Source organism: Camellia sinensis, chromosome 14 (assembly GCF_055761805.1).
Source record: "Camellia sinensis isolate YWXY chromosome 14, ASM5576180v1, whole genome shotgun sequence".
NCBI lineage: Eukaryota > Viridiplantae > Streptophyta > Magnoliopsida > Ericales > Theaceae > Camellia > Camellia sinensis.
In genome coordinates this window covers 38,136,789-38,280,967 of record NC_138974.1, presented here as the reverse complement: position 1 = coordinate 38,280,967, position 144,179 = coordinate 38,136,789, and the positions used below count along the sequence as shown (strand labels likewise).

The window sequence follows — 144,179 nt, the reverse complement described above, 5'->3', positions numbered from 1 at the left end:
GATTTAGGGTGAGGGACCTTAGGTTACAAAAAAATATTATCAACCTTTCGCATTACTAAAAGTTAAAAAGAGATGTTAGGCTAAAATATCCCAATAAAACATCCACTTCAAATTAGTTTGGAAATTAATCTTTTTAATTATTTTGTTTTTAAGAAAAAATAAATATAATGAATTATTTTTTATATTTACTTTTTAACTATTTTGGTCAATTATCAAACGATCCTTGAGTTGGTTTTGGAAACAATTAAATAAGTCACATTTTTTTGAACTTTTTTATTTTTACTGATTCTTTTAAATTATGTCTTTTTTTTTTTTTTTTTTCGGTTCATCTTATGTAGACAAATTTAAAAAGTACACAAAAAAAAAATTTCAAAAAATGGTCTCTTTTTTCTTTTGTCTTTTCTTTTTTTTTTTTTTATAATTTTTCAATCGATTAGTCTAATCAAGTAGAACCAGTAGCCAACAGTTTTTTTAAAAAAAATTTTAAAAAAATCACTAAAAACCAAAAAAACATACATCAAAAAAGCAATTCTCAAACATCATTCAACCACAAATTAACTACATTAATTTGTTTGGTTGACAGTTGTTTCCGAATTCATGCAAGTAATTGATAACTCTTTTCAAAATTAAAATTTTATAGAAATAGATTTCGAAGCAAAAGCCACCAAAGACCCATTTTATTTAGCTTACAGTTGAAAAAAAAAATAACTTTTTGAATAAGATTCATTTTTATTTACACGAAAACAGTTACACAGAACGCTACAATAAGGTGACAGAGAGGTACCGACGTTTCTTGAAGAAACCGATTGTTTAGTATTTGTGGTTGAGAGACAACTCTGGTGAGCTCCTTTTTATCTATAATCACTATGTTGAAAACTATACCAAGATGAAGATCTATCTGCATCAAACGTGAGAACAGTACTAATAGTTATACAAAGATCTATGATTTTACAATCTCATCATTTGGTGCTTCATAAAATTTTCAAAAGTACTGCCAACTCTACAATTCAAAACAAGAAAACAAACTCAACTGGAAAATGGGATGCGATCACATCAAACTTCAATAACTAGTTCCAGATCATACTATTATTCTTCCTCAAAATTAAGGGGTGGCTGGATGTACACAAAATCTGTCTTAGATCGCAATTTGCAAGCAGCACGTCATGATGACCTCCCCGCATGTTTAAAACCAATATACTGACGATGACAGAGAAGGCCTTTTCTGTGATTAGTTCATCCTCTTTAATTATGAAACTGCAAAGATTCAGTATTGAACAATCAGAATGATATCAAGTAGAAAATGATATGAATTCCATGTTGCAGAGCAAATTGAATTTCAGAATATGTTCATCAAACTTGCTTTGACTATAATCCAATCATAAGTATAAGATGCTTCAAAAAAATAGCACTAGCACAATACCTAGAAGGACAAGTATTCAGTATTTCCCACAATAACACAAGCATCTATCCAGATCTAAAATGACCTTAACAAAGCATGGGGAAAGGGACAAACAATTTGGAGAACTCTAAATTTACATGGAGCAATTCTAATTAATCAAGGACATATTTATATTATTCGATTAAAAAAGAATGAAAATAAGGAACAATTCAAATGAGTTCTGCAATCTGTACTATAGGTTCAAACGATTACTTATGAGCAATCATTCATAAGGGAATATGAGTAAAATCATATAGCAACAAACATATGCATAGATATTGAAATTTTGGTTTCTAAAAATAATATATACACAAAATGTCAGCACCATATGATGTTTCATAAAATGCATACCTGGTGACGGTAGACACGTATACTCAAGGAACGGATAGACATCTGTTCTCAATCCCAATTTTCCGTAATTCCTGTAGATTATGAGCTATTTCTTGAATGAACTGCAATCCCTCAGTCCCATTTCTGAGTGAGTTAAATGCATGCTTGAGAAAATCACGATCAACCTCAATTGCTTGCAACCTTCCATTAAGGTCTGAAATTTCACTACGAAGATCATTCAAATCAATATACCCACCTTGAATGGAGGATTCTTCCCAATCAGAATCAAAATGATTGTTCTCTTTAATGACAGAACTATTGTCCTCAATCGAGACATCAGAACCATCAAGAGTAGAGAGCCTTCCATTTAATGCAGATAAATCATTTGGCATTGACAAACCATTCTCTTGCTTCTGCTGATCAGTTTGTCTCTCACCATTAGGTGTCCCATTACCAGAAACTTGATGCAACTTGCTCTCCAACTTCTTCAAATATTGCGAAATGTATTGTTTCTCACCCTCATAGTCTAACGGTGAAGTCTTAATATCGTTAAGCTTGGACACGGAAGCACAACTCATATTGGCAATACTTTTAATCTGGGGTACACCATTATTATCTATCCTTGTGTTGTCTACCTTTGGGTTGTTGGTTTCCCCAGGTAAACTTTCCACCATTGTTTTGTCCGAGACATTGTTCTTGTAAAATTCTAACTCTGCTTCCAAATCTTGCATCTCCTTCTCCCTTTCAGCTAGGAGATCATTGGCTTTTTCGAGTGCCTCCATATCATACTCCGCTTGCTCCTCCATCATTCTTAAGTACTGCAAAGCCTCCATATGTAGCAATGCCTTCTCCTCTTGCAACCTTGTAATCATGGCCATTGCCTGATTTGCTGCAATTTCAGCAGCATTTCTTTCTTCCTCTAATTCCTTGTATAGAGCACTATTGCGTTTCTTATCATAGTCAACCTGTCGCTTTAGAGTATCAACAATGCTTTCACCATCAATTTCACTGATAGTGCTTCCATCCAAAGATTCATAACTAGAATCATTTCTCACCAATGAAACTGAATTTTGAAGCACCTGAATTCCATTAAAACTATAAGCATCACTTCTCTGCAACTCATCGTGATGATCATGCACTTTGAGACTTGTATTGTTTAAAGATGGACCAATCACAGGATAAGACACTATTTGATCATGAACTTTTGCAGAATCAATACCGACAGCAAGTTCAGAAACCATATGAGGAACTTCTCTTGCTTTATTACTATCAGCTAACTTGCACTCATTGCTTGGACCCACATAATTTGACATTGGTGGAGCAATATCATTCAAAACCTGATCAGTTTTAAAACGTGTTGCAGTTGTTGTATTCATCAACTCAGATACTTCATGCTTGATGAAGGATTTATGTCCAATGTCACTGGTTCCGATAACATCTACTGCTAAAAATCATTTCAGAAAGGAGACATAAGTTAAATGCAACAGACAAAGATATGTTTTCAATGCACACACAAACATGCATATACACACATGCACAAAGATGCAAACACACAAACATAGAGGAAATTTAGCTTACACTTATCTGGTGATATTCCAACAGGAATTTCCATGACATTGGAAGATGGAGGAATGTCATTTAGAGAAACAAGCTTAGATAACGCAACCAAACTGGAATTGTGAGGTAGTGCTTCTACAATGTTAGACGAAGGGGGAATATCATCTAGTGAGATAAGTTCAGGCAGAGCAGTATGATTAGGCTTTGGATTGGCTTGTTCCCAGTGTAGTTCCCCCCAACCACGTCCTTTAACATCATCAAATGCCAAACATTCCACATCACGAGGCTCTCTTACATCAAGTTGGTCATATTGATCTAAAAGTGAAGTCCCAGGATCGGAAGCTCGCTGAGTCTGCTTAAATGGAGTCAAATTGTCAGGATGTACTTTAGATAAAATACCCGAACAATGTTGAGTGGCTAGAACATCCTTGGTATCATCGTCATCATCAGAAAATGGAAACTCAGACTCGGAATCTGAAGTAATCTTGAGCTCAGAGTATCCCACATGAGACAAAGGATCAACAACAGTATTTCCAAGACGACGAGGTGTTATTGGCCCCGAAATTTTATCCCTTATTTTCTTAAAGCTATCCCGATGGCTTAAATGGCTGCGACTTGGCAAAAGTGGCAAAGGAGGTTTAGTATTACTTTTAATACTCGCTAACCCAACTAGAGCTTTATTATTAGTTTTAATACTCCCTAACCCAGCTAGAGTTGGCTGTAGCAATCTTTGAGCATTTGGCCTAGCCCTCCATTTCTTATTGCAACAAGAACATGTCTTTGTGCTTAAAGAACCCAAGATAATATTCTTATTTGAAAATGAACTTGGAAAGCCACACTGATTGTAATCGATCCCCAATTTACCCACCAACAACCTGTATGATTCAGAGTTCAATTTGTTCTTCATGGAGAAGGACATGAGACATTCTTCACACATCCCACAGGCATCAGCAAGCTTACCATGAATCTGGCAAGATATCAAAGATGATACTTCCATTCGGTGGTTGCTGCAGAGCAAATTCTGATAGAATTCAAGTTTTTCATTTCCGAAAACATGATCAAGCCTCGAGCATAATGGACAAGGTGTTTTCAATTCGCAGTAGCGTGCAAATTTTGTCAGCAAATATGAAAATGCAGCGTCAACAAACAACAGGAATATCAACAACCATTCTGAAGCCATAGAGGACAAAAGGTTCGTAAACCCCCTTGGATTCCTCTTGACGGTCATTCCCACCATAATGATTCCAGATATCACAATAAAATCCCAAATTGTAGAAAGCATTAAGTGCTTTAATTGCTTAAAACATCATAGACCTACATTTCACCCAAATCAAATTTGAAGTTCCCACACCAGCCTATGCTGCAAACATTAACAAACAACAAAGAAAAAAAAATCATTCATAACCTTACCAGAATCTAAATCCAGCGACACTTAAATAAATATATAAATAAAAAAGGACCCCACATTTTTTCCCCCAAGATTCATAAACCAAACCCTCATGATTTCAAAATCCATTTATTGAAAAGGATCAAAACAGAATCCAATGACCAAAAAATTATGCTAGATTCACTACATTAACAAATCTGAATGAATTAAAAAATGAAATCTGAAAGCCAAAACGTAACCCTACTCAATTCAAGAACGCCCATTTGATCAAGATATAATTCTCAGTTACAAATGAAGACAACGATGTAAACAAAAATAATGTACATTGCAATTGTAAATAAAGTTCACAAGAAAAAGCTCAAATACATAAATTATTCACAATTCAATCACTTATCTCTATTGATATATATATATATATATGTATGGATGTGTACCTGGTGTGCAGCTTGAAGGAGGAATTGGAAGAGACAGAAGGAGCAAATTTGTGATCAAATCATGAATCATCGGGTTTTAGAAAATTTAAAAATGGAACGAATCATACGAGAAAGAAGAATTACGAAGATGTCCTCTTTCTCTTTCTTTTTTCTAGGAAAGTGATGAGTGACCGTTGTTGCCAACCGAATTTCAGATCCAAAAAAAGTAAAACTGAAAATGTGTTTTTTATTTATGTTTTCGTTTATATTCAAATTTAAGCGATTTGCAAAAAATTCTGATTTCAGGCCCTTGGAAAACAAAAATGTTATGAACCAACCTTATCAACTTATAATTTTATGTTGGGTTTGCGTGATAGAAATTAAATTGATGAATTGTAAAATCTATACATAAAATGAATTATAATTACTGATTTATTTTTCTGAATAAATTCTGAATTTATAAATTTGAGTTTATAGTGTTATTCTTTGAAAAATAATTAAGGCCCCTCCCCAAACTCTTAACAGACATTTATGTGTATATATATATATATATATATTGTTGGCGTTTTGGCTTTTTGAAGGGTATTTTTGTAAATGTGAGCGTGCCAGCAAGGATCAATCAGTCCTTACAGAAATTGTGATTGCCAACCAATTATCAGGCGATTGTGTTTTAGTTCTTTTCAGCCTCAATGAAGTGGACTTTTACTGGTGGCCTGACTTAAGAGAAATTAAGAGAAATAACAGTAATATGAAGAACAATTGAAGTATTTCATAAAAATGAACACTTACAATGGTCCAAACTCAGCCTCAGAGAGGTTTACAACAGCAATCTATTTGAATTTACTTGAAGCTACTCCTATGAATCGAAGTGCAGTGCGGGTATTTAAAGAACAGGTATTTAAAGACTGGAAATGTAAAAGACTGGAAAAGAAAATATATGAAGTAAATGACTGATTTGTATGATCTGAGTCTCCCCCTTTTTCTGGGGCTGCCCTGCTATTTATACTCGTCAGTGATGACCTTCGAACTGCACTTCGAACCGTCGAACTGCTCCTCCATGATTGCTGATCATGCTTCCTTACAAGTAGCTCCACTACGCCATTACTGGCAGTTGAGCTTCCCTCTTGTATTTGAATTTGAATTTGAATATGAGTAACCGTTGAAGCTATGTCATCTTGCATCCCGTTATTGATCTAGTGTTACTCAGATCATGTGAGAACCAATATTTATTGCCACGTGTACGATCAGAATTGAAGGCTTGAATAACCTTCCTTTATTACCCTTATTCTGCCACGTGTCAAACTGTAACTGGCTTTTACAAAATATGTAGCCAACATTACCCCCCGCACTAATATACCCAATACTTGGCGATATTAGTGGATTACAGTTTTCCCGCGCCTCTAGAACGTGTATGGAGTCCAAATTCTGGAAACACAACCGTCATCCATTTGGTGATCATTTGCATTAACTCGTCGAACATCCCAATACCTTAGTATTCGAACAGGCTATGGCTGCATCAACTTCCCTTTCTACTGATCAAGCATATGAAGAGCCTTTGAGTGATGTTATTCCCCCTCGAAAGAACCTCCACGCATTCATTAGCCACCTTTACCCGCCCTTCTCTATTCAGGTAATGGAGGCTTTTGCAGATTATAAACCTTTGGACTACGAACACATTGCCTTTAATCCCTTGGTTTACAAACTTACAGATACAAAGAGTTCTTCCCCTAAGCTCCCTTTGTATTTTGACCGAACTACTCTCAAGCCTTTGCTTCGACAAGTTGCAAATATGGACTTAGGAAACTCTTCTTCACAGACCTCTGCATGGGATGAAGCTGTAACCTCTTCACCCTCTGGAGCTTCTGGCTGGACAAGCTGGTCAACTCCTGAGACTTATGATTTAAGGGAGCGAATCAATCACCATTTTGTTGAGTTTACTAACCCCTTGGAGTTTCCCTCCTACGCTCGAAGCTCAGTGGTCTACCCTTACATGCCCATTGACCTTCGACGTAGCTTGGAAGAGACTCTGCTTGTGGCTTGGTATACTTCTTCCATGCCCACAAAGATAGTGCACCCTGCCCAACTCCCAGAAGAAGCACAAGGGTACACCCCTTCATTCTTAGCCACGAAGGCGAAGATTTGTTCTTCTGATTGGCTTGATTATATTAATGCCTTTGTTCCTTCTGCTCCCGTGCCATCTCCCATGATAGAGGCATCCACACCTTCTTCTGCATCTTCTGAGATAGAAACATCTGCTCCCTCCCCTTTGTCTTCTGAAGCAGAGTCATCTACTCTCTTCCCATCTTCCGAAGCAGGACCATCTTCTCCTTCTCCTTCTCCCATTCTTTCCTGGACAGAGAAACTAAGACTTGCCCTTCCAATGGACAAAGTTTTTCCACCTTACCAACCCCCGTCACCCCCTTCTCCAGCCGAGCGAAAGCAAGCTCAACTTTTGCTCGCGGCTTTCTCTCACCTGCCCTTCAATGTTCTTGAGGATGACATTCCTCTTAAAAACTTTCAATGGGCTTGTGATGTCCTGACTAGGGGTTGTATCCTCAACCCTCTTGCCCAAGCAGAGCTTCACATGTTCCTAGATCAACTTCCGGTGCTCCTCTACTGGCATCGGAATTCTAAGATCACCATCCAATCTCTGGATCAACTTTTATCTCTCCGAATTCATGCCCAGTATGAAGCAGAAAATTTTATCGAAGAGTTCGATGACTTCAAGAATAAAGATTCTGCGTACTGGGACGATTTGGTTATAGATGAATTGGAACAAAAATCGAGGGAAGAGGCTTTCGAAACAAAGGCTGAAGAACTCTATTATGAAGTGAGAGCTCATCAGCTTATGCAGCCAACTTTAGAGGAGATAGAAGAAATAATAAAGAAAGAACAGAAATTTATTGACCATTGCTGGACAAAATTTCATGATCTTGTTATTTATTCTATTCCTTATTTTTATGAACTTGAATTTGTACCCAGATAGGGTCACTTAATGTAATCGTCTTGGCTTTAATATAAACAAAGTCTTTCTGTACTTAACACTGTTTGACTCTGTTTCCTTTTATCTCTAAAAGCTAACTCATAACTTCGAATTGAACAATCTCATCCTTCGAGTCAATTGTTTAATGAAGTACTAAAAGAACCAACATGTCTTATTCCAATTTATGGAGTAAAATTGACAATTCTGGCCGATATCGTCTGGAATTAATGCTTTAAATTTTAACAATATTACTCCTCAAAACCAATTACAACCAACATATGGTCATGGTTAATATAATCAATCAATTTCAAATTGACCATTTTTTCTTTCAAAGAGTAATATGTATAAAAAACCAACAATTGGTTTTGATGCTTTGAACAGTGTTTCTCATACTCAGAGAATATTAGGGTTTGCTTCGAAGGTCGTTACTTTGATTCATAATCCCTAAACAGGTCTTTAAACCCTTTGAAATAGACCAATAATCAAGCAATTTAGCACCTTTATGCATATAATAGGCTTCGAAGCCGGCTTATGTATTTCGAAGCCGTTGTTTATTTAATTTTTTGGCGCCAACATCTTGTCTTCGAAGCCAAATATTTCATTTCGAAGCTGGCCCCAATCCCAGAATAAGCTCTTCCCTCCAAAACTATCAATATTGGAAGAGATTCCTCGCATTCGTACTTTTAGTACTTAACGACTCACGGGGTATAATTTCGGACACAAAGATTTTAAAACCCTCTCGTTTCGTGTTCCGAAATCTCTTGCCTTTTACAAACCCTTTTCTCTACTGGTTCCTCTTTGCTTCGGTCTTCATCTTCTGAAGAGTGTATCATCAATGGCTTCTTCTTCACCAAAAGTGCCAGCCCCAGAGCGCGTGGGCTCATCTTTAGCTTTGAAGAGGCTTATTGACGCAGAATGTGAGAAGTACAAGGCTGGAGAGAAAAGCGCTATCGATGGGCGTATCTTCGTCCCTCGTCTTCATGAGCAGCAGAACTACGTGCTCGGACCAATTTTTAAGGAAGTCCTTACTGAGCTCCCAACCTTTTATCCGCGTCTGGTGGACCAACGTCTCCTTTATGAAGGTGGCCTTGACTAGAAGAACTGGAAAAGCAATCGTCCTCATCGATGCTGGCCCACGATAAGACCGGAATGGCAAGAATGGTATGATCGGATCATTCCTGCTAAGACACTGGATCTCCAAGAGCTCTGCCTCCTCGATGCCCTTCGACTATCTAGGGTAACTATCTCAGAGGACCCTTTCCTAGTTCCTACTGCTTTGTGCTTTTGGAACCCCGTCTTCAATTTCTTTCAATTCAGATGTGGGATGATGGCCCCCACTGTTCTTGATATTTGTCATCTATTAGGAGTATCCCCCATTGGTACCCCCATCACACCAGATTTTCCTGACTTAGCAGTTCCTTTCTCCCTCCCCTCTCTTAATTCATCTTACAGTGATTTTGTTAGAGCCGAGAACAAAAGAGTGGGTCCAGTAACTGATAGGGAATTCTTTTCCTTTTTATTATATTGGCTTTGCAAATTTCTTTTCTGCACCTCCTCCCAAAGAATCATGCCTGAATTTGCTCCTCTTGCCAAAGCCTTGGTTTTGCAGAAAAGAGTAGCCTTAGCCCCATACATTCTGGGTCATGTGTATAGAGTTTGTTTCCTCTTTTGTGAGAAACCCTTAGATGCTAATCAAGGGGGACCATTTTGGATCCTTCAGCTTTGGCTCTTTGCCTATTTTACTGAACTACAATCCAAATGTCTTAAATTTTCTGGGCTACACTCTCTTACTCATGGCATAAAACTAGCCAATGCTTCACTTTATCCAGCTACTTTTGCCTTTTATTTCTCCTTCTTTCATCAACTACCAGCTGCTCTACCTGATCACCGTTTCCGTCCCTTTGAAGCTAGCATAGGTCCAGCCTGGTTGAGTCACTTCCTCAGTGACAGGCTCTGTGCCTTGCCTATTCACAAAGATATGTGGGCTTCCCTACTGATCCCTAGAGAACTGTTTATTGGGACCACCAACCCCAGAGCCTATAAATGCATAGCTGAGCCTTATTGTCCTGCTCAATTTGCTAGACAATTTGGCCTCACACAAGGAGTTCCAATACCTCTCTGCAGCAACACCAACCTAACTCTGACCAAGAGAGATTTGAAGGTTCGAAAGTCAAGGCTAGAAGAGGAAACCTTCAAGTTTATGGATGATCTGGCCACTTTTGAGTACATCCCTTTCATTCCTCAAGGCACTTTTTTGAAGAGATATCAGAGTTGGTGGGTGAGTAATATGGAAGTTTATTTGGTTGAAGGTGATCAGAAACGAAAGAAGCAGAGACTGCTTGAGCCTGAGAAGAAAACAATTGAGGTGAAAGAAGAAGGAAAAGAAGATGCAAAAGATCAAGAGCATGAGTCACCTTTGATGAGGAGGAAAAGGGTGATTGATTTGTCCCAAGAAGAGACAACCATTAGGGAAGTAGAGGAGAAGGTTATTTTTAAGGAATCCGAACCTCAGGCTGAAGGAGCTGAGAAAACAATTGAGGAGCAGACAATGCCAATTCAAAGAAAAAAGAGAAGAAAGATTACTGTCTCTTCTTCTGAGTTTGATATCTCCCCTTCCAACTTTGATGAGGATTCTGATTCTGAGACAATTGCCCAAGCAATAGGAAAGAGAAGGAAAATGACTGCTTCAACTACTGCCTTGATTGAAGATCCCCTTCATGAGGCAGCCACCAAGGCCGTGGAACGAGAACATTCCAAAGCCATAGTCGTCTTTGAAAGGGCTGAGAAAAGACGGCAGCAACAAATTTTAAGAGAGAGAGCTGCTGCTGCTGATGCATTGCAAAGGGAACTAGCCAGAAAACAACGGACTGCTGGACACTATTCTCTCTGCAGTTCTCCCATCAGTACCAGTGCCTCTGGAACAAGTAATTTCTTTCATACCTCTACTATTTTTTACTTTGTCAGCTTGTGGTATTGAAGTTTAACGTTGTTCTGCATTTCTTCCTTTTGCAGCGACAACTACTGCACTCACATTTCCAATGAGGCCTTCCTCAATTTCGGTTGAGGTTGATCAAATGCAGAATGTCAGGGTTGTTCGAATCGTACTTCCACTTCCAAAGCCTATATTTGACGTACCTTCCTTAAGTCCCAGTATTCCTGCATCTCTTCTTCTTGGATTAAAGCCATACCTCCCTTTTTTGGCTCGTGACCTACCTCAGTCTACTTTTCCTTCGAGCCTTGCTCTTTTTCCGTCCTTTACAGAAACTCCAACTGCTGCTCCATTCCCAGTGGCAGTTGATTCTCCCACAGAGGACACTAGTAGCTCTTCAATTCATGGCTCATCACCAATGCCCACTTCCAGCCCCTCTTCACTTGATTTGCTGGTGGCCAAGACCATAGAGGCTGCCAAAGATGCTCCATCCGTTTCTCCCATCCCTATGCAGCCCTTTGTGTCTTCCACCACAACACTCTCTATGCCCTTCATGTCAAGGGACGAGGTAGACATTTTTGAAGGAAGACTAGCTAGTCTCTTTGACATACCTTCTACCTCTCCCACCTCTACTGCTGAAGCTGAGCCATTAGCCTTGGCTGACTCCCTACTGGAAATCTTCAAGAGTTCTCCTTCCTCCAGCAACAAGCCTTTTGCACCTTCAGTAGATTTGGACACGTGTTTGCAACTGTTGACTTCTTTTTCAAGGATCCCCTTCGAGGCTTTACAAAGGCCTATCATCAGGAATGGGTTCCTTCAATGCTGTAACATTGCTGAGCAGTCTGCCATGAGTGTCTCAAGTCATCTATCTCAGGCTGCAGCTACTATTGATTTTTATCTCAACATTTGCCATGCTGCTAAGACTGCGGATGAGAAGCTGGCTAAGGACCAGAGTTTTGTTTCTCAAGTGCATACTGAAGTATCAACTCTGAAAGAACAACACTCTTTTGCCTCCCACTTTCGAGTCCAACTTCTGGAGAAGAAAACTCAGCTTGAAGAGGAGTTAGCCGCAGTAAACCAAGCCTTGGTTCGAACTGATAAGAAACTGCACATCACCAATCAAGAGCTGGCTGATCGAAAAGAAGACATGGCTGCAGCTATTCAATTATTTCCTTCCCTTAGCAATAGGAAAGCTATTGTACAAAAACAATTAAAGCATTGTAATGATTTTTGGGCCAATTTGTGGCACAATGTACTTGATTCTTTATGAAAGCACAATATTTTGTATATCATTTGAGCAAGCTTGTGTTTTTGCATATGGTGTTCACTCTATCCCTTGTGTTTCCCAAATGGTTGGAAAATAAGGTTTTAAATATCTGCCATTAATCTTTTTGGGATGTACATAACCATTCAAATTTCTTAAATGGTATGCTCCAAAAGGCAGAACCCTATGAATTTGATATGGTCCTTCCCAGTTAGGTGACCATTTGCCAAACTTATGGCTTTTAATACCAATTGGGAGTATTGTCTTCCATACCAAATCGCCTTCATCAAAGCCAATGTGTTTGACTTTCTTATTATAATTCTTGGCTGCTTTCTTCTTTTGGAGAAGAATGCTATTTAATGCCAAAATTCTGGCTTCATCTATGCCTTCTAATTCTAAGCACATACTTTGATGGTATTGTTCAGGATTCAATTGATCTTGACATCTTACTCTCAAAGATTTAACATTAATTTCTACTGGTAAGACTGCATCATGTCCATACACCAAGGCATAGGGAGTGACTCCTGTGCTTGACCTCGGTGAGGTTCTATATGCCCACAGAACATCCAATAATAGGTTATGCCAATCCCTGGGATTGTCATCCACAACCTTTTGTATTCCTTTTTTCAAAGACTTATTGGATGACTCAGCTTGACCATTAGCTTGTGCATAATAGGGTGTGGAATTAACAAGACTAATTCCAAATTCTGCCACAAAAGACTTCACCATCTTCCCATCAAACACAGTTCCATTATCAACTGTTATGGTTTGCGGGATGCCAAATCTATGGATCAAATCTTTAATAAAACCAATAACCTCTGTTTGGTCTACAGCCTTGTATGGCTTAGCTTCGACCCATTTAGTGAAGTAGTCAGTGGCCACTAGAATGAAACAATGATGTTTCGAAGAAGGTGGGTGTATTTTTCCCATCATATCCATGGCCCACCCTCTGAATGGCCAAGGCTTTACTACTGCATGTAGGTCAGTTATGGGCACGTGCCTTATTGTGCCATGCTTTTGACATGCCTGACACCCCTTTGCATATTCTATGCAGTCTTTAAGGATGGTTGGCCAATAATAGGAATGCCTTCGAAGCAACCACCTCATTTTTACACCAGGTTGATGAGCACCACAGATGCCTTCATGAACCTCAGCCATGGCTGTTAATGCTTCTTTCGGGCCTAGACATTCTAACAATAAGCCATCTCCCCCCCTTTTGTAGAGAGCATTACCATATATCATATATTGCATAGACTGCAATTTGACTTTTCTACTGGCCTTCGAAGATGGACCAGCCAAGTATTGCATTATTGGATGCCTCCAATCTTGTTCTTGTAAGTCATTATGATTGACTTCCAAGATCACATTCCTTTTATTCAAAGGTTGTATTAATCTTTGATATGTTGTTTGGCTTACGTCCCTTTGGGTATTATCCCTTCTCTTGAAGTTCGAAGCTTTCTGAGCCACATCATTGGCTCTATTGTTCAAGAATCTTGGAACATGGGTTACATTTGCTATTTGAAACTGAGAAAGCAAATGTAATGCAACAACATAATATGGTAAGATACTTGTGCTTTGACACTTGAAAATTCCTTTCACTTGGTTAACCACCAATAGAGAATCTCCGAATATGTCAACTGCATGTACTTGTAATCCAATAAGAATCTCTAGTCCCGCAATTAAGGCTTCATATTCAGCCTGGTTATTGGAACAGGTAGCTTCATCTACTCTGAAACCATGTGTGGTTTCTACCCCTTGTGGAGATCTTATTACAACACCAATCCCAATTAAACCATTGGCTTTCGACCCATCAAACCACATCTGCCATGGCTCAACATTAGCCATACCAAGCTCCATTATCTCCTGGCTCTCTGTGTGAGATGGATGATCTGCCAAAAAATTGGCTAAAACCTGCCCTTTTACTGCCCTTTGAGGGACATATTCTAGATGAAATTCTGACAAGGCAAGTATCCACTTGCCAATTCTTCCCCTTAACATAGGTCTAGATAACATGTATTTAACCAAATCTGTGGTTGCAATTACCAAGACAGTTGTAGGTAAAAGATAGTATCTCAATTTCATTGCAGCAAAATACAAAGCAAGGCACAGCTTTTCAACAGCTGAGTATTTACATTCACAAGAATTTAAAAACCTACTAAGGTAATAAACAGCTTGCTCATTGCCTTCTTCATTGTCTTGGGCCAAGAAAGCTCCCAATGAATCTTCTGCTGCAGCTATGTACAACTTCAAGGGCTTGTTCCCCTTTGGTGGCATCAGCACTAGAGGGTTAGCCAAGTAGGCTTTGATACCTTCGAAAGCAATTTGATGCTCTGCTGACCACACGAATTCTTTTTCAGCTTTCAGCCTTAACAAGGAAGAAAATACTTTAGTTTTCCCTGCAGTGTTAGAAATAAACCTTCGAAGAAAGTTAACCTGTCCAAGGAACTTCTGCAATTCTTTCTTACTTGATGGAGGCCTGGCTGCAATGATAGCTTTGGCTTTGTTCTGGTCAATCTGTATTCCTTTCTTGTGTACCACATAACCCAAGAAGTTTCCAGATGATACGCCAAAGGCACATTTAAGAGGGTTGAGCTTTAATTTGAACCTTCTCATTCTTTCAAAGGCTGCTTCTAAGTGAAACAGGTGCTCTTCTATGGATTGGGATTTAACCACAATGTCATCAATATAACATTCCAAATATCCTCCAATAAGATCATGAAAGATAGTGTTCATGGCTCTTTGATATGTAGCTCCAGCATTCTTTAGACCAAATGACATTTTAACCCATTCAAAGGTGCCAATATTCCCAGGACATCTGAATGCTGTCTTGTGGATATCTTCCTCTGTAATGCAGATTTGGTTATAGCCGGAATGCCCATCCATCATTGACAAGACTTGGTGACCTGCTGAACTGTCCACCAGCAAGTCCACTATAGGCATAGGGTACTCATCTTTGGGAGTTGCCAGATTTAAATTTCTGAAATCGATACATACCCTCATTTTGCCATTCTTCTTGACTACAGGCACAATATTAGACAGCCACTCGACATACCTGGCTGTTCTAATAAAACCTGCCTTGAGGAGTCTAAGGATCTCTTCCTTGACCTTCTGAATTACTTCTGGACTCATCCTCCTTGGTTTCTGCTTGTAAGGCTTGAAATTAGGCTTCATAGGGAGCCTATGTTCCACTAATGACCTATCCAATCCTGGTAGTTCATTATAAGACCATGCGAAACAATCTTTGTATTTCTTCAGAACAACCAATAGCTGGTTTCTGTCCAAGGCATTCAAACAAGCACTTAAATAAGTGGGCTGTTGTACAGAACCTTCCCCTAGATTTACTTCTTCTAAAGGGTCTTGTGCCTGAGGACTTACCAAAGCTTCTTCCTTGATTTCTTCAACCTTCGAAGTAGCCTTCTTGCTCTGTTCTGCTCCTAGGTTCTTTAGTCCAACATCCTTGCCCTCCTCCTCATAGACAAAATCTGTCCATAAGGCATCCTCCTCCTGTATATCCTGGACTTTTGTCTCAATGTCCAATGCACAATATTTCCCAAGGGTCAAAATTCTGACCTGTTGCTGTTTCTGCTTGCAGCCGAGTATCATGGCCTCCCTTTCTTGCTCCTGTACTCTCTGGACTATAGCTTCTACATCCAATGTTGAGAACTTAATCAGAGCCAAGGATGTGGCTTCTTGCTTTTCACTTCTTTGCCTATAACCAGGCATCATTGTCATCTTTTAGAACGACCTCTTCATCAGCACTTTCTTGGACTAAGTGCTTCAAGTGTGTCACTTCCTCATCAGCCGTCACTTCGGCTGAACCGTCATCTTCCATCAGTATACTGAGCGGTGTCACTCCCTCAATATACAATTTAGCCTCCGCAAAGTCTGCACAGGCTATGAAGGGTTGAGGATCTGCATCGATTTCCTCTGTCTCTCCATTGCCTAAAGCCATCATGATTTTCTGATGTAAAGAAGAAGGCACACATTTGTTAGTGTGGATCCAATCCCTTCCAAGTAAAGCATTATATTTAGCATTACTGTCGATTACGAAGAATGCTGTCATGCAATCCCTGGTTCCCACACCTAAATTAATGGGTAGAATCCCCTGAGCCATTTGCTTATCTCCAGCAAAACCAGCGATGGTTGTGCTGGTTGGTATCAACCTAGGATTCTTTTTTCCTAGTTTCTTCAAAGAAGATTTCGACAACAAGTTTACTGCTGCCCCATTGTCTATTAGGACTCGATTCAGTTGTATCCCATCGAAGAAAGCCTTGATGTACAAAGGCTTAACATGTTGTGTCATGGAATTCGAGGGATACTCGAATGGATACGATAGGTTGATGCTTACCACTTCCTCGCTCTCATATTCATCCTCCATCGGGGTAACCATTTCGAAATTATCTTGCACCATACTTGCTTGTGAGTCTTCACTAGAGATCTGAACAGGATCAGCTTCCTGCCCCTCTTGATTCTCATCTCCAGCTTGGAATTCCTGTGGTAGTATGTGTACCATGTTCACTGATACTGGGGGAAACGAGCCAAACTGGATGGCTGGCTGTACCTGTTTCCCCTCTTGGTCACTTTGGTCGACTTCCTCAGAAACATCCTGCATGATGCATTCTGGTATTTCATTGCTAACTGATCCCTTCGAAGGATCTTTTTCAACTGGCTCTTCAGTCAGAAACGTTTGTTCAGCCATGAAGGCTTCAAACATCTCTTCCTCCACGACCTCTTTCTTCTGGCTTATGCCAATCTCTTCTTCGGTCTCGCTATCTGTCTCCATCAGAGCTTTCTCCAACCCTGCCAAACTAGCTTTTTCTCTGGTTTTCAGTTCAGAATGAACCTTGGCCAACTGTTCTCAGCTGCAGACCACTTTGCTCTGTGGAACCGGCTTTGGAGCATGGTCTGACTTTGGGTTCTTCCTTCCTTCCGTTTTGACTAGTGAAGAATTTTCTCCACCTTCCTTCAGATCTTTCTGGTGCTGGGTGTACCTGCGCTGAATTTTTCTCCTCTGTGATCTCGAGATGACTGGGACCATGTCTGGTTCCCTCGTCTTTGGATGTTTAAGCAGTACCCAGTTATTCGGAGCCACCATAGGAGGCTTGATCATCCTGCCTTGGTTTACAACATCTCCATAAGCAAGCACTTCCCTAGGTTTGTTTTGCATTACAAACCAGTCTGGGACTCCAGGCACCCATGAACTTGCTGATTCAGACGCTGATCTGCCCTTTTCCACCTTCGAAGCCATCTTTGAAACTGGCCGCGAAGATAAGTGCTTGGTTTTGTCCTCATGTTTTGAATCTGATTCAGACCTTCGATAAGGGTGACCATTTTCTGTCCTGCGTGAAACTGGCCTAGGGGGCCAATCTCTGGCTTTGATTCCATGAACTGAACCTCTCTCCAGTTTTCTTTCAGAATGGCTACTCTCCATTCTATAATAGTTATGTGGCCTGGATTCATGCAAGAGCTTCTTGCTTTTGTCATGCATTCTGTTCACCACAGGCTCAACCACTGGTGGTCTCTGCCTATCACTAGCCGGATACGGCCTTTTGTTGTAAGCATTGGTTGACTTAGGACGTCTCTGAACATCCCTGTAGTATTGCTTCCCATCAGTTGGAAGCCCCTTCAACCACTTGTAACTGAGTCTGCACCTGGGGCACATTCTCTGCATCACCGCTGCTTCTAAAGAATCATCATCCAGTGATTCTTCATCAGAGTGTTCCCTCTGGTGCGAGAAACCCTGTTCAATAACTGGTGGGCTTCTAGTATTCTTCTTGATGTTGGTTTGATTAGCAACATGCATCTGCACATTGACTTCCTCCAATTCTGTCAAGGACAAGTTCTGGAAGTCTGATGTAATGACATTGGCTGCTGCCTCTCCAACTTCTGGAAAGGGATCACTGTCAATTCCCATGGCTTTTTCTGTTTTAGTTGAGAACTTCAAACTTCCTTTTCGAATCTGTTCTTGGATCCTGTCTCGAAAAATAATGCAGTTTTTAGTCGAGTGAGACCAAGAATTATGCCATTTACAGTATACTTTTCCTTTCAGTTCATCTAGAGATGGTAGTTTTACTCCTTTAGGTAACTTAAGGAAATTAGCCGTGAGCAAATGATCAAAGATGTCATCTGCTTTTGTTAAATCAAAAGAGTATTTTCTGTGAAAGTCTTTCTTTTTAAACTGCTGGTCTATAGTTGTATCCTTATGAATTAATGCTTCACAGATTACAGGTTCTTTGCCTACAATCTCTGCTGTATCTATTTCATAATTAGGATCTCTATAATATGTCTTATATGATGCATTATTTCGATCTTGTTCCTCTTCTAATAATGCTTCATATCGAGACACCTTATAGGTCAGTTCGACCAAATCTCTGAATTAAGTTGAATCAAACTTCTTTCGAAGCCTGAATTCTAAACCATTTTGAGCCAATCTGACGAATTCTGGCTCTAGCAGGATGACTCTACATTTATTTCGAGCCCTTTTAAATCTGGCAACAAACTGAGTAGCCTTTTCTTCAGGCCTTTGATTTAATCTAGCCAAATCTGTCATAGATACTTCTAGCTCTGATTGGAAGAATTGGGCATGAAATGCCTCTTCCATTTGTTGCCAATTTTGAATGGAGCCAGGTGTAAGGTTGATGTACCATACAAATGCTCCCCCCGTTAGGGAATTTGGAAATAATCTCAGTTTCATATAGTCATGGTTAGTAAATTCACCGCATTGAGCAGCAAACCTAGCAATATGTTCTATCGTTGATTGATTTCCAGTCCCATAAAAAAGGGTAAAATCTGGTATCCTGAATCCCCTTGGGTATTCATGTACTCTATCTACCCATTCTGGGTATGGTTTTCTGTATATAGGAGTCTGGACTCCCCGAGCCATTGGTCCACATATTTCCCTAACAATATTAGCAATCTGATCTCTAGGGACCATATTTTGTGCCTGCTGAACCACTACTAGAGGTGCAAACACAGGATTTGGTGGACAAACTTATGCTTGTGGTCCTCTTGGTCCATAAGGTGGTAAATTTGGGGCTGGTTGTCCTTGCGGTGCAGGTTGCTGTTGAGGGTATGGGTAACCCCTTTGAGCATGACCTGCGAAAGGACCTGCAAAAGGTGCTGGAACAGGTGTTGTGTCTCTGCCATTTGTAGGAAAACCCTCCAACCCCCCGGGTGTAAATTCAAATAAGGGATTAGTGTACCCCCTTGTGCCAGGTATGGCTTGGAACATGGGATTTGTAACCATTCTTATGCCAGTTTCTTGTACTTGGCCAGATCCACCAACTTGTGTGGCTTCATTATTAAGTACTGAGGCATTTTGGCCTGCTATAGGCCTTGAAATGGGTTCATACCAAGACTGAGGTGATGGTCTTTCATAGTTCTGATTACTAGTTTGACCATTATACTGTCCATTAGCTTGCATAGGCTGTTTTTCTCTAGCCAATCTTTGTTGGGGGACATTTACGACTTCCTCCGTGTGTCTTGTGTTTGTTGGTTGGTGGTTATTCATTCGATCCAAAAAGGATGTTGCCCACCTTTCCATTGTGTTCATTAATTGTTGTCCCATGGCATTTACTAAACCATCCCATGGATTTGTTGGTTGAGTAAATGGCACAGTGGACGGTCCAATTCCTTGGTTTCGTCCAATAATATGAACATATGGTTCTTGTCCAGAAGTACTGGTCTGTTCGACCATAGGTTCTGACAATATAGGAGTTTCCACAGGATGTGTTACCACATTATCCTCTGGATTTGGTATTTCTACCTCTCCTTCCACGCCTTCTTCCAAGCGTTCATTTTCTCCTTGTCGTCTTCTTCTAGCCACTTTTAGTTAGGTCCCACTGGGCGTGCCAAAAATATATGTTGGCTTTTTGGCTTTTCGAAGGGTATTTTTGTAAATGTGAGCGTGCCAGCAAGGATCAATCAGTCCTTACAGAAATTGTGATTGCCAACCAATTATCAGACGATTGTGTTTTAGTTCTTTTCAGCCTCAATGAAGTGGACTTTTACTGGTGGCCTGACTTAAGAGAAATTAAGAGAAATAACAGTAATATGAAGAACAATTGAAGTATTTCATAAAAATGAACACTTACAATGGTCCAAACTCAGCCTCGGAGAGGTTTACAACAGCAATCTATTTGAATTTACTTGAAGCTACTCCTATGAATCGAAGTGCAGTGCGGGTATTTAAAGAACAGGTATTTAAAGACTGGAAATGTAAAAGACTGGAAAAGAAAATATATGAAGTAAATGACTGATTTGTATGATCTGAGTCTCCCCCTTTTTCTGGGGCTGCCCTGCTATTTATACTCGTCAGTGATGACCTTCGAACTGCACTTCGAACCGTCGAACTGCTCCTCCATGATTGCTGATCATGCTTCCTTACAAGTAGCTCCACTACGCCATTACTGGCAGTTGAGCTTCCCTCTTGTATTTGAATTTGAATTTGAATATGAGTAACCGTTGAAGCTATGTCATCTTGCATCTCGTTATTGATCTAGTGTTACTCAGATCATGTGAGAACCAATATTTATTGCCACGTGTACGATCAGGATTGAAGGCTTGAATAACCTTCCTTTATTACCCTTATTCTGCCACGTGTCAAACTGTAACTGGCTTTTACAAAATATGTAGCCAACATATATATATTTTATGTTTAAGAGAAGCAATTACAAAACAGAAGAAATCTCAAATGTAACCAACGACTTAGCAGATTAAGTTAACTTTTAATTTATCAGAAATTCAACTTTATAAAATTCAACTTTTTTATCATGTAATTATTATTATAGATAAATTTAAAATTTAGAGATTGTTTGGAATATTTTAAATAAGTGTACTTTTTGTCCTTGAGGAAAAAAATATGAATGTTTGGATTAATTTTTTGACTTTTTATAAAAAAATATGTATTAAAAAATTATATAAATAAGTGTGCAAGAGAATATAGGGTAGGAGCCATACGGAATGGCAGTGGTGATGGCAGTGGTGACGGGTTGGGTGAGTAGATAAGAAATTATTGTCTACTTCTCGGGTTTTGATTTGATGGTGTTGTTTGGCTCGTGGGGGCCCACCATGGGTCCCATTTTTCTAATCGGAACCGTACAATATGTAGAACTCGTCGAGTACTACATATCTGTAAAAAATCACGTTGATTGGATATCGATAGCTATTTGATCGAGTTAGTTTTTTTTTGTTAATGTTAATTATAACACCATCCATTTTTATACAAAACTGATTTGATCATGTAGTTAGCAATATCTGATAGACGTGATTTTTTATAAGCATATAGTACTAGACTAGTTCTACATGTTGAACGGTTTAGATTATCAAAACGGGACCCATGTGAGCCCCCATAGGCCCAACTTTACTATCTAATTTAGTGAATATTTTACTATAATTTTTTGTTTCCCCGGTCATTGACTCCACCATCACGGAATGTCTAATCTTGGGGCTTTTTTTTTTATTTGTAATAATATTTGTATATTATTTTTTAATATTTTTTTTTTATGAATAGTGATAATTTTTTAACTTTTTAAATAATTTTTTAACTTTCTAATTTTTTCAAAGATTGCCAAACCAACCCTTAAAATTAAAATTTCTAACATAACTATGCGCCATTGATATTAAAATTTAAATGGTAGTATTCTTTTTCTTTTAATGACTCCTTTAATGATCCCTAAAATTTAAATTGTAGTATTTCTTTTAAATGATCCAAATGCAATGTCTTAATTTTTTTATGTTTTTTTAATCGGCAATGTCATAACTTAGGGCACGTAAATATAAGGAAAATGAGTGGAAGTACCACTACTAATGATGTGGCAGTGGGTCTCACCTACTGTCACAATGATGTTGTGTCTATTTTTATTTTATTTTTTATTAAAAAACGTAAATACCACAACATTAGTGATTGTTTTACAGCACTAAAAACCATTTTAGTGGTACGTAGCATTGCCCTAAATATAATTCAAACGGAACATCAACGCAACACCCTAAGCAAACCTGCTTTGCTACATACTGGTAAACCCAGTTCGAGTATTGTCTTGAAGGTCCATTGATGAAGGCTTCGCTGAGATCTTTCCTTGTAAGTGAACTTGAATTTTCAATTAAAGCTTCTTCGAATTTCAAATCACAGTTGGTTTCATCCTCAATTAGACTGAGACTGACTTTTGTGTTGAAGAAACTTGGAGGTGCAAGGGGTTTTGCGGCAGCGAATGCGCAAGGTCTCAAGATTAAAGGGGTAGAAGACATCATCGCCGTTGCTTCTGGTAAAGGCGGCGTTGGCAAGTCCACCACTGCTGGTAATGCCTCTTTCTCTTTCTCTTTCTCTGTCTCAGTCTTTACTCATTTATTTATCGAGATTTCTTGGGTGCGTGACATGATATGGATTCTTCTTTGTTTAGTCGCTAATGGGTTGAGATTAATTTTATAGGTTTTAGAGTCCTTTGCTGTATCATCGTCGCTCTGATGATGCCATTTGAAGAAGATGAATTGGTCACTTGGGGTTGTAAATTAAATTATAACTTGACAGGGCAGGATGGAAAAAACGAAACCAGTTCACGTAGCCAATCCCAATTGATTGTAACATAAGGCTTAGATTGGTTTGATTAGGTTACTGGGTAGATGATTAATTTGGCTAAGCGAAGATAATTATTGTTCTTGTTTATCTGCTTTACTTTTAACTTTTAGTCTAAAATTCTATAGCTTTTTTTTAATCAATGTTAATTGGGGGGAAAAAAAATGGTGCCAAATCAAATGGTGGATCTTGCCAGGTGCATTAGGCTGTTGTACCTTGCTTTGCTTCAGAAAAAGCAAGCATTGCCTGTCTGCAGGAGTTGTGAAAATATCCTAATTGGAGATGGAGGGTCAAAATTTTACGACTGTGAGTTCACTGAATGCGCTTCAGCGGAGAAGTATGCACTGTTATTTCCTTAATATATTCTGTAGGAAGCATGCAATTAATTACATTGGCCTATGAAATTGGTGAAACTATGATTCCCTTTAGGCAATAGAGTCCAATCATAATTTTAGTCTATTCTCTTGTTTGATTATTTCATTTTTTTTTAAGAGTGGGGACTATACTACGTGGGAATTGTTCTTGTTGGACTGGAAAACAAAGTCATGGTCAGTGCTGAATATTTTTTGGTTTGATGTCTCAACTTTTAAATTAAGATGCACTTCAGCACAGGCAAGGAGTTCGAAGTGGGAAATTATGAGATGGTATTAAAACAACATGCTAAATCGACTCTCTACTTTGTATTGTGAATTAATAATATCATTGTATAGTCTAAATACACCATTGCAAAGTTTTCACACAGGAAATTGAATGAATGCCTTCTGAAATATTTTACTCGACTAAGATTACAAATGTTCCTTTTTATACTTGTTGAATTTGCAGTTAATTTGGCTGTGGCACTTGCCAATAAGTGTCAACTTAAGGTTGGGTTGCTTGATGCTGATGTGTATGGACCATCTATTCCTACTATGATGAAACTCCATGGAAAACCTGAAGTGAGTGAAGGTGATGCTCTAATCATATGAATTCTTCACGAGATGTTCCACTGAAATTCATGTTGCCAATGTGTGAAGTTCTTTTAATGCATCTTAGTGAAATGCTAAGGGTGATTCTACCATAACAGGTTAAATAGTATAGAGTTGCTTTTACTGTGTTGTTCGCATTTGAATGGTTTTATATTATTGCCTTTTCTTTTTTTTTCCTTTTGCTATGCAAACAAATTTTAGCATGTTGCCTTCCTTTTCTGTGCATATGCTTTGCTTAGTATCACATTAGTGCTAAATTGGATTTAGTTGGTACCTTTTGCATTCTATTATGTCATTTTCTACTGCTTCTTGACTCTTTCAGTAAAACCATAAGATTTTTTGTTTCACATATTTTTTTCTCTGGCAGATAAGAAAATGATTCCAATTGAAAACCATGGAGTAAAGTGTATGTCAATGGGGTTTCTTTTGGCGGAGAAATATGCCCCAATTGTGTGGAGAGGGCCAATGGTATGTCTCTGCCATATTTAATGTTGGAGTTTCATCTTTGTCTTCCTTCCCTCATTTGTTACTCATCCTTCTTATTTTATTGTACATAACGTAAGTGTAAGCAATTGTGCTTCAAATTGGTGACTCCTTTTGAAGGATTTGGTAGTGGATTTTTTTAGGCTAACCTGTTACGTAGATCTTCTATTAATTGTTGTTGCTTTAACCAAAACACTTTCTTTCTTCTTCTTTTTTCGTGCTTGCAGGTGATGAAAGCTCTTGAACAGATGTCTAGGGGAGTTGAGTGGGGAAACCTTGATATTCTTGTGGTGGATATGCCCCCTGGGACTGGTGATGCTCAGATATCTATTTCTCAGAGGCTGCAACTATCAGGTAGATAAAAGAACACGTGAACAAAGTTTTAGAGGTTTTGATGCTTTCAACTTGACGATCAGCAGTTAGCAACACTCAAGGAAAGTGTCATAAAACACACTATGGTTTAAAGTATTGTTTCAGTTATATCTGAAATTGACATAGCTAAATATTATCAGAAAGAAATGTCTCTTTTTTTCAATTCAAAATTAGGGTAAACTACCAATAGGTCCTAATAATTGGACTTAATTCCCATCAAGTCCTATTGAAAATAAGTCTTGGTAAAATTGTCACTAAAAATATTTTTTTTGTGATAATTTTTTATGTCACTAAAAATTGACAATTAGTGACTTTTTTTGTCATAATTTTTATAAATTATCGCTAAAACTTTTAATTAGTGACTTTTTATAACAAATTTTTCCCATAGGACCTATTAGACAATAAGTCCACTTATTAGGATCTATACGTAAGTACCCCTTTAAATTTTACTAATCTAAATCAAATTCAAGTTGCAATTAGTGGTTCATTTACTTAAAAAACAAAGAAAGGACTGCTTCATTTGGAACCAATTTTTTGAAAACTTATATCCTCTAGCTAATGCAGGTATTTACATGAATGGATGTTTTAGGGTATTTTGTTTGTTTAGCTTACAGTAGTTGTTGACTTTGACATCTCTGTAGTCTTTTTTTATTTATTTATTTATAAATAATCAGACTTTATTGAGAAAGCATCAAAAAGATGCAAAAGAATCCAAACAACCCCAATTTGGGAAGACACGAAAATCAAATAAAAAGACATCTAAAAATGCCCAACCAATAACATCATCTAAGAAGTCTAAAAAAACAAACAAATCCAGATTCACCCTCCTCTCCAACCAACTATACAAAGCAACTAATAACCGATTTTCGAGCCACGACACACTATGATATAACTCTTGAAAAGTACGCCGATTCCTCTCTATCCAAACCAACCACATCAAACAGAATGGCATCAACATTGCACTGCCTTTACATGAAACTTATTAGACAGTCTTTTCATCACTGTCTAATGAAAAATGCTTGGGAGCACTAAAAAATTATCACTAGAGGGAGCACTAATGATGTGGCAGTGGGTCCCGCCCACTTTCTATGCCTTGTTTTTATTTATTTATTTATTTTTTTACCATTCCCAATGTATTAGTGCTATTATTGATGTATTTTTTAGTGGTCTAAATCATTGTTGCTGTCTAATAAGTTTCTGATGAGCTGTAGACCTAACTTGAGTTTCTTTGTGACTTAATGGGTACAAACATTGCACCTGGGTAAATATTAACCTTTTTTGAGTTTCTTGATAGGTGCTTTGATTGTTTCAACTCCTCAAGATGTTGCATTAATGGACGCTCGAAGGGGAGTTAATATGTTCTCTAAAGTCGAAGTTCCTGTATGATAATTTCTTTTGTACAGTTGTCTTTAATTATGGTTGTTTTTGTTAAGTCACCAATAACTTTAATTGCATCGTCCTTTGAAGCCATAAATACGCGTTTGTCCTCTCAAATGGATTAAACTCCTGGGGCATTTGGAAGCCACCCAGTATTGGCCTCCATAACAACTGCAATGTAGCAATTTTGGCATGTAAAGTGAAGTTGTTACAAACAATATCACAGTAGATAGTAATACAAGAGAGGGTAGTAAATTATTTCTTGAAATCCTTAGATGAGATTATCTCCAGGAAACCCGTACATTTTTGTCTATAAATCTTGGTTGGATATGGGTATGGCCATGTTATCACACTTGTACACCTTGTACAATTTTGCTCTTCAACTGTTGGAGAATATTCTTCCAATAGCTAATTTTAATCACTGAACAGAAAAAATGGAGGTGGAACACAAGTACAGGTGGAATTTGGGACAGAAAAAGGAACACATATATACCCAACCAAAAGACAAATATCACCCGAGCAATCTATAGAGAAATCATTAAGCATATTGAAAATTTGTTATGTTTAAATTTCATATAGATCTGTACTCTCTGTGAATTGCTTTTGCACATGATACGATAATGGTAGTAGATTTCCATACAATGATATATGGTTGGATCCTTTTTTTGGTAAATGGGTGGAAGTCTGCTGTTTATTGCATTTTCTGAAAAGGTGGGTTGCTTCACAGATTCTGGGACTCCTAGAGAACATGAGCTTCTTTAAGTGTCCACACTGTGGTGAACCTTCACATATTTTTGGGAAAGGAGGAGCTCGTAAAACAGCTGATGAAATGGGCTTGCAATTTCTTGGTGAGGTATGTATTTCTGTTTCATTTTGCAGGATAGTTGTACTACTGGTTGGTTATGGTGGAATAGTATTAAGTGCTTATTATCAGCTGTAGGTCCATCCATGGTTTCCAGTGTGTTCGTTTTTACCTAATATGATAAATTATTCTGAACCTGAAACTTCCAGAATGTCTGGCACATCAGCTGAATTTTTTTATATCCACTTATATATATATATATGATGAATCTCTTGGCCAAAATCCATCCAATTTTGCCCTATTTGTAACGAAGATTTGGCTTAATTTCGAGTCACTTGTTTTCCCTGAAACTGGATCCAAAATTTCCTCAACAGTTTGTTTTGGCTGATTTTTTCTACACTGAAGTTCATCCAAAATTTGGCTGAATTTTCACATTAATTAATGAATTTTGAAGCATGGTTGCACTAAAAATATATGCATGTATAGTCAAGAGGCAGATATCAAGGCCCTTGTGAAGTTATATACATATGCTGAAACCTGGAAGAAAAAAACCTTAATTGGCATGGTTTTGTGCACTTCTGCAAACAATCAGATGTATGTTGCATTAATCTGGATTATATTTTACTATTGCAGATACCATTGGAGGTGGAGATCAGAAGTTGTTCTGATGAAGGTGTTCCTGTAGTAATATCAAATCCAGATTCTACCGTCTCCAAAGCATACAGTGATGTGGCTATAAAAGTTGTAAGCAGACTTGAAGAACTGTCCAAGCAACAACTCCGACCAGAGATAAACTTGTAAAGCTACACGGTGCACACCCAACTCGTGTCGTCAATTATTAATGGTTTACCAGTAGTAGGAACAGAAATACAAATTTTTTCTCATGTGCTATCTCCACGCACTAAATTGTGTTTTCTTGTGTGAAGAAAATATAGGGTTTAGGGTTTAGATACCTGGATTCTATGTGAGCCTCAACCGGCAGATCTGATCCATTGCCGGCTGTTAATGTTTGCAGGCAGCTTCCTTGCAGAAGGTTGGTCATCAAAGCAAAGGAGACAAACTTAGTGTGATAAATCCCATCAGCTGATGCATTGATCAACTCCAAATTTTGTTTACTCAGATCCTCCATTAGAGGAAGAATACTTTATGAAACAACACAGGAGATCAAGATTTTCTTTGCATACAAAATTTCACAATTATTACTTGTAATTTGTAAGTTATGACCTTTTGATTGAATTTCTCATCCAACTTTTGCTTCTAATTTGTTCTTCATATAATATACTGATATATATAAATACACCAACTCTAGATACCACTGGCAAATGAGGTTTGGATTAATTTAAACCCTATTGTTAAATGTGATTCATTTAGATCTTGCTTTTTAAAAGTCAAAACAACGAAACTGATGAAATTGAAAGGTGCAATGCAAGTCATATATTTAACCTAAAGAAATAATAGTAAACAATTTTTGTACTGAGAAAATAAAATAAAATTTAAAAGACCATCTGATTTGACTGCTGACTTGGGCTACCTTCAAATAAATACTTGGGTAAAAAATAAATAGCAAGTAAAAATCAATTACACAAAGTTTATGAACTTTAGTAGTCACTACGATCAATATTGTGACACCTTCCTTCTTCCCTTGAAACCACAAATAAAAATGCGAAAGTGACTTTACAGAATCTTGTTAATTCTTTGCTTTTTTTATTTATGTAGAAACCCCTAAATGAAACAAATTATCTAAATTTATTTTGAATATTAAACAATTTTGGAGGCACTTGAATACTCTAAATTAATTTTCTTATTTCTTTCAATTAATTTTCAAAATAATTATATACAAAAATTATTCAACAAATAAATAAATAGTATTTTTTGCTAATTATTTTAAATAACTCCTATTAGGACATTTTATTGTCAGCAAATAATTCAAAGTTAATTTTGTGAAAAATAATTAATTAATTAACAAAATTAGTTAATCTCAGATTACGAGAATCCAACGGTGGCAGCATTATTCACCCAAAAAACCGGTGGCAGAATAATTGAAAATTGCACGAATCAACTTGACCATCCGATTCAATTTCATTCACCCATTTCAGCCTTTTGTGGTTTTCCTTTTTTAAGTGTGCAATTTACACTTTACACTTATTTCTTTTTATTTATTATTCTGTTTTATATTTATACCTTCTACTTACATCTTTTATATTAGTTACACTTCCGTTTCATAATATTAGTCCCTTATTCCATTTTTCATTGTCCCAAAATATTAGTCCCTCTTCAAAAATCAAGTACAAAAATAATATAAATTTTTCATTTTGCCCTTCTTTTAAATTCATAAATAATATAAAAAGTACAATTATGACATTGATATTCTCAAAAAAGTGTACTATCAAAGGGTAATTTTGAAAAACCAACTTTTTAAAAGTACAATAATTATACTACCAAAAAAAATTAAATTTCCCAAAAAAAATTCATTATTTTGAGACGGAGGGAGTATATATAATGAACCTTAAGAGTTGCACACTATAACAGCACCCTCCATTCAATAATGGTGTGCATATATTCTCTCTCCCCCTGTCTCACGCGCGCGCGCACACACACATTTCTTTTACATCATCTAAACTAAACCCTTCTCTCTCCTCACTCATTCTCTCTCTCCCTCTCTCTCTCTCTCTCCCTTTTGTTGGCTCTCTCAACACTGTTCTCTGAATGCATCACCACACCATGACCCTCAAATCCCCAATCAAATGCAATGGATTGTCCCCAAGCCCAATCGCTCTCCCAAACCCTAGACTAATTCACGCCATTTTCCCTACTGTTTCATCCAAGAAGTCTTCTTGGATTTTCAACCGCAAAGGAATTGAAGTCTCGGTTCCCAAACACCCGCCTAATTCGCTCTGCTTCAACCATAATTCCAGTGACGGAGAGAGATTGAGAAACCTCGGAGTCAAAGATATTGATGTGGCCACTCTCGGAAACCTCTGTGTCGATGTTGTACTCAATGTCCCCAACTTGCCACCTGACTCATTCGAGGAACGCAAGGCTTATATGGACCTGTTATCGAAGTCTCCTCCTGATAAGGTGTTTCATTGATTATAATTTGGTTGCAAAGCAATATATGAATTAGAACAATGTAAAGCTTTTGTTCATTTGTGTGTAAAATATGAACTTTTTGCTTCTTCTTTTGGAATTCTTTACTTGCCGAAACTTCAACTCTACATACATGGCTTAGAGCTTCAATTCTAGCTGTAATTTTCTTGGAAAATTCGATTGTTCCGTCCACTGTGTCAATATTCTTACACTGTTCCCTGCTTATGCAACAAGCAGCTCTTGGTCGAATAATTTCCCTTCAATTTGAAGAATGACAGTGAAGCCTGAATTAATTCCTTGTTACCTTGAAGAATGATAATTTTCTCAACTTGCATTGCTTTTTGTATCTGCTTATCGCAACATCTGTCCCTATTATATTCAGCATTGAGATATATGGAAGGGTTTTTCCTTTCAGTATATTCCTGGTACGGCAACGTCAGTGGCTTTTCTAAAATTTTATTATGCTAAAGTACATAAGTTTACATGATAAACTTATAGGTTTCTCACACGTTTCCATTAGTTGATTATGCTAAAAGTATCCATATTGAAATCAAACATGTAGCTAAAAAAAATTCTTGGTATAATTGCAGTACTAAGGCCTCATTTGGGAACATTTTTAGTCAAAAAGTCAAAAAGTTACTAAATTAGTCAAAAAGCCAACAACTCATATCAAAAAGTCAAATATTCTCTTTTCTCTCTACTTTTTACACATCTTTTCGTAAAAAGTTAAAAAGTCATCCAAAACATACTAGTTTTTTTTAACTCATATTTTAACCAAATAACTAAAAAATTACTAAATTAGTCTGTTCCCAAACGAAGCCTAAATAGTTGGAGGATACTTGTCCACTATCTTGTTAGAATATATGGGAAACATATCTTGGTTCGACACATCAGCTTAAAATTAAATTCAGCATCCTCATGGTGTTGGTAATATCACGTTTGCGTTGTCAATATGGTGATTTTGATGAACTAGTTGAACCCACTTAAGATTGATGATTGAGCTATAAGAGTTTAAAATTTTCTTCACTGGAACTTCATGTCAAGGATACATCCTCATTCTGTGTTTACTCCGGTATTGGCCCATTGAATGAACATATGATAGCAAGGAAGTCGTTCATTAATTGCACATGCACACCGAGACACCTAATGATTCAAAAGATATAAATGTTATCACCTTATTTTTAGAGTGAAAAAATGGACTTACTGTATGGACCTTGCCGGCATTGGTCATCAACACATTAAGCAAGAATTTGACTTTATGTTTCATTTTTCCTAAAACATTTGTAGTTGGATTAGAGTGGTCAATAATAGAGTGTTTGTAAATTGTATATGGACAATCACTGCGGTGGAGACCAGATTTTTATTTCTTTTTGCTGGCAAGTCATGCTCCATAATTTTTTCTCTTTCTTAAATTGCTGCCACTTGGGACTATTAGATATATTATGAATTTCTGATAATTAGAGGTTGAATTTTTAATGTTATCCTTGAGCTGAGCTTGCAAAGGCTGGTGCTTCCCCAACCAGCCAATCAATCTTTTGACCATCTTACTTTTCCTAAGACATTCTTATTGATGCTTGTGTATGCGTTAGTGCTTTTTGTTTAGATCTGACAATAAAATTGAGCATTTCCATCTTCCACTTTTTTATTATTTTTTGTTTACCTTGTGAAGTTTTGGGCTTCTTTTGGTTTTGTAACTAGAAATTCTGGGAAGCTGGTGGTAACTGCAATATGGCTATAGCAGCAGCAAGACTGGGACTGCGCTGTACAGCCATCGGTCATGTGGGTGATGAAATCTATGGACGCTTCCTTGTAGATGTGCTTCATAATGAAGGAATTGGTACGGTTGGAATGAGTGAAGATAATGATGTTGATATCGAAAGTTCTGGTGCCTCGTATGAAACGCTTTTATGCTGGGTTTTGGTGGATCCTTTGCAAAGACATGGTTTTTGCAGGTAATCATGTCCAAGTTTTGTTGTTTTTTGGTTTATCTGGAAAAATTGTCTTGTGTTGAAGTTCATTCTGAAGTAGATATTATTGTCGTAATTATTGCAAAAGAATGGTTTGTATGAACATATTTGTTTTGTCTACCAGTCGAGCTGATTTTAGTAAGGAGCCTGCATTCAGTTGGATGAGTAAATTGTCAAGTGAAGTAAAGATGGCAATAAAAAAGTCAAAGATCCTGTTCTGCAATGGTTATGGCTTTGATGAGCTTGCCCCTGGTTTGATTAGCTCTGCTATAAAGTATGCTGTGGAAGTAGGGACTTCAATTTTTTTTGATCCTGGACCACGGGGGAAGAGCCTTTCTACTGGAACACCTGAAGAACAAAAAGCATTTGGCGAATTTTTGAGGATGAGCGATGTTCTTCTTCTAACTTTGGAGGAGGTTTGATTTGTAACTTCCATAAATTCTGTTTTGATTTTCCATCCACCCTCTCCTTGTCTGAGCACCATGAATTAGTATGTTATACAATTATGAACTCAACTTCTTTCCTCATCTACTCTTTCTACGACCATGTTATTTGTGAAATTTATAAGGTTCTACTTCCCTCAGTGTGCGGCCTCTTTGCCTCATATCCTACTCCTTGCAATTCCTTTGACTTGAAATATATTGCTCCTTACTGATACAACACTCAGTGATGCATTCATTTCCAGTATTAACCTTCTTGCTACGGATCTATCTTAACAGATGTATCTAGCTAAGCTCATTTTGTGGACTTTGTTAAATCTTTTAGCTAAGCTTATTTTATAGACACTTTTAAATCTTGATTGATTGACTTTATTATCACAAAAATAGTTTGTGTAGTAGAGAATTCGTTATGATATGATAGGTTAATGTTAGTATAGTGTCTGATCGTGTGAGCTTAATTAACTAATTGCTTATCACATAAATGAAACAATAACACAAGTTTGGTTTCATTTTCAGAATCAGTTTTCTGGGGGTTTTTTTTTTAAAAAAAAATAAATAAAAAGTAGTTTGATAAAACAAACACAAAAAATATATTTTCAAAATTTTCAAAATTATTTCCACCCCCAAAAAAGATCTAACCATTTGAAAATGATGAGTGGTTTTTATTTTTTCATTTTTTTCACCGAGTTAATTTTTTAATTTTAAGAATTTTTTAAGAAAACAGATTCTAAAAACCAAATCAAACCAAACCAAATAGAGCCTTCTGGTGAAGTTCATATATTAGCTCATGCTATTGGAGCCCTATCTGCTGAGTTTTCATTTAATTTTATTTGAGACATTAGACTGATGTTGGATGACTCACAGAACATTCTTCTGCAAGATATGTTGGCAGTATTGATGTAAGCAGCAGTACAAGAATTTTTGTTCGGCTGATTAAAATCTATTTTCCTGGCTAATGGTGAGGAAAAGTATGAACTTTACGCGGCCAATACAATAACATGATCTTTGGAAGTAACAAATTCCACCTTGCGTTTTCTGTTCACTCCTGTGTGCCTTAAAGTTTTGTAGTAACAGGATGTGATACTGATTACTGCTTATAGCGATCGTACTTGTCCAAACGGAAGTGACAATTTTATATTTTAGTGATGATACTCATGCTTCCCTTCTCAATGTCTTCCACTTGCCCAGTGGTTCCAGGAGGCAAGGGGAATCTGTTGAGCCCCAAAGCGGAATTGACCGGTGGTGGTTGGTCGAAGCTTCAGTCTGAAGTATCTCTTTGACATTTTTATCTTCAGTTTCTGGTTCTTTGAATGAACCTATTAAGTGTGGAGTATTTGATTATTGGTGAGATCTAAACCACAAAGATGTAAATATCCACCAACCTTGTAATTATCTATGTACATGGAGGACATGATAACAACTTATCAATAACTCAGTGCCATTGTGCATGCATTTTGTTTGTGCTTTTGTTTTTCTTTGTATGTCATTCCGCAATTTCCTCTCTGATAAAATAGTTTACTTTTGGTATTTATTATACAGTTAATCATATTGATGTTGCGCAGGCTGAATCATTGACTGGTATAGGAAATCCAGTACTGGCTGGGCAGGAGTTGCTGAGGAAAGGAATACGAACAAAATGGGTGATAGTCAAAATGGGTGCAACGGGTTCAATTTTAATCACCATGTCAACTATATCATGTGCACCTGCATTCAAGGTATCAGTTGGCAGAAATACTTTATTTCATGCATAGAAGTATGTATCCATTTTATTTATTTTGGCTTTGATAGCACACTAATATTTTGTTTTTGGAACTTTGCATTCATCGACTGATTCGACAATGATGTAGGAACCCCAAGTGTGTCTCTTTTCTTATGGCACATCATTATGTCTTTTAGCTTATGCAACCCAGGAGCGTGTGTGTGTGTTGGTGTTGCACCTTCACAGAACTCATGCTAAAATTATGCTGGAGACAGCATAACAAGAAGTGGTTGTTCGCGTTAAGTTTTCTCAAGTAAATGGCACCATGGATTGCATGCATTTTAATTTTTTAATAAATGTACCTCCCCACACTCCCTGGAACTGCATTCTTTTAATCTATTTTGTTGCATATTTGTGTTTGCATTTTTCTTTTGTACATATGTGATCTGAAACATTATTAGTATTCTGGAATTTGTAACAGGTGAATGTTGTTGACACTGTTGGTTGTGGAGATAGTTTCGTAGCTGCTATTGCATTTGGTTTCATACACAATTTGCCCATGGTTTATACATTAACAATTGCAAATGCAGTGGGGGCTGCAACTGCCATGGGTTGTGGTGCTGGAAGGAATGTTGCAACCTTGAAACGAGTCACAGAACTCATGAAGGCGGCAAACCTTAACGAGGATGACAAATTTTGGAATGAGATAATTGATGAAAACTTGGATACTCAGGAAATTACGTTTCTATCAAAAATGGCTGTAAATGGAAGCAATAATAGGCTGAACCGTGTTTCCCTTCAAAAGGTCGTTTCTGAAATGCTGCGTAAGTTCGAATCTGCAGGGGTAACTGGGGTATCACCATCTTGACAGCCATGTTGATTGTTTTGTGACAGCTAACTGATTTTCTTTGGTGTTACTATTTTTTAATGCTCTGGAAAATTGTTGCATTGAAAGTAGGGCTTGGTGGCGTTGAGGTGAGTAATGCATGATGGCTTCATCTTTTGGCAGAGTTGAATTGGGGGTATAGGTAACTACTTGGAGAAAGTTCGGATACAGAAGCAAAGGCAGCATTGTTCACTTCTAGTGGGTAGTGGGATGATGTTGGCTGAAATAGTTTAGATGCGGTACTTGGGTTGGTTAGACCATAGGTTTTTAGATTTAGGGTTTACATGCCTTTTTGAAGATGTTGCAATTTTTGACATGTTTGCATCTGAAGCGTGTTCCACATTCTTGTGCTCTCTTTGTTGCATTGGGTGCTTTCTTTTTCTTTTTTCTTTTCTTTTTTTATTTATTTTTATTGGTTACAATAATTGGAGAAAGTAATGAAATACCAATACAAGGTTGAATTTGTGTAATGTGTGGAATTTGGTGAGCAAAATGCCTCTTGGGAAAAGGAGATATTACTATTATGTTGTGTCCTGGTTCAGTGTTTTTGTAAAAAATATATCTGATTTTCTTAACATTATGACCTGTATATGATCTGAAATGGTGCACAAAGGTGCCATTGTTTTGGGCACAAACCTGGTGAGAGAGCAGATTTGTAACCATATGATGCTTAAGTTTGTTCCAGGTATTCTCTAAGGTTGTGTTTGGATTATGAGTTTGGATGATCTAAAGAGGGAAAAGAAAAAATGTGAGAGAAATGTTAAATGAAACATAAGAGCATCTCCAACGGTGACTCAAATTTTTCACTAAATCTGAGTAAAAAATGACCCATTTCATCAAATTTGATACCACTCACTCCAACGGTTCACCTTTCACCAAATTTATCCTAGGACAATCGGGTGGTCGACCGGCCGGTTGACCGGTTAGGCAAATTTTTTTTTTTTTTTTTTTTTTTTTTTGCGAATTGTCTGAACTTTTTTTTGAACTTTCTGAACTTTTTTCGGGACGACCGGGTGATCGACCGGCCGGTCGACCGGTTAGGTAAAATTTTTTTTTTTTTTTTTTTAACGGTTTGAACTTTTTTTCCTGAACTGTTTGAATCTTTTATTGGTTGATCGGTTGGTCAACCGGCCGGGCAACCGGCTGGTTGACCGGTGTACCTCTTTCAACGGTCAGTAACAGTGATTTGGTAAAATCTGTGTCTCGTTCTCAGTTTGATGCTTTTTTTGCTGAAATCTCATTTTGATATCAATCTGGTGCAATGGTTGGAGCATAAAAAAGTGCCTTTTTCATCAAAATTTGAATCTGATATCAACTTTGATTCACCGTTGGAGATGGTCTAAGTCAAATTTCTTCTCCATTTTCCTTCTCTTTCTAACATTGCGACTTTTTCATCAAATATTGTTAGCTTTTTCAAGTTTTTATTTTTTCAAAGCAAAAATGGTTAGGAGTGTTGGCGTGTCAATTCTTAGAGGTGTAACTCTAAACATTATTCACCTTGTTTGATTTTAGAATTTTGAATTCACTTTTTAAAAAATTGAGTTTTTTCTTTTTCGTATTTTTTTATTTTTATTGAATTTTTTTGATATTTTAAGTAATTTTTTTAATTTTTATATATACCTAACATAAATAAGTATAATATTTTTGAAAAAAAAAATTAAAAAAATCACTAAATATCAAAAATACAAAAATAATATATTTTCATATTTTTTAGAATATATTAATTTTTTAAAATATTTTCTATAGGTATTTTATTTTTTAGATATATTTAAGTTAGGTGTGTCTAAAAAGTAAAAAAAATTATCTAAATTATTTAAAAAATTCACTAAAACAAAAAAAAAAATTGAAAAATAAAAAATTCAATTTTTTAAAAATTGGATTCAAAATTTTGGAACCAAACAAGGTGTTTTTTTCAAATTGTTGTTATTTTAATTTTTTGGTTAAAAAAAGGGGAAAAAATATTGGTTCATTTGATTTTTAACTAAAAAAAAGAAAATTTAACTAACGTTAAAATTAAGCGGATAAAAAATGGTGAGATGGCACAAAAATATCTTTTTTATTATGTTACTAGACAGGATTGCCCCTATTTAATAAGGAAAAGTCTAGAGACTCATCCTTATCCACTTAGAAAATTTTGGATGAATAATTGTATGGCAGAGATTAATTTTTGTAGTATAAAGTCTATGTAGGGTCCGTGTAAAGTGTGATGGAGATTAATTTTTGAGTAATTTCTGAATTGATAAAAGTGAATTTATAATATTACTCATTTAATAACGAGTAATACTAGAGATTCTAAATATTCTATCAAAAGTTTTACTAAATGTCTCAGATGATGTGTGACCCACACAATGTAGATCCCATGTAAGTCTTACACCTATATAAAACATTTGATAAAACTTTTAATAGAATTTTTAATACCTCTAACATTTTTGTTTAATAATACGTACATCCTCTCCAAAAGATATGCTTATACAAAGCATTCCCTTTTAACTCAAACGATATATCAACAATGCTATGACTCTTGGAAAAATTTCTTTGAACATATATAAGTGGTGTTTGGCAAGATTTAGTTTTGGGTTATTTTTTTTATTTTTTTTATTAAAAGACAAAGTTTTTGCAAAATTAAAAAAATAAATCCAAATAAAATATCACATCCAACTCCATAATCATTTCACTTTTTCTCTCACAGACATCACATCCAATCACAAAAAAACCTCTCTTTTGGGAATAATGGTGGCTTTTTACCTTATTTAGCCAAAATATTCAATTTTTTTATCCAAAATAACCAGTGGCGGAGTCAGGAATTTAACATAGGGGGCACCCATTAATTACAATCTCAAATTTTTTCTTCCACAATCAATAACAATAACATAATAATAATTTTTCGAACTAATGTTAAACATTAAAAATTAATATCCATTACAAAAAATCTCAAACCCCCCACAAATCAAAATCTTTAGTTTTAATACAAATCAAAAAATTTAAATTAGCACAAATCATAACAAATCAAAAATTTTAATTTTAGCACAAATTATAACAAATCAAAATCCCTAATTTAAATATTAAGCACTGCAAATTAATATTTTTAATTTTAGCACAAATCAAATCCCTAATTTTAGCACAAACAACAACAAACCAAAATCCCTAATTTTAATATAAATCACCACCAATTAAGATTCATAATTTTAGCATATCAAAATCTCTTATTTTAACATAAATAATAACAAATAAAAAAAATTTACAAATCAAAATTTAACAAATAATTATAAATTAATACTCATAATTTTTATTTAAAAGTTAAAAAAAATAATAAAGTTACCTGTAAACAACGAAGAGAAGATACAAAGGTTGTAGTGTGGTCCCAAATCTATGTTGTGTGATCCTAATTTGGTGAATCGCGAGTTGGTAAATTGCAAAATAACAAAGGGAGACAAAGAAAATATGAAGATACTTCACAAGTACTGTAAATAAATAAAAAAATAAAGAATTTCATACACTTATAAGGTTTTAGAGTTTTAACTTTGTTGTAATTAGAATTGTTTGTACTCACCTAAAAAAAAAAGTTATGTATCAATATTTGATTAGGATTGGGATTCCAAAAAAAAAATAAAAAAATAAAAAATAAAAAAAAATACAAGCGTGGGTGCTGTGCTAGCGTGTGGTGTGGTGTGTGTGTGTGTGTGTGTGTGTGTGTGTGTGTGGGGGTGGGGGGGGGGGGGGGTTAATATGGTTGAATGTGTGTTGGAAAGTAAAAGGTAGAACCCATTTTAAATTTTAAAAAAAAAAAATTTCCAAAAGTTGGGTTAATATGCTTGAATGTGTGTTGGAAAGTAAAAGGTAGAATCCATTTTAAATTTAAAAAAAAAAAATTTCCAAAAGTCAGGGTGGGCACGTGACCCCCTGAGCCCAAGCTGCCTCCGCCCATGAAAACAACCCAATTTTTGCCAAAAAAAACTAGCAAAAAAGTCAAAAAGTCAGCTTTTTCCAACTTCTCAAAACACTAATATCTTTCCAAACACCAAAATTTTTTTATCCAATAATATCCTACAACTAAAAAAACTCACATAAAAACCTATCTCCCAAACACTCATTTAGTCATTTACAATTACTATTATAATTTTGATTTAATGATCGATCATCATATATAATACATTGTCTTAGCTACTCCCTCCGTCCCATAATATTAGTCTCTTATTCCATTTTTTATTGTCCCAAAATATTAGTCCCTCTTCAAAAATCAAGTACAAAAATAATATAAATTTCTTATTTTGCCCTTTTTTAAATTCATAAATAATATAAAAAGTACAATTATGACATTAATATTTCCAAAAAAATGTATTATTAAAGGGTAATTTTGAAAAATTAACTTTTTTAAAGTACAATAATTGTACTACCAAAAAAAGTTGAATTCCCCAAAAGGGACCATTATTTTGGGACGGATGGAGTATTATATTTAGGTGTTGTTTGGAATGTTCTAAATAAGTGCACTTTTTAACTTTTATGAAATATGGATTAGATTTGGGTTGGGTTTGAAGTGATATGTTAAAAAAATAATGTAACTTAAATAAAATGATATAACTTAAATAGGATAATAATTTTTTGACTTTTTATCTTTTTCAAATTTAAACTTCACGCGTGTAAGAGAAATGTGAGAAGAAAGGCTATGAATTCCACTGTGGATGTTGTACTCCTCTAGGTGGAGTCCCTCCAAGAAATGGCAAAGCCAAAAAAGAAAAAAAAAATACATTGCATTAACTTTTCCCTCTTATTTTTTAACTTTATAAATATAAAATTCAAACACAACATAAAAAATGTCCAACAAAATGGAACAACATGGTCATTCTTAGTGTGGAAATGTTGATTTGTTAAGCACATATTGAGCCTGTTATCATAAATCTAAAATAATACTATTTGAGTTTTTGCAATGGATTGAAGTTAGGAGTTTGAGAATTCAAAACATGAGAACGAAATGAAAGATTCAAAAATATTCTACCATTTAGTATAAATAGCGTAGGGCCTATTGTTATAGTAGTTTTGTAAATTCTTAAACAATGTACAACTATAGGAAAAGAATTAAATATTGGATGTATATAATTTATATTATTTATGGTCGGTAAGTTTTTTTTGCTCCTTTCATAAGCGATTACTTATGGCAATGAGATGTTTCTTAGATAATAAACAAACCACTAGACTCCAGTAATGATGCATATTGATTTAGCATTTTAATGGTTAAGCCAGCTCTCAATTTTTGTGTCTCTATTATATTTCACAAAAATGAAACAACATACCTCTATAGAGGATGATTTCTCTCTTCTTCTTCTTTTTTTAAAGCCCGTGCCCCTCATTTGTGCCCCTCATTTGTTGCCAACTTTTCTCTCGCTACGAGTAGAGTAGTTGCGTGTGAGGTAGGGTCTTTGGGCCACTTTTGATCGTGATCGGGGTTGCCTGAGTCCATCAATAACCCCAATCCTTACCCATGCATGATGTTCCTTGTACTATATTTGTTGCTTTGTCTTTAGTTGGTCGCTCTTTCCGCCAATAGGGATTTGCCTGAGTCCATCAACAACCCTAATCCTTACATATGCATGATGTTCCTCGTACTATATTTGTTACTTTGTTTTTGGTTGGTCGCTCTTTCCTCCAATGGAGATTTGTCACGTGTGAGACTATTTTTGAAAATAATACTTATGAACCATTGCCTATATTATCTACGACATTCGAAAGTTATGATGCTATTTAAGAAAAGTTACACTTCTAACTCAACAATTCTTCTCAATGAAGTGTACTCAAGTTTTTACTTTTGAAGTCTGGATAAATTTCGATCCCTTCCGCTATTATATAAAACACACAATTCAAAAGAAACTTTATCATCATTTTTATTTTTTTGTATATCTAAAATACTCTTATATATAGCAACTATCATGATTTTTATATTTTAATTGTTTCAAATAATTATCATAAATAGTTTAAATTGTCACATCTTTAATTGCCTATAAATAACACTCTCATTATAATCATGGGTTTTTAATACTAATAGTCTATATAAACAAAAACAAAAATAAAAACAAAAAAATGATTGTTTTTTGAGGTAAAAAAAATAATATTATTTTCTCAAAGTATGACTTAAAATCTATTGCCAATAATTATTTAAAAAAATAACAAATTATTGAACGATGATACAGATGACGCGGCTGAGGTTGGAGAGGGGCAAAAAAGAAATTGTCTAAAGAGGGAGACCAAAGAGAAATAATGGGATGACCTAAATGCCCTCTGTGTAATTCCCATCTGCCCTAGTTTTACTTCTTCGCAAGCTCCCATTACTCCCTTCTTCTGCCCTTTTGCCCCTCCCTATTTCTGCCTCCTCCATCTTCTCTCTACCGCTTCTCTCCCTCTCTCTCTCTGGTATTTTCATCTCTCTTCTCTCTCTCTCACACCCGCCAAATTCAAAAACTTTCTTCTCTTTCTCTTTCTCTTTCTCTTTCTCTCTCTAGATATAGATATACATACATACATACATACATTTGTAAACCCTAATTTTAGTTTCGAAATCTTTGTATGATCACTGTTCTATCCTAATGATCTGTTCTGTTTTGTCTTTATTTTGCAGGGTTTCTTCTGATTTCGGAGTTGTGGAGATCTTTTGGGTAATCTGATATGCCCTCGAAATTAGGGTTTTGCGATTTCTCTTTCAGATGTTTCTCGGTGAGCTTCTTTGAATGAGATTTGGTTTCCTTGCATTGTTTTGTGCTTTTCTTAATCGCTGTTTGGTTGCTGGGAAAGCTGGGGTGTCTAATCTAATGTTTTTTAACGGAGTAAGTGGTAATATAACTGGGCTTAAGTTTATTCGGTCCCACTTGTATATGTGTGTGCTATGACTTTGAATGTGGATACCCAAGTGCATCTTGTTGCGAAGTAATAATAAAGAACAACGTGATCCAAAAAAAAATTTTTTTTTTTTTTTTTTATTGAAAAAGGTTTAAGCAATATGAGGAAGGTAATAGGCATCAAGGATCAACCACCAGTGTTTTTTTTTTTTTTTTTTGGTAAAGGTCTTCCCAATCGGAAGATAAAAATAGTTATTTGATTAATCAGTATAATCTAACAGGGAAAATTATTATTGAATCATAAAATAATTACGAACAATCCATTGGGGTTTCACCCCTAGCCTTACAAAAGAGATTAGAACTCTATAGAAGAGAGCAGAAAATTATGTGTTAAGAATAAAGAATGAAGGAATTCACGCAATGAATTTTACATGCATTTATAATAAAATAGGACACTGTCTACGTAATACACAAGAAATATGATCACACAATTTCCTCTATGCTGCACACTTGAGTCTGCACGGAACTGCCTTAGCACTTTACATCCATCCCGCATAGCACGTAATCAACCGGCCCTACCATGAGAACAACTCCCGTACCGATCGGTTAAGCACTACAACTACATTAGTGTTTGAATTCAACACTATGTGTGCTAGCCTTGTGATAGTTGGAACTTGGACCCACATGGATTGAACATAAAGTATTTTCTACTCTTTTCTTTCATCATCCCTTTAATTGATAAGTTTTCTCCAAAAGGAATAAAATTAATCCTTAATAAACAACTAAGCATAAATGGAGAGAATTTACAAATTATATACTTTTAAGCATTTATCAATATATGTACACTAGAAGGTTTGCACACCCATATGGTTGTGCTTGAAATCTGAAGCTACAGATAGACAGTTACAAAGGATCCAGTGTGTTTGAATTCAGTAGTTATAGAAGGGTCATTTAGAAATAGAAAAAAGCTGTGACAAAAGGGTTCATACCGAGAACCCTATATGCTTTATATAATATTATATATATATTCTTATTGTTAATCTTTATTTCAATTGGAATATGTGGTATGTAACAATCAAAATTGCGATGTTGTTTGTTTGGCTTCAATTGTAGGAATCATTCTACAAACTGGAAGCGTCAGGCCTGTTCAAAGTTCGTTTTTCCTGCAAAACTCCATTATTCGTTGAGAAACTGACAAAATAACTGGCAATTTAGGTAACCATGTTATGTCATACTTTGATGATATGTTATGTTTCCCTCATTTTTCTTATTTGTAGTTATGACGGGTGTGAAAGAGAAAAAAAGTAGCTTCTGATTCATAATTAACTTTATTTGAACAGGTTTTCTTGGACATACATAGCAAACTAGAGTTTCCAGCTATTGCTTGATCGTTTTCTTCTTTTTTAGGGCATTGAGATAGTGTGTGATATTTGAGTGGGTTTTCATGGCGAACCATGATATGATTCTTGGGCAAAGACGGGATTTATCACTGGTTCAGAACCAACATTTGGCGATAGGGCATGATCATAATCTGGTAATTGGACAGGATCATGATATGGGACTTGGACAGACCCATGACCATGGTCTAGGTTTAGTGGATGCTCATGATCACAGATTAGTGCTAGGTCAGGCCCATGGCCATGAAATGGCTCTACAGCCTGCCCAAGGTCATAGCAATGAACATGAGACCAGATATGAACAAAGTCAAGATGATGAAAAAAATCCAGGCAAAGATGCTGATCCTGCTGCTGATCAAGATGATGCTGTCCTCGAAAGCCATGATCACCAGTTGGGTCTTAGTGTTCAGAATCACGAATTCGGTTTGTTGGAGAATAACGAATTGACTGTTGTTGAAAATCATAACATCGATGATAACTTAGAGCTTACTGTGGACCAAAATCAGGACTTGAGCATTGTAACTTCTCCGGATATGTCTGTTCAGCAGGACCACCTGGTAGTCACTACTCCTATCTGTCAGTCCCGAATTTTGCTTCCTGCTCCAACATGTGAATTAACTGTTGGGCAAGAGTTTCCTGATGTCAAGAGCTGTCGTAGGGCATTGAGAGATTTGGCAATTGCTCTGCACTTTGAGATTCAGACTGTTAAGTCTGACAAGACTCGTTTCACTGCCAAATGTGCAAGTGAGGGATGTCCTTGGCGGGTTCATGCTGCAAAACTTCCAGGTGTTCCTACCTTCACCATTAGGACCATCCATGAGGAGCATACTTGTGGTGGAATTACCCATCTTGGCCATCAACAAGCTTCAGTCCAGTGGGTTGCAAATTCCGTGGAACAAAGCCTCAGGGAGAATCCCCATTACAAACCAAAGGAGATCTTGGAGGAGATTCATCGTGTTCATGGGATCACATTATCATACAAGCAAGCCTGGAGAGGGAAGGAGCGGATGATGGCTGCTGTGCGGGGGTCATTTGAAGAAGATTATCGCCTCCTTCCTCGGTATTGTAGCCAGATTAATCGGACAAATCCAGGAAGTATTGCATCAGTTTATGTGAATCCAGTGGATAACTGCTTCCAACGTCTGTTTGTTTCATTTCAAGCGTCAATCTATGGGTTTTTGAATTCTTGCCGCCCACTTATTGGGCTTGATAAAACTGTCCTGAAAAGCAAGTACCTTGGGACATTGCTTTTTGCCACTGGTTTTGACGGGGATAGTGCCCTATTTCCGTTGGCATTTGGGGTGGTTGATGAGGAAAATGATGATAACTGGATGTGGTTCCTTTCTGAGCTGCATAACCTGCTTGAAACTAACACTGAAAACATGCCAAGGCTTACAATCTTGTCTAACAGACAGAGGGGCATCGTGGAGGGTGTGGAAGCAAACTTCCCAACTGCTTTTCATGGGTTCTGTATGCAACATCTCAGTGACAGTTTCCGGAAGGAGTTCAACAATACTATGCTTGTCAACCTTCTTGGGGAAGCTGCTAATGTTCTTACTGTTATCGAGTTTGAAGCGAAAGTCCTTGAGATTGAAGAGATATCACAGGAAGCTGCTTACTGGATCCGACGAGTTCCACCTCGCTTGTGGGCCACAGCATATTTTGAGGGCACAAGGTTTGGCCATCTGACTGCAAACTTAGTTGAATCATTAAATTCTTGGATACTTGAAGCCTCCGGGCTTCCAATAATTCAAATGATGGAGTCTATCCGTCGGCAACTGATGATTTGGTTCAACGAGCGTCGAGAGGCAAGTATGCAGTGGGCATCGGTACTTGTTCCTTCCGCTGAGAGGCACATGTCGGAGGCTCTTGAGCGAGCACGTACATTCCAGGTGCTCCGAGCAAATGAAGCTGAATTTGAAGTTATATCCCATGAAGGAACAAATATTGTGGATATTCGAACTCGTTGTTGTCTGTGTCGAGGATGGCAGTTATATGGGCTGCCTTGTGCTCATGCTGTTGCAGCCCTCCTTTCGTGCAGGCAAAATGTCCATCGATTTACTGAGAGTTGTTTCACCGTGGCAACGTATCGTAAGGCATACTCTCAGACAATACATCCAGTGCCAGATAGAACCCTTTGGAATGAGACATTGGATGGAGCTCAGAATGAAGGAGATGGTGCTGACATTGTCATAAACCCACCAAAATCACTTCGGCCTCCGGGTCGACCAAGGAAAAGGCGAGTTCGCACGGAAGATCGGGATCGAGGGAAACGGGTTGTCCATTGCAGCCGTTGCAATCAAACTGGCCATTTTAGAACCACCTGTGCAGCGCCCATATAAAGTATTCTAGGTCATTTTATCTTTCATCTGCCTATTTCTCATTTTCTGTATAGAATTCTAGGTCTTCTTCTTTTTTTTCTTAAATAAATTAATTATTTTTGTCTTTCTTTTATTGTTCTTTTATATATTTGTAATGTTTAGAGTTCCCAGCCGGAAAACTTTCTATTTCCCATAAATGCTTTTGTTTGATTCCCAATAAGCTGTTTTTCTTAGAGGAGTTACGAATATTATCGTGCTTTCAATTTTACGTTACGTTTGAGTGGAAATTTTTTTTTAATAAAAACACTTTTTACGGAAAAAAAAAAATCAGAAAATATTTTTTTTTATTTTTAGTGATGATAGTAAGAGTGGTAGTATGGGTATTGACAAGATTTTAGTCTAAAAATATTTTTGATCTTTTAAAAATTAAAAATATTTTTTTGTCTAAATAGATTTATTTCTTGTGGGCTTTCAATTTTTCATGGTAACAAACCATAAAATACAAAAAAAAAAAAATTAAAAAATGAAAAAAAATCCAAACAAATGGAGCGTTGATGATGTTCGTTTGGATGATCATTTGGTTTGAAGTCATGTACCAAAATACTGCTATGTGACATTGGCTCCGTTTGACGAGAGATTTTTTGATTATATTAGTCACAAAAAATAAAATAGATTATTTTAGTCACAACAAATAAAATATCATATTCAATCCATAATTATTACATTCTTTCCTCACAAAAAAAGTCAAAAAGTCCTTCTCAAATCAAGCTTTTTAGCCCAGGTTAAAATAGCAAAAAAAGTCAAAAAGTCAACCCACTTTTCAAACGGAGGCATTGTTGGTGTTTCTAAAGAAATGCGCCTAGGACACCCTGGTGCACCGTCACTGTGCTTGGTTGCGAATAAATCAGGCTTGGGAAAGGAAAGAATTATACTATCATATTATAAAACTTGTGGGGAGAGTGGATTTGGGATATTCTTTTATCCAAGTAGATCTTAGAGTAGTCATTTGATGGTCACTTGAAACAGAAGAACAACTCTGATGGGGGAGTGCCGGAATTAACACTCTGACAATCTAGTTAGTTTTCTTCTTTCAAATATATTGATTGTTCCTTTTTATAAGTAAATTGTTTTAAACCTAAAGTAAATTGTTTTAAACCTACCTCATCCATGAGTTCTCTCATTCCTTTTATAGAGTTTCTCTTTTGGGTTTTTATCTTCTACTATGCATCCCCTGTCAGGGTCCATTCCCCCATTGCACTTTATGGAGAAGAATTGACAACTGAGCGAGACGCTGACTTATCTAAACTACTCTGCTCGGCTACCAAGCACTGAGGCCTATTATTCGGCGATTGTTCTATCCAACCTTATTCGGCTCTAATTTGGCCTAATAGATCTACCCAATGGGTTGACCTCAAATTGGGCCCAATTGTTGGCTATGTTACTAGGACCCTATCCTTTGGGTTGTTATAATTTTGACTCCCACAAAACTAAAGAAAATAAAGAAGAAAAAATCATAATAGAAGAGGAAATAAACAGTCGCACATGTAATACATAATTTTTCTATCGCTACATTACCATGCAAACTCACCTATTTATAGGTGAAAAAACCTTCACTATTCACTACTATTCATCACACCATGTGGTTTATCACATGGCATATCACATTACTCACATGGAAAAACTTTTCCCTATTTTCGCTTTGGCCCAAAACTCATTAGAATTTCAATTGCATCTCTTTTACTGGTTATCCAAATATTTCACAACACTCTCCTTTGGATAACCATAGACTAAAAATATGTCTCGTTAAAACCTTACCAAGGAAAACTCGTGGGAAAAATAGTACAATATTCTTGTATGTGATTTGTTTAGATTGCCTTATTAAAACCTTACGAAGGAAAACGCAGTTAAAAAAACATTAGACGAAGGAAAAAAAATATAATCTATAAATCTGCTTAGATGGATGACTTCCCATCAAAGTTGCATAATAAATCTTTATGTCGATGCATTCCAATATTATACACCAACTTCTTAAATGTTGCAATCGATAGTGTTTTAGTAAATAGATTTGTCAGATTATCACTTGAGTGTATCTTTAATATAGCCTCATTTGATATGTGTGATACATGCAACATTATCTTCATATAATATGGTTGAACTATCTGTAGTTCAAGAAAATAAGCATTTGTCTGGAATATGATGGATTATGGATCTAAGACAAATACATTCTCGACTTGCGTCATGAATTTCAAGTATCTCCGAATGATTTGAAGAAGTAGCCATCAATGTTTGTTTGTTAATCATCAAGATATAACAATATTCTCATAAGTAAAAACATATGCTATTTGTGATCTAGAGATATCCAGCATCTGCATGCATACCTAATTAGCTACGGCTTTGATTTATTTGAACAAAATAAATCCATATCAGTTGTTCCACAAAAATAACATAATATTTGTTTCACTCCATTCCAATGTTTTCGGGTTAATGTAGAATTATATTGTGCTAATAATTTGACTACAAATGTAATATTGGGCCTGGTACAATTTGCAAAATAACTGAGGCACCAATTGCACTAAGATATGGTACTTCAGGACCAAGAAGTTCTTCATTATTTTCTCGAGGTCGAAAAGATCTTTTTTTCACATCAAGAGATTGAACAACTATAGGAGTACTCAAAGGATGAGCTTTATCCATATAAAAGTTTTTCAAGACTTTTTCTGTATATGTTGATTGATGTACAAGAATCCCATTTGGCAAATGTTCGATCTGCTAGTTGAAACAAAATTTTATTTTACTATAATTTTTCATTTTAAATTTCTTCTTTAAGTATTCTACAATTTTGGTAAGCTCTCTTCTGGAGTTCTTACAAGATTCAAATCATCAACATATACTGTAACAATTGCAAATTCGGATTTTGATTTCTTAGTAAAAAAGCATGGACAAATCGGATCATTTACATATCCTTCTTTCAACAGATATACACTGAGCCAATTATACCACATGCATCCTGATTGTTTCAACTCGTATAAAGATCTTTGTAGCTTGATTGAATAAACACTTCTGGATTTTGAATTAGATATTTCTGGTATTTTAAAACCTTTAGGAAGTGAGAGGGAGATTTCCGTAATCTCGACTTGGGTCGCGGTTCTGGCCGGGTTGAAAGTGGTCCAAGCGTATTTGGGCCGAGCTGGGCTAAGCCGTGCCGAGAGGAAGCTTGTTCGACCGAAGTCCAGACCAGAGTTGGCCGAGATGATCCTCTGTCAGCTTGGCTTCTCTTGTTCGCTCGTTTTAGCTCGGTGATCGTGATCTGCCGCAGACCGGCCTAACTTGGCTGGAGCAAAATCGCATCGGAGTGCTGCTGAGCTCGGTAGTGATGGTGCTCGGCGAGGAGCATTGTTGGGCTCGTTAGGCAGCACGGTCGAAGGAGGCCGGGATGGTGTTGCCGGGCTGTCCGTTCCCGCTAATGTTGTCTGGCGGTTTGATTAGGTGGTGTTTAACTAGATTTGCGCTGACAGATGGGAGAGCAGCTCCACATGTCAATAGACGAATGGGTGCAGAGGTGAACGCAGAATGTATACAAGCATGACTGCGCCCCCTATGCTGTGGATGGAACATTATTTGGTGAGAAACACTCTTTGTGATTTATCTCTCTCTTTCTCTCTCTCTCCCTGGGTGTGTGTGCTAATTTGACCATTGGAGGGGTTTTCCGGCCACACACCGCCGGGTAGCTCACCGCCGTTATGCTCGCAGGTCGATCGGATAGACAAGGAGCTTGGACGAAAAGAGTACGGGCTCCGTGGAATATTTGCTCCCCGTACAGGAAGTTTCATATATATATATATGTATATATATATATATCACTATCTAGTGATCCATATAACTATGCTATAACTACATCCATTAGACGCATATCTAAATTTTCTGTGATTACCATGCTAATAAAAACTCTGAATGTAATTGCATTCGTTATGGGTGAATATGTTTCCTCATAATCAATACCAGGTCTCTACAATAAACCTTGCGCAATAAATCGTGCTTTATATCTTAGAATTTCATTTTGCTTATTGAGTTTTCGAACAAACACCCATTTATATCCCACAGGTTGTATCCCTTCAGGGGTTTGAACTATAGGTCCAAATATTTCACGTTTTGTAAGCGAGTTTAACTCTACTTGTATTGTTTCTTTTCACATTGGCCAATAATTTCTCTGTCGACATTCCTCGACAGTTTGTGGTTCATTGTCATCATCACTTTTGATAATATTTTCACCATTACTTTTGGTAATATCAAGATCAACTTTAAACGAAAATATGTAGTTGACAACAATTTAATTTTTATCACAAATTTCACCTGTACTTCTACAATGTATTGAGATTTTATTATTTTCAGGTACCTTTTCCACTTCAAAAGATAACTCTTTAGGAGATTCCACTTCAGGGGATAACTCTTTAGGAGATTCCACTTTAGAGGATGTAACATCCCAAGTTTTAATTACACGGGAACATTACCAAAGCCTTTAATTTAGGTCCTTTTTTTTTTTTTTTTTTTTTTTTTTTACAAACATCTATTACTCTTGAGTAATAGAAATATAATCATACAAGTTCTTTCTCTCTCAATGAATATTATAATAACAACAATACATGTAAATCTCCTACTGTGAAGCTATGAATAAATAAATACAAATACATTATCCATTTCCTTTACATCTACTATGAAGTTATACAAAGGGACTCAAGGACTCCACAACTCTTCAATCAAATAATCCAAACTTTCTTCCTGTAAAAAGATAAAACAATAAAGGAGTGAGCACTAATGCCCAGTAGGAATCTCATAGTTCTAAATCAATAACTAATACACAGATAGAAATGATCATGCATGCAGGGTGATACCATATAGTAGGGTGACATTTTATAATTTCAAAATATCATAAGGTACCTTTTTCTAAAAAATTATTTACATACTTTTAAGAAAAACCTTCAGCCCTTAAAAATTGTCCCTTAACCTTAGAAAACCATAAGTCCTTGTGAAACAAACATATTTAAGAAACAATATCATTTAAAAAATTATTAACCAATTCTCAAAATATTTCTCATTTAATTTCCATTTTTAATATTCCTCTTTTTCTTTCAATCTTCCTTTTTACTCATTATATTTATTTAGAACTCCATAACTTCAAGTTCAAGTTCCCTTTTTAATTTACTAACAATTCTCCCATACTCAATTCACACCGTTATTTACACTCTCAAAATTCATTTCAAGATAACACAAGATTAATAAACCCCCTTTCAATTGAGTCCCTTATTTATTTACAGAACAACACCCATAAGTTATCTTTATTGTCACAACTAATTCATTAAGTTCACTATCACCAATCCATAATCCCCTTATCCATTTTTAGGTTCCATTATTTACAAATAATATCTATGTGCATATCCTCTTTATACCAAGTTACACATTAATTTGCAATTTCACAGATTCATCACAAGTCACGAATAACATCATCAACTCAACATACTTCTCAACACACATCTCAACACAATCCACCTTTTGCCGACTTACTATGGCGGGATAACGGGCACCCAATCCATAACACTTTCCATCTTTCGCCGGCTATTATACGGCGGGAAGTGAACTCCCAAAAATCATTTTCTCAAAAGCCCTTTCTTTCCAAAAACCATATTTCTCTAAAAACCATTTTTCAATTTCTTAAAACCATCCCCCACATTTGCCAACTACTATACGGCAGGACGTGGGCACCTAAAACATTTTCGAAAACCATTCGTTTTTCCACTTTTGCAGTCTATTATACAGAAGGACTGTGTGGACACCCAAAAATCATTTTTCCACTTTTGCCGGCTACTATACGACAAGACTATGTGAACACCCAAAAATTATATTTTCCACATTCGTCCAGCGATAAGCCTAGACAGGGCAATTAGGCACCTTTAATTCAAACAACCCCCACATTTGCCGGCTACTATACGGCGGGACGTGGGCCCCCAAAAACCTTTTTCAACTCCCCACGCGGGTACCAACACAACACCACCCAACACAACTCAACCTAACTCGACACAATCGGACACAACCGAACACAACTCAACTCAACACAACTCATCAAAACCCAACACAACTCAACATGATTCAACACAATTCAAGTCAACACAATTCAACATAATTCAACACAATTCATTTCAACACCACTAAATGTAATTCAACATAATTCAAGGTGAACTCTTAAATTTTCATTTCATCATTTTATCCCAAGACTCATGTCATCCATATCATTAACAAATCTTTTTCCCCAAATTTCATTTCATATTATAGCATGATTTACAATATCCATGATAAGAGTTCATTCGCTAATTTTTAACAAAATTTTCAAACACTTCCAAAATTCAATTAAACTTGTATATATGTAATTCAACTTCTCAATTTCATGATTCTTCTTTCAATTTAGGCAAAATCATTAATTATCAGCGTGAGTTAACTTAGGGTTTTCAAGAAAAATCAAGACTTTCAAGAAAAATTACAACTTCTCACACCACTACTTTTTATTCCAATTTTCCCATTGATTATACACCTAAAGTTCATAATCCACGATCTTAACCCAACACTTCAAACCCTAAGCCCCCAATCTCATGATGTAGCACTATATGCTTAAAAAAATGTAGATTTTTTATTTATATAATTAAAATACCACAATCTATCTATTAATGCAAGTATTGAAGAAGAACTATGACCACTACTTCAAGAATCAAGCAAAATAGCAAAGCTTTAATGAGATTCCTTCACAAATTCAAACTTCAATCGGTTGAAAAGTAAGATCTTTAAGCTTTCTTCACTTTTTGGTGAGAGATCTTGGCCAAAACTTTAGGGAATGGAAGGTATTTGGGCCAAAATCTCTAGGGTTTTTGGACTAAGGGTGAAAGGGATGAAGAGAGAGAATGCAGGTGTGAAGAATGATCTAGAAATTCACTTTTTAAGTCGCTAAATTCACGCAGTCCACTCGAGCGTCGATTTTCCCGCTCGAACGCACCTGCTTCCAGCGCAGATACCAAAACTTCAAACGGGTATAACTCTCTCATTCAGACTCCGTTTTAGGTTGTTCTTGTGTCCAAATCGAAGCCCTGGAAACAAGCTTTCCAATGGCTCTAGCCTTACACCCAAATTCAAAGTGTGGAAAAATAAAAGGGCAAAAGAGTGACGGCTATTTGTAGGAAAATTATCTGAATTAAAGTTTTTAGTCCAATCTTACTTTACCATTATGTTACCACTTCGATCAATGTCCCAAAATAAAACAAAGAGGCTCCAAACACAATAATAAAAGGTCAAAACCAATCCCACTAACCCTAAAAATTCATATTTAACCAGGCAGACTGCTCGAGCGTCCAATCTTGCGCTTGAGCGTGCAGACCAACAAAGTCGTCCGCTCGAGCGACCACTCCTACGCTCGAGCGGGAATTCAAAACTTTCAGAATTTCGAACAAACTGCAAAAGTACTGGAAGCCTCACAAGTCCACTTGAGAGTCCACTCCCTCGCTTGAGCGGAGGGAAAAATTCTGGATCTTTACAGAGAATAACTCTTCATGAGATTCTTCTTCAGGAGGTTTATAAGTAGGAGATTTAGATAGATTTATTATAATAGTCTGTTTGTGGGTCTGGCCTCTCCAGGAGCACTAAGAATTTTTTTGTGGGTTTAGCCTTTTTAAGAGTGCTAGGTATAGTCTCTCCTAGAGCACATCTTCAGGAGTGCTAGATATGATCTCTTCAGGAATACTAATTCCCTTTTTTTTTTTCAAGAAAATTTGTCTTTTGCACTGACAGGTCAACTACGCTTCTAGCGTGACTTAGTACATGTACAACTATACCAGCGGATTGTCCTTTAGGAACATCAATTCTTGTTAGAGCATTAGCAGCTGGAATATAGGATTTCATTATATTTTTAGTGTCGGTGAAAGCATCCAGTAATTGATTTGCTTATACTTGGCAAATAAATAATCCTTTGAACTTCTAATTCGCATTAATTAGTACGAGAATCAAGATAAAATAATATCGAATTATTTCAAGTGATTTCACGTTGAGGTTCAAACTACGACTTTTCTCCCCTCGATGATGGGAACACTGTTTCATCAAAATGACAATTCTCAAAACATGCTTTAAATCCATCGCATGTTAAGGATTCAAGATATCTAATAATAGATGGAGAATCAAAACTAACATAAACTCCAAGTTTACGTTGAGGGCCTATTTGCAATAGAAACATATACAGCATAACCAAACATTCTAAATAAATAATATTTGATGGTTGACCAAATACAAGCTATAATAGTGAGTACTTATGTATATAGTTGGCCTAGCATGACCCCATGCTGAAACAAGTAATTTATTTTTCACAAGCAAAGATTGAGCGATCAACTAAAGCCATTTAATTAAATATTAAACTATACCATTTTGAGTATGAACATGGATAGTAAGATGATTGACATCAATACTAACATGTATGCAATAATCATTAAAAGTTGTGTTACGAATGAGACTATCTAGTTAATATATCTATCAAAATCATGGACTAACGAATAGTCCATATTGATATGAATGGGATAGTCTAATAATTAATTTTCTCAATGAACAGATAGAGCATGGATAATCACTTGATGGATAATCTCTTAGTAAAAGAATCTTCTGGTTCTTTAATGGATGTCCTATTTGAATTTTTAATAATTCAATACATCCTTATAGATCCCGAATGCTCAGGGTAATCATGTCCTAACATGAACGCTTTTTGGATTATGACACTTCTGGTGCATTAAGTTGGAGCACTTCTGGTGTATGTTAATATGTGATTCAATTGCTTTTATTGCTGTATAATACAACTCATATGAATATCAAGCAACTTCAGTAGAAGTAATATATAGATATTCTTCTTTACCTTTATTTATGGTTTCAATAACCAATACAACATATATATTTAAAACTTAACAGGTGTCTTCTGGATCTAGTAGAATATACTTTATCAATATGAAATTTGATTATATTTGGCAATCATAATATTGGCTCTTTCAGAACTTTCAATTAAGTTTGCAGAACTAGAGATTTTACATTAGCTTTTGTCATCGTTAAATGTTTTTCATTACAAAGAATTATGGGTGTCTTGATATTGTCTACTAAATTAATATTTTACTCAATATTTTAGAATTAGTCAATACATCAATACAATCTATGTATATAGATAGCTAATCATCATTTCCAAAATATGATTGCTAGCCCAAAGGTTATTCAAATTTAAATTCGTATTGATTTTGATAATTGACAAATATTTTGAATTCATTTTGTTATTCAAAATTTTCATAAATAATAGTATACAAATTGTGCTTCATTGTTTCTAGAAGTTATATGATTCTAAAGTGCTATTTTTCAATGATTTTTGGCTCTTTAAAAACATGAGATCAGCACATGGTTACAAAACTCTATCCATGCTTAAAACAGGTCTAAGGGTCGACACCAAGATAGCAAGGGTCGAAACCAGAATAAAGATCACAATGCCTAAGTGTTCCAGTTGCAAGGGTCGACACCAAGACAGCAATGGTCAACACTAAATTTCATAACGCTATCTAGCTACAAGGGTCGACACCAAGACAGCAAGGGTCAACACTAAGTTTCAGTATGCAATCCAGCAGCAAGGGTTGACACTAAATTTCAGTATGCAATCCAGCAACAAGGGTCGACACTAAATTTCAGTATGCAATCCAGCAGCAAGGGTCGACACCAAGAACAATAAGGGTTGATACTAAATTTCATAATGCAATCCAATAGCAAGAGTCGACATCGACACCGGGAACAACTGGAACTCAACTCAGATAAGAGAAAAAAACAAAGGGACGACACCCGTTCTGCAAGGGTCGACACCCATAAAATCTGGGTTTCAAAAATCCAACTGTTAAATTAGATCTAGACTGACACAGCCCTTTTCTCAGCCACATTTTTAGATTTATGTGCAGAATATGTCATCTTTTTTTTACCCCTGAGCAGATCTTTTGGCACCATATCTTCTACCAAGAAGATGAGTTATGAGGTTGAGCATTAAATAAAAGCTTATGCATTTAATGAACCTTCTCTTTCCAAGACCTGTCTACAGTCTGCATTCATACTCTGATCAAACACAGCTAGAAGATATCTTCAATGATTTGCTTCAACGGCTAGAAGATTCAAATCTCCTCTCTCCAACAGCTAGAAGCCATTAATGCTATAAAGATGAAGCTCTCCTTGTTCGATCAACACACTTCTTCAATGCAAGAAACCCAGAGCATTCAAGAGCATTTAATATACTCCATTATATTTCCACTTTCATATCTGAGTGAGTCTTAAATTACCTGTGAACTTACACTTTCATATCCATCTTTACCTCTTATTCCTATTCCTATTTTCTGAGTGAAACACTTGTAAAGTGAGACATTTAGTTGAAAAGTTCTCAACATATTGAAGTAAGTCCTTTGTATAAATCCACAAGCTATGTGAAGCTTGGTGGTGCATTGATTCATAGTGAAGAAATTCTCAATGAGGTATCTTGAGGAGTGGACGTAGGCAGTGAGCCGGACCACTATAAATCTTTGTGTTTAAGCTCTTCTCTCCCTCTCATTTATTTTCTGTGTATTAATTACCTGCTACATTTACTCACTTAACTATTTAAAATTTATTTTCTGTTCAGTTTTTAATTACCAAATTCACTGCCTCTTGGGTAGCTTTCCTGTATAACAATGATCAAATAGGAAACTTTAAATTCCAAAAACTTAACTAAAATAAATATAATATTTAGAAATCAGTGTGAATTTTTTCATTACCAGTAATCTTTTTCTTTTTTCTTTTATTGAGACTTGTTATCTAGAAGGAAGACGATCCAAGTGAAAAAGATTTCAATAGTAAAATACTGTTGATGAATAGTATTTTAATAAAATTGTTAAAAGAATGTACAATGATGAATAGTGAACTTCCAAGTGAAAAAAGATGAATAATAATTATTTATGCATAATAATCACTCTTTTTTTTAATAGATTTATTTGCCATGCTAGATGCACCATGCATATGCAACATGAATATATGCATACATGTACACATCATTATTGGGAGATTTTATTATGTAAAATTTTCTCTTTTTCCTATGAATGACATGATATTTTTGCTCGAATGTTTCTGAACATGTCCCCTATGAATTCTATAATTTTACCTCAGTCATGTCTAAAACCATGACTTCTCTCTCTTTTACGACCATGAAATACAACCTCATTTTGTTCAGGAAATGGAACAGAGCCAGTAAGGTGGGATTGATAACTTTTCAATAAAAGTTGCGTAGTTTGTTTAACCGCCAGAAGGCATGAAATCAGTTTAGAGTATTTTGTAGATCGACGTTCTTTAGAGTATTTTGTAGATCGACGTTCTTTATATTGCTACTACAAGAGCATATTATCAGTGTGAATATTTCAACACATATTCTATAGATTGTACTCACTAATTGATTCATAATTTTACAACTTCATGTGTAATCAATTATATGGAGCTTTTTTGGAAGGATTACGGTTTTCTAGTACTTGTATTTCTCCTTCAAATTATTAAACAAAAATAGTGAATTTATTACCATGGGATATTCAATTTTAATTCTTCTTGGAGATGGTAGCAAATGAATATCATTGTCATTGTGCGATCCTTCAAGGATACTTCATTTTCATGTTTTAATGGCATCTCCAAGATCCATTGCCTCAAGGTAGATCTCAACATCAAGTATTCAAGATAAATAAATTTCTCGAAATATCAAGATTTATGAATTCTGATTTTGAAGGATTTGACATATTTGTACACTCAACACAACAATAATATATTTAATATTGCGTGAATATATTAAGAAAAATATAGAATTAGCCTTATCATGAACCGCTCTTATAAAATATTTATTCATAATTTATTTATACTTACCTCAACCACTTTGTAGAAAAACCACACCAACCTTATTTGTATGTGATTCTACTTTTTTTCACAACTGGTCAAAATCTCATGCTGATAATGTATTATAAAACTAAAGAAAATAAAGAAAAAGGAGCCACAATGGAAGAGGAAATAAAGAATCACGCATGTAATACACAATTTTTCTATCTCTACGATATTATGTAAACTCACCTATTTATAGGTGATAAATCCTTCACTATTCACCACCATTCACCCCATCATGTGGTTTACCACATGGCATATCACACTACCCACATGGTAAAACTTTCTCCTATTTTCACTTTGACCCAAAACTCATTAAAATTCCAATTGTATCTCTTTTAATGATTATTCAAATATTTCACAACACATTACACCTTGTTTGGTTACCATGGATGATAATAAGAAAAATTAGACCCCGAATGGAAAAAAAATTTAATTCGGTTTTAAGTGACATTCTCACCCTTTTTTTCCATCATGATTTCTCATCATTTTTAATATTTGTAAAGCAGGATGAAAAATGGAAGGAAAACAGTTATCACAAAAAAGTTTGTCTAGTTTAGTTCAGTTTTAAAATTATTATTTAAGTATAGAGTTATGTTTTAAAAAATAAGTTTTTAAAATAATTTTTGAAAAAAGAAAATTTATTTGATTATGAGTTTTAAGGGCAAATTACATATACCTCCCTCGAGGTTTAGCAAAATTACAGATACCCCTGAGGTTTGAGAAATTACAGATATTCCCCTAAAGGTACTATTTGCATAACAAATTAGGGGGCCAATTGTTATGAAAATATAAACCTGAGGAAGGTATCTGTAATTTCTGAAATCTCAGGGGTATCTGTAATTTGCTTGAGTTTTAAAAAAAAATTTAAATTGTATTTTGAAATTATTTTGAATTAATTTTTTTTAAATATTTTAAAATTTTCTTAATTTATTTTTTATGATAAATATTTTTTATTTATTTTATTGTGCATTGTATTTTCTATATTTGTAGATTATAATTTTTTAAAAATATTTTAAATATACATTCTTTATTTTAAATATTTTATTTTTTTAAATACATTTTTATTTTTTAAATATATTTTTAATTTTTTAAATTATAAAAAAAATTATACCGCCCATATACATCTAAATTATAACAAATTATTTAACTAATATTTAAAATATAATAAAATAATTTTTTTTTAAAATATGAAATATAAAAAATATTTTTCTTCAAAAATAAAAAATAAAAAATAATTTCAAAAAACAAAATTAAAAAAATATTTTCTTATTATTATTTTTTTGTTTTGAAGGATAAGATTTTAAAAAGAAATTTGAAAAGAACTTGGCTATAAATTTTGAAAAATATTTCTAAAAAGAGTTTTGAATTGACTATTTAATTATAAGTTATAATTTTTTTTTGATTGGAATCATGAATCCAAAGTAAAACTAATGACAAAATCTGTTACTCCCAACAGAAGTGGATGAAGACCTGCTGGACACTTCGGAGTACCTAAAATGTCCCCATTATCACACACTAATCATCAGCAGAAAAACTCAAAAGCTATCGACATTATGTAAACTAAGAAAGTTCTCACTACTCATACTCATTCGCGTAGAACATTTTGACAAGTCACCGAACAGTCTGACCATACAGAACAGCAGCCATAGATGGCAATAGGATTCAACAAAAACAACAGAAACATACTACTAGCTTTGAGGTATGAACCCAAATAGCAATTAAACAAGTCGAAAGCAAAGGGCTTGAATTGGCTCAAGCCCAGTATTCTGCCTAGGTGATAAAACAGAAATTAACAAAAGTTTTTCCATAAAGAACATTTCTCACTATGATATTTTCTTCACTGCCAAGAACCATCTTACATTCTTCACGTGAACCAGTAGCACAGCACGTGTCAATATCCAGAATGTTTCATCACAACCTGACTAGGCCAAAGATGTCAGCCTCTTTAATAACCATAGTTGGTCCCATAGACGGCAGCATAGTCTGGATACTCTGCATAGTCTGCAGTGGGAGCATGGCCGGCATGACCACCAGGGTTAGATGGCGGAGATGCATACACTGGACCTTGACTAGGATAGTTGTATGCTTGGCCGGTTGGTGGAGCTGTGGGGTTCTGTGTGGCACTAGCAGCTTCAGCGAGGGAATTCTGCATATCATGTAAAAGAGAGACAAATGTGTAATCAATTTGCTAGAACAAAAAAAAAAAAAAACTAATCAGTTTGAAGAAGGGCACATTGGGTGGCATTAAGCATACTTTGCAGTCATGACATTTGAGACAAGTATCACAGCTAGTGTAATGTTTCATAATTAACACTTCCGTCTATGCTCATGGTTCTTTAATTTTTAAGTTTCCCAATCTTTTTTTCTCCTATTCAAACCAACCAAATTTCATTCCTACCAACAAAAATTTGATACAATAAACTAAAATTCAAATCTATACAAAATTACTTAACTCTAGTTAGTAAATGTATAATTAACAAAAGATTACAAGAAAGCTTAACTCATACTTGGTATTTTGATAAGTATAAAAAACTACAATTTGACCTTAGATAAGCTACATACCTAAAAGTAGTTAATAGATATTACTTTTCCTACAATTTTTCCCATTGTATGGATATATTCTAGAAACGATTATAATCATGTGCAAGCAAAAAGGAAGATTAAACAAAATATTTGGTGATTATCAATAGCAAAACAACAAGATATTAAATAATTCCAATAACAGGCATATGCAACCAGCAATAACAACAATGAAAAAAAAAAATACTACAAATGCAGTCTGACACCTAAAGTGAATAGCAAATGCCTTCCAAGGCAAGAACATTTCAACCCTACATCGTAATAAATCTGAGTGTAACCATGGGTGAGATAAGATATTATTGACAACACTCAAACACAAGGATCAAGAAAGAAGCCAAGGGGAAAGAAAGCAAAATCAGGCACATAGAAGTGCTAAAAGAATCGGACACCTGAATCAACTGTTGAGCAGTTTGGACTTGTGATGCAGATCCATTTATTTCTACAGTCATCTCCCCAGGCACACCCCTTGTTTCCTGTATTGCAATGCTTGCACCACTGGCCCGGCGTATATAGCTAATATTGGCACCGGAGTTCCCAATTACAGCGTCTGCATATGATAGAGGAATTTGCATGGTCTGTGTGACCTACAGAACAAATAAAACAATAACTGTGATGCAGATATACCTCTGATGTCAAAATCAAACAAAATCAAGTGGAGTCGAAGCTATTGTAGAACAATGGCTGAAATGCTACCATGGCATCTACAAATGGTGCAAAGGTGGGCGCTGAAAGGCTTGATTCTTACTGTTGACCCACTGCCTGAGTGGTACAGGGGCAAATAGGAGAAGAACAATAAAGACAAACATGCAAAGTATTGCAAGTGATATGGAATTGAAAAGATTGCATATAACCTTCCACAGTTAATATCTAGAAAAGTACACCAAATCATGAACAAACTTCTTTTTACCTAAGTCTTAAAAGACAACTTTTTAAGCCAACTCTCTAATCAAAATATCTTCTTCCATTTCCTTGTTTTATATTAGAAAATTAAAAAAAATAAATAAATTAAATTTGTTCCTTTCTTCTTGATATCATTATTTCTAAAGGAACTATATGTTAAATGAAGCAGTGAAAAATAAAATTCAAAGCAATACCAAACACTGCAACGTACAAGTGTACGTGCTTTCTTTCAACAAACCTAAATAGAATAAAAACCAAGTCCAAATTCAACACAAGGAAAAAAGGAATTGATATTTGAGAGAGAGAGAGAGAGGAAATCATTGCAATGCAACAGATTAATAATTTAAAATATCAGCATCAAGGGGCAACAAGGAAAGAATTTTCTGGCATTCCAATTTCCAACTCCATAGGGATGCAGAGATATATATGTTCTTCATTATCACGTTCCAGTTTCCTTCAGGGTGGGAGCTATGAAACTTGTCACGTTATAACATAAAGGAAAAAGGGCTTATTTCAGCTTTGCGAGTTCTTTTTATTTTTCTCCCCATACTGACACACACACAGGCATCAAGAAGGAATCAGAAAACTCAAACGGCAAAAGGTAAATATTTAACAGACCTGTAAATCAAAGCCAGGGTCTGCCCTTTCAAAAAGCCACATATTTGTTCGAGAAGTTAACTTGCACTCTACTATGAACAAAAACAAATTTTGTGGAGAAGTTAATAGGATAACTATTCTATTAAAAAAAAAACTCATTGATACCTAAGTTTATTAAATAGTCCTAACAAATTATTGAACAACTCAGTCCAAGATGCAGGGTTCTTAACTTTTTTATCCCCAAATTATAAAGTTGTTAATACAACTTCAACAGTATGTCTTCCAATCAAATTTGATCAGGTAAAGCAGTTCAAAACAGCATTTTAGTCTCATCAACTGATAGCCTTACTTGCATAAATACAACCAAAATAAATATGAAAAAAAAAAGGAAAAGAGAAAGTCAGCCAAAAAGAATTGAGGCCTCGTTTGTCAACTATACATTTTAGCCAAAAAACTAAAAAGCCAAAAAGTTACCATAAGTTGTCACATCACTCTCTCTATTTTTCTGCACATCTTTTCATAAAAAATCAAAAAATTATTAAAATAGCCACTTTCCAAACGAGGCCTTAGTAATATCACATACTGCAAGTTAAAACAAATTATCTTCTCGAAAACATTGTGCAGAGAACTTTTAGCACAACGTTAACTTCACAGAGATTTTTGATAAACAAGAATTTTGCAAAATTATCCATTGGCCTCAATCTTCTATGCACATGTGCCTTTTTTGGAGATTTGTAAAGGGCAATTTGCACAATGCACAGTTATCCCCTAGAAAATATTATTTAGAAAACCTTTGGAACAATGATGGCTTTTAGACAAAATTTTTGAAATATTATCCCTTTTGCCTCAACCTTCTATGCACATATGCCTTTCTGGGGTTTCTAAAGGGACTGGTTCCATTTTTAGCTTAAAATAGGCATTGGTAATTAGTTATTCATTCATATTATGCAAAGTAATTTGAACCCTCACACAATCAACTATAATTTGGTAATCAATACTTGCTTTTGGTATTTGGTCAAAGAAGTGCTTTAGCTTTTCTTTATTAAAAAATGAACAGAAAAGGAGAGATAAGAACCATACAACACAATTAGGTGACACGCTTCAATTTAGCCGCAAAAGGTTATTCCCATGAGTTTGTAGAACCCCTCATTTAGCAATTTCCTCTGTTATAATCTTTATACACCAAAAAAAAAAAAAAAAAAAAAAGAAGAAGAAGAAGATCAAGCAAAGAATAAAACCTTCGTAACAACTGATTGTTGTGCAGGTGCAGCAATAGTTGTATGAACTCCCATGGATGCATCTCTTCCATAAGCAGGTGGTCCTTGACGAGGCTGCTTGTCCAAAGGAGGCATGTCTGCTGGTGGATAATAATTGTCAAATTGACGCGGAGGCGGCATGTATTGAGGATTAGGCATAAAACCAGGTCCAACACCAGCATTCATTGGAAAACCTTGAGGAGGTGGGCCCCAAGTTTGGTGTGGGGGTATGTTCTGGTTTGCTTGAGCATTTGGCATTTGCATCTGACCAGAGACCAGAAATCATTAAATCACATGTGTGCATATAGACATGATAAGAAAGTACATATGACCACGATGTGTTTATAACATCACTGAAATTGAACACATCAGCTTTACAGAATTTATATGCAATTTTCAGGGTGCAAAGCATCATTTCTCTCAAGGAGGGATAGATAACTTAGAGGGTTAATATTTCTAAGCGCAATATCAATCTAAAAAAGTAGTATCATTCAGCCTTCTATTTTCTTGACTAAGTGGGGGAAGGGCTGCTCAACCTGCCTAGTTTCAACTTGACTCGCTCAATATTAAAATTCAATCCCAAATTTGAATCGAAAACTAAACCAACAAAAAGCAAGGAGGTTGATCCCTACAATTTTACCTACCAACCTACTGCCACCCAAGCCCAGCACTGGATCTGCTATCACCGAGCATTTAGGCTCTTTTAGTTCTAAAACGCCGGTTTTGACAGCCCACCTCTCATTCGCATGAGCCCATCTGATTACTACCTTAAGAAATGACATTCTCCACAAAAATACGTGAAAAGAGGCTAAAGAACAAAACTTACTTGCATTTCAAACATTGAAATAACACCCCGATCAACCAAAAATTTCCTGAGATGGGTTGCAATCAGTTCAACAGCTTTATGGACACCTGCAGGGTCCCCTTGTACCTCAACAACACTATCGTCTGGCAAAGCAAAAGGTGGAATGTTTTCTGCAGCAATTTGTTTCATAACACAGGAGCACCAATCAATATATAATGTATACACTATCAAAGCTAAAAGAGTTCAAAATTGAAAAAGATTAATCATGCAAATCATTCAGAGCTATCACATGATATTCCAATTATCCCAAAGAAAGTCTCTCCTCTAATTCTTATTCATGCAATAAAAGCCAATAAACCACTCGACAGGTAAATGAAAACATTTTAGAATAAAAGTGGTAAGGGGGAGAAGAGGTTCCTCTCAATTAAAAACAAGGAGCAGGAAGGAAGAAAAGCTTATTTCAAAGTAAAAAAGTCCCCTAGTGTAAGTCCCAAAAAAGAAAAACATTGATAAGGGGAAACAACACAAGCTACAGGAAAAATATCATACAGACACAAATGCTAGTTTGTTCCATGCAAGCAAGTTACAAAAACTACTAGGCAGAAGAATGATCTGAAAAAAACCTTCTCCAAGAACACGAATGTTACAACCAGAAGCATCTTGAATAGACTTTATAGTGCCACCCTGCTTCCCAATCAAGCTTCCAGCTTGTGTAGCTGCCACCAGAAGCCTTGTGCAAACTATCCTACCAGCACCAGATGGAGTATGAGCTGGATCACTGTCTACATCAATAATACGTTTATGAACCTTCAGTAAACCATCCATGGCAGGAGGAATAGAGACACCTGGTTCTTCCTTCGCAGAAACCATCACCTAATAAAGGAGCAAAAATTCCCAAAAATTACCGTCAACAGAATTGCCAAATTAATTTCCGTATTCAGATTCAAACGAAACAAGAATCACTGGACATGACGCAAACATTTTAACAGTAAAAATTCTCAGTTGGTATCATAAGGATTAAAACCGACTTTTATTAAATCTTAAACCCATTAACTAAGTAAAAATTGCAAAATAATAATAATAAAACTAAATCTACATCATACAAGTTAATCGATATGAAGCAGCTAGGGTCAACAATCTAATCCTAGTCTGCACCATTATGACTTGTCTAAATCCAAAATGAGCTTGACCTTTAGCAACAAAAAACTTTTCCAACACTGGGCCACCTTTGCCATTGTTGCTGCCAGCCTGCCACAACAGCGTCCCTGTTAGGTGAAACCCGGGATGAAAAGGTAACAATAGAAGGAGTTGAAGACCACCCAAAGAACTCCACACATGTTCTTCATAGATGTGCCCCCATTAAGTGCAGAGTTTATGTGTAAGTGTACATTCATATGCAAAATGATGGCCATGTTTGGTTTGTGTTTATGAAACTATTTTCTGAAAAAATAGAAATCATCAAAAATATATTTTTGAATTTTAAAAATTTATTTTTGTCCTCCAAAAAGATAAAACTACATAAAAACGATAATTGCTTTTCATTTTTTCATTTTTTTCACGAAATTAATTTTTAGTTTTTTACAACAAAAAAAAAAAATCAAACAAATTTCTGAAAATCAAACCAAACATGGCCCATGTATCTTGAAACACAAAGGAGATGTTCCTCAAATTCTCCACCACTGTTTGTGAAATTCATACAATACCAGGAATATTTGCATATAACATCTATATATGTGTATATGTCCGTGTACACAATTTGCTTATTATATGTATATGTACATCAATATAGGTACATGTATATATGTATATATTCCTGGTATTGTTTAGTCGATGAGTGATGCTATTGAATTGGTTGAATCTGGTGGTGTGGTGGTTGAATACAATGGTGCTGGTTACACAGTGGCAAAAGGAGGAAGACAATGTTACATTGGGGAGAGTATAAAAGTATTATTGCATTTTCAATTACCAGCCTTGTGAGGCCAAATAATGGCTATTTTTAAATGTAAAGGAGGTGAAGTGCAAAATGGTCAAACCATGAGGGCATAAAGTGGATTGCCCCCCTTGTTTAGCAAAAACCAAAAATAAATCTATGTTTGGTACACACATCCTTTTAAAAAACATATAAAATATTAATTAATTAATTATATAAAAAAAAAAAAGGCATGTTTGGCAAGTTTCCAGAGGGGGTGATCAGGGTGAGGGTGAGGGTTGATGGAGGGGTGGGGAAGGGAGAAGGGAATGAAAACTTGTTTAGAAAACAAGTGAACACACCCTTTTTAATTCTACAAATTTTGGACATTCTATGAACTGCTGCCATTTTTGGAAACAAAAACCCATGAAGCACTGACACTCTAAAATAGGTGTTGTAGCAGTATTTCAAGCAAGGCGGGGACATGTTTGTGTCCCTTTATTTAATTAATTTATTTTCAGGGGACCTACCAAGGACATGCCAAGACAAGCCAACTAATTTTCCCCCCTCTTCTTTAATGCTTTTTGTGGATTTTGGATATTATAATTTATTACTTTTGATAAAATTTAAATAATTAACAAATCATCCATACAAAAGTTTGGATGGTAGTAAACATCATAACCACCAGTTTTTGGAAACACAAAATCACAATCAACTACCATAAGTATACAATCAGATACGGGCAACCAACTACACAAGTAAATCTAAAATATAAGACATCATCCAGCTTATTCAACCTCTGAGAGTGTAAACTAATCAACAAGGGTAAGAGAAACAAAAAGACCGTTCTGTCCACAGTATCATATTTTATTTAATATTTATTCTTGTATAACTAGTTGACATGCACAAGCCTTCGTGTTTGAAACTTTTAATCTTTTAGACAGATGCATCAGTAAGCGTTAATAAATGTTAATTACATTTTAATCACTTTTAACCAACCATGCTGACTTAATTTCCAATTCGACGAAAAGAAGCGCACGCTATTTTCTAGGGACAGTTTGGAGCCTTAACGGATAATTTACGTTGCTCATAACGAAGTGGATTGGACCAAAAATTGTTCCATATTAAAAATTGTAATAAATTTTGGTCAAGTCTTACTCGTGCTATGTTACAGTACACTAAATTGGCAATCTGTGCTTTAAAAAAAGGTAGAAATTTATATGCTATTAAGAATACTGCATCTTATTATTGTCAATTATGAGTTTTTTTGGGTTTTTTGGTAGAATGTTTAGCAATGTGTGGCAAGACACCAATCGACCAAGTTCTGAAGTTACCAGAAATAGTGCACAGCTTCTTGGTACCACTGTCAGCACATGAAATTTCTGACAGTTAAGTCCGAAAAACTTTTCAGCACTTCTAATGCTCATGCTGATCCCTGCAATCTGGATCTTTGTTCTTCTAAATTGAAGCACTTTGGTGATTGAAATGTTGCCTTAGATTTGCGGAGAACCTGCACACATTCATTTTGGTTATTGTGATGAACACACTTTCCTTATATTTCCTGTTGTTTAAAGTTAATATTTCTCTTCCTTGTTTCTTGCTGTTTGTTTAAATATTAATTTGACCTTCTTAATAACCAATTTATCTTGGATGATAAAAATGGTTTATTATTTGATAACTTTACTAATTGATATGATACTCTTTTACAAGTCTTAACCAGTTCTAACTAACTATTAAGTTCAGATTTAACAATGCATGTTTAGTCTTCTCTCTCCAAGCAGCTCTAGCTGGAAAATGGCAAGCAATAGCAGCTGCACCAAAAGGTTCCAGCAAAATCAATGGCTAAAATCCTAAAAGTATGGTGAAACAACCTCCTTAAATGGTGAAATGTAAACATCTAGTAATAATGATGTTTCCAGTCCCTGAAAATAGTTTCAAGATAAATATGAAGCAGCTTGCATCTATATTATGCTTGGTGAGAAATTTGACAAAATAAAACTGCAATGACTAAAGATTTACAAGAATCAGATAAACAAATTAACCAAGTCAGATGCACTGGAGAGTATGGCATTTGCAACATATTACAAAATTGTATTTGACAAATTTGAGCACAAGTGTGTGTTTTCTCCTTTAGTTTTTGGTTGCATCAAAACCAGGTTCAAATTAGATAGAAACAATTCAGTGACTAATAATCCATAAAACCACGAATGTATTACTCAACAAAAGGACTATTAGTGAAACAAAACAAGAAGACACTAAAATTAATCACACATAAAGTAGCAGTTTACTCATCATAGTCCCACATGTTAAACATATCATCTAGTAATATAAGGAAAACTCACAGTTCTTTCCGTAGTCCCAGGTGGACCATCAAGAATCTTTATACGAGCCCTTGTCTCCTCACAGGTTTTTTTAATGTACTCCCCCTTGCGGCCTATAATGCCACCAACCTTCTGTATAGGAACCAACATCCTGAAAACATTCTCTCCAGGCCATCCCGGCCACTTTGGTTCTCCAATTCCTCCTGAATCATTTTCAGATCCTTGTATTTCGGGAGGATTTGTGTTCTCAGGCATACCACCCATGTCGTGTTCATTGAAATTTTCCTCAGCCATTTGCTGAACAAGAAATCAATAGAAAATAATAAGCATAATACCAAACATCAAAATAGTAAGAGCAAATATGCCTCCTATGGGAACAAAAAAAATATTCACAAACAGCTTCACCTTCTAAGAACTGGCACTAAGCCATTTAAAGATCAAATGAAAAAACCATTAAAACTACATAAACCAAAAAAGAAGAAGAAAAAAAAAAGTAGCCATAAAACTATTCAGAATTGTCCCAATCAGACAGTGAGTCCACTTTTACCTATTCTATCATCTCAAATACGCTTTGTTTATGTGTTTTTTTTAAAATTTTATTTTCTTGTTATTTGAAAGTAAGATGGAGTAAATTTTTCTGGATTTTTTTGGTAGGCAGAGTTAGTCAACTAAAAATCAATGTTGCCAACAAAACTAGGGGACTATTCTATCATCTCAAATACGCTTTGTTTATGTGTTTTTTTTTTTTAATTTTATTTTATTGTTATTTGAAAGTTAGATGGAGTAAACTTATCCGGATTTTTTTTGTTAGGCAGAGTTAGTCAACTAAGAATCAATGTTGCCAACAAAACTAGGGGGAAAAAAATCAAATAAAACAATGGACTATTATTTGCATTATTTTTGTATATCAGACACCAACAAGTGGTAAAATATCTAAGGCTCAACAACATATTTCTGGTTTTCACAAACCTTTTCTCAGCAACCAAACTCACCAAACTTTTCTCAAGAACCTACAAGATTAACATAAAATTTCAAAGAAGCTTGCGCCCAAAAGACTGAAAGCCCAACGGAAAAACCAAAACCCTAGAAAAATAAACGACCAAAAAAGCAATCAGCAAAACCCTAGAATCCACAAATCCACATAATATAAACCCATTAACGCTAAATAGCATATACATGTATCATACAGCGATAATATTAAACCCTAGAACACAAATGCGAACACGAAAATAAGCATAATCAAATTACACAAAAAAACTAAACAATGTAAATGGAATATGAGTTTGAAAATGAAACGCATGTGAATATATATATATATATATATGCATTTGGATACTTACAGCAATGGACTGTTAAGCTCTCAAAGGAAACGAGTCGAAGCGAGCGAGCAACCGACAGAGAAATCGAGGCTCTGTAATGAACCAAGCGAATAGGTCTTGTAAAGTAGCAGAGAAGGTGTTTGGATAATTGCTTTTTAGTCCCTCCACGTATCTTATTTGCGAATTTATATCATAAGTTTAGTTTTGCAACCCAAATAAAACCCGCCTTTTTATATTATTTTTTATTTTTGTGTCAAAAAAAATTTAAGCAAAGCAACTTTTCCTTCAAAAATAGTTTTATAGTTTTTTTTTTTTGAGTAAATTATAAATATACACAAATTGTTCTATGTAGTTATGGAAAATATTATAATTTTTTATTTAACAAAATTAACAGAAAAAATAAAATTTGCAACTACTCTCTTAAAACAATAATAAAATTTAAAAAATTATTAATAATTGAAATATATTTTTAATATCATTAAAAACGGTCAATTAATTTAATGATTTATTAATAAAATGGGTCATTTGTTATGCAATTAAAAATTAAAAAAGGCATAATGTAATTTTTAAAATTACTTAAGTCAATTCGTATTTTAAACAAATTCTAGAGAATGTATTTATAATTTATCTTCTTTTTTTTAAACGGAAACAAATTGTCAAATAAAATTTTGATATTTTTTAAAAATAAAAATAAAAACTTTTTAACTTGTCATTTTTATAAAAGAAAAAAAATTGAAACTGATAATTTTTTTATCAAAAATCTTTACACATATATTTATAAAAAAGTAATTATATATAATATAGTTTGGGGTGATTTGGAAAATAAGTTAAAAGTTGACTTTTTTATTTTTTATTTTTGTCTTTTTTGTCTTTTTATGTGTGAAAAATATAAAAAGTAATCAGTGTGTTTACTTTCAGTTTTCTGAATTCAATTTTTTGGAAATCGAGTTTTTGTTTTTCGTTTTTTTTTTTTTTTGTTTTTAGCGAATATTTTTTAAATTTTAAGTAATTTTTTTACCTTTTTAGATACACTTTACTTAGATGTATCTAAATAGTAAAATATTTGTGAAAAAATATTTTAAAAAATTAATAAATAAACAAAAATACGAAAATGTACTAAATTTTCGTATTTTTTGGTATTTAGTGTATTTTTAAAAAAAAATTCACAAATATTATATTTTTTAAGTGTGTTTATGTTAGGTGTGTCTAAAAATTAAAAAAAAATACTTAAAATATTAAAAAAATTCATTAAAAATATTAAAATACGAAAAATAAAAATAAAAAAATTCTAAAAACTATCTTATGAAAATTAGCACCAAACAAACTGAGACCCAAAATAAATTAAAAATTAAAAGCTAACTTTTAATTAACTTCTCAAATGGTCCTTTGTGAAGACAGGACGCAATAATCTCTAGTCTGGATCATATTGCAATTGGGTTTAACCAATTTATTCAATTGGATCAAGTCCTATAAACCATGAACAAGCTTGAACGGGTCCGGGTCATCGGTCCATCTGCACCCCCAAACCCAACTAAGAAAGGCGATGTGATGTCCCACCATGCCACGACGACGTAATGTGTCTGTTTCAATTTCGTTATTTATTTATTTTATTTTCCAAGGAGAATAGTTCCAAATGTTTGGTTCTCGAGAAAATTCAGGAAAACAATCTGAGATTTCAAATTTTTTATCAAATAAATAACTAAAATGTCTATAGGATTCATAAAATTGCACTCCACAACTATGTAAAATATTTGATCATTTATTTGGTAGAAAATTTAATATCTCTAACATTATTCATTTGAAATTTTTTTCTCTTTTAACATATCCAAAAACCAAGCCATAAGATTCATTGCAATATGTTTGTTAAAATGCACCTTAGATGTTTGTTAAAATGCTCTTTTGCAGAGCTGCATTACGCCAAGATATATTTTGGATGAACAAACCCTTTGAAATCACAATAGATCAAACGACTTCTAGAAGAATGAATTCTCAAACAAAATTTTGATGTTGAATCTCAAATAAATTTAATTTAATTTAATAGATTAACATTAACAGTGTAGCCGATCCCATTTGATGGGACTTAAGACCTGATTTTGATTTAATTTGGTTGGTTAGATTAACATCAACAGTGATTAAAAAAAAAAAAAAATTTCTTTCATAATGGTAGTGGATTTTGATTTCCCTAGCAGTCTTTTAGAAATGAAGCAGCAGCCCATCATTATCTTCTATCATCATCTTTCTGTTTTACACGAATCAAATACTTACTTGCAAAGACAATGCTTAGTTGTTACAATATTTTAAGCTTCAGGTATAACATCATAATTTTCATTCTTTTTTACTTTTGGGAAGAGCTTTTGGGAAGAGGATTGCGCTAAAATAGCATAAATAATCAATAAGATAAAATGTCACATCTAACTCATAATCACTACAACAAAAGAAACTTTTAACGACTAAATTTTTAGTCACCAAAAGTCAAATTTTGGTCACCAAAACCTTTTGCGACTAAATTTTATGGTCACCAGCTTTGTCATTGAAAGATTGTCAAGGAAAGTAATTGGCGACCAAAAAAGATTTAGTCGCTAAAAGCATACAATTGGCGACTAATAGTTTCAATTGAATTTAACATAACATTTTCAGCGACTAATATTTTTTGTGGCCAAAACTTAAATTGTTTAGCTACTAATAGTTTAGTCGCCTAAGGTATAATATTTGCTCTTTTGGCTACTGATAGTTTAGTCGCCAAAAGCTTTTTTCAGCGACTAATATTTTTTGTCGCCAAAACTTAAATTGTTTAGCTACTAAAATTTTAGTCGCCCAAGGTATAATATTTTCTGTTTGGCTACTAATAGTTTAGTCGCCAAAAGTGTTTTTCTTTATTTTTTTTTTGTTTTTGGCTACTAAATCATTTGTCGCCTAAAGTCTTATTTGTTATGGCAACCAAAATTTTTAGTTGCCAAAAGATTTGTTTTCAAATCAACTAAAAAAAAAAAAAAACCAACTTTTCAAACACAATTATTTTAGCTAGGCTAAAATAGCCAACCAACTAAATAACCAACTAAAATAGTCAACTTTTCAAATAAGGCCTTGGTGTGTCAACTTGCAACCTGAACGAGCTTGAGCTTGTTTCCACAATTGGGGCTGCCTAGGAGCTGCAATGATTCAATAATCTCATCCCATGGTAAGTGCAAAGATTAGGTGGTCCATGATCACAACAGTCCATTCTTGGATTCTAGACATATGGCATAGTAAATATCATTTTCTGGGTTTTTACGCCTTATGTCCTGATATTAACAATGAATTGCATAGTCCATAGATCCAAAGAAGACATCAAACATGAGCCTATCCCATCATCCAACAACGACTGCACAAAGTAATGGTGCAGTTGTGTTGGTGGTGAGTTTTCCAAATTCAAACTGGAGGAAGATCATAGTTCTAAGTCTTCTTCTTTGGGCTTGTTTTGATAACCTTTAAGTAACACGCATTTTATATTATTTTTTCATGGAAGGATCGTTGCAGTGGTTTGTGTTAACTGTGCGATGTACACCTTCTAATAGATGAACCAACTAGGACTAGCCTAGTTGGCTAGAACTCTTGCATCTCACTAGGAGGTCAAGGGTACTAGATGGTTTAACATAAATAAATCTAGTTCTGAATCTCATCAAAGCTCCTCAGAACCCTTGTTATTTTTTGTGCACATATTAATATTGTGAAGGCATATATATATATATATATATTTCGATTAAACCTAAAAACATGACTTTGTTAAGCAACTACTGCTGTGGGGCATGTGAAGGTTGATGACCAGTTCTTTAGCATTCCAAGGCTGTTACTTGTTCTTCTCTTTGACTTATGCAATCCTTTTTAAAACATGTTTGTGTCGGCATTACAATCAGAGTGTGACACGTTTCGTAAAGTTCCATTTTGCATTAGAAAAATTGGAGACATAACTATGCAATTTATTTTTCACATGTTTCTTTTGTTATTGTCTAGTAATTTATACTTATTTTGTTCCTATCATGAAGCGATGAGTGAAGCAGAAGGATGCCCCTCTTAAGGCAAAATCTCCCCAGGTAAGAATAATTGTTTAGTAATTATGAAATAACTAAGTATGAGAACTCTTGCAAAAAAGAAAAGAAGGAAAAACATGCTTGTTTGAATTCAATAGTTATGTGTTTCAATATAGTATTTATACATTTTGTGTAGGACATGCTCAAAATGTAAAAGCAGAATACTACTTGAAAAGGTGCTTTGACTTTTAGGTTCTTTTATGGCAGAAAATCTTAAAATTGCACGGAGGTCCTTATTCCATTTGCTTTTGTGTTATATTGATTAGTTAGTGATGTATTTATCTTTTGGTGTTGGGAGTACTATCACAAAGCACTTTATTCTGCTAAGCATTTCCAAACAGTGTGGGGGCCTAAAAAGTTCATATTGACTCCAAATTTTCAAAGGACACATCTTGTGTGTGCTTTTCTTTGAATTGTTTAGGTTTAACAGTCACGACTCATGAATGGTGTGGCTCTATTATCAGGCTCAAATTTTTTATCCTTTTTTTTAAGTGGATCTGCATGGAGACATCCATGATGACTGCCTTCACAAATGTACAGCATCATACTAGTTTCTAGTTTCTTTGGCTGGAAATGCATGTTTAAACTTGGGTAATGCTGCTAGTTATGGGTTTATCTTAATTTTTAGGTCCTGTTTGGATGGTTTTTGAAAGTACATATATCTTAATGTGTCTTGCATATGAACTATGAAATGAAAATGTTGTCTAGATAGGCACTGATGACTGAATAGAACATTAAGGATGAAATTTCTCAGGGAATTGCATCATGATGTGACATGTATCCGTACATATCCTTCACTGTCTAACTTCATGAATGGTACTTGGTTAGGTCCAACCCTTATTCGGCTTTCAGGCAGAATTTGACTTTAGAGGTGTTATCTGTCGATAATAATTGCATCTTTCCATGATTCCTTGTGAGACTTTCATTTGTTAGGCATGCTTACAAATCAGCTATAGTTGTTGTTTTATGTGGATGATTGGTTCATATGTGGAAATTTTTTATGTCCAAAAAGGCAAAAACTTACCGATATGCAATGCATTCATAAGGCAGAAAGTGAATAACTCATTGGCATGGAATGAATCACCAGGATTAAAAAATGATGATGTTGCTTTTTCTTATTTTTTATGCTGAAATTTTAGAACGCAAGTCTGGATGCAATTTCTAATACTGAAAAGTGTCTTCATTCTTAATATGAACAGGGAAAATGAATTCTTGGAGGTTGCGTAGAGATGCTGCTGATAATTTTTTTTTTGTTCCCCAAAAATTATTGGTTCACTCAGTATAATTAATTGGGGAGAAGATCTCTATTGTGCCAAACTCATTTAACATATGGCTTTACATTGTGTATATGCTTCCGTACCACAGGTATGTAAATCATTTTGAATTTTTTATAATGTCTAACAGAAGGGTGGAGTGGAATACTTATTTGTGATAAATTTTAGTTATTGGGTACTATTTAGTGTAAGTGCAGTCTTTTCTTGTCTAGCTTTCTAGAAAGCAACATTACTGGTTGTAAAGATAAGGAATTCACTCTTATACATATTACATATACATATCTATAGTTCATATACCTAATTTTGTTTGTCAATTTGTCATAAAATCACCTCTCTCTCTCTCTCTCTCTCTGTCATGTTAGAATGGTCGGAATCTAGTGGGGAATGAGAGTCTCATTATTAGGAATATGATACCTACTAATTTAATACCACTGATAATTTCATTGAAGTGTGTCGATAATTCGAGTGTTAAAACATACGTTGTAGTGAGCTTAAATATGTGATTATTATGGGGTGTGAGGATTAGATTCATTTTAGTTTGAAAAACTAATTTCAATCATAGTAGGTAATTAGTATTCACTTTCCTATTTCAATCTATTCCAAATAGTGAAATCATGGGATTTGATCGAGAAAAACAAGTTTCAGAAGCATCTTTCATTTGTATCGATTTGAGTTTTTCACACCATATTTTGATCTTCCTCTTCTTTGATCCAAAATTCTCATAAAATACTTGACTCGTGAAAAACACATTCTTTTTCTCAAGATTTATGTCATCCAAACTTAATCTTGGTGGCTTCTTTATGGTATAAGCATATTTAATTGATGAAATTTGCAAGTAATCAAGCATGTTGACTTAAATTTCCACTTTAGTTCACATCCCTTCTTTTATATTTGTGGGTGCTATAAAAAAAAGCTTGATAAAGGCAATATGTGGTAAGCTTGGGAGTAAAGCTTGGCATCACACAGAGCTACATATGCCTCATTGATCAAGGTTCTCCGCCCCCCCACCTTCCCTTTATCATAGTGGGAAGCAAAGGACATATCCCTTGCTTCAGAGTTGAGAATAAAAACACAGAATGTCAATACATATCCTTAGAAGCAAGTCTGACCTCAAATACTTTCTTGAATTCAGTCTCTGTTTTTCAAAAGAAAAGAAAACAAAAGTGACTAAAAATTAAAGGTTTAATTTCACTTTTATCTTTATCAATATTATTTTTTTTTAGTTTCTTCTATTTAGTCCCTAAAGTTCATAATTTTAACAAATGTGTGCCTAATTAGGAACAATTATCTTAATCAACAACCGATAAAAACCTAATTTAATGTGCAAAAATGTCATTTCAAAACTTGAATTAAACCATATAGTTAATTACTTATTTGTATTTACAATTTTGAAATGATAGGTGAAGAAGAAGATGGGTCTTTTGGTTATTAGGTGTAAATTGTCTAATATAGTTGGAGTAAAAGGATAAGTGTTTAGTTATATGGTTCAGATTGTCTAAATTGTAAAATTGTCTATTAATTTAGGTGTTCACCATTACTAATCTGGAATGATTGTCTCAATCGGATCATATATGAAATGAAGTTAGAAACTTTAAGAATTAAGTAGATGAAATTGATAATTTATGAATGAAATAGAAAAAGAAAAAAAAATGTTAATAATTTAAGAGATAAAAAATGAAATAAAAAAAAAAAAAAAACTAAAGAATAGAAATTTAAAGCATGCATATGATTTTTGTGATATTGCCCAAGTGTTTGCTCACAATTGAGAACTCCCAAACATGGCCTTCTTAAAGTCACAGACAAAGATATCCAATCAATGTTCTTATTGACTTTACTAGGGCAATATAATTTTTATTTTATTTTATAATAACCAGACACTTGTGTGGATTATGAGAGATTACTCAATGATCCATATTATCCAAATCTTTACCATGCAATTGCTAGCCAGCGTTGACCTCACTATCACTAGTAAAATTTAAACATTTCATTTAAAATTAATTTCAAATGTATTTAAAATGCTTTGGTAATTTAATAATACTATTTATTTAGAACGCGATATGTATTTGACCAGAATAAATACAATGTTATCACATTGTACTCTAAAGACTTTTTCTATAAAATTTTTCTAAATCTAGAACATTATTGAATGAATTTAATTGGAATAGTGAGAACAAGGGAAATAATTTGTAGATGGGGTTTGTTAAAAACACTTTTTTAATCTTAAAAGTAATACAATAAAATTTCTACATTCCAATGTGTGAAAGCGTGTTAGGGGTGGTGTAGAAAGTGGACTCCGAGTCATGTGACCCCCCAAAGAGAGAATCTCCTTCTTACCCTAGGACCTCGAGTATAAAAGGACCCCATGAAGCATAATGCATAATAGCCCAATCAAGCTTTCTTTCTCTCTCTCTCTCTCGAAAATGTTGAGGGGAATGTCGTCTGGTTCGAAATCATTCATGAAATGATACTCAAAGCACATACCATTTGAATGATTTCGGACCAGGCTTCATTCCCCTCAACTTGAAGAAATTATTTCAACAAAATGCTAGTTTTGTCATTGGAAAAAACCAATTGTTGTATATGGTGGTGATCAATTCTACTTCTAACACAGTTCATCACTTAACTCCCAAGAAGATGATGGTATGGTATCAAAGATCAGATCGACTTCATGAAATCCAGCAATAACACGGTTTGCAGCTATCAGGTGGGTGCAATTCATAATTTTTACTTTTATTTTTGTTTTATTTTATTTCTACCTACCTAACATGTTTGACATTAATAATGTGAACATAATATATATATATATATATATACATAAAATATGGATATGACTGGTGATAGACAATTAATTAATCAATCTTTTCGTAGGGACATTGGACTGTTGAATTTCTCTTACTATGTGATTTGCATGGGAGTCAGGTTTCGTTTCGAAATAGACTATTTTAGTAATTTTTTAATTTTTTAGTTAAAATATAAGATAAATTTTTTTTATATATTTCGAATGACTTTTTAGTTTTTTATGAAAAAATGTACAAAAAATAGAGAGAAAATAGAATTTTTGACTTTTTGGTAAGGGTATAGGTTTTTTAATTTTTTTAATAATTTTTTAACTTTTAAGATAAAACTTTTATTTTCCAAACGAGGCGTATCACTATGTTCGTATTCGGTGAGAGATGCGTATCACTATATTCATATTCGGTGAGAGAGAGAGGGAGCGCTTTGAATTTATCAATCATTCCATTCATATCGAATCAGGATTCTCCCATGCCTTTCTCCTTGTTTCCTTACTTGCTGGGCCATGGGGCTCACTTTGGGGCTCAATTTCGATGATTCGAGCCGTTCATATTTTAAGATTTGTTGAATATATTATACCTGTAAAAATTCAAGTTAATCGAATATCAGAAACTACGTGTTCGGTTCATCAAACTAAAAATCATTTTTAAAAAAAATTTAATAAACAGTTTTTCAAACACATGCTTTCTGATATCCGATCAATTTGATTTTTAACAGATATGATATACTCAACAAATCTTAAAATGTGAACGGTTCAAATCATTAAATTTGAGCCCAAAAGTGGGTCCAATAATCCAACAAGTAGAGAAGCAAGGAGAGGATCCTGATTCATTCATATCAACTCTTGTTTGTCAAGCCTCCTCGAGAATACTAGTAATTACTACTACTACCAAAACAAAAAATAAAAAAATTGAAGGTACATATTATATGTTATGTTTATTTTTGGGTTACAAGAGAAGAAATTCTTCTTTTTTTTAGGTGCAAGAGAAGAAATTCACTATTACATAAGGGTGAGGGGTTGGTGTTGGGGGGTTGGAACCTCGCTCGGAGCATGGAATCACTGAGCTCATCTTATTGATCAATAAAATAAAAAAACAGAATGGCTTTTCTCCAATTTGGGTCAGACAGTTAAGATTTTTTATCGATAAAAATTGTTAAATGAGAGTTTCTTATCAATAAAAGTCATTAAACGAATAGCTCTTATCAATAAGAATCTTTAAAAAAATTAATTAGGCCATGTTTTCATAAACTCTTATTGATAAAAAAACTTCTATTTAATAATTTTTACTGATAAAAAACTTCAACTAAAGACAAACCAAATCTATAAGAAAAAAAAAGGTTAAAAATACAGAATCAAAGACCGGTGAAGTCCATTGATAGGCCCACTTCTTTGTCTTAAAATTTTTCTACTCATCATGTTGTGTCATTTTAAATTTGTGTTAGAATTCATTTGATACTAACTCAATCTATTTATTTTATTTTTTTTGTATTATTATATCATGTCATTTTTAGTTTGTCTGATATGTGTCATGTCAAAAAAAATTTACTCCTAATTAAAAAGTTCAAATGTACGAAAACAAACAAAAAGAGAAAGAAGAAAAACTCACAAGTTCAATTTCATGAATTAATCTCTACTAAATCAAATTATTCATAATAATAAAAAAGTTAATTTCAACTATTTTTTTTAATTTCAAAAAATTTAACCCTATTTAATTATTTTTGTTTAATTGACTCCAAATTAGTAAATAAAAAGATCGTATCATGTCAAATAGAAAACAAAAAGAATGTATTGATATCAAAATCTTATTGTACAATTTTTTTTTGTTTTAGCTAGATAGGTTTAATTAAAAAATGTAAATATATAATGATATCTCTCAATTTAATTATTTATCGTATTGTGTCATAGTCAAACTCATGTAAAAAATGATTAATCTTAGTTTAAGTTGACTTTGTGTCATATCAAAAATTCTCACCCTTATACCTAACAAAACAACAGTCAATTGCACGTTTGGTTAAAGAGACAAAAGGTATATCAAGCAGAAAGAGTAATTATTTAATGATTTTGGAACATTACTTAACACCATCCATCACTTATATTTATCAAATTGTTTCCCAAGAACTTAACAAAAAGTCCTAGTCCAGTGAATTTGCTCACCACATGAATTTGCTCCAGGAGCAAAAAATAATTAGTAAAATGATTTCTCCAGCACAAGGGTGCACATCTGTAGTTAGTAAAATGAGAAGAACATGTAGTTATAGACAGTATGTATGTATCAGTACACGTTGAGAGGACACTATAGACATATCTCTCTGTTAAGAGAAGTTGTTTTATTATTTTTATATTATATTTAGTTTGGAGATTTGAGAAAAAATTTAGAAAAAAAAAAAACAAAATAAGTAAAATGTGAATAAAATATACTTAAATTTCACATAATTTTACATTTTTTTTCTCTTCTCTTTTCAAATCTTTTAAACAAACACAGTATTAGGGATGATGACTTTTTCCATGCATTGATGATGATTGATGGATGTTATGTTTTCTAACTTGGCGTCTAGGTTTGATTATTCAATTTCTCTGTCAAACATGGTAATTTTCCCTCTCCCTTTTCCCAAATTGTCTTCTTTCCAGCTCATAAAAACAAACAAACAAAAATAAATAAATAAATAAATTAAAAATGTACCACATAAAGTTTGATTAAAATGTAAGTCGCCTCCAGTAATTTTAAAAATTACATTTCACTTTTTGAAATTTTTAATTTCATAACAAATTATCTATTTTATTAATAAATCATTAAGTTAATTAATCATTTTTAATGATATTAGAAATATATTTCAATTAATAATTTAGATAATTTTATTATTGTATAGGAGAGCAATTATGAATTTTATTTTTTTAGTTAATTTTGTTAAATAAATTTTTTTAATAAAGGGATATTTGTAATTTTTCAAACCACATAAGATAATCTGTACTTTAAGTAAACTTTAGAGGGGTATATTTGTAATTTATCCCCCCCAAAAAAAAAAAAAAAAAAAACGCCTTATCTTTACCCTACTCATCTTTCAAATCTCAACTCCATTCTACCCACCCACCCAACTACCACTTTTAGCCACCACAGCCACCACATCCTCCACTTCCGATCACCAATCCCCAAGTCCTCTCCCATCATAATCCACATCTTCGCTAACTCTCTCACTATCGGGACTCCACTAAGCCACCATCGTGACCCCTTACTCAACACCCCTAACTACTACTTTTGGCCGCTACAACCACCACCGCCTCCACTTTTGATCATCGATCCCCGAATCCTTTCCTATCATAATCCACCTCTTCTCCAACTCTCTCACCATTGGGACTCCACTGAACCCCCATCCACCATCGTGACCCCTTATTCAACACTTTTACCTATTGCGTATCCCTCCCCTAACAAAGGTAAACATGGGAAAAGATTGTCAAAATTGCCATATCAACAAAGGACAATCATGATCACTAGATATGTTTTTGAGAGACAACATGGGAACTATTAGGCCTCATTTGTTTTTAGAGGTAGAATAAAAGAAATTCATGAAGAGATTAACAGTGAGGGGATTGATAGTGAGAGGATTAAGTAAAATTGTGTTTGTTTTGATAATAGTTGTTAGTTGGTGTAGAAATTGTTAAATTTATTTTATATAAAATAAATATACAAAAATACGAAAACATTAAACATTAATGTTCAAAAAAAATACCCAATATGTAAAAAAAAAATTAAAATATAAATAAAATTATGATTTTTACTTAACAAAAAAAAATTAAACATTTATGTTCAAAACAAAATGGCCAACATGTGAAAATAAAAAATAAAATAAAAAAATAAGTCGGGTGGACTATTTTCTAATACCAAGTCTCATGGGCCTATCTTAATCCCCTCCTCAAGGGGATTCGTAGTCTGGAGGGGATTACAAATCCCTTCTCTATCTCTCAAAACAAACATGATATTAGTGGATCCCACCTCACTATAAATCTCAATCCCCTTCTGTGGGGATGTATTTTCTGAATACCAACACGTGGCAATGTGACGCCGACGTGTCAGCCGAGGTGCCACGTGTCCTGGTTGTGACGCCGAGGTTATCTCCGAAGATATCGGAGTCCGAGATAAATGGATAGGGGGCAAGAGTCCTAGAGTAAAAAATGAACTTTGATAAGATAAGGATAAAGCTCTTAGGGAGTTTATCTTTATCTCTTGTGAAATCCAAAGTAAGCACTGAATGGGAGTCCATAGAAGTCAGGCTTCCAGTGGGATTAGGATTGAGTTGGCTATAAAAGAGAGGCACCCCCATGGGTCTAAGGTATGCTTTTTATGCTTAAGCTTGTGAGTTTAGCACTTGATTATCTTTGAGTGATATACTAACTTGATCGTCGGAGTGCCCCCGGGTGGAAGAGCCACCACCGGAGCCTTTTCTTTCTGTTACAGGTTAGCTGAAGCCATCTATTCTGCCAGTGCTTTTCCAGCTAATTACTAGGCGGGCAGTGTGGTCAGAAAATCACCCACACAATTTGGCGCCGTCTGTGGGAAACTTAGAAGAATAGATGGCCAGTAACGGACAGAAGGAAAACATTGGGGGCCACACTCCTGCTGGGAGTGGCAGACCAATTGACCTTGACATTGAAGGAGACAACCACAATGCAGAAACTCATGACCAGGGCCACGGAGAGAAAGACGTCGGCTAGGAGGGCGACATTTCGAAGAGGACAGACCAAGGCAAGTACTATAACGAAGATAACCTTCAGGTATGGAGGAATAGGTGCCTACGGAGGGATGAGGAAGTAAAAGAATTGGCAAACAAGTTGGCAGACCTACAGTCGGTCATCAACTTCATGATGCAAAACAATGTCATGCAGCCACATACCCGCTGCAGGATACGCCGATGCCAGCATATAGCGATCCCGGTTATCCCTTTACTGTTCTGTTGTTTTCCGGACGCGGTTCCGTGGAGTTGGTAGTTGTACCTATCGTGTTGTCAACCTTTAAACTCTTTTGTTTGATTTTTAGAATGTATTGGGCTTGGTTGTTACAGGTTGGTAGAGCTTTAGCTCCCATTGTTGTTGCCCAGTTTTTTGAATGGTCCGCTCGAGCGGGTCTTCTTACGCTCGAGCGGGGTTTACACACTTCCAGTATTTCGTGTCTCTGCAAAACTTCTGCAGATGTGTTTTCTACGCTCGAGCTGGTTTCTGGTGCTCTAGCGGGTCGCGCTCGAGCGGGCTTGTTAGCGCTCGAGCAGGTAGTACTTTTTGGTGTAAGTTCTAGGAGGGGGAAATCTACGCTCGAGCGGACTGGTTTTCACGCTCGAGCGGATGTACTTTATTCTTGTGTCTTGGCGCTTGAGCGGGCCTTCTTGCGCTCGAGCGTACCTAGCTTTTTGTCCTTGACGCTCGAGCGTTGTGTTCTCCGCTCGAGCGGGAGAGTCGTATATCAGTTGGCAGCTAGGCTATTTTAAATCACTTTTTACATTTCCTTTCTCTCTCTTACTTTGCCAAAACCAATTTTGAGAGCTCCTTACTCTAAAACCTAACTTCTCTCTAGGGTTTGATCTAGTAGTAGTGTTTTCCTCACCTTGAGCCTTTGTAAGAAGTGTGTTGATCATTGAGGGCTACATTTTGATCCGAGAAATTTGGTGTTTGGAGCACTTCCGAGTTTAGCTCTTCTTCTCCTTGGGTTCTACATTTAAGGTAGGGATTTCCTTGTTCTTTTTCAATACTTCGTCTATAGATAGACATGTGGTAGTTTTGTATTGCATAAAAATCATATCCATGTTGGATTTATTTGGAATCATGAGAAGGAATCTAGGGTTGGTTGTGTAAAGATAGTTATTTTACCATTGGTGGTTGTTTTGGGCTAATTGGAGTGTGAATTAGCATGTTGTAGTTGACAGAAGAAAAAGCCCTAAATTATATTTTGATTGATAAGTTAAAATGGATGGTAGTTAACCTATGTTGGAAATCTCTATTAGTATTGTAAGTTGGGTGAAGGTGTTAATGCCTAAGGGATTAACCATGGTTGTGGACTGGGTTTGAAATAAAGATAATGGACTAATATGAGTTATGGCTTTATTATCCACGGATTTGGTTTTACGACAACAAAAGGGAACGGAACTTGTTTTGTAAAATGGGAAAAGTATTTTTGAAATACGAATGAAAATTGGATTGTTGTTTCTTGGGTATTGAACATACACATGTGAAGGATTGTAGCTTTAACTACCATGTTAATGTTGTTGTTGGGTTTGTGGTCTCATAGCAATTGAGTCTTTAATAGATGTACTAAATATTTGCATCTAGAGGTTTTATCCTTGGTCATCGGTGGAGGATAACACGGTTGTGTTGAATTGTCGTGTATGCATTATACCATTGTTGATGGAACATCGTATGTGATGAAGTGTTGAGATACATTATTTATGTATGCTTGCTCGGGAGGAGGTAGTTATGTGTTCATATACTTTAACACATTGCGTGTATCTTGATGGTTTGTGTATATGTGTTATATATGTTGATTATGTCTTGTTATGTTGGGTTGGTAATGTTACACCTTGCGCTAAAAATCAAAGGTACTGTGACCTTCCAGCTAGCGCCTGGAGAATTGACTGCGCTGAGAATCGAAGGCACCATACCCTTCCAGCTAGCGCCTGGTAAACTGGCATGTTGTTGTGAGAGGTGCATCTTTGGCTTACTACGCACATAGCTAGTAGAGCAAAGTTTTGTTATTGATGTTTCAGTGTGTCTGGGAATATCATGGATTGTGTTGATTACGGATTTGGAGGGTCGAGTTGCCTCATTGATTTGTCTTATGCATGTTGGTGAGTTGTTATCTCCCTTTTTATAATGGTGCATGTATAGATTTGATTGTATCAGGAAGAAGCCAAAATGTCATTTTTGTCTTTTGGAAAGTATGAAGGAGAATGGATATTTTAAAGAGATATATATATATATATATATATTTTGAAAAGGTATATCTGTGTATGTTTGGAAAATGGAGGAGAGTAGTGGGCTTAGTGAATTTATTTCCTAAGGTATTGTTAATGTTATGAAAGATTGGGAACGGGGATTAATGAAAGAAAAGAAAATTGAATCGCCTATGGCATTGATTGAAATGGTTGTTTTCAAGAAAGGTTCATACTTATGTATATTTTGTATAAACTGTCACATTACTATTCTAGTATGAGATTGGGTATTCATGATCATAGCTATCTGTATGATGTTATTGTTGAAGGCCATGTTGAGATCCCTACTGGACTATATGTTCATCCCACGTTGTTGAATCTTTTTCAGGTGTTGAGCTGAATGTGCTGCAAGATTTGGATCTTCTGATTTGTTGGCCACGGGGCCTCTCTTATATGGGCGGAATGCCATATGTGTAAAAGGGTTGCACCATTCTTCTTGATTTGTTGTTAATGATGTAAGCCCAAGGGCAATTTATTTATTATGCTCATGTTGTATTTACTAGCATACGAACGAGAGCAATGTTATTCACTTCTACAAATTGAATATATGAGTTTATTTCCGCATGTTATCTCTGAAATGGAATTAAGTAAATGAAATTGGTAATAATTTGTGTAATAAAAAGTGGGGCATGACACAGCAACTAATAGCCAGAAGAGGGGAAGAAGAACAATCCCCGAAGTCCCTCAGCACACCAAGAATGGAAGGCACTCTCACCGACCTTCCAGGGAAGTCGGACGAGAGGAGCCGAGACGAGAGGAGTCCCGAAGGACGTATCACACGAAGGACCCAGAGCCCAAAGAACATCGGCATGTTCAAGGGCAGGTGCTCTGCTTTGACACAACACATGGAGAGAGATCAAAACGAGCCCACCACAAGGCTGAAAGTAGTGTGCCGAAAAGATTGAAGTCCAAAGATAGCCTAGGTCCAAGGAGGAGTAAAGAAGACTTGAGAGATTACCTCAAGAGGAAACAACAGAATGCTAAAGCCGAGGTAACTTCTCCGGTTAAGCCGAAGACACCATTCTCGGTGGAACTGGACAAATTTGAAGCACCAAAGAGATTCAGTATGCTGAGGTTCCAAATATATGATGGTAAGTCAGATCCCAACTTTCACGTTGGACTATACCTGAATTCAATGGCGTTATATAGTAGGAACGAGCCATTGCTCTGCAAAGTATTTCCCTCATCCTTCGGGGAAATTGCATCAGATTGGTTCCATAAACTACCAAAGGGAAGCGTAAAGACTTGGGAAGGCCTGGCCGAGATGTTCGTGGCCAGGTTTGTGACAAATAAACTACAGCCCTTGAGGGTCGACGCACTGATGGCTTTAAAAATCACCAAGGATGAAGGCCTTAAGGCCTACGCAAAAAGGTACTACGAGGTGTTCAATCGAATACCTGATTGCAACCAAGAGGTGGCGGTCATGTCCTTCAAGAACGGCCTGAAAGATGACTGCCCACTACGGAAATCTTTGGCAAAGACACTACCAAAAAACATGGAAGAACTACAAAAGCAAAAACAAAGCAGACATTAGGAAACAGATAAAGTATACAAGACTTTAAAAGTAAAACAAGTATGAATGCAGGGCTCTTACCATTACCCTCTATAAAGACTGATCGTAGGAGAAGAAAGAGATGGAGGTCTTCATCTGGGGCGAACTTCCAGTTCCCCGAGGTAATGAAGTAATCGTCACCAGCTCCCTTGTTGGAGTCTGGGAGGTCGGCTACAATTTTGAATTTTGTGGACCTCGGCTTAAGGTAATAAATGTAGCATTTTTCTTTCAAGTTAAGGCCACACATGGTATAGCAATATTGGATGTCGGCAAGGGTGATCCTAGCGTTTTCCTGTTTAGCTAAGGCTATAATACCATTGATCACTCGGTAAGAATTGATGGCCAGTTGCATAGGATTCAATTTATAGTAATGGAGAACCTCACGAAACAGAATGTTTAGTGGAAGCCAAAGCCCACACTCGATAAAGGCGACTACGGGGAAAGGCATGGAGTCGGCAGTGGGCATGATAGAGTCATCATCCCCAGCCAACCTCAAATGGACGTCGGCTGGGATCTCAAACTCCTATCTAAAGTATTCTAGTTTAGAGGGGGGTGTTTACCCTATGTTTCCACATACCCATGATATCGGCTTAATCTTAGAAGGTGGGTCTCAGATAAAAATCTTGATTTTTTAGGGAAAGCATGTCGGTCTAAAATGAATGATCTCGGCTGTCAAATTTTAAGCCGATTTACTGGAAGAAAATACAGATATAGGTTCTATCACCTCAAAATGCCGAGGTAATAGAACCTAGGGGCAGTTGTGGGGATGTATTTTCTGAATACCAACACGTGGCAAGGTGACGCCGATGTGTCAGCCGAGGTGCCACGTGTCCTGGTTGTGACGCCGAGGTTATCTCAGCAAGGCCGAGGTTATCTCCGAAGATATCGGAGTCTGAGATAAATGGATAAGGGGCAAGAGTCCTAGAGTAAAAAGGGAACTTTGCTAAGATAAGGATAAAGCTCTTAGGGAGTTTATCTTTATCTCTTGTGAAATCCAAAGTAAGCACTGAATGGAAGTCCATAGAAGGCAGGCTTCCAGTGGGATTAGGATTGAGTTGGCTATAAAAGAGAGGCACCCCCATGGGTCTAAGGTATGCTTTTTATGCTTAAGCTTGTGAGTTTAGCACTTGATTATCTTTGAGAGATATACTGACTTGATCGTCGGAGTGCACCCGGGTGGAAGAGCCACCGCCGGAGCCTTTTCTTTTTGTTACAGGTTAGCTGAAGCCATCTATTCTGCCAGTGCTTTTCCAGTTGATTACTAGGCGGGCAGTGTGGTCAAAAAATCACCCACACACCTTCCTATAACTCAAAACAAACGGGACCTTAGAATGATATAGTTAAAACATTTTTTTTAACTCTAGCAAACTAAAAATGACTAGCAAAACTATTTACTTTGTTTGGTTCTTCTTTTTCAAACTCAATTTTCTGGAAATTTTAAAATACTTGTTTGGTTATTCAGAAAACCAAACAAACTTTTCAAATTCAAGTTTCCCTCCAATTTAAGGAGAGACAATTTCAAAAAAAAAAAAATTGTCACATCAAAAAATACTTTCACGGTAGTTATATATATATATATACATATTATATATGTATGAAAATATAATTTGGTATGTATTCATTTATGGGTACATATCTTATCATTAAATGTGTGACTTTATCATAAAATTTTCACTCATTCCAACTACAAAAAATGTAATTTTTTTACAAATGAGCATTAAAAAAAATCATAACTCACTTACAAACTTTTGCAACATCAAATACAAAAAATTTGGACATTTTCTTATGCCAATTTCTGACGATGTTACACATGTTTGTGTTAATGTTACAATATTTTGTGATAAAATAAATTTTCTGCATGACATTTATGAAAATTTAATTCTATGTAAGAATTTTTTTAATGTCAATTTGAAATTTTTTTACGTTTTTTGTGATAGAAATGAGTGAAAATTTTATGATAAAGTCATACATTTAATGGTAGGATATGTATCCATAAATGGCTACATACCAAGTTATATTTTCATACATGTATAACATGTACATATATATATATAACTAACATGAAAATATTTTTTGATGTGACACTTTTTTTTTCAAAATTGTCTCTCTTCTTAAATTGAAAGAAAACTTGAATTTGCAATAATACATTTTTTAAAAACCAAACAAAAATCTATTTTCAAAATAGAATTTTCAAATCACTTTTTAAAAAAATAATTCAAAAAATAGAACCAAACATAATGATTTTGATTTTCACCAGAGTTGCTCTCATAATTAGCTTTACAGTGTCCCGAATCAACTTACTGCAGGCCTATTGATACACACTATTATTTCTACCCTATTTTGACTTCTTGACAACTAAAACAATTGCATACCAATATGGGTTGGCTTGACAGATAAGAGCATCTCCAACGGTTAACCTAATATTTCACCAAATCTGAGTTAAAAAATGGCCATTTCCTGAATTTGATACTTCACACTCCAACGGTTCAGCTTCATCAAATATCAGTCAGGTCGACCGGTTGAACTGTTTGAACCAACCAAGTGAACTGACCGATGTGAACCGGTAGGGGGCGACCGGTTGGTTGACCAGCCGGTCGACCGGTAATCTTTATTTATTTATTTTTTCTGAATTTGATTTCCCTCCGTTTCTGTTCCTAATTATTTTGCTATTTGTTTTTCCCTCCATTGGTTTACCAAAATCTCATATAAACACATTATTATTTATATGCCAGACAACTACACAAGGATCATATCTTAGACAACTACACAAGGATCATATCTTAAACAAAAACAGAGGGTAATGGATACTTTGAAATCCATAATATTTACTTCATTTTCATCCTCTTCTTCTTCCTCCTCCTCTGATGAGGAGTCTGATGATGAATATATGATTACACTTTTAGCAGCTTATGAGCAGAATACCAGTAGTATGGTTCAGATTCTTAAGTCAAGTGATAGCTCAAAGAAAATAGGGGGTTCTATTGTAGGTCACAAGTATATACGCAGAGATAGAAGGCAAGGTCATGACAGATTGTTTGTAGATTATTTTGCTGCAAATCCAGTGTATTCACCTACAATATTTCGGAGACGTTTTCGAATGCGTCGTCCTTTGTATTTGTGAATTTTGAATGCAATCGAAGCACACAATCCATATTTTATTCAAAAACAAGATGCAACTCATGTACTTGGATTATCTGCCCTACAAAAAATGACTTCAGCGATGAGAATATTATCATACGGTGTCGCAGCAGATGCAGTTGATGATTACATACGTATTGGGGAAAGCACTGTGATTCAAAGTTTGCAACAATTTTGTTATTCAGTCATTGAAATCTTTGGAGTAGAATATCTGAGATCTCCGACACCAACTGACATTGCTAGGTTACTTGCTATTGGCGAGGTTCGGGGGTTTCCGGGTATGTTGGGAAGTTTAGATTGTATGCATTGGGAGTGGAAAAATTGTCCAAAAGCATGGCAAGGTCAATACGTAGGCCATCAAAAAAAGCCAACCATTATTCTTGAAGCAGTAGCTTCTTATGACTTATGGATTTGGCATGCATTTTTTGGAATGCCTGGGCCACACAATGACTTGAATGTATTAGACCGGTCACCTTTGTTTTCTGATCTTGCCCAAGGTAAGGCTCCCTCTGTCCACTATACTGTTAATGGACATAGTTACGATATGGGTTATTACCTTGCTGATGGTATATACCCGCAATGGGCAACACTGGTTCAAACAATTTCTTCTCCCCAAGGAGCAAAGAGACAACATTTTGCAATGATGCAAGAGTCTGCCAGGAAAGATGTCGAGCGGGCATTCGGAGTCCTCCAATCTCGATTCGCAATTATAGGTGGTGCTGTACGTTTTTGGGATCCAAAAATGCTTGCCAACATAATGAAGACTTGCATTATATTACACAATATGATTGTTGAAGATGAGAGGGAGGAGCACCTTGATTTTGATTATGAAATTTCATCTACCAACACACCAGTGCAACTTTCCTCTACTCCTACCAATGACTTTGAATCATTTTTGTCTCGTCATTTAGGTATTAGGGATAAAAATGCATATCATGCCCTCTGTAATGATTTAATAGAACATATGTGGCATCTTCGCGATGAAAACTAGATTCACCACAGATATATTTTGTAATTTTGTTTAGTAAAGAAATAGAAGGTTGTCTTGTTTGTAATCTTCATTATGATGCACTATATTAACCAAGTAACGCAGAAGTTATGTGATTAGATGTGCTATTGTGGTGATCCAATCTTCAATATTCATAATTGTTCTCTGTTCAATTTATAACAATCATCAAAATAATTTATTTCAGTATGACAATTCTGTTTTGGAGTTCTATAATTCTGTTTTGGAGTTACAAGTTTGGTTCACTATTGATTCCCCAATAAGTGTAGGAACACAAATATGAAATATAAAATATGACATATATGTTTTACATGAAATGAGTGTTATATGTGGATCTCATATCATGTACATCACATTTCATATGAGACATATCTGTCTCGTGTTTTGTATTTATATTCCTACCATTACTCATTGATTCCCTTCCATCCTTAAACAGTGAATCACACATTTCCTAAGAATCTTCAATCTTTTATCAAATTAAAATTTGATGACAAATTTAGTAAAAATCACCTCCAATCTACATCAAACTTTTACATTTATTTCATCAAATCAAGGCAAAAAAAAAGCTTTTTACCAAATTCGTGATTCTCAAACTATTGGGAATAGGTTTGGAATTTTTAAAAAGAGTTGATGATTAAGGGTTTGGCATTTTTAAGAAGTGAGGATTAGAGCATTCAATCTTTTCATCAAATGAAGCATTCAATTAAGTAAGGGTCTGGCTCGTGGGATTCATCATGCATGCCATTATTTGTGCATTCTAATAATTTTTTTTGTAAGGATTTATCTTCAATATTTATAATTGGACTGATTGCATGCATTTCAGTATGTATATGCAATGTATTTGTATGTATATTTATTTTAAATTCAATGCATTTTCATTATTCAATGCATACATTATGTGTGCATTATTCAATGTATTTATGCCATACATTATTTGTGGCATCAATTATTTGTGCCATTCCATAAATTATTTCTGCATTATTTGTGGCATCAATTATTTGTGCCATCCGTAAATGACTTTGATGTTGATGCATTCAACCTACTTTTCTGCCACATTCAACATTGACCCTACAGACATTGAACTATATGATATAAAATCATTTATTCAACCACCTACCATTCAGAAGATATCAATTCAACCACCTACCATCCTCTATATCATCTGAACATTGCCATCACCACATTCACATTTCACATGTTTTCACTGAAGCCCTCTAACCAGACACTGTACATTTTCAAGTGTGAATCTCCATCATCACGAAAGCAGCATCAGTAGGAACACTCTACATTTTCAAGTGTGAATCTCCATCATCACGAAAGCAGCATCAGTAGGAATAGAGGAACAAGGAAGATCATCAAAACAAGGCAGATCATCAAAACAGAACAAAAAGGCAGCATTATTGAGCAAGGTGAGTCACGGGGCAACCGGTTGGTCAACCGGCCCTTTCAATTTTTTTTTTTTTTTTGGTTCCAGTGTGCATGCCACTCAATTCTTCAACTGGTTTCTTCAACTGGTTTACAGAAGACAGGAACATAATTTCACTATTTGTTACTTTCATGTTTTCTAAATTAATGTTGTTTAAGTTTCACTTGATGTTACTTTCTTGTTTTCAAAATACATGTAATTTATTAAAACCTTTCATGTTTTGAAAATGAATGTTTTTTACTTTCATGTCTTGAAAATTAATGTAGTTCATTTCAACCTCAACCACAGAACAAGAGTTGAGTTTAATGTTTTTTAAATGACATTACTTTATTAAAACCTCAACTACAGATCAAGATTTTGATTTTTGCTTCATGTTACTTTAATGTTTTTAAAATGAATATAGTTTATTAAAACCTGCACTATAGAACAATATTTTGATTTGTACTTGATGTTACTTTGTAGTTGTATAAAATGAATGTAATTTACTAAAACCTGAACTACAATATTGAATTTTCAGTGCTCATGTTTTAAAACATGAGTCACATTCATTTGATATGTACTGTTTAGAGAGTCTGCATGCTTTTATACTACATTACTATGTTCTTAAATTTTCAGTGGCCATGCTTCATTAAAAATACATGTCTACATTTTAATTCTAAGTTCATGTTTTCAGTAAGCATTTTAAAAGACAGTGTTTATGTTAATTACTTCATTACAGCACATTTTTATTAAAATTCAACAGATATTTACATCATGCCTAGAACTAAAAGAGTGAGAACAGAAGCTGGTGAAAGTTCTAACCCTCAACGACGCGAACAACAGCAGCCTCAAAATCAGTCATATCCTACAGATGAATTTCTCAGTGAAAGTCATGAACTAGCCTTTCAAAATTTCTCAAGCCGACCTATTGTAACAGGGAGGAGGGTCAATCTGCCACCTCAATATGATGCACTACTAGTTAGTAAACTTGAATCAATGGGATGGCTAAATTTAATTAATTTACCCCAAAAGGTATATCCACGGCTAGTATCCTTTTTTTATGTTCACCTAAGAGTTACTCATGAAGAAGATGGAAATTTTACTCTTATCTCATATGTGAAAGGAAAGGGTGTACAGTTTGATGTTCCTACTTTGGCACGCATTATTGGAGTTGAGGTAGGTGAAGAAAATACCTATTTTCAGACTGAGGCTGAGTTAGTTAATATTGTCGATAATGGTTCTGATGTATATACTACTATATGTCAGAACAGATTTACTGGAACTAGTCTACAAGCAAGACATTTAAAATCTTATCTTCGCATCCTCCACCGGTGGATTGTAGAAAATGTCACTCCGAAAAAAGGACATCATGATGCGGTCCCATATTTTAATGCCTATTTGTTATACTGTTTTGAGATTGGGCAGAAGTTAGATGTGTCTTACATAATTATGAAAGAAATGGTGCTGGCAAATCAAGAAATGGGCCGGTCATTACTGTTTGGGGCGCTCTTGACAAAAATTTTCAAATATTTTAAGGTTCATCTTGCAAATGAAATGGAGATCAAAATCCGTTCACCCATTATGCAATATACTGTGAATCGTGCTGGTGCAGCCGCCAATTTAATGGGAAATGATAATGCTGCAGAAGATTCAGTGGATGAAGTCCCACCAGATGATGGTCGACAAGATCCTCCTGTCAATGTGATGCCATCAACTGAACCACCTCAATATTGGACTGATTTTTTGGCCATAGAAGAACAACGTTATATCAACGCGTTGAATGGGAACATCAAATGGCTAATCAGGTCAATTCGTTGGGTACTCAGTTTGAGACATTTGCCACTGCACAGAACTCATTAATTGAACAATTTGGTGAGTTTCGTTTGGACATTGGAAGACGTCATGACATGGCAAACAATCGCATTGATAGAATTGAGCATCGTGTAAATGACATATACCATCACTACTTCCCTCCTCCACCACAACCAAATAATGACTGCTGATCGGTGTGCCATAATGTTAATCCATTGTTTTGTCTTGTATTATTTTCACAACCTTTTGTTAGGTAAATTTCTTTTATGAATGTACTGATTTTGTAATATTATGTGATATAAAATGATCTTGCTTGGGTATTACTTTAGCACCATCTTTTCGACCTTCACTCATACCATAATCTGTAATACGTTATTAATGTTTCTGATTACTTAAATTTGTATGAAAGTTTTTGAAAGGTGTAATGGTAACCAAAGAAAAGAATAAAGGATGTATTTATATGTAAGTAGTTATCTGTAATACTGTATGTACATGTACAACATATTCTTATTTGAGAAATCAGACAGAGGAGATTCATTGAGATGAAGATAAGACGCAGATTGAATGAAGGGTGAAATTATAAAACCTTGGAATTATAATCATCTATAACAATATGAAGATGTAGCCTATTGGACTTGATTGCGTAACAGAAGAACAACACCCATTTAGATAGTTGTAGGAAATTGTAGAAGAAAAAAATATATATGAGCCCCTTATCTGACATATCCATGAAGAAGAATTGCATTCATGATAAGTACTTAGCAATTGGTGTGTTTTGTTTTTACCAATCAATATGGTATCCAAAGAAGCAGTAGAGAATAGATCGCAACCATCTCAAGAAACAAAAACTGAGTACAAATTAATTAATTTCTCATTTTACATATATAGAAAACGCAAGTGAGACATTTCATATAACTGTACACAGTTTTTCCGTTTCCTTTTCCAATAGATGACACCAATAGATGAAACCAGTAAATACAGAACCTTTCAAGGTAATCTATTAGTTGTTCGAAATAAAATCTGTCGTTGAAGATCTTCGTAGTATGCCATTTGCATTGGATTTAAATTTGTCATGTCCATTGACATTATTTTATGATCTTCATTTCGTTGTTCTCTTTCATTTATCATAGATAGGAGTTTTAGTTGTTCCTCCCTATCTTCGGCCCTTCTTCGACGGTCTGCAGCTTTCTGGTTACGGTCGATCGCCTTTTGTTCATCTCGCTCAATAGTTCTAGCAGAAATAGTTGATAACACTTCAACCAGTTTGGATTGGTTGGCAGCGATTTCATCAAATCTACTATCGTGGGTTGTTTGATTCTTCAACTTCTCTTTCGCTGCTTTAGTACCAATTGGTCGTGTTGATGGATTAGATGGTTCTTCGTGCAGAACATTATTCTGGTTGGATTGAAATGCATCAGATTCTCCAGTTGGTGGATTAGAACATGGATAAGCATGTTGCGTACTCTTTTTGGATTGTGTTCGAAATTCATCCCACTTACAACTTCGGCGCAAAATATCCCAACATGTATCAAATGTGAAGTGTTTTTTCTGTATTACATGATACATCTGCTTTGCTTCAACGACCTTCAAGAAAAAATTACAACAATTTTAATAACAAATATGCATTTACAAAAGAAATTTGATATTTAGGGTTTGTTTGGGATGTCCTAAAAAAGTGCACTTTTTGACTTATTGGTGGGTTTGGGTTGGGTTTGATGTGATGTGTTAGAGAGGTGATGTGATTTAAATAAGATGATGTGACTTAAATAAGATAGTGACTTTTTGACTTTTTGACTTATTTGGCACATGCCAAACTAGCCCTTAATAACACAAATAAATGTTACCATGTCTGCCTCAGTTGTTCCACTTTGTTGCCTCAGTTGAATTTGTTCAAGAAAACCACAGAATTTATTAATTGCCTTTTGCATGGCAGACCAACGGTGAGACAAAGAAATACGGTTTCGATTTGATTCACCACTCAATTGTGAATTAAAATTAACAAGTACTCGTTCCCAAAATATAACCATAGTCTGACTATTACCAATAATGGGATCTTGAGAGACTGCTAACCAAGATCTACATAAAGTTTCATCTTCTATAATTGTAAATGCTTTACCACGAGAAACACGAGAAGTTTCTGAAATGAAATGATTATCACTGCTCTGCGTGTTTTGTTCTCGCGAAGTTTCCGACATAAAATTAATATCAGTGTTGTGCTGAAACATTTGTGATTCTTCAAACATTTGAAAATCTTCCATAACTTAAAAAAAATACAGTACATACAATATGTAAAATAGTAAAAAATATTAGAATGATATACAATATAAATTAAAGTTTCAAAGGAGAAAAATCACAGAAGAAACAAAATTCACAGCATACAATGTAATGCTCTTCTCAAAATAAAAGACTCTGTCATCTTGATATACAAAACTGATATATTTTATACCACACATTATCAACGGTAAATTTTAAAAAAACTCTGTTCATGCAACGGTAAATTTATTAAAACGGCTACTTTTTAAAATATTTCTATGAGCGGCAAATTATCAAAAGACTCTGTCCATCCAACGGTAAATTTACTGAAACGACTAATTTTAAAATATTTATATAAAAGATAACAATTTGAATTATATTTTCACTGAAATTGAAATTTATATCACCCTTCAAATTATTTCAAATTATTCCAAGTCCACAATTTTACCTGTTCAAACCAAACCTGTCAAACCAAACCTGTTCAAGGCAGTACCATTCTCATGCGTAGACCGGGCGACCGGTTGGTTGACCGGTTCACCTATACAGCTCAGGCCACGGACCAATTCAAACCCATCAATTCAGCCAGTTCAAACCCCTCACAGTCCAAACCCGTCGCCTAATCTGATGAACCGGTTGACCGGTTGGTCAACCGGCCGGGCAACCGGCCGAGCAACCGATGTATCTCCTTCAACGGTCAGTAACAGTGATTTGGTAAAATCCAGAACTTGTTCTCAGTTTGATACTTTTTTTGCTGATTTCTCATTTTGATATTCATTTGATGCAACGGTTGGAGCATGGAAAAGTACATTTTTCATCAAAATTTAAATCTGATATCAATTTTGGTTCAGCGTTGGAGATGGTCTAAGGTGGTGTCTTACTGATTGTGATCCCTAAGTTTGAATCTTACTGTTGTACAATACGTCTTTCTTTCTTCCATTTCGCTCCCACCGACTGCAAGACAGTAAAACAAAGAGGAGAAGAAGAAAGAGAGCAAGAAAGAAGAAAAACAAAGCAATTGTACTAGTTATGATCATCACAAGGGAAGAAGTGATGATTTTGGGGGTCATTGTGTAATATGTTGGAAACTTTACCACCAATCACAATGGATGACCCTTTTGTCATGTTTAACTTAAAGTTCTTAGTATTTTTGTTCTTTATGAATCAAAATCCAGTTTCCAAGAACAACAAACAAATCAAATTATCAATTCTAATTCTATTTTATGAGACCTAGTTATAATACAGATTCAATCAAGGGTGTGATGGTCTTGAGCTCTAGTTTTCCTTTACTTAAAGCAACAACATCAATGGGACTGTTCATAACTTTTCAGTTATTAAAAAAGAAGAAACACTAAAATTTGCTTTTGTAAAGGACCATTCCAATCTTAAAAAGACAATTTACATGCCTAAATACTTTTATTTTGGTATGACTTTGATAAGGAAAATTATAGTCTGCTTTTAGGGCAATGTTTAATGGCCCCAGAAGCCGTTCGTTCACGTGGTGAACATTGTTTCAGGAGCACTGAATACCATTTTGTTTACTAGAGTGTTTATGACAAAAGGATGCACCATTCCCAAAACAAAAACAAAAACAAAAAAACAACAATTATTTTGTTTTACCCTGTATTTCTTCTCAAAGTAATATGGGATTATCATATAATTCCACTACTTTTTGACTCACCCATTGACAATATTAGAAAAAGCAATCGACAACAAACACAAAAATCTATTCTAAAGACAGATTTTGCTGAGCATCACAATCACAAGGCATTGACAACATAAAGTTGGACCTCACTTTAATCACAAACAGATCAACTTTAACTTCAATGGAGTAAAAATTATCTGCATGCATGATTGCTTTGAAGACAGTAATTTTCTCCAATCATTTAGTACATCCGAATAATTGGCATAAAGCTTTCCCACCATTAAACAGACAAGCGTTGTCAAACTTTATATATTCTTTCATAGGGCACGGGATTCTCTGTCTACAAATGAAACGACAATTATCACACTTGCAAATATATTTGGGCGTGATTAAATATACGTGGGGTTACCTGATATTGTAATCATTTATGATCAGCATGAAGAATATGATGTTTCCACAACTGCATTGAGATGGGAAGTTTGGAAACAACTTTCATAGGTTAGCTTGCTAGGTTGGTGAGTGACCAGCTTTGTTTGATTACCACAGAGAAAGGACAACTGTTTTTTCATCATTCATGTGCCATCTGGTGGTTAGGAAGAGCTCAGAAAAAAATCTCAACAAAAAAAGGGCAGCAAAAACATCCTGCCAACAGATTGTGTTCTTCCCACAACTAAAGATTCCATAGGCCTCATTTGGCCTCATTTTATTGCACTGTTGGAAGGGTTTGTGTCTGATGCATGCATGACAGGGTCTTCATTCTGCACATATGAGAGGTCACATTCTATCAACTTAATAGGAATCATAATCATACACCATCTATTGACAATTGAAAAAAGCTTATGCAAAAAATAGAGGGCATTGTTTAGGATTTTAATCCTAAATTGTTAAACATAGCCATAAAGGCTGTAAGAGCTAAGGATTCAACCTTTTTGACATATAATTGTGTACTTAGATTCAAAACATCACAAACTGGTTAGTTAATAACCAGAAAACATCAAAAACAGACTCTACAGTTTACAATGGGCTGGTGGACTGTCCTAATGGTCAGTGGAGATTCTCTGTTTGGATTTCCCATGTCAGCCTATTGCAAGGTCTCTTTCCACCACGATTACACTTAAAACAAAAATAAATAAAAAACATCATAAGGTGCTTTTGGACAGGGGAGATTCAGAGACAGAGAGTATTCGGCCTCTAATGGTCTGTCATGTGCATCCTAGATGAGTAGGTTCTGATTAATTTACCCGAGCCATGTGATCATCATGAGAAAAATGTTAGGTTCTGCATAATAGGAAAAAGGTCTATCAATAATTTGGGTTCTATTTTTATTGGAGAGAAAGAAAGTAATGGAGGTCATAGGTAATTAGCTAGGCAGGCTAGGCTCAGATTTCAAGGCTTCCTTTTGTAGATTTTTTCCAGTTTCTTTTGTTACAAATTCTTTACAAACTAGTTTATTTTCTGGGAGTTTAGTTTTTTATTGAACAGACATATTTCCAGGGCACCTTCAATTGCCCTGGCAGCAGCCAAGTTGTCATAGTATAAGGGTTCCAAATATTTGAGGTTTGTCGTATCAACAGAAATAACATTGCAAATTCAACTTTTATTCCCTGCCTTCTTAGCGACCAACCAGAGTCATGTAAAAACAGTTTGCAGACATCTAAAACATTCAATAATGTTGTTTAAGAGTTTATGTTTCCAACTGCATTTTATTTGATATACATTAAATTATATTTAATTTTTGAAAGAATTCAGAAAGGATGCTACTCTTCTCTAGTCTTTATCCCACCTTTTGGTGCAGTCAGCGATATATGTGAGCTTAAACAACTTGCATAATACAACATACAAAGCAGATGCCACAAAATTTGGAGTGAAAATATGGTTTATTTAATAGCAAACTACATAGATGCTATCATATTTGTGCTATATTTATTTTTTAAAATACCAATAATGCAAACCTAGCAATTTATTCCATAACATTCCTTTTCAACTTTAATTCATCTCATGATCATTCTACAATAAATTTCACAATTTTTTATCAAAAAGAAAAGCGTTTTCATTGGTCTCTTGGTCTAGAAATATTTCGTCAAGATGAAAGTCTAACAATGTCTATGAAGCTAAATAAAGTAACAGTGCTATCAGTACACTGTAGATGACATACATGCATTGAAATCGAGAGACTATTTCTTGTTTCTTCTTAGCAGATAACATATTTACCTCAATTTAGGCCAAAGAAGGCACAAAGACTGCCCTTGAGAGCGAACAAACTTTGAACATATGTGCTTTTCAACTTTGGCTGTGGAAAAATATGATCTCATACTTCTAATATGAATATTCTTTGGACCTCATTATTGTTCATGGTAACCAAATTACAAGAATACAGTAACCCTGGTTTCCCTGTAGGTCATTTCCTGTTGTCAATCCTCAAAAGTCCATTGTCAATCCACAAAATCTGAAAGACTAATGTTGAAGAGACTTTTGGAAACAAGTGACTGGACATCCCATTAAAACTCTGATAGAGAGTAGAGAATGCATCATCGCCTGTTTTTGATCAGCTGTATTGGCTTTTGCTATCATCTCCATAGTTCATGAGACTTGAGAGTAAGAGGAAATATCAGGTGTGTCCATGCATGTGCTGTGTCCTGCGCTATGTTTCCATCCAAACATCTTGACTTGGTAATTCTGCATTACACAACAGATGCTCATACTCGCAGTTCAATTCCTCTTCACAATTCACCAGAAGGATCCTTTATGATAACACTTATAGATTGACCTCATCATAATAACTTCAAAATTAAGTGTTATTTCCATTTGGACTTCGCCAACATACAAAAATGCTTCCTCGCTTCTGAAAAAACATTGATCCTCATCAGGGGTTCTTCAAAATCAAATCATCCACCAAAACTCATGATTGTGACTTCACAGTTGTCCTATCACCTTTCTGTTGGACCTGGGCAGGAAATGTTGGGAGCAAATTCAGATATTCATGATATTTTTCATCCTTTGACAGCAAGTCTATTACGATGGAGACTGTGGATGCATCTGGTGAAACATCTCTCTCAACCATTTTCCGAAGCAGTTCTACCACTTTTGGTGCCTCATTATTTTCGCAGAAGCCTCTCATAAGTGTATTATATGTGACAACATTTGGAGCACACTCTTTCTCTTCCATTTCTAGGAACAAATCATTTGCCTTTTCCAACTGCCCTTCTTTACAGAGCCCATGGATTATGATGGAATATGTTACAACAGTTGGCACCCAGCCTTTCTCAGACAATTTGTAGAATAACTCCGTAGCAATATCAAGCTTTCCTGCTTTACAAAACCCATCAAGGATACAGTTAAAAATTCCAATGGTTGGTTCAAAGCCATTATTTCCAAGAGTCTGAAACAATTCCACTGCCTCCAAAAGGCAGTCATTCTTGCAAAGGCCATCCAAGAAAATGTTATATGTACATGAATTTGGCCTCAGGTCATGAACTTGAATTTCAACATAAATTTTCCGAGCATCCCCAACTTTGCCTTCCTGAAACAGACCAGTTAACAAGGTGTTATAGGTAATAATGGTGGGCTTGATACCTTTACGAATCATATGCCTGTAAAGTCTCATTGCTTCCTCTGTCCTCCTACTCTTGCAATACCCATTGATCAAGACATTGTAACTAATAGCATCACATTCATGGCCCTTGGTTGGCATCGAAACAAACAATCCCATTGCATCATCAACTCTGCCCTCCATACAGAACCCATCCATCAATGTGTTATACGTAAAAGAATCAGGCCTCACACCTCTCTCAATCATCAATTCTAGCAACCTATTTGCTTCTTGGGTCTTCCCCTCCTTGCATAGTGCATTTATGAACACATTAAATGTTACTACATTAGGACGGATGCCTCCATCCAGCATTTCATTAAAGAAACCTTTGGCTTCTTCCCACCCATCCGCACTGTACAAACCACAGATTAGAGAGCTATAAACTACCACATCCGGAGAAATCCCCTTACCCTTCATCTCCAAAAACAATTCCTTACCCTTATCTACCATCCCATCTTTACAAAGACTGTCAATAATGGTGCTATAACAAACCAAATTAGGTTTGAATTCTAAATTTAGACGGCCATTCCCATTCACCATTTCTTGATGCAAGTGAAGCGCAAGCCCCGTGTTGCCCGTTCTACACAACCCATTTATCAAAGTCCCAAATGTAATTACATTAGGTCTGCAACCCAATTCAAGCATTTTCTCAAACAACTTGGCTGCATCCCCAACCTTACCTACCAAACACAACCCTTTAACCAAAGATGTGTAAGTAACAGTATTTGGAGTATAACCCCTCTTTAGAATTCCACCCAAAACAGCAAAACCAAACCCAACTCGATTCAAATTGCAAAAGCTATTGAGCAAGATGTTTAGTGTAATATAATTGGAAGACGCACCGAATGTACTCATCCTATTATACAGTGAAATTACATGATTGTAATGCTTGATTTTGGCAACTGCACCTAACAAGAGATTGAATGATGAGATTTGAGGAATGGGTTTCATGAGAAGCATCTGATCAAACAAGTTAAACGCATCCTTGAGGTTTATATTGCCTGATTTACAGTTTATTTTGAGCAACTTTTCAAGTGCGGTTTGCTCTGGGATTTCTGGAATTGAGTTTCTTGTTGTGAATTTGGGATTTGGAGTACTGAAAGACGAAAGATTACCTCTTCGAACAGTGTTCGAAATAGCAGTTGCTGCAGAAGAAGGTGAAGCTCGGAAAGCCATCTGTGTCACCGTGTGAGAGATTACGAGAGAGAGGGAGATTTTCTGGGTTTGGGCCGAGTTCATTTGCCACATCACAGGCCATTGCACATAGTGGAACGGAAAATGCTAGTCGTACCAAATTTTCTACCAAATAAATGATTAAATGTGTCAGTAGTGTTGGGTTCACAATATGAGACATTTGGTCATTTGTTTGATAAAAAATTTGATGTCCCTAGCATTACCCGGATGGAACAGAATAATCCTAACTAGTATTAATTGATAGAATAATCCTCACTAGTATTAATTGATAATGTGATTTAATTTAAGAGGTTTTTAAAATTTGTAATGACATTAATGAGTGTGATCAATAATAATATCATAATCTGATCAAAAATAATAATAATGTCATAATTAATATTGATACACTAATTAATATATTAATTGATGCATTAAATACAACATAGTTTGGAAAGTGAAGTTAAAAACATTTTAGATATAAATCATAATAACTTCTTTTTTTTAAATGATAGAATCAAGGCTGGCACATCATTGTAAATCAAAATTTTATATAAATTTTTGCTGATTATAATTTGTCTCTGCACAACCAAGTAATGATATACAATAAAATATTTATACAGAATTCTTATGCAAGATAATGTATGTAATTGTTATTCTATTATTTTAGAACAAAAGACCTATTACTTGAGCTTCTAATTTCAAAAAAAATCACTGCCACAATACCACTTTTGAATGAAAATTGTGCTTTGAAAATTATATTTATATATCATTTTTTACTGTCACTTAATTTATTGTTGTGCAACCCAAATAAGGATTCATCATTCATCTATCATCATGCCTAATTAATTCCGTAATGAAGAAAAACCAGATGTGTGTTGCGTCATGTTTTTGAAAGACTCTTTTATTTTTATAATAAAGATCAAAACAGCAATTAATCCAACCTTATTTTGATGATTAGTATTTAACCACTCCACGTGTCTTCTCCTAATTTGCAATCTTCTGAAAAACTATGAGCCACTCGCCGTCACACTAATCTCTGTAGCAAAACAAACACAACGATTAACCTGGCAAAGCTCCAACACCAATCCAATGAAAAATCTGACTCTCATTTCATGCAAATTAATCTCACATCAAAACTACTAAAATAAATAAACAAATAAATATTTTTTAAAAAAAAAAAAAAACCAATTCCTCCAGATGTATTACTGGGCAGCCTCTATTGCACGTTGGCTCTAAAAATCTGTCTACATGTATTACTTTTCTTCATGGGCACAGCTTTGTACGTTTGACATTTCCTCATTCGTGATGGACATGGATGTCTCTCCTCCAAATTACAACAGCAATGGCAAACCAACCTGCACCCAGATCTTCCTAGCCTCTTCCATCGGCCTCATCATCGCTGCCGCAATGCATTACCATCTCAAGAAGCTAAGAGATCAAAAGATCCTTCCGAGGATTAAAGTCTCCGGTAACAGCCCCGTCCGGAAGGTCGAGAGGTTCTCCCATTATGTAGGTAAATCATGTGATCCATTTCTTTCTTTCTTTTCTATACCCATTTGGATCTTTTCGGCCTTTCTATAAACTATCTATCTTGTTTTCATCTCTCTCTCCTCAATGGGTGCAGCAAGGCAAATGGGATTTGCAGACAGAAGAGCATGTCCACATCTCTGCAAGTTAGCTTCTGAATACATCAGGAAATCTGAAGATTGTGAAGACAACATATATTCGTTCTTTGCAGATGATCCAGATGTGGATTCTTTGTATATAAAGCTAGTGGAGGAGTTTGAGAGGTGCATTCTTAGCTACTTTGCATTTCATTGGAACCAAGCACATCATATGATTAGTCAGGTAATTATTACAGAAAAATGCTAATCATTGCCTATTAGACGGTAGTTATGGTCTGGATATATAGAAAGTGTATCAGAATATGTAAAAAATGTATCAAATATGTGAACGTGTATAAGAATTATAACATTTTTGACATTATTTGTATCTTTCAAAAATTAAAAATGGCAGGTGTTGGCGGCTGATTCAGAGCCAAAAAAGAAGCTCAAGCACTATGTCATGGCAGCAACTAGGTGGGTTTTTTTACTCTGTTCTTAGTTGTCATTGAAAATGGCTACCATGCCCACAAATGAAACACATTTATATACCAATGATTGCTTAATGCCCTCATTGATACGAGCAACCTCTAATCCAAAATTACATTGACAATTAATAGAATATACTTAATGCCCTCATCTAATAAGCTTGGGTGGCTTATAGAGGCAAGCACAAACAGCTATCGAAGACCCAAATGTGATACCGTTTTCAAAAAAAATTTGAGGCATCTAATCCAAAATCAATTGACAATAGTGAAGGAGTCTCTAGACTATATAAACTTTATGGGTGACTTAAAGAAGAGATGTGCGACAAGTCTCTAACACTAACCTTGCCTTTATGGGCAAAAAAAAAAAAATTAGTATGCCAACTTGACTTTGTATTTCATTCAATTATGATACTTTACCAGAGAAACCTATGGGCTTGAAAATCAAAAACCTTTCCAGGCATACTATCAGTGAAAATATTTAAATTTTTCCTGTCACTACGCCAAAACAGGGCATTAACGGCGGTTTTTTTAACGGCGGTAACGAAAACCGCCGTTAAAGGTACTATTAACGGCGGTAGCGAAAACCGCCGTTAATATACATTAACGGCGGTTTCTTTACCGTCGTTAAAAAAACCGCCACTAAAAGTGTCTTTAACGACGGTAATGAAACCCACTTTTAACGGCGGTAACGAAACCGCCGTTAATGCCCACTTTTAACGGCGGTAACAAAACCGCCGCTAATGCCCAATCATTACCGCCGTTAATGACGGCGGTCTTTGCCGGCGGAGCTCCGGCGAAACTCCGACGTGCTCCGGCGAAACTCCGGCGAGCTCCGGCGAAACCATCTACAATAAAGTAAAAGTAATGTTTAAATATTTATTTAGGGAATATATTTCATGAAGAGTGGCTGTGGCAGAGTGGTTGGTGTTGGTGGATGAGAGGTCTTGGGTTCAAAACTTGGGGAGTGCAAGAAGAAAAAATTATTTTTTGAAAAATTTGAACCTATTTACGGCGGTAAAAAACCGCCGTTTTTGGTCCTATATTACCGCCGTTTTTGGTCGACTTTTAACGACGGTAATTTTCCTTTTTACGACGGTTTCACTTTTTCCGACACACGCATAAACGGCGGTAACGAAACCGCCGTTAATACCGCCGTTAAAGGCTTTAACGGCGGTTTTACAGCCTTTAACGGCGGTAAAAAACCACCGTTAAAGCCCAATTTTGGCGTAGTTTGTTGGCCATCAATCATTTTAGAAAAGAAAAACGAATGTACATTGGCACTTTATTTTATGCTTTTCTGTTTGTTGAGATAGGGAACAGAGATTTCAAAGGGTAACGAAGAACCTGAAGGTGGCAAGAGTATTCAATACGTTGGTGGAGGAACTGAAAGCCATTGGAATCACACCGGTCGATGATTCAGAATGTACGGACGTGATGGCTCCTGTGGACCACAAAGATAGGAGTCCGGTCCTCCTGCTCATGGGTGGTGGGATGGGAGCTGGGAAGAGTACTGTACTCAAGGACATTCTCAAAGAGTAAGAAAATCATTCCATATGAAAAGAGATCCAGAATTTAAACTTCTAAATGTAGTATATGATTATGATTACTTGTATAATAATATTTTGTTTACATAAATTTATGAAAAAAAATTGACAAAAGGTTGCATTGGTTTTACCTCAAAATGTGTACAGACCATTCTGGGCAGGAGCTGCAGGGAATGCGGTGGTCATAGAAGCAGATGCATTCAAAGAGTCGGATGTCATTTACAAAGCCCTCAACTCCGGGGATCATCATGACATGCTACAAACAGCTGAACTGGTATGCTCTCTCTCTGAAGTCTGTGTGTGCGAGCGCGTGTCTGGGAACAACCAACCAATTTTCTGAAGAAACGCCTTGCATGTTCTGCTCATGGATTCACTCCTTCTCCCAGTCTACAGTATTTTCTGTTAATTTTAGAAGAGAAAAAAAGGTTAGGGTATGAGTGATTAACCATACCCTTTTATATTAAATCATAAACATAAGTTAAGGCCTAAATAAAGGCCCATTACAGACTGAATGAGAATAAAATGGGAAATATCCTAACACTTCTAACACTCCCCCTCAAGTTGGTGCAAAGATATCTCTCATGCCCAGCTTGTCGAGAATGTCACGGAACGGTTTAATCCCTAATCCTTTGGTAAGAACATCAGCCAATTGATCCCCAGACCGCACGAAAGGCATACATATAATGCCACTAGTAAGCTTTTCCTTGATAAAATGCCGATCAATCTCCACATGCTTGGTCCGATCATGCTGAACCGGATTATGGGCTATATTAATGGCGGCCTTATTGTCACAGTATAGTCTCATAGAATCTGTGTAATTAATCCCCAAATCCCGCAATAATAATCGAATCCATAAAAGCTCACACACACCTTGAGCCATAGCTCTGAATTCGGCCTCTGCACTAGACCGCGCAACAACATTTTGTTTCTTGCTTCTCCAAGTAACTAGATTTCCGCCAACGAAGGTACAATAGCCAGAGGTGGATCTTCTATCAGTTACTGAGCCAGCCCAATCAGCATCTGTATATGCCTCCACATTGAGATGACTATGCTTTGAGAAATAAAGACCCTTACCCGGAGAAGATTTCAAGTATCTCAGAATCCGCATAACCGCCTCTAAGTGAGTTGCACGTGGAGCATGCATAAACTGACTAACCATACTAACTGCAATAGCAATATCAGGCCGCGAATGGGATAAGTAAATAAGCTTACCCACTAGTCTCTGGTATCTCCCCCTGTCTACGGGCTCGCCTCCTTCATCCGCACTAAGCTTTAGGCCGGGTTCTAGTGGTGTATCACATGCTTTACTTCCAAGCATTCCAGTTTCTTTTAGCAAATCAAGCACATACTTTCGTTGACATATGAAGATACCATCTTTGGACCGAGCAACCTCAATGCCTAGAAAGTACTTCAATTTGCCTAAGTCTTTGATTTCAAACTCATTAGCCAAATACTCCTTTAATCGAGGAACCTCCTCAACATCATCCCCTGTGAGTACAATATCATCCACATAGACAATGAGGGCTGTCGTTTTACCATGTGAGGAGTGTTTCACAAACAAAGTATGATCTGCTTGACTTTGTTTGAAACCATATCTCAGCATGGCCTGAGTAAACCTCTCAAACCAAGCCCTAGGAGACTGCTTAAGGCCATAAAGTGACTTGCGTAACCGGCACACCTTTCCTGTGGTTTTAACATCCTCAAAGCCAGGGGGAATGTCCATGTACACTTCTTCTGCCAGATCTCCATGGAGGAAAGCATTTTTTACATCAAATTGATGGAGAGGCCAGTCAAGATTAGAGGCAAGGGAGAAAAGGACTCTGACAGAATTCATCTTAGCAACCGGTGCAAATGTCTCCTGGTAGTCTACTCCATAAGTCTGAGTAAAACCCTTGGCCACTAATCTAGCTTTGTAACGTTCAATTGAACCATCGGCTTTGTGCTTTACAGTGTACACCCACTTACATCCAACAGGTCGTTTGCCCTTAGGTAACGCAGCCAATTCCCAAGTGCCATTTTTAGCAAGCGCTCTCATCTCCTCCATCATGGCATGCTTCCACTCAGGAGTAGAAAGAGCATTCTGAAAATTGGAAGGAAGACTCACAGAAGAAACTTTAGACAAAAAAACTTTATAGGAAGAAGACAGATTAGCGTAAGAGACAAAATGAGAAATAGGATGTTGAGTACACGACCTAACCCCCTTCCTTTTAGCAATGGGAACATCTAGATCAGAAATAATTGAGTTACCTGGACCAGAAGAAGAGGATTTTGGACACTCATCAGAAGAAGAAGATAGCAGTGGAGAATCTGAATTGGTCTCTTGTATCCAATTAACTTTCTGTCTACCCTTGTCCCTGACATACACTTTGCCGTCTTTCACTGCAGATGGAAAGTCAGCATTCTCAATAGTTGGATCATCAGTAATAATAGTCTCAGGAGTCGCAATAACTGATGGTGATGGTAGTGATACAGGAGTCTCAGGAGGCGCAATAACTGATGGTGATGGTAGTACAGGAGTCTCTTCACACCAAGGCTCCCCCTGAAGAGATGACGGGGACACCGGGGATGAGAGAAAATACGACTGGGATTCAAAGAAAGACACATCCATAGAGACAAACCATTTGTGAGAGGGGGGATGATAACACTTGTAGCCCTTTTGAGTGGCGGAGTAACCCAAGAAGACACACCGAAGAGACCGAGGATCCAACTTACTACGGGTAGGAGAATGATTATGAACAAAGCACACACACCCAAAGGTTTTGGGAGGAATGGAGAAGGCAGCAGAAGCTTGGAAGCCAAACAAAACCTGAAGAGGAGTTTGTTTAAGAAGAACTTGGGTAGGAAGCCGATTGATGAGGAACGCATCAGTGAGAACCGTTTCCCCCCAATAGGATCGAGGAACGCGCATTTCAAAGGATAAACAACGCGCAATATCAAGAAGATGCCGGTTTTTACGCTCGGCAACACCATTCTGTTGAGGGGTATTGGTACAAGAAGTTTGATGAATAATACCATGAGTGGCAAAATAGCTGGCAAGTCCAGAATCAATGTATTCCCCCCCATTATCAGAACGCAGAATTTTGACAACTGCCCCAAATTGAGTGCAAAGCATTTTATGAAAATTTTGAAACACAGAAAACACCTCACATTTGTCCTTCATAAGATACACCCAGGTAGTCCTAGAACAATCATCAATAAAGGTGACAAACCATCGTTGACCCTTCAAAGACACAAAACGAGAGGGACCCCATACATCAGAATGAATCAAAGAAAAAGGAACTAAACTTTTATTAATAGAAGGAGCAAAAGAAGCTCTGTGTTGTTTGCCAAGTTGACACGACTCACAATGAAACTCAGAAACATTATGTTTCAAAAAAACAGAGGGAAAAAGATGCTTAAGTAACAAAAAAGATGGATGCCCAAGACGGCGGTGCCACAGCCAGATGTCTTCCTTGGTAGATGGAGACTGAATGGATGAGTGAGCCAGCTTGTCTGTTTGATCCAAGAGATAGAGACCATTCTCGTGTCTACCACTGCCAATCATCTTCCTCGTGATAAGGTCCTGAAACAAACAATGGTCAGGGAAAAACGTCACACTACAATTTAAGTCCCGTGTAATACGACTCAAAGACAAAAGATTAACACTAAAATTGGGAACATGTAGGACAGAAGATAAAGGGAGAGAAGCAGTGGCATGAATTAAACCTTTCCCAGACACAGAAGAAATGGTACCATCAGCAATGCGAACTTTATCCTGCCCTGAAGAAGGGGTATACGCGGAGAACAAATCAGAAGAACCAGACATGTGGTCGGAAGCACCAGAATCGATAATCCAAGGTAATGTTTGATGAGAGAGAAAAACACTTGTAGAAGAAGCTAAGTTACCTGACTGGGCAATATTACCTGAAGATGAACTAGAGGCCCGACGGTCTAGCAAGTGGCGAAGAGCAACCTCCAACTCAGAAGTAGAAAACCCCGAGATATCAGCAGATGAATCAACTGGAGCTGTGGACTGTGGCTCAACTGTATCAGAATGATGGGCTCGGGCATTGGGCCCACGGCCTCGAGACTGTCCGGAGCGACCCCCTCGAGAACTAGAACGGTCTCCACGACCGCCAGATGGTTGCCCATGCAACTTCCAACAAGTCTCACGGGTGTGGCGAGGGCGACGACAAAAATCACAGAAGAGTGTATCCTTCTCAGAAGGAGGGCGAGAACCACGATCCCCATCTCGAGAAGGGGCAGAAACTAAGGCAGATCGATCAGAAGAGGCAGCCGGAAGCATAGCAGAACGACGACTCTCCTCATTCTGCACATAAGCAAATGCTTCTTGGAGAGAAGGAAGAGCATCCATACCAAGCACACGACTCCGAACAGGATCAAACTCCACATTCAAACCTTCCAAAAACTTGAAGACCCGGACTTGTTCAACAAATTTCCGATAACCAGCAGAATCTGTGGGGCAGACAGGCTTGTAGTCTTGAAGATGATCAAGTCGCTTCCACCCATTGTTAAGGAAAGTAAAATACTGGAGAATAGTCATCTCACCCTGAACAGACCGGTCAATAGAGCGTCGTAACTCAAAAGTCTGCGAGAAATTACCTTTGCGAGAATATGTAGTGGCCACAGCCTCCCAAATATCCTGTGCTGTGTCCATAGACAAGTATCCCTCACCGATCTCCGGAATCATAGAGTGTATCAACCAACCCATGATAAGAGAATTGGTAATCTCCCACCGATCATAACCTGTATCGGTGATACTGGGAGCCTGAACACGCCCATCAACATATCCCATCTTCCCTTTGCTCTTCAAAAATATAGTCAAACTCTGCGACCACGCTAGATAGTTCTGACCATTAAAGAGAGAGGTGGTGATTTTCTGGCCAGGGTGGAGGGAATCGGTCATCGAAGTGGTCAAAACAGGACTCGCGCCTTGTGTAACAGGCTGCGAAGTAGTAGACTCACCAGTCAATTCGGCCATAATGACGTCACGACGGAACCCTCACAAATACATCCAAAGTGAATCACAAACCCGAAAGATGGGAAGATAATAATGAATTTTAAAATAAAAATTTAAGAGGACATTTTTTTTTTTTTTTTTTTTTTTTGGAAGTTTCTGTTTTTTGTTTTTTGTTTTTTTGTTTTTTTTTTTATTTTTTTATTTTTTTATTTTATTTAGAAGACAGATTAAGGAGAGGCAGATATTACGAAGATAGAGAGAAAGATGAAGACGAAGGTGTTACGTGCAGAGACAGAGAGATGTCATCGAGGACAGACCACAGGGCTCCAAGCTAGCCGAGAGAGAGATGAGCCTGTGCCTTCGACTGGAGTCGCGACTCCGACTGGGGCTGTCGGAATCCTAGGTGCCTTCGACTGGGGCTGTCGGAGCCCTAGGTTGTGCCTTCGACTGGAGTCGTGATTCCGACTGGGGCTGTCGGAACCCTAGGTGCCGTCGACTGGGGCTGTCGGAACCCTAGGTGGCTTCGCTGGAGGCTTGCAGGCTGGGGTGGTGATGCTGTGGCTGCCGGAACCCTAGTTGCCGTCGACTGGTTTTGTTTGTTTTGTTTTTTTTTTTTTTGTTTTGTTTTGTTTTGTTTTTTTTTTTTTTTTTTTCTCCTTCTAGGTCTGCTCTGATACCATGTTAATTTTAGAAGAGAAAAAAAGGTTAGGGTATGAGTGATTAACCATACCCTTTTATATTAAATCATAAACATAAGTTAAGGCCTAAATAAAGGCCCATTACAGACTGAATGAGAATAAAATGGGAAATATCCTAACACTTCTAACATTTTCCTCATCGAGTTCATCACTTTGCAAATTACCTGTAGACGCTGCAGTTGCAGCAGGGTTGGTCATGAGCTCCTTCAACACAAAAGATTAGTCTACATATCTTTAGAGACACCTTTCTGAAAGATTAGTTTGAGAGAGTGAGAGAAGCTATAGAGCGAGAGAGAGCGAGAGAGAGACTCTGAAATGTTTGTATATTGATTGTATATTTGATTAATTTACAAAGAGAATTAAGTCTCTCTTTATAGAGAGAAAATGGGCATTGGATACCACCATTACCACCGAAAGCAAAAGATAAAGCAAAAAGGTAAAGCTATACAATTAATAATATAAAGCTAAAGCTAGTCTAGTCTAACATAAAGCTATACAATTAATAATGATAAAGCTAACAGCCCCCCGCAAACTCAAGGAGGGAAAGCATCAACCAAGTTGAGTTTGGAAACAAGATCATTGAAGCGGCCAGGAGGATGAGCCTTAGTGAAGATATCAGCGGGTTGATCGACTGAAGCAATAGGAAGAAGATGAACAGTTCCACAGGTGACATGCTGGCGAATAAAATGACAATCAATCTCAATATGTTTGGTGCGATCATGAAAAACATCATTGTGAGCAATCTGAATGGCACTCTGATTGTCACAGTAGAGAGGGTAGGAGCAGATGAAGAAACACCCATATCAGCAAGGAGCCAGCGAAGCCAGAGAAGTTCCTGAGTAGTATCAGCAAGAGCTCGGTATTCAGCTTCGGTGCTAGAGCGGGCAGTGAGGGATTGTTTTTTGCTACGCCAGGCAAGAAGAGAATCCCCTAAGAAGAAACAGAATCCCGTGGTGGAGCGTCGATCCGTAGGATCCCCAGCCCAATCAGCATCGGAAAAGGCACGTAGGTCAAGAGAGGAAGAAGCCGAGAAGTGAAGACCATGGAACATAGTGCCTTTGAGGTAGCGAAGGATACGGAGTAGAGCAGTATAGTGGGGAGTGCGAGGAGCCGACATGTACTGACTGACAATGTGAACAGCATAGGCAATGTCAGGACGAGTGACTGTGAGATAGACAAGACTGCCGACGAGCTGGCGATAAAGAGTAGCATCAGAGAGAAGAGTCCCATCGAGAGGAGTGAGACGAATCTGAGGATCAACCGGAGTAGAGGCAGTTTTGCAATCAGTAAGACCAGCTCGAGCCAGAAGATCGGATGCATATTTGGCCTGGGACAAATAGGAACCAGTAGAATCATGAGAGACTTCAAGGCCTAAGAAGTAGTTAAGAGTACCAAGGTCCTTCATCTCAAACTGTTGGTGGAGAAATTGTTTGAGGTGGAGAATACCAACTTGATCATCACCAGTGATAATCATATCATCCACATACAGAAGAAGAAGAGTAGTACCATGAGAAGTAGTCCGTATAAAAAGAGCAGAGTCATAGGAGCTAGAGGTGAATCCGAAGTCATGAATGGTAGAACTGAACTTAGCAAACCAAGCACGAGGCGCTTGCTTGAGACCATAAAGAGCACGCTGTAGTTTGCAAACCTGATGAGGTTGAAAAGTGGACCCAGGTGGAGGTTGCATGTAGACCTCTTCAAGAAGATGACCATTGAGGAAAGCATTTTTGACATCCATCTGAAAGAGCCCCCAGTGGCGAGCAGTAGCAACAGCAAGTAAACTGCGAACAGGGGTAAGCCGAGCAACAGGAGAGAATGTCTCCTCATAATCAATGCCATATTCTTGGTTGAAACCCTTGGCAACAAGACGAGCTTTGTAGCGTTCAATAGAGCCATCAGAATGTGTTTTGATTTTGTAAACCCATTTGCAGCCAATCGCAGTCTTGCCAGGAGGAAGATCAACAAGATCCCAAGTATGAGCTTTGTCCAAGGCATGGAGTTCATCAGTCATAGCTTGCTGCCAAAGAGGATTAGTACAAGCCTCACGATAGGAGGTAGGTTCATAAGTAGAGAAGGCAGCAGATCCAACAATATAATCACGAAGATGGATAGGAGGTTGAGTTACCCGGCGGGGTCGACCCGTAGGAGGATCGGTGGGAGGAAGAGTCGGTGGAGAAAGAGGTGTGGCAACAAGAGGTAGACCTTCAGGTAGAGCAGGCTGGACAGGATCAGGGGTGAGCAAGGGCGTCTCGATGGAGGAGGAACCTGTATCAAAATCAGCAGAGAAAAGATCGATGGAAGGATTAGTAAACAATGCAGTAGTGGAAAGTCCGGGTAAGTGAAAGGAGGATAGCGAGGAAAACATTTGGTGTTCCCAGAAAACGACATGGCGGGAGATACGAAGACGTTTAGAGAGAGGATCCCAACAGCGAAAGCCTTTATGTTCAATGCCATACCCAAGAAAGCAACAAAGACGAGAGCGAGGTTCAAGCTTGGTGTGTTCATGGGATTGAAGTAGAACAAAACAAGCAGAGCCAAAAACCCGGAGATTGGCGTAAGGAGGAGGAGTGCCATGCAGACGTTCAAAGGGAGTTTGATTATGGATGACAGGGGTAGGAGCACAGTTGATAGTGTAAACAGCAGTGAGGGCAGCTTCTCCCCAAAAGTTTTCAGGACAGGAAGAAGAGAGAAGGAGAGCGCGAGTAGTGTCAAGAATATGCCTATGTTTCCGTTCAGCGCGACCATTTTGCTGGGACGTGCCAGCACAGGAACGATGAGGCAGTGTACAATGATGCTGAAGAAAGGAAAGGAAATCTGAATCCCGATATTCCATAGCATTGTCAGAGCGAAAAATTTTGATGGTTTTGGAGAATTGGGTGTGAACCATTTGTGCAAATCGATAATAAATGTGTTTAAGTTCAGACCTATTTTTCATGAGAAAAAGCCAAGTAAACCGGGAAAAATCATCAATAAAAACAACAAAATAGCGGGATCCCCCCATAGTAGTAGTAGGGGAGGGCCCCCAAATATCCGAATGTATAAGATCAAAAGGGGCAAGAGAAACAGAAGTACTCTTATTAAATGATAAAGCAGGTTGTTTGGCAAGTTGACAGGGTATACAATCGAAATTATCGGGAATTACATGACCCAACTGTCCACTAGAAACCAAAGACCTTAAACGAGTAACAGAAATATGCCCTAAGCGACAATGCCAAAGATGAAAGGGAGATAATAAGGAAGTAGATGTAGGAGCAGCAATCTGAGGAGATGCAGGAACATGAAGGTGAATGAGTTCATAGAGACGTCCACGCTTACGGCCGATCCCAATAGTCTGCCCTGTCTGAGGGTCCTGTACCAAACAATCAGTAGCAGAAAAGGTGACAGTTAGACCAAGTTCACATAATTGACCAATGGAAATAAGGTTTAAGGTAAGAGCAGGGATATGATAAACGTGAGGTAGAGATAAAGAAGAGGTGGAAACAGTACCAACATGACGAACAGACATGAGGGAACCATCAGCAGTATGTATTGAGGGAATATGAGGAGATGAAGATAAGAAAGAAAAGATAGTAGAACTGGAGGTCATATGATTACAACAGGCAGAGTCAAAATACCAAGAAGAGTTACTTGGGATTACAGACAAAGCAGTAGGAGGAGGTGTACCAGATGAGGAGAGAAGTTGTTTGAGCATGGCCTCTACATCCGTTGGAGAAAAGTGAAGGGTAGATGGAGCAGGTGACTCAGAGAACCCTGCAGAGGGGGCAGTGTCAGTGTGATGAGACTGATTCCCGGAAGCAGCAGCAGCAGCAGCAGTGTGATAAGACTGATTCCCGGAAGCAGAAGTAGCAGTGTGATGAGACTGGTTGCCGGAACGATGAAAACTTCCCCGGGAAGAGCCACCGCGAGAGGAGTGGCTATTGGAGGATGAGCGGGATGGATTGCGAAAACAATCCTGTTGCAGATGACCAGGACCAAGTTTGTTGCAGTAGCGGCAGGATCTGACGGGGCAATTGACCAGGAGATGGGTTGAAGGAAGGCCCCGATTCTGACAATAGAGGCAAGCAGTTGTCCGCTGGGTAAATGATGGCCGGGACGGAGGAGTGGCAAGAACAGAGTCCACATGATGAGTTTGAAGAGTACCTAGACGGGTCTCCTCTGATAGCAACTCAGAAATGGCTTGTTCAAGAGTGGGCAAGGGATGGCGATGAAGCAGAGAGGCACGTACGGGCTCAAAAGAGGGGGTAAGAGCCATGAGAAATTGCACCAACCTTTGCTGGTTGCGATGGTTAGTAAATAAAACTGCATCTTCGGGGTCATGCTAGGTTGGTTCTGAAAGAGCAAGCTGATCCCAAACAGAGTATATTTGAGAAAGGAAGTCATTAATGGACTGAGTGGATTCTTGGCGCATGCGGTGAAGTTGGTTCTGAAGTTGATATTGATGGGCAAGACCAGTAGTCTGGTATCGTTCTTTCAAAAAATCCCAGATGTCTTTCGCAGGAGTAGTTACAGAGTCAAGCTGAAACCGGCCAAATTGAAGACTGATAGAGGTAACAGAGGTATTACGAAACCAGGTAATGATTTGGTAATTCTTACTGTCCCATTCCTCAAGTCGGTCTTCATATGTAGCAGTATGAACAGGAGTTTCAGTAGTGGCACTGTCTTTGACTGGTTTAGTCACATCCCCGGTGACAATTCGCCAGAGCTTCTTGCCTTTAAGAAAGGAAGACATGGCTTGGGCCCACAGAACATAGTTTGAACCATTCAGAATAACGGAAATGGGATGGGAGGTGTCAAGACGATCCATAATACTAGTTAAGTAGGATTAAAGTAACAGGAAGAGACCTGTAGGAGCAAAATTTGGTAAAACAGAGTGTACCAGTGAGTCCGGAAGGTCGAAAATAGCCAGAAAAGGCTGCTGGACAGAGATGATGTCAGCGATGATGTCAGCGGCGCACGTTAGCAGAGTGCAGGGAGGAGCACGTTAGCAGAAAGGCGGCGGCGCACGGTAGCGAACAGGCGCAGGCGCGGCGCACAATAGCCGTTTTGGCGCACGCGGGTGCAATGTAGTGAAGCGGCGCACGAAAGGCGCACAATAGCAGGCGCGGCGTACGGGAGTGGCAGGGCTGACGTCAGCCGCGGTTGTGTGGGCGCGTGGAGGCGCGTGGCGGAGGTGAGTGGCAACAGATGGCGCGTGCGGGCGCGTGTGAGAGTGGTGGCGGAGCTGGTGACGCGCAGAAGGTAAAGGCGGCGCGTGTGGGCGCGTGGAGGGTGTTCTGAGAACGGGCTAGGTGCCGTTGGAATCGTGAGAAAATTCCGAGCGATTTGATGTATGCCACTGTGTACGGGACTAAACACCAAAATCGAAAATTGCCAGAAATGTAACACTGGGCTCTGATACCATGAAAGATTAGTTTGAGAGAGTGAGAGAAGCTATAGAGCGAGAGAGAGCGAGAGAGAGACTCTGAAATGTTTGTATATTGATTGTATATTTGATTAATTTACAAAGAGAATTAACTCTCTCTTTATAGAGAGAAAATGGGCATTGGATACCACCATTACCACCGAAAGCAAAAGATAAAGCAAAAAGGTAAAGCTATACAATTAATAATATAAAGCTAAAGCTAGTCTAGTCTAACATAAAGCTATACAATTAATAATGATAAAGCTAACACTTTCAAATAGCATGTTGCATTCTTGGCACTCCAAAAGAGTGTCAGCATCTCATCATAGTCCTACTGTCCTCTAATCTTCCCAGGAGCAAGTTTTTGCTCTGCTGGAAATAATTCCAAAATTTCTTAGATTCTCACCACACTCTTGTACCTAAGCAACTCTCCCTATTTGCATGTGAATTTTATTCTACTTACATTTATTTGGAAAATGATTTTTTCTCTTATTTTTTCAAAGAAAATGATTCTATTCTGGCATGTGGCAGGACACTACAATCAAACAAACTTTGCTATGAACTTCACAGCAGTGGGCCTTTCAATTTATTATTATTATTATTTTTTAATTTTTTTCATTTAGTAGAACTCTTGTACCTGAGCAACTCTCATCTACTTGTGAATTTTATTCTACTTATATATGTTTGAAAATTGATTTTTTTTCTTTTATTTTTTCCTTAATTTTTTCAAAAAAAAAAATGATTCAGTAATCTAGTAGGTGCAGGACACTGCTGTCAAACAAACCCTCTTGTGAGTCTCACGCCAGTGTGCCTTTCAATTTATTTTTATGATTATTTTTTAATTATTTCATATGCTAGAACTCTTGTACCTAAGCAACTTTCCTCATTTGCTTGTAAATCTTATTCTACTTATATTTGTTTGAAAATTTATTTTTATTCTTTTATTTTTCCCTAATTTTTTCAAAGAAAATGATTATGCACTCTATCTGGTGGTAGGACACTGCAATCAAATAAACCCTGACATGAGTCTCACAACAGTGGGCCTTTCGATTTATTTTTATTATTATTTTTAAATATTTTTCATTTAATAGAACTCTTGTACCTAATGTAAATCTTATTCTACTTATATTTATTTGAAAAATGATTGTTTTTTCTTATATTTTTTCCCTAATTTTTTCAAAGAAAATGATTTTGTCCTCTTGCAGGACACTACAATCAAACAAACTTTGTTGTGAGTCTCACATCAATGGACCTTTCAATTTATTTTTATTTTTATTATTGTTTTTTATTTTTCCATTTGCAAGAACTCTAGTACCTACGTAACTCTCCCAACACTCCTCATCTTCGTGTGAACCTTATTCTACTTATATTTGTTTGGAAATGAATTTTGTTCCTTCTATCTTTTTCCTATTTTTTTCAAGGAAAATGATTATGTACTCTAGCTAGTAGCAGACTGCAATCAAACAAATTTTGTTGTGACCAAATATGCCTCCAACTTCCAAGTAGATAGACTTATCCGCAAATAGCCACTAGTGTTTCTTGGACATCTTGCAAACCTTATGCACAATAATTCAATGAGAACAACATGCCATAGTAATGAGAAGAAACTGGGGAGAATACAGATGACAAAACGAAACAATAAAAATATGCAGATGGAACTTCAGGATGAAGAGAAAGAACTTGGAGATCAACAAACAGTTTCCCGATAAATTTAGCCCAAAATCATGAAACCAAATTTGTAAAAGTCAACAAAAACATCCAAAAACTTGTATTGAACATATGCTTGTTAACTTCATAACAACGAAAGGTCAAAAACTTGTCACATTAATCTCATCTACCCAACAAAAAAACAATGTAAAGATAAAAACAAACAACCCTACAGTTTAGTTAGGAAACCACAAAACATTACTATCCCAAGTATTACCTTTCAAGAGACAAAAAAAAAATACCATAAATAATATGTTTTTAAAAGCCTAGCTTTGTAATGAATGATATGATTAGGTTGCAACTTACAATATTTGGACCGCTGTAGTTTCTTACAGCTCCATTTACCACACAACCCAGGGTATGCTGCTTCCATCATTTGGATAAAAACATGACCATTTATGCAGTTAATAAACTCTTAAATTATTTAAGTGACCCCTGCCTAGTCAAAATGTGGTAGCATTTACAGGAAAGCTATTGACTCTGTAAACTCACATTTTAAAAGGACACACTAATAGAACCTCTAATCAAGGAAAATTCTAATAAGAACATATCAATAAAATATCATAAATTGTTCTCATAATTTGTAGTGATCATTACTGGATGAACTTGTGCCTTCACAAGGATTAAGATCCAAACAAGAAAAATAACTTGCAAAGGCAAAACCAGAAATTTAAATTAACAGCAGTTTCAACAATGGTAGGAAAAAAAAAATATTCCACAAGCATTACTCCACCTGATGTCCAGAGTTCAATGAAAACAAGGCAAATCTAAAGGTATTAATTACATTGAATAGCAAGATTATGTCAAACAAGTTCAACAAGACCTCACTTAACCGTATTGAACAATTACTACACAATTAAAACTTAAATACCCACATACCTGTGAGAGAAACTGCTCCACATAAGGTTCTCTACCTAATTATCCTTTCTAAAATGTATCAAGATAAAATTCACTACAAGGTACAATAAATTATTTACTGCTTATTAATCATATATGCTCGCATTAATTGAGTAAATCATGCCTAAAAAGTAATGCAGCATTAGCAACATTTTTATTAAAACTTCTTTGAAGAATATCATTTCAATCAACTATATCTATTCCTCAACATAAGCTTGGCCCATTCCCAGCTTAAAATCAATGAATAACCTTGTTAGTTGTATAGATATTTCATGCTTATGCTTATAATGACTGCCCAGATTCAATGACATGATTGAGGCACTTTGTTTTCATGAATGATTTTATTGTAGACACTATTGATCCTATCAGTAATCACACTATCAAATATTTGTTCATAAGTAAATTACTAGCAAATAATTTCAGGGCCAGACTTTTTGAAGTCAAATACATGCTACCCAGGAAAAAGGAAGAAGTAAAAAGATGTAAGAAAAAGAAAAACGAAAAATTTGAACTGCATTACAAAATTATATAAGAAATATTTGGATGAAAACTTTCCTGACATTGGCGCCACATCCAAGTGCAATCTGCCTCCTTCATATCTGAAGAGTCAAGATTGACTAATTTGAGGTGGAAATTCAACTCCTCCATCTTCTCTTTCATGAATGACCTCCATTGTGTTGCCAATATCCCTGAGTTTGCTGCTTTGATTCATGGTGTTTGAATGCTTCAAGAGTTTTTTGTTATATATGTATTAATATTTAACCCACCAGGGCCACAACCTATTCACCTGCTTCACTTACAAAATCCTTTCTTTACTAGCAATGAAAGGAACAGTCGCACCACGTACACGTCATTAATCATTGCCCTGACCATGCTATGTTCTTGTAATAGCTTAGATAGTAAAACTCAACAAATGACTCCAAACAGGTGCACCAATCATCTACCGATGCAGCATCATCCCTCCTGGTAACAGCACTCAATGAAGGGAGGGATGTGATCATGGATGGTACACTCTCTTGGGTTCCTTTTGTTGTGCAGACAATAACCATGGCTAGGAATGTTCACCGTCGCCGTTACCGCATGGGGGCTGGTTACAAGGTGGGAGAAGATGGAGTTGTAACTGAAAACTACTGGGAACAGATTGAAGAAGAAAGAGAACAAGATGAAACTAAGAAGCGAAGACCATACCGGATAGAGTTGGTTGGAGTTGTATGTGATGCTTATCTAGCTGTTATTCGAGGCATAAGGTACGTCAAATTAGACAGTTTACCATTGGGAGTATCACTTTTCTTTTCTTTTCTTTCCTTCTTAAACTTTTCCTTTTCTTTCCAATGTAAAATCAAGTAAATGTCTAATTGAACTATTTTCTTTGCTTTAGGAAAGAGTAGGCAAAACAAAACTATGGACTCTAATTTCTTAAGTTCCACCTAAAATTTCCTACAAATGCATTTCCAGATGTACTTCCAAAAACATATACAATTTTATTTTTGTTTCCAAAACAAAATACCATTTGCAGAATAAAATCAAACAGCTGACAGTTATACATTCTTAACTCTTAGTTAGTATTGGTATAAGAGAAGAAAATAGTATTGTTATAAGGGAGTGAAAAGGAATATTGTTAAAACAAAAATATTTAATTTTTTGAATATTTACAGGAGAGCTATCATGTGCAGAAGAGCTGTGAGGGTGAAATCACAGTTAAAATCACACAAGAGATTTGCAGATGCATTTACAACATACTGCCAACAAGTAGACAATGCTAGGCTATACTGCACCAATGCTTTGGGTGGCCCACCTAAGGTTCACCCCTCAATCTCCCTTTTTCTTGGTTCTTTTTCTTCAGCTTTTCCGAACTGTTGAACATAATACAAAAAAGAACACAGAAAATACTACACATGCCGTATAATAAAGTTTCTAAAGCGTATCCAACCTGAGTCAAGCAAGGTGTGTTCATCATTTTTTAAAAGCCCAGCTTACTTATAAATATTAATTTTATCTTCCTTAATTTCCTTTTTTCATGTATTTTACAAGCTACTTTATCCATGAGCTAGGCAGCTCAGAGGTTCAAGGTTTGGATTGGCCATATAAATGATTTAATACAACAATGTTGCCATCTGAACAGATCACAAGTTATGCTAAGCAGTTAATCATACATCATAACAACCTTTGTTAAATATGTAGCTCTGACAGAATTACGATTGTCAAGTTGATAGGATGGAAAGACAGAGAGAGGACTTTGCTGGTTGATCCAGATGAGATAGACTGTTTGAAGAGGGTAGGCAGGTTGAATGATGAAGCAAACTCCATATATGAACTTTACAAGCGCCCAAACCCAGCTTATCAAGCTGGATCAGTTTGGAAAGACATTGTGCTGTCACCTTCAAGGTTGAACATTCAACAAGAGCTGAAGTATTCCATCCAGAGAGTTGAAAGATTGAAACGATAAATCTACACTGCAGGACCAATACAATTTCAAACTGCTACGGTGCATGTCCCAGAAGATTGAAGGTGACACGGATTCAGATTTTCTGCAAGTATCATGATCAGAACATATATTGTATGTGGGATGTATTGAAACATTATAGTTTACAACTAGAATTCATTTTATCTTCAAACTTCAGATTAGAAAATGGAAATTGAATATTGATCTGAAAATTCGTATTTGTCAGAATCTTATGATTCACATTTCATGCATAGATCAATGCAAATGTAATGAGTGAATCTATTTTGGGATAAGCTCGGTGGTGAATCACACGATACACAATTCAATTCATGATTCAATTCCTGTTTAACGATTCAAGTGATACTTGAAAATTTATCGGGTCTGATAGATTCTGGCCTCATTTTACGTCTCTTTTTTTTGTAAAAAGCCCAGAATACAACTTTTACAAGTGCTTAGTTTAAAATTAATCAATACCTATGCATGGTTTGTTATCCATTTGGTGATCCAGGTGGATCTAGTAGGACCTGACAAGTTTTTAATCCTTTTTTTCTCACTTTTTTTTCCTGAGAAAAAAATGTCAAAATATATCTTCTAAGGATGTTTAAAGCTAAAATAACTTGCACTAAAGAAATATCTATTATTATTTTGGTGAAATAAATATGATTTTAATGTGATATAGGTTAGGTTAGTCAAACAAACGCAACAATTTCACAACAGATTCCCCCCAGCCTGAAACATGAATCTAGATATATCTCCTAACTTCATTGAAAGGAAAGTAAAATTTTCAGCTAGCAAATTCACCTACATTGTTCAACTTCAACTAGTATTTAGTCGCATTCTAAAAGAAACACTAGGGACCAATGCCCTATGTATGCAGATTCAGAGCTATGGCATCTCTCAGTAAGGAAAGTCTTTATAGAGATAAGAAGGTTTGGAAACTCATCAATGTTTTTCCTCCATTGCCTTTTACTTAATAACCCAATGGAGCCTTGTACCAATTTTTCTAGGTAAAGATTAATTACATAATCTAACAAGAAGAGAGAGAGAGAGAGAGAGAGAGAGAGATCGCCTTACTAGCTCATGGATCTATCCAATTAGAACTTTCATCTGCCTCCAAGCTTTAATCATAAGAACTATTAGGAATATCACACATAACAAGCAACTGTAGCACTCCATTGCAAAATCAGTAACTCATTTTGAAATAATTCCTAATAATGAGCATATATGCTAGTGTAGACATCACAACTATCAAGATGCAAGCATTATTTGTGTTCTGTCTTTCAATCCCCACAATATTTTACAAGTACGAATAGCCCATATTGGAAAAGCTTAATAACAAGTAAAAGTCTCATAAGCTAACCGAAAATAATATATGCATGGCAGAGAGAAATGAAGCATACCAAAAGGATCAAAAATATTTTGTCAATCATTAAATAATCACATAAGACCTATTAGAAAATTTGAAAGCAATGTCCATAAACTGATATCTGATGAGTTTAAAAAGAGAATGTAGAAGAAATGACTCCGCACTTCCTGAAATATGTAACAAAAGTCAACTATTACAGTTGTTTCTATAATGGAAAGGCAACACCAATTTTTTAAGTCATAATGGATAGCACACTGAAATTTGAACCAGCAGCAGAGGTATTTTACATGGTGCTTGATTCATGATTACTCTAGAAAGCTAAGTAAACAAATGGCATGAGCAACAGAAGCAGGACTCAGAAAAAGTAGTCCAAAAAAAGAAGACAAAAAGACAAAAAAGAAAAAGAAAAAAAATGAGGGTCGATGGGAAAAGTGAAAGGAAAAACATACAGACTTCGTGCTTCAATTTGTCAGCAGGAACTACAATAATTATATTTTGGGTTTCGCTCATAAGTTTAAGCTTCCCCTGAAATATACCAAACACATAACTGGTAAAAATATGCAGGAAACAGGATCCTAATGATCTTGCACTCCCATGGGAAAGTGCAAATTCAATGAATTTACATGCAGATGACCTCCTTTGGAATGATAGAATGAAGCACATTGTCATATCCCTACCAAGTGGACGGACGATAAGTCGATTTCACAGTTTCAAAATTGGCGCATCTAGTTAAAACTAAAAATCTGAAAGATGAATCTAAACATATCTCCCAACTTCATCCTCAGGGAAGTTAATTTTTTGCACCTACCATGTTCAACTTCAGCTGTCGAGTAGTAATTGGCCACATAAAAAAGAGATAACCCCAAAGATTGGTTATTCCTCACTAACAACCAATGCCCGGATAACTTCCGAGCTATAACATCTCTCAATAAGGTATTTATGGAGATAAGAGGAAGGTTTGGAAACTCATCAATGTTTTTCCTCCATTGCCATTTAGATGTAGTGAAAACACCATATCATAATAGAACCCCCAACTTCATTCTCCAACACTCAGCCTCAACAAATGTAAATAATACAGAACTAAGAAGTTTAGAAATATCATTTATAAAAATAAAAAATATATATATATATATTAAAAAAGAAGTTTAGAAATATCAACCATAGAAGTTGGATTCATCACAAACAAATAAATAGTCATACAATAAATAGTTCATAAGATAGTTCTAGTAAAAAACTGCACATGTTCCCCTACATTGAAAATTTTCAAAAACTAGTCCTTGTCTATCCAGCTGCGCCAGTGACTATACTTAAATGGCCATAGGAAGATGGGAAACAAAAGCATGTTCCGTATAGAGCTCCCTGGAGAAAACTCAATCTCAGCTCATTCAACCCTTGACAAATAAATGTTTAAATCATTCTTCTACATCAGCATCACACCTCTTGCAAATACACCAAATCTGCAATATATTACTACCAGCATAATTGGAATTTAGAACATTGTTACAGCAAACCCAATTAAGATAGTTCTGAAAGTTTTAGACAAGCACAGGAGAAGATGCAAACTGTGCAAACTTTCGATAGAACTTAATCCAAGTTCTCTGCCATCTCCTGATGTGGAAATCTTCGATTGATCATCAATGATTTCTTGAAAATAGTAAACACTAGTATCCTGGTATTGCTTCAAATCTGCAAAATGCTCATCTTCAACCAGCAACTAACACTTGTACCCATTCAGATCTTTGGATGTGAAAAGCTAGTAAAAAATCTGTAAACAAATCAGCAGACCGTATAAAAGATTCCAAGCCCAACTAAATCATTGTTTCAGCCATATTTTATCCTCAGTAGATCCGTGGACAAGTTTAACAAAAATGATGAGCACACAAATACCATGCACTCATAAAACATGAGCATTTCCATGATCCATGACCCAAGCAAACTTACTACAATAGTGTATGTAACTAGGTATGCATGTATACAGTTCACAGATATCCCACGGAATTCTTAATATATTAGGTTATTTGTTTGGCATAAAACGGTTTGAAGAGCAATTCAGTTTGAACTATTTATAAGGAATAATTTCATTTTTAAATAGCAAACTAGTGGTTATTAACTAATAAATGTTCCCACTGAGCTACTTGGGGTGCCATCTATATTTAATAGTTTAACCTACACCTTTCATTGATTTCTAAATTATACTAACTGCCTCTTTTTTTAACAATATCCAGAAAAACATTTGCCACCACTCATAGTTGCCGAACATTAAAGGCACTTGCAACAAACTTGGATTATTGTCTGCATTAAATGAAAAATCTCAATCTTAAGAAGATAATACTCATGCATGACACATACAGCCCACAGCAAACTACTAATAAAACAAAAGCTCGTCTGAGATGAAAACTGGCATGAGACTAGCATCAAATCAAAGCCATGAAGGAAGATGACATTGTGCAACGGAACCCATGTCAAAAGAACATGCCTTTTGATCCTTAAAAGTATTTAAACAAAGTGTTTATGCTTTACCCATAAGTAATGAAAAAAGAACAGAAAAATCAAGGAACACTCTAAAACATATATAATGCCGAAAGCCCAATCATTGGAAAATCCTTCTGCGGACAATTTGATCTCAATCTTCAATGGAAGCTAAGACATTACAGGAGAAGCATAAAAAAAAAATGTGATACGGGGAGTAGGACATGATCAGAGCACAAAATATATTAAGAAAAATTGAAATGCTGAAAACAATTTCAATAGTGAAACCAAGTCAGAAGCTTTGCCAAATGGTTAGGAAGACTCAACGAAATGTATAGAAAAGGCAAATTATTAATTTATAGGATCAATTGCAAAGGCTAACAAATGTGTGAAATATCACTTGCCAAATAAAAAATTTTCATCATCAGCTGAAATGTGTGAACATCCAAGACGCACAGTGGCTTTCAAAGACTTTCACTTGTCGATGACAATATAAACCTTGCACAGGGAAGTTTCTCTCTTCTTCACTTGCCCATAAATAACTAATAAGCCTCAAAACTGTTTCAAGAAGCTTTTTGGTATTCCTTGGCTACGAATTCAGCCACATACCTAGTCACTTCTACTTGTATCTAACCAATCTGCAATATGGGGAAAATAACAAAAAAAAGCATACATTTTCAATTACCATATAACCATTAATGAAAATACATCCAAGTTTGATTAAATTTTAGGTCACCAACCTAATGTCTCAGCTCTAAAATTCCTGAACTATCAAGCTTTCCAAATAAATATTTCTGGATGAAAATAAATCTTGTGTCATGAATGATAAAAATTAAAATAAAGTTTAATCATTTCAACTTTTAGTATTGCATGAATGAAATCTTTGTCATGCCATATATCAGGATGATTAAATGTAACTTACAAACAGGTTACTGAAACTATCAACCAACTATAGAAATCTTTCACACGCAGTTTAGACATAATGTGCTTCCGTGAAGAAAATGTTAAAAACCAAAGATCAATCATCCAATTAAACGGTTAGAACCCTACCAATTCCATCATCATATCAAAACATCAGTTACGCAACCCCAGCGAGTCTAAGTGACGCCTCGCCTCCTTTTCAGATACGCCAAGCCAATGGTAGTTAACAATGCTACGAATTCTCATCTCCATTCCCAATTGACATGCTCTGATACTCACATTGAACCAACAAAACCCTAACCATTCAGATTTCAAAACATAAAGCGAACTACCAAGAGAAATACGCAGAGAGAGAACTATAAAACGCTGGATTCAAACGAAGAACTCTGATTCTTATCATAATCGATTGAACTGAATAATAGTACAACTAGCACTCACTTTTACTTTTGATTTAACCCTAAAAACCAAAAAGAGCAAAAAGAAAAATCGGACGCTATTTTTACGGGAATATACCCATAAAGATTAACGAATTTACAGGACTATCCTTACGGACAACCCCTCGCACACTCACTTCCTTCCCTTCCTCACCGTTACTTTCTTTGCAGGTGATTTCACTGTCTTCGGCTTCACGCTCTTAGCCGGGGCTTTCTTCGGCATCGGCTTAGGAGCCGCAGCTCTCTTTCCAGGAGATGTCCTAGTCGACGTCCTCGAAGCTTTAGCCGGCTTCTCCTTGGGCTTAGGCTTGGGCTTGGGCTTTGCCACGGCTTTAGGCTTCGCCGCAGCTTTTGGTTTCGCGACTACCTTTGCCTTGGCAGGAGCAGTTTTCGGCTTCGCAGCCGGCTTGGCCTTGGGAGCTGACTTAGCCTTCACGGCTGGCTTAGGCTTAGGCTTAGGTTTAGGTTTCGGAACAGCTGCTTTCGCTTTCGCCTTCGCCTTCGCCTTCACCTTCGCCGGAGCTTTTTTCTTCTCCTTCGTCACTTTCACAGTCTTCGGCTTCGCTGGAGCCGGCTTCTTCTTCGCTGGAGCACTAGCAACAGGCTTCGGCACAGAAGGCCGAGTTGCAGGAAGCTTAAACGAGCCTTTCACCTTCACAAGTTTACCAGATGCAACTAGCTTCTTCAAATGGAACAACAACAATTTCTTGAAGTTCGCCGGAAGATTCTTATGCTTTTCCTCTGCAAACTTCGTGATCGCGTACTGACTCGATCCATTTTTCTCCTTCAATGTCACAATTGCCTCCGTAACCATCTACAGAACAATCAAAACATCACAATCTCAGATCCAAATTTCCAAATCATAAACTCAAAAAACGAATTGAATGAATGAAATTGAACAATTGATCGTTTTTTACTACCTCAACATATGGGGGATGAGATGGAGGGCTCCTAGGCTTCCTTGTTTTGGGCTCCTTCGCCTTCTTCGACTTTGCCGCCGGTTGCTCCACCTCCGCCGCCTCATCCGCCGCCACCACCAGCGGCAGATCAGGAACAGACTCCACCGCCACAACAACTGCTTCTTCGGTCGCCATTTGATGATCAACCGACTAGGGTTCGGGTTTAGAATTTAACAAAATAGATCTATACGAATAACATCCACTGGGATTTTCGCTGGTGTGACACGATGATGAATGATCGATCTATATATAGTAAGCGTACGTCTCCAGGAACTGAACGCTCATTGGTCGAATGAACCCTCACGCGGATCGCAACTTTTATGAAATTTCACATGTAAGCCGTTAGATTAGATCTTATCGACGGCTAATAACGCTAGATGAGCGAGGCTTGGATGGGGAATTAGGAAGGTAGGTTGTTTTGGTGACTTTAGGTGTGTTTTTAAGCTCAATTCATCTGAGAAGAACTTGAGCTACACTAAATGGATTTCAATGAAACTTGGATGGTTTTGAAGGATATTATCTAAGCTTTCTAATGAGTATTTACATCGTCCATGAAGTTGATGCATTTGGGAGAATTTTGGATTTGAACCTATAGTGGTCAGAATAAGTTTTATTTGAAGTTTGTTGATATTTTGAAGTGTTTTAGAAAAATGCTTTAAACCGAATTGCAATTTTAGCATTAGATGTGATAATAGATTAGTAGATGAACTCGTCGAATCAAGAATCATGAAAATCGGATTAGATTTGAGTACAAAATTATCGATTATAATGTCATCGAAGATGAACACATTAAAAATATATTAATATTTGCTTTGTGATCTGTATCCTATTAATACAAATTCACCTATCTTTTCATAGTTTGATTATGTGTGCATAATAATCATTTTAGAGTGAATAATGTTAGTTTGTTTTATTTTAAGTTGGATGATAATTGGAACAATATTTTCTATAATTATGTTGCCAGTTGAAGCATTATCATTATCAAATAGTTAAGATGTTAGGCACAAAAGGGATAAAGGCACTATCAGCTAAAAAATATAGCTATGAAGACAATGCAGCGCTAGATTGGAATTTAAGAGACTTCCTAGGACAAAATAGGTTAGCCCTTCTAGATAATTTATTATACCAAAAAGCATATGGAAATTATACAGTAAGATTTACTCAATATACATACGTAGTACCAGAAAAATCTGAAGATGATGAATTTAGTAATATAAATAAAGAAGAAAATCAAGATAATCATAGTGACATAAATCAACTTTATGTAATGATAGAAGAAAAAATAATATCACAAAATAAGATATATAATGTTGATGAGGTAAATTTGGAAAAATTTACTCTAAGTGATATGAATAAAATATTAGATACTAGATACTATGAATATATAGCCATGGGAGATACCCATGAGGAAGCAGTGTCATTTTTAGACCAAGAATTTCATACTGAATATGTAGATGATATTTTAGAAGATAAAATACATTCTAACAAAATATTTAAAATACCAAAACAATCTAACTTAGAAGACACTTTTTATATGAACACTCAAACAACAGAAAGTACAGGAACTAGCAACCCAAGGCATACGGTTGAAAAACTAGTTGAACCAATGCAAAATGAAGTAGGAGGAAGGAGACCACTAACTAATACAGGACGTAGTAAACTAGATCCTAATAAACAGTATAAGTTTCATAAAAAACGCAGACAATCAAATATGAGCATACAATTACAACCAGCTACCAACCAGGGAACCTTTTTGGACTTAGCTTAATTCGACCCACAGATATGGCAAAAAGTAATAGAGAAATAGGAAAAGGATGCGGTAAAGGTATGGATGAACAATTCCTTTGAATCAACTGATATGTGGGAATCTATGGAAACACTTTTAACAGATTCAACTTTTAATATATATTTAATTTTTAAAGGAAAATACGATGAGACAATTAGACAGCTTAAAGGATTAGGAGATAACCCATGGAATTTTACTAGTTTTATAAAAGAAATGCGTATAGGATACAACCCTTTTAGAAGAAATGATTATACTTAAAGCATAGCATTAACTGAGTTAGATTAGATAATATTAGGAAATTGAAAATATGTTGTACCTAGTAATATTTAGCCATAGCAGCTAGAACTATAAAAAGTTTTGATGAGGAAATAGAAAATAAATATTTCAGGAAATTACCAAGAGAATTAGGAAGAGAGATAGAAAATAAATGGTCGATTTATTATGCAAACTTACCAGAAAGAATAGCCTCAGGAGAAGTAAATATAAGGGGAGCTTTAGGAATATGACCTAGAATAGTTTTTACATTTCACAAGCTTAAAGAAAAATATATAGAAGTCAAAATACAGAAAAGATTTGAAAAAACAAAACTATGGTTTCTGTAGCAGCATAATATATACTCTTCAGCAATATGAAGATAAATATAATAGGAAAAAATACAAAAATTATGAGAAATATAAAAAAGAAAAGTATTGGAAGAAAAAATATAGGAAATCGTAGAAAAAACAAAAATTCATTAGAAAGAGTAGAACTTTTAATATAATAAATTATAAGCGATTACCTAAGGAAGAGAAAGATAAAAGAAAATAAAGATATGTTAAGAAATCTAGTAGTAAAAAATGCAATTATTTTATATGTAGAGAACCTAATCATTTTGCAAAAAACTATCCAAAAAGACATAAGCTCAATACTAATAAACAGATAGAAAGATTACATATTATAGAAAATTTAGAAGAAAATATAGTAAGCATAAGCAGTGATGACTCGGACGTTTATAGCATAGTCAGTAATTATGAATATCAAATAGAATCCCTAAGCTCAGATAGTGATTCAGAAAGCGATACCGATATAGACAATCTTTTAGGACAACTTAACCAAGAAATATGAATATCTTCTTCCCATAATAATTCTTTTGTGACGATGGAATGCAATCCAGATACTAAATGTCAACATAACTTTAAGATTGGACTAGGATTTGATACCACTAGATGCAGTTATTGTAATTGGTTTATAGCTAAAAATAAAAGAGTTCAATGTTTATTATGCAGCATAACTTATTGTACATTCTGTTTAGAAAAATTAAATATGGCACACAAGATAACATTAGAAAATAACGAAGGGATACGAGAAGATCATAGTCTATAAAACAAAGAATTACACCTAACAATTAGAGAATTCGAGATACAGGTAAAAAAACTTAGACTACAAATACGTGAGATAGAAACTCAAGCTAATTTTGACATAGAATGCTTAGAATCAAAAAATAAACTGCTTAAACAGCAGTTAGAACAATTTCATACTAGATACCCCTTAAAAGATAAACTTGTTAAAAAATATATGCACACTTTAGAATTAGTCAACCTAGTTGATTCTCAACCCTTTAGTCAATATTCCCAAGCACAGTCTGACAAAGCATATTTACCATTTAATTACCCCGTTATATCCAAATTAAATTTAGTTGAGATCTCTTGTGTAATCAAATTTGCAGAAAAAACTCGTAGTGTAAATGCCATGATAGATACCAGGGCTAGTAAATTATACATTGAACAACATATAGTTCCACTAGGGTAGAGTTCGCCCCTCACAACCCCAGCTTTAGTCAGTATAGCCGATGACACTAGACAGACATATACACATTGCATTAATGGAGCACAAATTAGTTTTCATCATATAGGCTCACAAACTCAACATATAGAATGGTTCCCTTTACTCCAAGTTTGGATTGGGAATGCCTGACAAAACCATCCCTTTATATTAGGCCTTAATTTCATACTCAGTCTACAAGGTGGCATGTTTATCAACCATAGCAGCATTAGTTACTTCAAATGAACAGTACATACACCCACAGCATATGCCCTTAGCACCATTGCTCATTCATCAGAGTTGCATGCGAAAGAGTAGATTCTGTTCTCGCTAGTTTTTTATTTCCTAGTAGAAATATTTTTCCTGAGCTAGCCCAAAAGTATATACCAAATGAAGAGATAGCAAATATTTTTTTAGAAAATTTAGACATAGAAGATTTTGAATTATAAAACAAAGAAGATTTTGAATTATAAAAATATGACTCTTGGAGTTTAGAAGATTTTCAACAAATTGTTAACTTATAATTAATTTCCGCAAAAATAGGAAAACTGAAGAAAAAACCAATATACAGAAAAACATAAAATGATTTAGATGAAATAATAAGATTAACTGAAATAACAGAAATTTTAGGAAAACAGCCCATGAAATACCGAGAAAGAAATAAAGTCTTAGCTAGCTTAGATATAAAAAATAAATATTATTGGATTACATAAACACAAATAGACCATACGCCAGCAGATATAGAAGAATTTAGAATACAGATTAAAGAATTATTAGATTTAGGAGTAATACGACCTAGTAATAGTCCACATAGAAACGTCGCATTTATGGTAAGAAATCATGCAGAAACAAAAAGAGGGAAAACTAAAATGGTTATAAATTATAAAAGATTAAATGATAATACAGAAGATGATAAATACAATATATCAGATAAAGATCAGCTTATAAATAGAATACAGACAACAAGAATATTTAGCAAATTTGATTGCAAGTCCGGATTTTGGCAAATAAAAAAGGAAAAAGAAAGCATACCTTGGACAACCTTTTGTTGCCCACAAGGACATTATGAATGGCTAGTCATGCTTTTGGACTTAAAAATGCACCTGTCATATTTTAGCGTGAAATGGATAGTATATTCAACAAATATAGTTTTGTATTATACATAGATGATATATTAGTATTTAGCCCAGATAAAAATAGTCATATAGATCATTTACATATATTATTAGAAGAATTTATAAACAATAGAATAATAATTAGTAAAAGAAAATGGTATTGAATAAACCTCATATAGAATTTGTAGGAATGGAGTTAGGAGATGGAAAAATCAGACTACAGCCTCATATAGTAAAGAAAATTTTAGACTACCCAGATAAATTAGAAGACACAAAATAACTTCAATCATTTTTAGGAATTCTAAATTATGCACAAATGTACATTCCTAACCTTAGCAAGGTAATAGGACCTCTATATAACAAGACTACACCCACTGAACAAAAATATTTTAACCAACAAGATATAGCCTTAGTAAGAAAAATTAAAGACATTTGTAAAAATTTACCCGACTTACAACTTCCCTTAGAATTAGAATATATAGTCGTAGAAAAGATGCAAGTCAATTAGGATAGAGAACAGTGCTATTAGCTAAACCTATCAAATATGATAGTAAAAGTAAAGAGTGCATTTGTAGATATAGTTCTGAACAATTTAAAGAAAAAGATACAACTATGACCAGCTTAGATTTTGCACTATTAGGGGTAGTATATGCAATAAACAAATTTAGATTATTTTTACAAAAGCCTTTTACAATTAGAACAGACTGCGAAACTATAGTTAAATTTCACAATAAACTTAATGAGCGTTGAGAGGGTAATTTATATGAAAATTAGGCCGAGCTGGGTAATGGGCCGTTATGGGCCACAGTGCGAAGGGCTGAGTAAAAAGGCCATGAAGTTACTCCGGCCCAAGAGAGGTGTAAAGTTACTCCGACCCAAGAGAGGTGTAAAATTACTCCGGTCTCAAGGAGGTTAGCTCGGTCACCATACTAAAACTTATACCAGTTATGGCGCAGTATGGTTAGCTCGGTCGAAACCTTGCTAAAAGTTAGCTCGGTTTAGACTTACCACGGTTTGTACAGGAGGAACTGAGGTAAGGGCAGTAAAAGGACGAACCGAACTAAGGATAGTTCGGTCTGTTCTACGGCTAAGCATAGCCATGCGTACCTCGGCCACATTGGAGTCCGACCATGGTAAAACCATCTCACTTGGTTTAAACAGTGAGGGGGGTGTTGAAGGATAAGTAAGCATTATCTTTCAGGAGCATGAATCCTAGGAGGACTCTACATGGAGGAGTAAGAGTCCTAGTTAAATTGTGCCACACGGAACCTATAAAAGCTCACAAATATCACCTATGGAGAGGTAACACAACTTTGATTCCTGAATACACAAAGCTTTTGTTTACTTGTCTATTTTGCTGACTTAGGCATCGGAGGGATTTCCGGCACACACCCGCCGGCTAGCTCACGTTTGTGTTTTCAGGGAGTAAAGTGACGACGTTTGGAGGAATGCAGACTTGATCAACAGGATTATATGAGAAGGTTTATTTCTTTCCCGTACAATTGGTGGCGTCTGTGGGAATTTCAGACTAAAACAAAACCTCTTGATCAAGCTTTTCCTCTTTAGAAACAATGGCGCATAACGAAGATTTGCCGCAGTCTGCCATCGATGGACAAACACCAGAGGGGGTGCAAGGCGCGGAGGCCTACCTTCTATCCCTCCCATGGCGGACTTGGAGCCTCAGCGACAAAATCCCAGGAGGGATGCAAGGGGAAGGAGGCAGACTAACAGCCCCCGTCACTCTCGTTCTCGAAGTCCTGACAGACAAAGGCGAAGGATTGATCCTCAAGTTCTGGAGGACAGCATGAAGGAGCAAGATGAATTAATAAGGAAGATGGCGGCGGACATGGAGGCCATGAAGCACCAGATTAAGGGAAAAGGGGTGGCGACAGGAGATGGACGCAAAGGCAATGCGCCTCCTCGCCACTCAGAATATCGTAGTAGACATTCCACACCATCGCGAACAGAGAGTAGAAGCCTCAGGACAGGCGATACTCAATTTAGAACCTCCAGAACTCGTTACTCCAGGTTTGAGAGAACGAGATCATGGAGGTCTTACACTGAGGGAAGTACCTATCGACCCTCGCGCTCGCACCAGACATCATCCAGGCAAACGGAGTTGCCAAGATCATCCGATTTGCTGATCATGCTGGAAGAAAAGGCACGATGGAAGGAGGATACTAGGGCGCGCAACCCTCGCAGGGTATCTGCCCTTCAGCGGTTGGCTCCTCGGACGAATGAAAGCGTCAAGGTCGGAATGCCGTTACCACGCCCTGCCTACGAACCAACCGATAAAGCATTAGCAAGGCTATAGACCTCGCCGTTCATTCAAGCAATTGAAAACGCGCTCCTACCTTCAGCCCAAATTCACCACGTACGAGGGGAAGACGGACCTCTACATACACCTAAGCCACTTCCGCCAGGTTATGGCGGTATATCGGCGAAACGAGGCTTTGATGTGCATCCTCTCTCATCAAGCCTTGGTGACCTAGGCTTGACTTGGTTCGAAAAACTTCCAGAAGGCAGCATAGCCTCCTGGGCGCAATTGGTAGAGGCGTTCGTCACAAGGTTCAGAACGAACACCAAAACCCCGGTGGAGATTGACCAGTTACTCTCCATCGACATGGGTGGAAAAGAGACACTAAGATCCTACAATAGTCGCTATTGGGAGACATTCAACCAGATTGGGGACTACCCCACCAATCTCGCCATTGCATAATACAAAAGAGGCCTTCCAGTCGGGAACAGACTAAGGGACTCAATCACCATGACACCGCCCCTCACCATGGAGGCCTTGATGGAAAGAGTGCATCAGCACATTAGGGTGGAAGAGGATGGCGCCCGTGCCAAAACAAAATCTGGCACGACCGCAGTACCAGATAAAAAGACCGCAGCAAAGATCAACGCGGTAGAACATCCGAACAAAAACGGACAAGGCAGGCGAGACAACGGTGAGGACCAGGATAAAAGATGGTTAAGAGTCCGCACTGTCATAACCACGATATTCAAGAAACTGATCTACCGGATTCTGAGCGAAATACGCGATGAACCTTTCGTCAGATGGCCAGCTAAGCTAGGAGAAGCTCAGAAAGACTACGACGAAAGATCACGATGCACCTTCCACAAAAAAAATGGGCATCGTACTGAAAATTGCATGCCATTGAGACAGCACCTGGAGGAGTTGGTAGCAGCTGGTCATCTGGATAAATACATTGAAGGAGGGACGCAACCAGCCCCCCAGGACCACAATAACCCCAATGGAATGCCAATTGACGCCCCACCTCAAGGAGTAATCAATGTGATACATGGAGTATTCGAACCTGAGCGTGTATGCGAGCTGAGAGGGTCGATCAAGAAGGCTGAGCACTTAAGGGAGGTATTAAGTGCCCAACCTACCATCAAAAATGGGAGAACAGAGGCCAAGAACGTCATGTCTTTTTCAGACAAAGACTTGGAAAGAATATATTGCTATCACAACGATGCACTGGTCGTCACCCTCCGCATCAAGGACTACGACGTCAAACGAATTCTGATAGACCAAGGTAGCTCGTGTGAGATAATGTACTACGACACCTTCAAACAACTGAAATTGGAGGACAAAGACCTGGCACCAGCTGTATCCCCCCTGATCGGATTCAACTCAATGCCAGAATGACCAGTCGGTAAAATTATCCTGCCAGTCAGGGCAGAGAGCGTGACAAAACAAGTGGAATTTTGGGTGTTGAAGGTCCCTTCCACTTACAACATAATCTTGGGAAAAACATGGCTGCATGTCATGCGATCTGTAGCGTCATCCTACCATCAAGTAATGCGGTTCCCCAATGAAGTCGGTGTAATTGAAGAGGTCTTTGGAGACCAAATTATGTCCAAACAGTGCTTCGTCACGATTACTGGCAGCCACGCTGCCAAGGGATATGCTCATTCGGTGGAAGAACCTGAGAGCAATGAACTGTTCGCAGATGTCGGCAAAGCAGCTGACCAAAAAGCGGTGGAGGACTTGGTAAAGGTAGGAATAGATGATAAGAACCCAGATAAGTTCTTTTTGCTCGGTTCGTCGTTGTCCAGCACTGAGAGATTAGAGGTCTTGGAATTCCTGACCTCTAACATCGAAGTGTTCGCCTGGACACCATATGACATGCCTGGCATCGATCCAAACTTCATCTGTCACCAACTCAATGTCCACCCATCCGTCAGACCAATCATTCAACGCACTCGCAGATCGGCACTCCACCACGCCGAGATAGTAGCGGAAGAAGTAGGAAATCTGCTAGAAGCAGGAGCTATCAGAGAGGTGCACTACCCCAGATGGATTTCCAACACAGTCGTGGTGCCAAAAAAGAATGGCAAATAGCGTGTCTGTGTCGATTATAAGACAGTCAACAAAGCATGCCCAAAGGATAGCTTCCGTCTACCACGGATAGATCAATTGGTAGACCTAACGGCGGGGCACAACCGACTTAGCTTTCTGGATGCGTACAGAGGCTACCATCAGATTGCCATGTACGAACCAGACCAGGAGGTCACGTCCTTTACCACTCCAAGAGGACTGTATTGCTATAAGGTCATGCCCTTTGGCCTAAAGAACGCAGGGGCAACATTCTAGAGAATGGTCACCAAGATGTTTGAGCCGTTGTTAGGCAGAACAATGGAAGCTTACATCGACGACATGGTGGTCAAGAGTAAGGACAAGAATGACCATCTAAGGGACCTAGGTGAGATGTTCCAGATTCTGAAGAAACACAAGTTGTGCCTTAATGCATCTAAGTGCACGTTCGGTGTAGGATCTGGCAAATCCCTAGGCTTCCTGGTGACCAACCAGGGTATAGAGGCAGACCCCTCCCAGATCAAAGCTATTTAGGATCTAGAGAGGCCTAACTCAGTAAAAGAAGTGCAGCATCCCACCGGCATGGCAGCTGCACTCAACCGATTCATTAGTCGGTCATCAGACAAACTACGACCGTTTTTTCAAGCATTGAAAGCTAAGTTCGAGTGGGACGAAGAATGCGACCGCGCTTTGGAAAGCTTGAAAGAATACATGTCTTCTCCACCACTACTGGTAACCCCAATACCTAGAGAAGAACTCTTCTTGTACCTGGTAGTCTCTCAGCACGCAATTATGGCAGTGTTGGTTCGTGCGGAAGGAATCCAACATCTGCCCATCTATTGTGTCAGCAAGACATTTCTGGGTGCCGAAACAAGGTACTTGCCACTAGAAAAACTGGCCTTGGCCTTGATGATGGCCTCAAGAAAGTTATCGCACTACTTTCACGCCCACACCATAGTCGTCCTCACAGCTTTCCCATTAAAAGCTTTGTTTGAGAGGACAAAATTTTCTGGGCGAATCTTGAAGTGGGCAGTAGAGTTGGGACAATTTGACATCAAGTTCCAACCCAAAACCGCGATAAAGGCCCAAGCTTTGGCAGACTTTGTCACAGAATTCACCCCAGGAAGTCATCATATCTGCCCAGTCGACCTGACTGATACAACCAAACCAGAAGTTGACGCCGGAATAGCACAACTCCTAGTGCAGGATATTCAGTCAGACCCCAAGGCAGAGCAGAATAAAGAGAGTAAGGCAGAAGCGAACCATGCTATACCAAGCCAAGGCTCACCAACAAATAAAGACTTGGTTCAATCAGATAGCGAGGGACAGACAGCCAGTATGGACCTTGAAGAGAACACCAGCAACATTCTTGACCCCACGACATCATCTGACCCCTCTACTTGCTGGAAGTTGTTCGTTGGAGAGATGTGGAAGCTCTTCGTGGACGGAGCGTCCAACCGACATGGTGCAGGACTTGGCATAGTCCTCATCTCACCAGACGGTCTGGTTGTGGAGCAAGCAATCAACCTTGGCTTCCCAACATCAAACAACGAAGCGGAGTATGAAGCACTTCTTGCAGGACTCAAATCAGCATTCTACATGAAGGCCACCGAATTAATGGTCTACAGTGACTCACAGCTGGTGGTAAACCAAGTTTCTGGCGACTATGAAGCAAAGGATGACAGGATGGCCAAGTGCCAAGAATTGGTCAGAACAGAGATCAAGAAATTTGAAGTAGTAAGGATAGAACAGATTGGCAGGGAGGAAAACAGCAGAGCAGACGAACTAGCAGGCTTTGCATCAATGGCAGATACATCCATCCTTCACCCGTTACTAATTGACTACCTACCAAGACCAAGCATTGAGGACCCCGATGTAGAAGAGGTGTGTTGCGCCGAATTAGGCCCCTCATGGATGAATCCCATCATACTGTTCTTAAAAGACGGCGTCCCACCGGAAGACAAGAAAGAAGCCAACAAAATTAAAGTAAAGTCGCAGCGATTTTGGCTCTCCCCATCTATGGCATTGTACAAAATGTCATTCTCAGAACCTTATCTAAAGTGTGTCCACCCCAGCAAAGTAGAAGCATTCTTGTTCGAAATACACGAAGGGGTGTGCGGAAGCCACCAAGGAGGAAGATCGTTAGCTTACAGAGCCATTTCACAAGGATACTGGTGGCCATACATGCAGGCAGACTCGGAGAAGTATGTGAAGAAGTGCGAGAAATGTCAGAAGTTTATACACCAAATACATCAGCCGGCCAGAGAACTCCTACCATTGTCCAGCCCATGGCCCTTTGCAATGTGAGGCTTGGACATAGTAGGACCACTTTCAACAGCGCCCGGAAACAGGAAGTTCTTTCTCGCAGCAACAGACTACTTCACAAAGTGGGTGGAAGCAGAAGCATTGGCATCAATCAAGGAAAAAGATGTGAAGAAGTTCGTCTGGCAGAATATCATTACTCGATTCGGCATACCTAAAGCCCTAATATCAGACAACGGCACCCAGTTTGATGGCAGAATCTTTAGAGGCTTTTGTGAAAAATACAAAATAAAGTTATACAATTCTACACCGGCATATCCCTAAGCCAACGGCCAGGTAGAAGCGTCAAACAAGGTCATCTTGGATGGACTAAAGAAAAGGTTAGAGAAGGCAAAAGGCAAGTGGGCGGAGGAACTTCCTCATGTTTTATGGGTTTACTGCACCATACCTCGACGATCAACAGGAGAAACACCATTCTCCTTAGCCTACGACATGGAAGCAGTAATCCCACTGGAAGTTGGTCTCCCCACAATTAGAAGCGAAAATTTTGATCCAGACTTGAATGGAGAAGCCATAGCATTGGAGCTCGACCTCGTCGAAGAAAGAAGAAAAAGAGCACTGGTTCACATTGCTTCATACCAACAAGAGTTATCCAGGAAATACAACAAAACAGTGCATCCAAGGCCATTCAAGATTGGAGATTGGGTGCTACGCAAAGTGATGGGAAACACCTTGGTACCAGGAGATGGCACGTTAGGGCCTAATTGGGAAGGACCTTACAAACTGGTCGGATTAGCTAGCAAAGGGGCATACCACCTGGAAGATAAGGACGACAAAGCCATTCCTAGGCCATGGAATACTGCCAATCTCAAACTATTTTATTTTTAATTTTTTTTTACGAGTATGTGTAATTTTCCTTTTTCTCAATAAAACAAAGTCGATTCTTTTCAGCATAGTTGTTTTTTGTAAGAGATTGTATTAGTGAGTTAGGGACATCAAAAGCAAGGTTGGCCAGAATAACCAACACCCCTCCTAAGCCCAGGATAAGGATCCAGGCTGCAGGACGTTTGGTCAGAACAACCAAACACTTTACTCTAGGTTGGCTGGAAAAACTAATCTAGAGGTTGGCTGGAAAAACCAACACCCCTCCTAAGCCCAGGATAAGGATCTAGGCTGTAGGACGTTTGGTCAGAACAACCAAACATTTTACTCTAGGTTGGATGGAAAAACCAATCTAAAGGTTGGCTGGAAAAACCAACACCCCTCCTAAGCCCAGGATAAGGATTCAGGCTGCAGGACGTTTGGTCGGAATAACCAAACATTTTATTCTAACTTGGCAGGAATAACCAATTTAGAGGTTGGCTGGATTAAACCGACTCTTAGTACTCTTTAGCCGAAGTAAGGACATCGGCTAAAGAGTGGTTAGCTGGATTAAACCAACTCTTAGTACTCTTTAGCCGAAGTAAGGACATCGGCTAAAGAATGGTTGGCTAGAAAAAACCAATTTAGAGGTTGGTTGGATTAAATTCTTATTACTCTTCAGCCGAAGTAAGGGTATAGGTTGAAGAGTGGTTGACTAGATTAAACCAACTCTTGGTACTCTTCAGCCGAAGTAAGTATATCGGCTAAAGAGTGGTTGGCTAGTAAGCTCAGTCAGATTGCTCAGCTAAGACTGGAATAAAGTATCTCGGCCGAAAAATATTGTGTTTCGTTCAAGTTGCAGTTAGAAAGCAAGCACAAACAGGAAAGTAAACCGAGATAATAGTTGGAGCAAAAGAATACATTAAAAAACTCATTACAAGTGCAAGCATACACATCAAACCGGAATAAGTGTTGAATACAAAAAATGATTTTCATTGATCAAATTCAAAGCAAATACAAAGGAGGGGCCTCAGCCCGGTTACAAGACCAAAACGGAAGAAGAAAATACTGAAAACAAGCAACAAGAAAAGAAAGTACAGAATCAGTTGAACAGATCATCAAGATCAGCATCAATGTCAACACGAAGACCGGTTTCAGATGGTAGATCGGTCTCGGTTGGGAGCTTGGTGTCTATTGGAAGCACGGTTTCAGTCGTTAGGTCTTCAACCGTTGGCTCCAACCGAGCTGATTGATCGTTGGCTTGATCATTGACGATCGGGGTATTATTGGTCTCGGTGTCTTCATCATCATCTGAACCTTGTAGAAACTGTTGTTGAATGGATGCAGCATACTCCGCCAGTGAGCTCGGTATGAAGTACTGGGGAGGATTGTAGACCTCGGTCTCAAGTTCACAACCGAGCTGCACCACGGCTGCCCTCCAACCGCATTTAAAGAACAAATCCTTAGCTGCCTCACATTGTTGCATGTAAAGGGCCTCCCTCTCCTTGAAACCTGCAGCATTTTCATCATTCACCTTCTTAGTTAGCTCTGCAATCTTTGCATTTTTCTTTCCTTCGAGCTTGACTAGCTCGCGAAGGTACTTATCCTTCATCACGGTCAGTGCCTTCTGTTTGTCAGCATTAGCCGAGGTAACTAGCCCAGTCAGACGAGCTACCTCGGCCTCTAGCTCGGCTGTCCTCTGTTGGGAGTCTTTTAGCTCGGTGGTTTTTGCTTTAACTTTGGCCATGGCTTGCCTTGCTGTTTTACGAAGCTCCAACACACGCTTGTGCACAATTTGACTATTTTGCATGGCCTGAAAAAGAATACAAAGAAACTAATGACAAAACCGAACAGAAAGATGAAAAAATTAGAGAGACAAGAGGAGCTACTGACCAGGATCATTGATTTTGTTGCCGACCGGATGGCCTTGAACTCGGTCAACTGCTTGTGATGCTCCATGTCAGGGGGCAGACATACGCTCTTAGCTAGGTTGAAGGCCAGCATATGGTCTTTGTCAGCCACCACAGAGACAGTATCACAAATAGCACAGTTTTGGAAAGCCATTCTTGGAGACCATTTGGAAGAGCTAGCTCAATCGGCATACTCCGGTTGCGGACTTGGTGGAGGGCTTGGTGGAAGACTGACTTCATTTTCATCAACAAGGCGTTGCTCGGTTTGGGTAGTCTGGGCGCGCTTGCTTGGGCGTGATGAAGAGGGTTGTTGAGATGGGAGGGCCACCACGGTTTCCTGAATTTGGTTCGGTGGTGGTACCTCGGCTCGGTTTGTTTCGGTAAGAAGGGCCCTTGCTTTGTTCCTTTTGGCCATCTCTTGTTCGGCAGTCTAACGGACAAGATTGATCTGGGGCAAAGTGGGGTCTGGTTTAGGGGCGTCCTCTAGCAAAAAGTCTGTTACTCTGGCTTTGCGTCGGCTGCTATATCGGTATGTCGGCTCAACATCCAGAAGCTTGGCCCAACTTCTTTCAGGGTATCGTAGTGCGGCGCGAAGTGTGTCTAGGTTGGGGTAACTGTATAATGACTTAAGGTGGGCTAAATCTGCATAAAGAAGACAACTGTTAGTTCGGTTTAGAAATAGGAAACCGAAATAAAAGAGAAGCAGTTAAAGAAACCAAAGTAATTATACCGGGGGTTCCTTTCTTCCAATTTATACTACGGCCAGGGATCTGGGCTTGCTGATCTTCAAAATTCCCAGATACCCAGAAGAAGTCATCGTCGTTCAAGTCTTTATCCGGTGTATCCTTTATTATTTTCTCTCGGTGGCGACGTATTCTAAGATAATAAACCCAGCCATCTTCTTTCAAGCCTATGGAGTATTGATGGAAGATCTCGACTAGACCGAGGTTAATGCCAGCACGTCGGTTTAGTTCGGCTATACCATTTATTATATGGTATGAGTTTGTGGAAAGCTGGGTTGGGCAAATTCTGGTTTGCCTAAGGAATTCACAAAGCAAGGGTTGAACAGGAAATCTTAGTCCGGTTTCTACTATGGACAGAAGGGTGAAGGGTACAAAACATTGGTTCCTCGATGGAGTAATATCTTGCTTGGCTAAGGTGAGGTGGACATCGTTAGGGATGCTGTACTCCCTTCGGAATTCGGTCAAACCACCAGGTGTCTCTACTAAGAATCTATACTTCCCCATTTATGTCTTAAGTTATAAATAAATTAAAGCCGAGTTTTAGATCGGTCGAAGATTTGTGCTGAGTAGCTCGGTTGAGCGCTCAAAGGAGTGCTTGGGCAACCTAAGTCTGCAAAAGTGAAAAAAAAGAGAACAAAGCTGTTAAGCACAGACCGTTGGACCGTGCTAAAGAGAAATAAAGGCAAGATACATCAAGTCCTAGCCCGGCTATGTGAAAGGCTACGTGCCTTAGCTCGGTTTATGCGAAGTGCTTTGTTATCCCGGTTTAGGCAAGGTACTCAATAGTTCGGTATGTTCAAAGGCATTTGCTATCTCGATTTGCGCAAGGGATTTATTATCTCGATTTGCGCAAGGATTTGTTAGCCCGGTTGAGCTTCTAGGGGCAGCTTTCTTAGTTCGGTCTAAAAATTAAGAATGCTGGTTTAGCCCCGAGACATAGCTCGGTCGGAATTAAGGTTTCCCAGTACACTATTGTACAGCCCTAGTCCGGTTCATTAGCTCGGTTAAGGAGAGTATTGTACTTTGGCTTGTTGAGACTAATGGGGTAGCATGGAGTATTAGTTCGGTTGGATCGAAAACCAGTGTTCTACAGGATATTACATGTATTCGAGTGTTCTATTGCTAAGTTTTTCCAGAAATATACAAATCAAGTAGAAAGAAAGTGTTTCGCAAAAACACAAACCTAAAGCTATGGATTAAACAAATGCGAAAAATAAGGAAAGCAAGGCAAGTTTGAGTAGCTTACCAGGACAAGAGAAGATGAGAGAAACGACAGCAAAACTACGAAGCTTCTTCGAATATAGATCAAAGAACTTAGCAAGCTCAGAAGCTCAGGAACGAGAGGGAGAGAAGAGGAAGTGAATAGTGCAGTGCTTGATCCAAATGAAGAGTTTTTGTTTTGATACAAAGGGACAAAAGCGGGAACTGTTCAAATTACGCGAGGTACGAAGGCGGCTTGACAGCTACCTTTAGCCAATCAGAGCGTGCCACGTGTCATTGAAATGAGAATCGATTCAGTTGCTGTGATTGAAGGAACGTTTTGACCGGACAAGCTGAGCCCGGTATGGAATTTAGTTCGGCTGAAGAGCTTAAGAGTTTTAGCTCGGCTGGAAAGACTAAAGGGGTTTAGTTCGGCTGAAAAGGCTGAAACTTTTTT

General features: G+C 36.7%; 10 protein-coding genes, 2 long non-coding RNA genes and 1 pseudogene across 19 annotated transcripts; 7 read left to right on the top strand and 6 right to left on the bottom strand.

The window, feature by feature from the left end:
- Window positions 1-928: 928 nt before the first annotated feature.
- On the bottom strand, window positions 929-5,643 carry LOC114321474 (putative myosin-binding protein 4). 2 transcript variants are annotated; one of them, XM_082905620.1, is made up of 4 exons: window positions 5,147-5,643; window positions 3,347-4,685; window positions 1,790-3,209; window positions 929-1,254 (listed from the first exon to the last, which is right to left on the bottom strand). In XM_082905620.1, the coding sequence occupies exons 2-3, from the start codon at window positions 4,605-4,607 to the stop codon at window positions 1,813-1,815; spliced, it is 2,658 nt and encodes an 885-aa protein (XP_082761746.1). In that variant the 5' UTR covers window positions 4,608-4,685; window positions 5,147-5,643; the 3' UTR covers window positions 929-1,254; window positions 1,790-1,812. The 2 variants fall into 2 exon arrangements, with proteins under 2 accessions (XP_082761746.1, XP_082761744.1); XM_082905618.1 differs by having other exon boundaries at window positions 1,790-3,212; window positions 5,147-5,364.
- Window positions 5,644-22,202: 16,559 nt separating this feature from the next.
- Window positions 22,203-28,131, top strand: INDH (INDH1(iron-sulfur protein required for NADH dehydrogenase)). 2 transcript variants are annotated; one of them, XM_028268631.2, is made up of 9 exons: window positions 22,203-22,379; window positions 22,476-22,596; window positions 23,694-23,816; window positions 24,204-24,304; window positions 24,547-24,673; window positions 25,986-26,071; window positions 26,796-26,921; window positions 27,504-27,680; window positions 27,886-28,131. In XM_028268631.2, the coding sequence occupies exons 1-8, from the start codon at window positions 22,353-22,355 to the stop codon at window positions 27,669-27,671; spliced, it is 879 nt and encodes a 292-aa protein (XP_028124432.2). In that variant the 5' UTR covers window positions 22,203-22,352; the 3' UTR covers window positions 27,672-27,680; window positions 27,886-28,131. The 2 variants fall into 2 exon arrangements, with proteins under 2 accessions (XP_028124432.2, XP_028124433.2); XM_028268632.2 differs by having other exon boundaries at window positions 22,225-22,379; window positions 27,797-28,131.
- A 1,314-nt stretch (window positions 28,132-29,445) lies between these two features.
- LOC114321477 (pfkB-like carbohydrate kinase family protein) lies at window positions 29,446-35,419 on the top strand. The gene is made up of 5 exons (XM_028268634.2): window positions 29,446-29,948; window positions 31,656-31,909; window positions 32,049-32,340; window positions 33,927-34,079; window positions 34,545-35,419. Exons 1-5 carry the CDS (start codon window positions 29,577-29,579, stop codon window positions 34,929-34,931), a joined length of 1,458 nt encoding a protein of 485 aa, XP_028124435.2. The 5' UTR covers window positions 29,446-29,576; the 3' UTR covers window positions 34,932-35,419.
- A 5,781-nt stretch (window positions 35,420-41,200) lies between these two features.
- Window positions 41,201-45,708, top strand: LOC114321478 (uncharacterized). The gene is made up of 4 exons (XM_028268635.2): window positions 41,201-41,351; window positions 41,557-41,651; window positions 42,887-42,988; window positions 43,114-45,708. Exon 4 carries the CDS (start codon window positions 43,218-43,220, stop codon window positions 45,510-45,512), a length of 2,295 nt encoding a protein of 764 aa, XP_028124436.2. The 5' UTR covers window positions 41,201-41,351; window positions 41,557-41,651; window positions 42,887-42,988; window positions 43,114-43,217; the 3' UTR covers window positions 45,513-45,708.
- A 13,313-nt stretch (window positions 45,709-59,021) lies between these two features.
- On the bottom strand, window positions 59,022-69,346 carry LOC114321479 (flowering locus K homology domain). Of its 4 annotated transcripts, XM_082904245.1 has the most exons (9): window positions 69,179-69,257; window positions 68,808-68,921; window positions 67,860-68,135; window positions 66,852-67,027; window positions 64,232-64,481; window positions 63,630-63,778; window positions 62,786-63,067; window positions 60,440-60,634; window positions 59,022-59,616 (listed from the first exon to the last, which is right to left on the bottom strand). In XM_082904245.1, the coding sequence occupies exons 4-9, from the start codon at window positions 66,942-66,944 to the stop codon at window positions 59,416-59,418; spliced, it is 1,170 nt and encodes a 389-aa protein (XP_082760371.1). In that variant the 5' UTR covers window positions 66,945-67,027; window positions 67,860-68,135; window positions 68,808-68,921; window positions 69,179-69,257; the 3' UTR covers window positions 59,022-59,415. The 4 variants fall into 4 exon arrangements, with proteins under 4 accessions (XP_082760371.1, XP_082760370.1, XP_082760369.1 ...); XM_082904244.1 differs by lacking the exon at window positions 68,808-68,921 and having other exon boundaries at window positions 69,179-69,314; XM_082904243.1 differs by lacking the exon at window positions 66,852-67,027 and having other exon boundaries at window positions 69,179-69,269.
- A 7,532-nt stretch (window positions 69,347-76,878) lies between these two features.
- LOC145806684 (uncharacterized) lies at window positions 76,879-84,827 on the top strand. The gene is made up of 2 exons (XR_014350086.1): window positions 76,879-77,202; window positions 84,592-84,827. It is a non-coding gene; the product is annotated as an uncharacterized LOC145806684 (long non-coding RNA).
- Window positions 84,828-88,615: 3,788 nt separating this feature from the next.
- Window positions 88,616-89,944, top strand: LOC114295974 (uncharacterized; annotated as a pseudogene).
- On the top strand, window positions 89,888-93,507 carry LOC145806683 (uncharacterized). The gene is made up of 2 exons (XM_082904241.1): window positions 89,888-91,368; window positions 92,128-93,507. The coding sequence occupies exon 2, from the start codon at window positions 92,139-92,141 to the stop codon at window positions 93,222-93,224; it is 1,086 nt and encodes a 361-aa protein (XP_082760367.1). The 5' UTR covers window positions 89,888-91,368; window positions 92,128-92,138; the 3' UTR covers window positions 93,225-93,507.
- A 513-nt stretch (window positions 93,508-94,020) lies between these two features.
- Window positions 94,021-101,935, bottom strand: LOC114321480 (uncharacterized). 3 transcript variants are annotated; one of them, XM_082904239.1, is made up of 3 exons: window positions 99,283-101,935; window positions 97,481-97,829; window positions 94,021-94,760 (listed from the first exon to the last, which is right to left on the bottom strand). In XM_082904239.1, exon 1 carries the CDS (start codon window positions 101,906-101,908, stop codon window positions 99,971-99,973), a length of 1,938 nt encoding a protein of 645 aa, XP_082760365.1. In that variant the 5' UTR covers window positions 101,909-101,935; the 3' UTR covers window positions 94,021-94,760; window positions 97,481-97,829; window positions 99,283-99,970. The 3 variants fall into 3 exon arrangements, with proteins under 3 accessions (XP_082760365.1, XP_082760366.1, XP_082760364.1); XM_082904240.1 differs by lacking the exon at window positions 94,021-94,760 and adding an exon at window positions 97,197-97,411; XM_082904238.1 differs by lacking the exon at window positions 94,021-94,760 and having other exon boundaries at window positions 97,197-97,829.
- Window positions 94,164-95,434, bottom strand: LOC145806920 (uncharacterized). The gene is made up of 2 exons (XM_082904777.1): window positions 95,021-95,434; window positions 94,164-94,760 (listed from the first exon to the last, which is right to left on the bottom strand). The coding sequence occupies exons 1-2, from the start codon at window positions 95,432-95,434 to the stop codon at window positions 94,164-94,166; spliced, it is 1,011 nt and encodes a 336-aa protein (XP_082760903.1).
- A 988-nt stretch (window positions 101,936-102,923) lies between the features above and the next one.
- On the bottom strand, window positions 102,924-105,776 carry LOC114321482 (uncharacterized). Its single transcript, XR_014350085.1, has 3 exons — window positions 105,598-105,776; window positions 105,267-105,432; window positions 102,924-103,500 (listed from the first exon to the last, which is right to left on the bottom strand). It is a non-coding gene; the product is annotated as an uncharacterized LOC114321482 (long non-coding RNA).
- On the top strand, window positions 103,082-121,921 carry LOC114321481 (P-loop containing nucleoside triphosphate hydrolases superfamily protein). The gene is made up of 8 exons (XM_028268639.2): window positions 103,082-103,346; window positions 103,458-103,681; window positions 103,850-103,911; window positions 105,236-105,457; window positions 105,614-105,740; window positions 120,057-120,376; window positions 120,785-120,929; window positions 121,336-121,921. The coding sequence occupies exons 1-8, from the start codon at window positions 103,082-103,084 to the stop codon at window positions 121,573-121,575; spliced, it is 1,605 nt and encodes a 534-aa protein (XP_028124440.2). The 3' UTR covers window positions 121,576-121,921.
- Window positions 121,922-126,699: 4,778 nt separating this feature from the next.
- LOC114321483 (uncharacterized) lies at window positions 126,700-128,231 on the bottom strand. Its single transcript, XM_028268640.2, has 2 exons — window positions 127,683-128,231; window positions 126,700-127,576 (listed from the first exon to the last, which is right to left on the bottom strand). Exons 1-2 carry the CDS (start codon window positions 127,854-127,856, stop codon window positions 126,896-126,898), a joined length of 855 nt encoding a protein of 284 aa, XP_028124441.2. The 5' UTR covers window positions 127,857-128,231; the 3' UTR covers window positions 126,700-126,895.
- Between the last annotated feature and the right edge of the window lie 15,948 nt (window positions 128,232-144,179).

Coding starts and splice junctions, on each gene's coding strand:
- LOC114321474 (XM_082905618.1), bottom strand. CDS start 4,607: ATGCTTTCTACAATTTGGGATTTTATTGTGATATCTGGAATCATTATG. Junction 3,213..3,346: donor TGGAATATCACCAGATAAGT/GTAAGCTAAATT, acceptor AATGATTTTTAG/CAGTAGATGTTATCGGAACC.
- INDH (XM_028268631.2), top strand. CDS start 22,353: ATGAAGGCTTCGCTGAGATCTTTCCTT. Junction 24,305..24,546: donor TTGTGTGGAGAGGGCCAATG/GTATGTCTCTGC, acceptor TCGTGCTTGCAG/GTGATGAAAGCTCTTGAACA. Junction 24,674..25,985: donor TCAGAGGCTGCAACTATCAG/GTAGATAAAAGA, acceptor GTTTCTTGATAG/GTGCTTTGATTGTTTCAACT.
- LOC114321477 (XM_028268634.2), top strand. CDS start 29,577: ATGCATCACCACACCATGACCCTCAAATCCCCAATCAAATGCAATGGA. Junction 31,910..32,048: donor CAAAGACATGGTTTTTGCAG/GTAATCATGTCC, acceptor TTTGTCTACCAG/TCGAGCTGATTTTAGTAAGG. Junction 34,080..34,544: donor CATGTGCACCTGCATTCAAG/GTATCAGTTGGC, acceptor AATTTGTAACAG/GTGAATGTTGTTGACACTGT.
- LOC114321478 (XM_028268635.2), top strand. CDS start 43,218: ATGGCGAACCATGATATGATTCTTGGGCAAAGACGGGATTTATCACTG.
- LOC114321479 (XM_028268636.2), bottom strand. CDS start 68,132: ATGGCTGAGGAAAATTTCAATGAACACGACATGGGTGGTATGCCTGAG. Junction 63,779..64,231: donor CATTCGTGTTCTTGGAGAAG/GTTTTTTTCAGA, acceptor AAATTGCTGCAG/AAAACATTCCACCTTTTGCT. Junction 59,617..60,439: donor CTGCTCAACAGTTGATTCAG/GTGTCCGATTCT, acceptor CATGATATGCAG/AATTCCCTCGCTGAAGCTGC.
- LOC145806683 (XM_082904241.1), top strand. CDS start 92,139: ATGCCTAGAACTAAAAGAGTGAGAACAGAAGCTGGTGAAAGTTCTAAC.
- LOC145806920 (XM_082904777.1), bottom strand. CDS start 95,434: ATGGAAGATTTTCAAATGTTTGAAGAATCACAAATGTTTCAGCACAAC. Junction 94,761..95,020: donor GAACAACTGAGGCAGACATG/GTAACATTTATT, acceptor TTTTTCTTGAAG/GTCGTTGAAGCAAAGCAGAT.
- LOC114321480 (XM_082904239.1), bottom strand. CDS start 101,908: ATGTGGCAAATGAACTCGGCCCAAACCCAGAAAATCTCCCTCTCTCTC.
- LOC114321481 (XM_028268639.2), top strand. CDS start 103,082: ATGTATTACTTTTCTTCATGGGCACAGCTTTGTACGTTTGACATTTCC. Junction 103,347..103,457: donor GAGGTTCTCCCATTATGTAG/GTAAATCATGTG, acceptor CAATGGGTGCAG/CAAGGCAAATGGGATTTGCA. Junction 105,458..105,613: donor CTCAAGGACATTCTCAAAGA/GTAAGAAAATCA, acceptor AAATGTGTACAG/ACCATTCTGGGCAGGAGCTG.
- LOC114321483 (XM_028268640.2), bottom strand. CDS start 127,856: ATGGCGACCGAAGAAGCAGTTGTTGTGGCGGTGGAGTCTGTTCCTGAT. Junction 127,577..127,682: donor CTCATCCCCCATATGTTGAG/GTAGTAAAAAAC, acceptor ATTGTTCTGTAG/ATGGTTACGGAGGCAATTGT.